The sequence below is a fragment of the Salvelinus namaycush genome, chromosome 4 (assembly GCF_016432855.1).
Source record: "Salvelinus namaycush isolate Seneca chromosome 4, SaNama_1.0, whole genome shotgun sequence".
Classification (NCBI taxonomy): Eukaryota; Metazoa; Chordata; class Actinopteri; order Salmoniformes; family Salmonidae; genus Salvelinus; species Salvelinus namaycush.
In genome coordinates, this window is record NC_052310.1 from 31,642,723 (window position 1) to 31,786,901 (window position 144,179).

Below are 144,179 nucleotides of genomic sequence, written 5' to 3' on the forward strand. Positions count from 1 at the left end.
CATGGCAAAATATAAATGGTTTGTTTTAGTACTTTTGAATCTAAATGTAATAGTATATGTCCAAAACGTTTGTAATAAAAACCAAATTAAACCTTTTGAATGTATTTTGTCCATAATCCCACATAATATGATTCAGCAATAACAACCAAACAACCTGATGAAAGCGCTCTTTATTGGGGACGGAAAATGTTAGCCATAATGTCCTGTATGATTTATAATACACACCGAAAAGTAGCAGGCATACAGCAGAAATGGCAGATGCGAGTAAAGATGTGATGTGCATGAGAGAAACTGTAGAAAATAACCCACCCATCAGCGATAGTCACCTTCGACACTGATCATAAGCATCGAGAGGCACGATGAGGAATGAGCATGCAATTTCTTACATTTAAATAGCATTGCACTAATCACTGAAGAAATCATACTGGTCATCAAACCAATTAAAAAAAACATACCCAATTTCACTCCATGTTAAGCAGCAATGGAGGTTTTAACGATTAAATGCAGCAAAGATTTTTTAAATCAAAGATCTACAGTGATTGGTCTAAGGTGATACATAACAGGAAAGGAAACAAAATAAGTTGGCATCAGATTTTGCAATAATAATACTGCTAGAATCTTGCCCAGACAAAGAAATACAAGTCCTGTATACCTTCACAAATCAAACACAAAAGAGAGTGCATCCTGTGTAACAAACAAACCCAAGCAGTGAAACAATTGTCTATTTTTAAAAGTTATTGAGAACCACAGTGTGATTGGCATTGTTGTATTTCCCTGTCAGCTGTCAGCACTGCTCCTCTTCTGAAGACACTAAGAAATCATTATGGATGGGAAGAGAGAGCCCGGTTCCAGATCTGTTTGGCCCGTTTTCCCAATTCCTATGGTAATTTGCGTGACGTTGGCCAGACCGCACAAACTGATCTGGGACTATGCTAGGAAAGAGGCTGCTTTCCTCATTACTATAAATTATATGTAATGATATGCGTTTACACCCAGCAGCAGGTCCAGAAAAGTTTTTCTTCTATTAAAATAGAAAGGTCACTGCTACACTATATATACAAAAGTATGTGGATATGGCCATTTCAGCCACACCAGTTGCTGACAGGTGTATTTAATCGAGCACATAGCTATGCAATCTTCATAGACAAACATTGGCAGTAGAATGGTCTTACTGAAGAGCTCAGTGACTTTCAAGTGGTACCGTCATAGGCTCCCACCTTTCAAAAAAGTCAGTTTGTCAAATTTCTGCCATGTTCGAGCTGCGGGGGTCAACTGTAAGTGCTGTTATTGTGAAGTGGAAACGTCTAGGAGCAACAACGGCTCAGCAGCTAAGTGCTCACAGAACGGGACCGCCGAGTGCTGAAGCGCGTAAAAATCCTCTGTCCTCAGTTGCAACACTCACTACTGAGTTCCAAACTGCCTATGGAAGCAACATCAGCACAAAAACTGTTTGTCGAGAGCTTCATGAAATGGGTTTCCATGGCCGAGCAACTACATACAACCATCACCATGCACAATGCCAAGCATCGGCTGCAGTTGTGTAAAGCTTGCCGCCATTGGACTCTGGAGCAGTGGAAACGGGTTCTCTGGAGTGGTGAATCACGCTTCACCATCTGGCAGTCCAACGGACGAATCTGAGTTTGGCGGACGCCAGGACAACGTTACCTGCCCGAATGCAGTTTGGTGGAGGAGGAATAATGTCTGGGGCTGTTTTTCATGGTTCGGCCTAAACCCCTTAATTCTAGTGAAAGGAAATCTTAACGCTACAGCATACAATGACATTCTAGACGATTCTGTGCTTCCAACATGTGAACATGGAGGCGCTACCAGGAGACAGGCCAGTACATCTGTGGCCTGCTGGAGGTCATTTTGCAGGGCTCTGGCAGTGCTCCTCCTTGCACAAAGGCGGAGGTAGCGGTGTCCTGCTGCTGGGTTGTTGCCCTCCTACGGCCTCCTCCACGTCTCCTGATGTAGACAGTTTGATTTCACAGAAGTGTGATTGACTTGGAGTTATATTGTGTTGTTTAAGTGTTCCCTTTATTTTTTTGAGCAGTGTATATATATATATACAGTTGAAGTCGGAAGTTTACATACACCTTAGCCAAATACATTTAAACTCAGATTTTCACAATTACTGACATTTAATCTTAGTAAAAATTCCCTGTCTAGTTAGGATCACCACTTTATTTTAAGAATGTGAAATGTCAGAATAATAGTAGAGAGACAGATTTATTTCAGCTTTTATTTCTTTCATCACATTCCCACATTCCTCAATTAGTACTTGGTAGCATGGCCTTGTTTAACTTGGGTCAAACGTTTCAGGTAGCCTTCCACAAACTTCCCACAATAAGTTGGGTGAATTTTGGCCCAGTCCTCCTGACAGAGCTGGTGTAACTGAGTCAGGTTTGTAGGCCTCCTTGCTCACACACACTTTTTTCAGTTCTGCCCACAAATGTTCAATAGGATTGAGGTAAGGGCTTTGTGATGGCCATTCCAATACCTTGACTTTGTTGTCCTTAAGCCATTTTGCCACAACTTTGGAAGTATGCTTGGGGTCATTGTACATTTGGAAGACCCATTTGCAACCAAGCTTTAACTTCCTGACATGTCTTAAGATGTTGCTTCAATATATCCAGATAATTTCCCTACCTCATGATGCCATCTATTTTGTGAAGTGCACCAGTCCTCCTGCAACAAAGCACCCCCACAACATGATGCTGCCACCCCCATGCTTCACGATTGGGATGGTGTTCTTTGGCTTGCAAGCCTCCCCCTTTTTCATCCAAACATAACGAAGGTCATTATGGCCAAACAGTTCTCTTTTTGTTACATCAGACCAGAGGACATTTCTCCAAAAAGTACAATCTTTGTCCCCATGTGCAGTTGCAAACCTTAGATTAGCTTTTTTATGGCGGTTATGGAGCAGTGGCTTCTTCCTTGCTGTGCGGCCTTTCAGGTTAAGTCGATATATGACTAGTTTTACTGTGGATATAGATACTTTGTACCTGTTTCCTCCAGCATCTTCACAAGGTCATTTGCTGTTGTTCTGGGATTGATTTACACTTCGCACAAAAGTACATCAATCTCTAGGAAACAGAACGTGTCTCCTTCCTGACGGCTGCGTGGTCCCATGGTGTTTATACTTGCGAACTATTGTTTGTACAGATGAACGTGGTACCTTCAGGCGTTTGGAAATTGCCCCCAAGGATGAATCAGACTTGTGGTCTACTATTTTTTTTCTGAGCTCTTGGCTGATTTCTTTAGATTTTCCCATGATGTCAAGCAAAGAGGCCCTGAGTTTGAAGGTAGGCCTTGAAATACATCCACAGGTACACCTCCAATTGACTCAAATGTCAATTAGCCTATCAGAAGCTTCTAAAGCCATGACATCATTTTCTGGAATTTTCCAAGCTGTTTAAAGGCACAGTCAACTTAGTGTCTGTAAACTTCTGACCCACTGGAATTGTGATACAGTGAATTATAAGTCAAATAATCTGTCTGTAAACAATTGTTGGTAAAATGTATTGTGTCATACACAAAGTAGATGTCCTAACCGACTTGCCAGAACTATAGTTTGTTCACAAGAAATTTGTGGAGTGGTTGAAAAACAAGTTTTAATGACTCCAACCTAAGAGTATTTAAAGTTCCGACTTCAACTGAATGTATGCATGTATGTATGTATGTATGTATGTATGTATATATATATATACACACATCTATCTATCTATCTATCTATCTATCTATCTATCTATCTATCTATATACAAATCCACAGAATTTGTCATTTCAGGATCCACATTGTACAAAATGTGAAGCCACATTACCCTAATGTTACTCCATTGCTAGAGAGGTTGAGGGTGCAAGCAAAAAGAAATATGCACAACTACTAACATAGTTAGGTAGGTAGCCTAAGCAATGGTAACACTAGCACATCTCCACAGTGAAGTTTACCAGTAACAGATTATTCAAAAGTTAATGCATTGTTTGCAACAAATCCATCATGAGCTCCTTGTCTCTCCTGTTAGTCCACATAATGGGAATTATATTCACTTGGTTAAAAAAAAAAAAAAAAAAAATATCAATACAAATATGTATCAGTTAAAAAGGCAACCTGAAAGCAAAATGGTGAGAATAAATATGGGGGCCATTTCTGCCACAGCGACTCCAGTATCTCAGATACTACAGTTAAACTTCTCCATCACAAAATGAAGTTAAATAAATACAACTTTTTAATTATGTCTTGTTTTCAAACAAATCAAGTAAATTAACTGATTTTGGTAAACAAAAGAAGGGCTAATTTGTCTATATTTCACCCAGATTTTTTGAGACATTGATAATCTGACAGAATAGGAATATATTAGACATGTGGGCTAAAGATAACATGTTTCAATAGGAAACAATCCCCTACAAGTAACTGAACAGGCGTAATAATCCAACACTAAGGCATTGACACTTACAGCAGAGTCTTAAATCCAGAAATAAATACACGCACAAATACACAATAAACCTCTTCTCTCGCTCTATGACACACATAGTGAACGGGCTACCATCTTGTTTTGGCTGGCGAGAAAGATAATGACGGAGAGAGAGAGCATGAAGGGACTCCACAGGCCCTGTCTAGCCCAGGTCAAACCGTCCAGAGAATGTCCCCTCTCTTCCGCATCCATCCGCTTCCTCACCCTGAGAGGAAGACTCTAGTGCCTTCCCCGGTGGCCAGTCATACTGTTCTGTACTGTACTGGGTAGAGCAGGGGCAAAATACTTTCTCTGTAGTGGAGCCCCGAGACATTTGATGAAACGTGTCCTGCTTACAGTATGTCCTTGGGGCAAAACCTATATAGGGAAGACCAATGGGTAAGTAACCAGTGGTTTGTTGATCCTGTTCTTTGCCATCCAATTCCCCCCGAGGGTCCAGTCCTGGCCTGCCTGCCTGGTCTTGGCAGCTGGGTTAGGGTGAGCTGGAGGCAGATGCGTGGAACTTGACAAATACAATGGCAGTCAGCTCCTTGCAGAACTCCTCCAGTACAATCACCCCCTCCAGCAGGGTCATGTGGTCGATGCTTCATAGAAAAGACCAGAGAAACACTGTGTCAAACCTTAAAACATCCACTTCAAGTCAAATACATCAGGATATCTGAACGAAATGTGGATATGTGGTCAATGCTACACAGGAAAGGCCAGAGAGACACTGGGCTCTATTTTGGGCTGGCGATAAGGAGGCACAAGTGGCAAACGCACATTAGTTTGCAATTTCGTCATGTAAAAACTGTCACACTGGCATTTTTCAGGCCAAACGCCAGGTTTGTCAATTTACCGTCTAACATCAGCTTGCTGAGGTGGGAGGAATGGCAATATTTGAAGTGTGTCCTTAAAAACAAGCGCAAAAGTGACAATTTCATGCATAATGGGAAGTTTTAAGACAATGGATTTTGAAAGCGGAAGCGCAGCCTATCCAGCCATGATCCACAGTGCCCATGGAAGGAGAGATGTGCCTTTTTTGCCTATGAATGTTGTATTTAGAAACATTTCAAAAATACTTGTTTCCCCTAGTGATGGGGGGGACATACACTTACATGTCATGATATTATTTTTGGACAATATTATATCAATATTTGACTCCAAGTACCGGTGGGTGTGCTTGTGTGTGTAGACTACCTGCCCCTTCCCCTCTGAAGCCTACTGACAACGTTACAAGCGTGGTTTATAAATTAGGGAGAGATGTTTATTTAGAGAAGATTGGATTCACTTTTTCAACGCTAGTTAAGGATACTATAGTTATCACGTTTCACATTGGATTTATTAACTACAAAAAGGTAAGATGTTTTTTTTAATCTAGTGCTGCTCTGCACACACAAGCTTGTTAGCTAGCTAGCTACTTTGCGTTTGCTCTGGTTCAATGTTAAACCAACTCGGAAGTTTAAAGTTCCTCCATAGAAGCCGCTCCTCCGTAGGTACTGTATAATTCTGTGTGCCTAATTTAGACAATGCATATCATAAGATTGCCAGCGCTTCAAGGCAAGCTTCCTCAATCCTATCTCGCTCTTTCCTCACCTGCTAAATTTCTGTTGCACCTCGCGCCATACACTGTGATTGGCAGCACAGTGTGTGTGTGTGTTTGTCCTTTATTATGATTAAACCATGCTGTTAAGGCAAAATACAATTTGCTCTTAACAACTTTCCTATAGAGATTAAATCGCTTACCTGCTCCATAGCAAGCTGCTCTAGCCACACTGATTGGTGAAGTAATTTAATGTCGAGCTAGATGTACATTTGTTTTGCTGATTTCAGAGGTTTAAAAAGGAACAGAAAGGAATTATATAAATCTGTACTTTTTCGGTGTTCAAATTGGTTCAGAACTATATTTTGCTGATCGGAACAGAAAAAAATGATGGTATTGTTCGGAAGAAACAATTGAAAAATAATTTTGCTTCAAACCCCTGGTATTTTTCATCCTATAGCTTGTTCTCCATCTTATTTTTTTGCATTGAGGTGGAAGGGATAGCAATATTTGAGGTGTGTCCTTAGAGGGATACTTTGGGATTTTGGCAAGGAGTCCTTTATTTACAGTGCCTACGGAAAATATTCACACCCCTTGACTTTTTCCACATTTTGTTACGTTAAAGCCTTATTATAAAAAGGATAATCTACACACAATACCCCATAATGACAAAGCGAAAATATATTTTTTGTGCAAAAGTATATATATAAAAAATATATATATATTTACATAACAATTTAGACCCTTTGCTATGAGACTCGGAAATGAGCTCAGGTACATTCTGATTCCATTGATCATCCTTGAGCTGTTTCTACAACTTCATTGGAGTCCACCTGTGGTAAATTCAATTGATTGGACATCATTTGGAAAGGCACACACCTGTCTATATAAGGTCCCACAGTTGACAGTGCAAGTCAGAGCAAAAATCAAGCCATGAGGTCGAAGGAATTGTCCATAGAGCTAGGTTTGTGCTGAGGCACAGAGCTGGGGAAAGGTAACAAAATATTTCTGAAGCGTTGAAGGTCCGCAAGAACACAGTGGCCTCCATCTTTCGTAAATGGAAGACGTTTGGAACCACCAAGACTCTTCCTACAGCTGGCCGCCTGGCCAAACTGAGCAATCAGCTCTGACAGAGCTCTAGAGTTCCTCTGTGTAGATGGAACACTCCACCAATCAGGCCAGATGAAAGCCACTCCTCAGTAAAAGGCAGTATCGCTTCGTAGCACTCACCTCTGTCATCATGAAGTGCTTTAAGAGACTAGTCAAGGGTCATATCACCTCTACCTTACCTGTCACCCTAGACTCACTTCAATTTGCTTACCGCCCCAATAGATCCACAGACGATGCAATCGCCATCACTCTGCACACTGCCCTATCCCATCTGGACAAGAGGAACACCTACAGTTGAAGTCGGAAGTTTACATACACTTAGGTTGGAGTCATTAAAACTTGTTTTTCAACAACTCCACAAATCTCTTGTTAACAAACTATAGTTTTGGCAAGTCGGTTAGGACATCTACGTCTACTAGTAATTTTTCCAACATTTGTTTACAGAGAGATTATTTCACTCATAATTCACTGTATCACAATTCCAGTGGGTCAGAAGTTTACATAGACTAAGTTGACTGTGCCTTTAAACAGCTTGGAAAATTCCAGAAAATGATGTCATGGCTTTAGAAGCTTCTGATAGGCTAAATGACAGCACTTGAGTCAATTGGAGGTGTACCTGTGGATGTATTTCAAGGCCTACCTTCAAACTCAGTGCCTCTTTGCTTGACATCATGGGAAAATCAAAGAAATCAGCCAAGATCCCAGAAGAAAAATAGTACACCTCCACAAGTCTGATTCAATCTTCGGAGCAATTTCCAAACACCTGAAGGTACCATGTTCATCTGTACAAACAATAGTACGCAAGTTTAAACACCATGGGACCACACAGCCGTCATACCGCTCAGGAAGGAGACACGTTCTGTCTCCTAGAGATGAACGTACTTTGGTGCAAAAAATGCAAATCAATCCCAGAACAACAGCAAAAGACCTTGTGAAGATGCTGGAGGAAACAGGTGCAAAAGTATCTATATCCACAATAAAACAAGTCCTATATCGACATAACTTGAAAGGCCGCTCAGCTAGGAAGAAGCCACTGATCTAAAACCGTCATAAAAAAGCCAGACTACGGATCGCAACTGCACATTGGGACAAAGATCGTACTTTATGGAGAAATGTCCTCTGGTCTGATGTAACAAAAACAGAACTGTTTTGTCATAATGACCTTCGTTATGTTTGGAGGAAAAAGGGAGAGGCTTACAAGCCGAAGAACACCATCCCAACCGTGAAGCACGGGGGTGGCAGCATCATGTTGTGGGGGTGCTTTGCTGCAGGAGGGACTGGTGCAATTCACAAAATAGATGTCATCATGCGGTAGGAAAATGATGTGGATATATTGAAGCAACATCTCAAGACATCAGTCAGGAAGTTAAAGCTTGGTCGCAAATGGGTCTTCCAAATGGACAATGATGCAAAAGCATACTCCCAAAGTTGTGGCAAAATGGCTTAAGGACAACAAAGTCAAGGTATTGGAGTGGCCATCACAAAGCCTTTACCTCAATCCTACAGAACATTTGTGGGCAGAACTGAAAAAACGTGTGTGAGCAAGGAGGCCTACAAACCTGACTCAGTTACACCAGCTCTGTCAGGAGGAATGGGCCAAAATTCACCTAACTTATTGTGGGAAGCTTGTGGAAGGCTACCCAACACGTTTGACCCAAGTTAAACAATTTAAAGGCAATGCTACCAAATACTAATTGAGTGTACGTAAACTTCTGACCCACTGGGAATGTGATGAAAGAAATAAAAGCTGAAATAAATCATTCTCTCTACTAGAGGTCGACCGATTATGATTTTTCAACGCCGGTACCGATTATTGGATGAACAAAAAAGCCGATACCGATTAATTGGCCGATTTTTTACTATTTATTTGTGATAATGACAATTACAACAATACTGAATGACCACTTATTTTAACTCAATAAAATAAATTCAGCCTCAAATAAATAACGAAACATGTTCAATTTGGTTTAAATAATGCAAAAACAAAGTGTTGGAGAAGAAAGTAAAAGTGCAATATGTGCCGTGTAAAAAAGCTAACGTTTAAGTTCCTTGCTCAGAACATGAGAACATATGAAAGCTGGTGGTTCCTTTTAACATGAGTCTTCAACATTCCCAGGTAAGAAGTTTTAGGTTGTAGTTATTATAGGAATTATAGGACTATTTCTCTCTATACGATTTGTATTTCATATACCTTTGACTATTGGATGTTCTTATAGGCACGTTAGTATTGCCAGTGTAACAGTATAGCTTCCGTCCCTCTCCTCGCTCCTACCTGGGCTCGTACTAGGAACACATCGACAACAGCCACCCTCGAAGCAGCGTTACCCATGCAGAGCAAGGGGAACAACTACTCCAAGTCTCAGAGCGAGTGACGTTTGAAACGCTATTAGCGCGCACCCCGCTAACTAGCTAGCCATTTCACATCGGTTACACCAGCCTAATCTCGGGAGTTGATAGGCTTGAAGTCATAAACAGCGCAATAGCTGCTGGCAAACGCACGAAAGTGCTGTTTGAATGAATGCTTACGAGCCTGCTGCTGCCTACCATCGCTCAGTCAGACTGCTCTATCAAATCATAGACTTAATTATAACATAATAACACACAGAAATACAAGCCTTTGGTCATTAAAATGGTAGATTCCGGAAACTATCATTTAGAGAAAAAAAAGGTTTATTCTTTCAGTGAAATACGGAACTGTTTCGTATTTTATCTTATGGATGGCATCCCTAAGTCTAAATATTGCTGTTACATTGTACAACCTTCAATGTTATGTCATAATTATGTACAATTCTGGCAAATTAAATACGGCCTTTGTTAAGAATAAATGGACTTCACACAGTTCGCAATGAGCCAGGCGGCCCAAACTGCTGCATATACCCTGACTGCTTGCACGGAACGCAAGAGAAGTGACACAATTTCCATAATTAGAAGAAATGAATGTTAGCAGGCAATATTAACTAAATATGCAGGTTTAAAAATATATACTTGTATATTGATTTTAAAGAAAGGCATTGATGTTTATGGTTAGGTACATTGATGCAACGACAGTGCTTTTTTCGCAAATGCGCTTGTTAAATCATCACCGTTTGTCGAAGTAGGCGCATCGATTATATGCAACGCAGGACATGCTAGATAAACTAGAAATATCATCAACCACGTGTAGTTAACTAGTGATTATGTTAAGATTGATCGTTTTTTACACGTTTAATGCTAGCTAGCAACTTACCTTGGCTTCTTGCTGCCCTCGCGTAACAGGTAGTCAGCCTGCCACGCAGGCTCCTCGTGGAGTGCAATGTAAGGCAGGTGGTTAGAGCATTGGACTAGTAACCGGAAGATTGCAAAAACGAATCCTCGAGCTGACAAGGTAAAAATCTGTCGTTCTGCCCCTGAACAAGGCAGTTAACCCACCGTTCCTAGGCCATCATTGAAAATAATAATGTTCTTAACTGACTTGCCTAGTTAAATAAAGGTGTAAAAAACTAAAAAACTAAAAATAACAATAATCGGTAAATCGGTGTCCAAAAATACCGATTACCGATTGTTATGAAAACTTGAAATCGGCCCCAATTAATCGGCCATTCAGATTAATCGGTCGACCTCTAATTCTGACATTTCACATTCTTAAAATAAAGTGGAAAACTGAGTTTAAATGTATTTGGCTAAGGTGTATGTAAACTTCTGACATCAACTGTATGTAAGAATGCTGTTTATTTATTTTTTGTAACAGTATTTTTATTGGAATTTCACAATTTTCACCCATATTAAGAGATACAACAACAAAGAAAAAGCAACAAAAAAACAGCACTCACACATACCTGCGTATATATACAGTGGGGAGAACAAGTATTTGATACACTGCCGATTTTGCAGGTTTTCCTACTTACAAAGCATGTAGAGGTCTGTAATTTTTATCATAGGTACACTTCAATTGTGAGAGACGGAATCTAAAACAAAAATCCAGAAAATCACATTGTATGATTTTTAAGTAATTAATTTGCATTTTATTGCATGACATAAGTATTTGATCACCTACCAACCAGTAAGAATTCCGGCTCTCACAGACCTGTTAGTTTTTCTTTAAGAAGCCCTCCTGTTCTCCACTCATTACCTGTATTAACTGCACCTGTTTGAACTCGTTACCTGTATAAAAGACACCTGTCCACACACTCAATCAAACAGACGCCGACCTCTCCACAATGGCCAAGACCAGAGAGCTGTGTAAGGACATCAGGGACAAAATTGTAGACCTGCACAAGGCTGGGATGGGCTACAGGACAATAGGCAAGCAGCTTGGTGAGAAGGAAACAACTGTTGGCGCAATTATTCGAAAATGGAAGAAGTTCAAGATGACGGTCAATCACCCTCGGTCTGGGGCTCCATGCAAGATCTCACCTCGTGGGGCATCAATGATCATGAGGAAGGTGAGGGATCAGCCCAGAACTACACGGCAGGACCTGGTCAATGACCTGAAGAGAGCTGGGACCACAGTCTCAAAGAAAACCATTAGTAACACACTACGCCGTCATGGATTAAAATCCTGCAGCGCACGCAAGGTACCCCTGCTCAAGCCAGCGCATGTCCAGGCCCGTCTGAAGTTTGCCAATGACCATCTGGATGATCCAGAGGAGGAATAGGAGAAGGTCATGTAGTCTGATGAGACAAAAATAGAGATTTATGGTCTAAACTCCACTCGCCGTGTTTGGAGGAAGAAGAAGGATGAGTACAATCCCAAGAACATCATCCCAACCGTGAAGCATGGAGGTGGAAACATCATTCTTTGGGGATGCTTTTCTGCAAAGGGAACAGGACGACTGCACCGTATTGAGGGGAGGATGGATGGGGCCATGTATCACGAGATCTTGGCCAACAACCTCCTTCCCTCAGTAAGAGCATTGAAGATGGGTTGTGGCTGGGTCTTCCAGCATGACAACGACCCGAAACACACAGCCAGGGCAACTAAGGAGTGGCTCCGTAAGAAGCATCTCAAGGTCCTGTAGTGGCCTAGCCAGTTTCCAGACCTGAACCCAATAGAAAATCTTTGGAGGGAGCTGAAAGTCCGTATTGCCCAGCTATAGCCCCGAAACCTGAATGATCTGGAGAAGGTCTGTATGGAGGAGTGAGCCAAAATCCCTGCTGCAGTGTGTGCAAACCTGGTCAAGAACTACAGGAAACGTATGATCTCTGTAATTGCAAACAAAGGTTTCTGTACCAAATATTAAGTTCTGCTTTTCTGATGTATCAAATACTTATGTCATGCAATAAAATGCAAATGAATTACTTAAAAATCATACAATGTGATTTTCTGGATTTTTTTAGGTTCCGTCTCTCACAGTTGAAGTGTACCTATGATAAAAATGACAGACCTCTACATGCTTTGTAAGTAGGAAAACCTGCAAAATCGGCAGTGTATCAAATACTTGTTCTCCCCACTGTATATATATATACATATACATACACATACATATATACATATATACATACATACATACGCATACATAGACATATACATACATACACACACATACCCACCCATACATACGTACACAAATTTCCTCTCCCCGCTCGGCGCTTCTCTCACCTCATCCCCATCAATGCGTCTCTCAATACATACATTTTAAACAAACTTACAAACATAAATTAAACAAAAAAGCTCAGTTTAAACTAAGTTAGGTTCCACACATGGAACGTACAGTGTAATTCTGAAATACATAGATCACCACCATTCTAAGAGAATCCTTGCAGCATAATAGCTGATACCTCAGGTTCTAGGTAATTTAGATAAGGTTCCCATACTTTGTAGAACTGATCTGTTTTAGAATGCAATGTACATGTCAGATATTCCAGAGGCACCCATTCAAATAGTATCTTATGCCAATCTTTAATAGAAGGAACCTTATCACTAATCCACTGTAAAATGATGTTCTTCCTCGCTGCAAAGGTAAGGATGTTGTAAAGCCTCCTCTTACCCACAGAAGTAACATGCCTACTAGGGAGACCCAACAGTGAAGAAACTGGGTCCAATTCTAGATCAACCCCTAGGATCTTTTCAATTTCTTGCAGAACACCAGACCAGTATCTTTGTATTTTGGTACATGACCATAAACAATGTGTTAGGGTGCCTGTATCAGTTTTGCATTTAAGACACTGAGGAGAAGAGGAAGAGGGGCTAAAAGCATGTCTGCGATTTGGGGATATATGCAATCTGTGTATTATTCTTAATTGGATTGCTCTAGTACGATTACATATAGATATTGTTTTTGCATATCTCCAAATGTCCTCCCACATCTCTTCGTCAATAGTAACAGACAATTCTTTCTCCCACATTTGTTTCACCTGCTGTGTGTCGACAGCAGAAAAGGACCTTAAAGCATCATAAAACAGACTTACAGACATTTTCCTTTGTGGGAAAAAAACATTCTCTCAATGACAGACATATCAGGGTTACCAATTAAGGTGGTGCTCTTCACAATATAATGTCTTATTTGTAGGAAGCGGAAAAAGTCCTGCTTTGGGAGTCGATATTTCTCGACAATCTGCTCAAATGACAATAAAATCTTATCAGCAAATAAGTCCTTTAGTCTGCGTATGCCCTTATTAAGCCAAAAGTTAAAGCCAGTATCCAGCAATCCTGGACCAAAATCTGGGTTGTTAAGAATTGGGGTAAGAGCGGAGGTTAGTTTGGACCTTCCCAGGAAGCGTTGAACTGACCTCCATATTTTGAGTGTGTTAAGTGTACTAGGAATATTGCAGTGATCTTCTACAGACTTGAAACTTCTGAAAAATAAAAGATCCTGTAAGGGGTATTTTGAAAGAGAAGTCTCAATGTCTAACCAAATAGAGGAGTCATCGTTTGTAATCCAGTCAGAAATATAACATAGGTGGGCACACCACGGATAGAACCTGATATTGGGCAGATCCAAGCCACCCATAGAACTTGGCAGCTGCAATATTGCCATCTTAAGTCTTGGCTTGCGTTTACTCCATATAAAAGGAACTTAGCCATCCATTTACATCCTTTATTACATTATTGGAGAGTAATACTGGGATCATTTGGATTGGGTAAAGTAGTCTAGGTAAAATGTTCATTTTCAATAGGGATATTCTACCCAACCAAGAAATCGGGAGAGAGTTCAGATCCCAGATCCTGTCTTATTGTATCAAACAAGGGAACAAAATTGGCTTTGTACATTTGCTGGAATTTAGGAGTTACAAATATACCCAGATATGTAAAACCTGAGGGAGACCATTTAAAAGGGAAGGGGGGAGAAGTATTAGGTACAGAGTGAAGGTTACCAAGTGGCATAGCCTCTGATTTAGTTAATCTTGTAGCCTGAGAATTCGCTGAATAATTCAATAATATTAATAAGAGATGTAGTTGAAGTCTCGGGACTAGAGATGAATATCAGGACATCATCAGCATACAAGCTTATTTTATGGTGAACATCACCAATGAGCAGCCCCTGTATAGCAGGCGTTACCCTGATGGCCTCGGCCAGTGGTTCCATAACGAGTGCAAATAGGAGAGGGGACAAAGGACAGCCCTGTCTGGTACCTCTGTATATAGAGAAGCTATTTGACCTTAGCCCATTAGTAAGGACAGCAGCCTGAGGATCATCATATAAAACTTTCACCCATTTTATAAAGTTGTCCCCTAGACCAAATTTATTTAAAGCAAAGAATAGGTAACACCACTCCACACGATCAAATGCCTTCTCAGCATCTAGGGAGAGCACAAGACCATTCATAGCTCTTTGTTGGTAGGCTTGAATTACATTAAGAAGCCGCCTGACAGTGTTGCATGACTTACGGCACTTAATGAAGCCAGTTTGGTCTCCTTTCACAATTAGTGGCAGTGTCAGGCGCTGTGCACTGTACATTCCACGAGCGTTGCCTTTTTTTCACCTCTTTTAGCTGTTTAGCTCTAATCTTGTGGCTAGAATTTTAGAAAGCAATTTTCTATCCACATTCAGAAAGGAAATTGGTCTGTACGAGGAACAAGACTCTGGACATTTTCCCTTTTTGAGAATAAGTGATATGTTGGCTTCTCTCAGCGTTTGAGGGAGCTGGTCATTTGAAAATGAGTGGTTAAACATATCACACAATGGCTCAAGGATCAGGCCATGGAACTCTTTATAGAACTCACTACAAAACCCGTCTGGTCCTTACCATTTTGCAGATTCTTAATTGCGAACATTATCTCTTCCTCTGTAATAGGGGCATTAAGGAGAGACCTCTGTTCTTCGGAGATAGTAGGGAGCTCAATCTTAGAAAATAAGTTCTCCATTAATTTGGGTGCATCATTTGGCAGTTCTGAGGCATAAAGATTTGAATAAAATTTCTTAAATTAGTAATTTATCAATTTATTTTCATATAAATGATTGCCATCAGACTCAGTAATAGTAGCTCAATATCAGCTCTTTTCAGCTAGGTACGCCAAGTACTTTCCTGGCTTATCGCCATGTTCATATAGCTTTTGCCTGACAAATCTCATTTTCTTTTCAGCGTCCTGTGTTAGGAGAGAGTCCAACGTTGATCGAAGAACTGATATTTCCTTTAATAGGGCAGGAGTGTGAGTTTTAATATAGTCCTTCTCTTCAGTTCCTAATTCACCCTCTAACGTTTTTTGCTTTTCACACTTTTTCCGCCTCTTAGTGGCTGTGTATGACATAATCAGACCCCTGGCGTACGCTTTACAGGTTTTCCAAAGGAGCGAGGGGTTATCTGTTGATTGAGAGTTAATAGAGAAAAATGCTTTAAACTCTGTAATAAAATATGTTGTGAATGTATGTTCTTTAAGGATGGTTGTATTCAACCTCCAATGTCTTGACAGATTGAATGCCCCGTTGAGTTTTATGTCCAGGATCACCTCCGCATGATCAGATATTTTTATGCTTCCTATCCTAGCGGATAAAACAGACTGCAAAGACATCCTGGGCATAAAAAAGTAATCTATTCTAGTCTGACATCCATGAGGTGCAGAGAAAAAAGTGAACTCTCTGTTGGAGTGGTGAAAAGTTCTCCAAACATCAGCATACCCCAGATCATCACAAATAGCTTTAAGTGACTTAGTTCGAGGAGAGAGTGAAGCTATACCGCTGGGAAACTTATCAATAAGGGCGTTCAACAAACAATTAAAATCTCCTCCAACCACTGCAGTGTCTTAGTTTAATTCTGAAAAGTCTAGAAATACCTTAGTGAGGAAATCAGGGGGGTGGGCAGGGGGGAAGTAAATATTCATTATGGAAATGTTCTGCCCTTGTAAAGTACCATTAATTATAACAAAGCGACCAAATTTATCTTTCACACAATTCAAGACCTTAAGTGGTAAGTTCTTTTTCACAATAATTGCTACACCTCTACTTCTGGATGTAAATGATGAGAAAAACACTTGACTTTGTTGTAATTTCAGATGCTCCTTATCATCCAAATGAGTTTCTTGCAACAGGGCAATATCAATATTTTCTATTTTCAAAAAAGACAGTACCTTCTTCCTTTTAATGGGGTTATGGTTCCCTCTAATGTTCCATGTACATACACGCAGTCTGTTACCTGCCATTGCACTTTGACCATTCAATGTCCAGACTGAATCCTACTGTAAAAGTGGGGTGGTACCTTTTTCCATGTGTTGAACTCTCTTCTATCTCACCGAGCATAAACAAACGATATGAACCCTGAACTCGAACTATACTAAACCCAAAAATTAAACATGTAAAGATCCAAAAGGGGGTTTTCCCACTAGCTAACATGCAGGGGATTTAAACTTTCCAATGTAGACTCTTAAATCTGCATTGCCACTCAATAGCCTCATCCTTTATATATATGGAAATGAAAATCAATAGAAGAAGATTGAGGCTCTTCCACCTAAAACCAAGCCTGGGCACCAATATAGATTCACACATATCTCAGCCTGAGCTATAGCGGCAGTTACTTTAGCAAGAAAAATAATAAAGATACAAATATTACTGAACCGGAGCACGTGAGAACTCACACCACTGTTTTTTAGGCGATCCGTTGAACATAATGTTCAATGTGGCCGGGTACAGCAGTGCGTAGTCCATCTTCATTCTCTTGAGTCGAGCCTTCGCCTCATCAAACCCTTTGCGTCTTCGTACAACCGCTGTGGAATAATCATTGAAGAATGAGACCTTTGGACCTTTACGTTGACTACCGTCAGAACCAATGTTTCTAGCCGCATCCATGACGCGCTGCTTGTCGGTGAAGTTGCTTGTCGGTGAAGTTGTGGAACTTTATAACCACTGGCCGTGGGTGCTGGTTGGGACCGGTTATCGGTGCTTGAGAGCGATGGGCTCTGTCCAGCTTCACACGACCAGCCTTAGTGTCCATTTGTAGGTAGTCAGGGATCCATTCCTCAAAAAAATTTACTGTACGTGTCCCTTCAGAATTTTACGGGAGTCCCACGAATATTGCATCTGCGTCCTCGATTATCCAAGTCGTCAATGTGCTCCGCCATTTCGCGCACCTGTTTCTCAAGTGCTTTTATCTTAGTGTCCATAGATGTAGTTGAAGTTTCCACTGTAGCAATTCTTCCTTCCGCCTCATCAACACGTTTGACAACGCTCTGTAGTTCAGCTGAATGGCCTGCTATTGCTTCCAAGACGGTTCTTATCTTAACATCGATCACTTTAGTAATGTTATCCGTCATCTTTTGAATCATCAGGTCCATTGTGCCTGGATCCGCAATGGTGTTAGCTAGCTCCTCCTGCACATCTACAGGGATGGTGGTTTTGGTCGAGTTCTTAGTAGTTCTGTTGGGCATGTTGTCGGAGATTTTTGAGAAATAGCCGTCAAGACTCATTGTAGGATAACTTATTTAGCCAATTCGACCACTTTTTCAAGCTAGGAGATGAATGTAAAAATATAAATTTACGAATGCCACGGGAGCTCGCTGAAACACAGTGTTCTCTCTACGGCGCCCTTTTGTCCCCCCAGAATGCTGTTTATGGACTATAGCTCATCATCAAGCTTGAGGCCCTGGGTTCGAACCCTGCCCTGTGCAACTGGGTCCTGGACTTCCTGATAGGCCACCCCCAGGTGGTGAAGGTAGGAAACATCACCTCCACTCCAGTGATCCTCAACACTGGGGCCCTACAAGGGTGCGTGCTCAGCCCCCTCCTGTACTCCCTGTTCACCCATGACTGCGTGGCCAAGCACACCTCCAACTCAATCATCAAGTTTGCAGACGACACAACAGTAGTAGGCTTGATTACCAACGATGACGAGACAGCCTACAGAGAGGAGGTGAGGGCTCTGGGAGTGTGGTGCCTGAAAAACAACCTCTCACTCAACATCAACAAAACAAAGAAGATGATTGTGGACTCCAGGAAACAGCAGAGGGTGTACCCCCCCCCATCTACGTTGACTGGACCGCAGTGGAAAGCTTCAAGTTCCTTGCCGTACACATCACTGACAAACTGAAATGGACCACCCACACATACAGTGTGGTGAAGGTGATGCAGCAGAGCCTCTTCAACCTCAGGAGGCTAAAGAAATGTCACCTAAAACCCTCACAAACTTTTATAGATGCACAATTGAAAGCATCCTGTCGGACTCTTTCACCGCCTGGTACGACAACTGCACCGCCCGCAACCGCAAGGCTCTCCAGAGGGTGGTACGGTCTGCCCAACGCATTACCGGGGGCAAACTGCCCCCCTCCCTACATCACCCAATGTCACAGGAAGGCCAACAAGATCATCAAGGACATCAACCACCCGAGCCACTGCCTGTTCACCCCGCTATCATCCAGAGGTCAGTACAGGTGCATCAAAGCTGGGACCGAGAGACTGAAAAACAGCTTCTATCTCAAGGCCATCAGACTGTTAAACAGCCATCACTAGCACATTAGAGGCTGCTGCCTACAAGCATAGACTAGAAATCACTAGCCACTTTAAGGAATGGAACACTAGTCACTTTAATTATGTTTACATATCTGGCATTACTCATCTCATATGTATACTGTGTTCTATACTATTATACTGTATCTTAGTTTGTTCCGCACTGACATTGCTCGTCCATATGTTTATAGTCTTAATTCATTCATACTTACGTTTGTGTGCATTGGGTATGTGTTGTGTAATTTGTCGGAGCTAGAAGCACAAGCGTTTTGCTCCACCCGCAATAACATCTGCTAATCACGTCTATGTGACCAATACAATTTGATTAGATTTTGATTTGATTTGACAGCCTGCTTGGAGTTTGCCCAGAGGCACCTAAAGACTATAAGCTTGGCACACCTGTATTTAGGGAGTTTCTCCCATTTTTCTCTGCAGATCCTCTCAAGCTCTGTCTGAGAGACCATGACAAAACAAGATTCTCTGGTCTGATAAAACCAAGATTGAACTCTTTGGCCTGAACGCCAAGTGTCACGTCTGGAGGAAAACTGGCACCATCCCTACAGTGAAGCACGGTGGTGGCAGCATCATGCAGTGGGGATGTTTTTCAGCGGCAGGGACTGGGAGACTAGTCAGGATCAAGGGAAAGACGAACGGAGCAAAGTACAGAGAGATCTTGATGAAAACCTTCTCCAGAGCGCTCAGGACCTTAGACTGGGGTGAAGGTTCACCTTCCAACAGGACATCGACCCTAAGCACACAGCCAAGACAACGCAGGAGTCTCTGAATGTCCTTGAGTGGCCCAGCCAGAGCCCGGACTTGAACCCGATAGAACATCTCTGGAAAGACCTCAAAATGCCTGTGCAGCGACGCTCCCCATCCAACCTGACAGAGCTTGAGAGGATCTGCAGAGAAAAATGGGATAAACTCCCCAAATACAGGTGTGCCAAGCTTATAGCGTCATACCCAAGAAGACTCAATGCTGAAATCGATGCCAAAGGTACTTCAACAAAGTACTGAGTAAAGGGTCTGAATACTTGTGTAAATGTGATTTAATTACATTTTTATTGGCAAAAATTTCAAAAAAACTATTTTTTCTTTGTCATTATCGGGTATTGTGTGTAAATTGATGAGGGGAAAAAACAATTTAATCAATTTTAGAATAAGGCTGTAAGTCTATGGGTATCTGCTACCATTGCCAAAATCATGAAGTACCCCTTTATTAAATATCATTTTGTGCTTGTTTATAAACTGTAAAATCAATCCACAACGGACCAGGACGATAATATTTTATGTCCCCAGCCGAATTGGATTTGATGACAAGGTAAAGACCATCAATACGATATGTATTGCGATTCTCACGCAATTCTTACGTTTGGCATGTACATGTTCAGACTGCAATTTAGTAGGCCTACCTAGCACCTATATCAATGTGAATGCTATTGCCTGTTTAACAATGTATTTCCATTTTGATGCAATGCAAATAGAACAATGTAGACATGTTCAACATGTTCAACATATTTAGCAAATATGGGGCAGGCTATTTAACGAACTAGGCTATAACGGACTAACATTATAATTGGAGTTGATGATACATAAAAGTCCATAAATACACAACTTGAAGCAACCACATCTTTAGTCATGGAGCACGTTCTGATTGACCAATGAGGGGCCAAGCCTCGACACACCCACAACTTGTTTAGTCATACAAACCTAGCCCTGTCACGCCACTGCCAGCTACTGCGCCTGGTTGTGAAAATAGCAAAAAAGATTTACCATTGCGTTAGGTTTGTTCAAATAGCCCACTGTGTCAAACTTCAATATATCCACATAAAATACATTTGTTTTATTCTCTGCTTTAGCACACTCTGCCAACCCGGATGTCCTAGCCATGTCTGAATCCTGGCTTAGGAAGGCCACCAAAACCCCTGAAATTTCCATCCCTAACTATTAACATTTTCCGACAAGATAGAACTGCCAAAGGGGGCAAAGTTGCAATCTACTGCAGAGATAGCCTGCAGAGTTCTGTCATACTATCCAGGTCTGTGCCCAAACAATTTGAGCTTCTACTTTTAAAAATCCACCTTTCCAGAAACAAGTCTCTCACCGTTGCCTTTTGCTATAGACCACCTTCTGCCCTCAGCTGTGCCCTGGACACCATATGTGAATTGATTACCCCCCATCTATCGTCAGAGCTCGTACCGTTAGGTGACCTAAACTGGGACATGCTTAACACCCCGGCCATCCTACAATCTAAAGTAGATGCCCTCAATCTCACACAAATTATTAATGAACCTACCAGGTACAACCCCAAATCCGTAAACACGGGCACCCTCATAGATATCATCCTAATCAACCTGCCCTCCAAATACACCTCTGCTGTCTTCAACCAGGATCTCAGAGATCACTGCCTCATTGCCTGCGTCCGTAATGGGTCTGCGGTCCAACGACCACACCTCATCACTGTCAAACGCTCCCTAAAACACTTTAGCGAGCAGGCCTTTCTAATCGACCTTGTCCAGGTATCCTGGAAGGATATTGACCTCATTCCATCAGTAGAGGATGCCTGGTTATTCTTTAAAAGTGCTTTCCTCACCATCATAAAGAAGCATGCCCCATTCAAAAAAAATTGAAACAGGAACAGATACAGCCCTTGGTTCACACCAGACCTGACTGCCCTTGACCAGCACAAAAACATCCTGTGGCGTACTGCATTAGCATTGAATAGCCCCCGCGATATGCAACTTTTCAGGAAAGTTAGGAACCAATATACACAGGCAGTTAGGAAAGCAAAGGCTAGCTTTTTCAAACAGAAATTTGCATCCTGTAGCACAAACTCCCAAAAGTTCTGGGACACTGTCAAGTCCATGGAGAATAAGAGCACCTCCTCCCAGCTGCCCACCGCACTGAGGCTAGGAAACACTCTCACCACTGATAAATCCACGATAATTGAGAATTTCAATCAGCATTTTCCTACGGCTGGCCATGCGTTACACCTGGCTACTCCTACCCCGGTCAACAGCCCTGCACCCCCCACAGCAACTTGCCCAAGCCTCCCCCATTTCTCCTTCACCCAAATCCGATATTCTGAAAGAGCTGCAAAATCCGGACCCCTACAAATCAGCCGGGCTTGACAATCTGGACCCTCTCTTTCTATAAAATTATCCGCCGCAATTGTTGCAACCCCTATTACTAGCCTGTTCAACCTCTCTTTCGTATCGTCTGAGATCCCCAAAGATTGGAAAGCTGCCGCGGTCACCCCCCTCTTCAAAGGGGGAAACACTCTAGACCCAAACTGTTACAGACCTATATCTATCCTACCCTGCCTTTCTAAGGTTTTCGACTCTGTCAATCACTGTATTCTTATCGGCAGACTCAACAGCCTTGGTTTCTCAAATGACTGCCTCGCCTGGTTCACCAACTACTTCTCAGACAGAGTTCAGTGTGTCAAATCGGAGGGCCTGTTGTCCGGACCTCTGGCAGTCTCTATGGGGGTGCCACAGGGTTCAATTCTCGGGCAGACTCTTTTCTATGTATACATTAATGATGTCGCTCTTGCTGCTGGTGATTCTCTGATCCACCTTTACACAGACACCATTCTGTATACTTCTGGCCCTTCTAGGGACACTGTGTTAACTAACCTCCAGACAAGCTTCAATGCCATACAACTCTCCTTCCGTGGCCTCCAACTGCTCTTAAATACACGTAAAACTAAATGCATGCTCTTCAACCGATCGCTGCCCGCATCACTACTCTGGACGGTTCTGACTTAGAATATGTGGACAACTACAAATACCTAGGTGTCTGGTTAGATTGTGAACTCTCCATCCAGACTCACATTAAGCATCTCCAATCCAAAATTAAATCTATAATCGGCTTCCTATTTTGCAACAAAGAATCCTTCACCCATGCTGCCAAACATACCCTCGTAAATCTGACTATCCTACCAATCCTTGACTTCGGTGACATAATTTTTCAAAATAGCCTCCAACACTCTACTCAGCAAATGGATGCAGTCTATCACAGTGCCATCCGTTTTGGAACCAAATACTAAATATACACCAAATATACTACCCACCAATGCGACTTGTATGCTCTCGTTGGCTGGCCCTCGCTTCATATTCGTCGCCAATCCCACTGGCTCCAGGTCATCTATAAGTATTTGCTAGGTAAAGCCCCGCCTTATCTCAGTTCACTGGTCACCATAGCAGCACCCACCGGTAGTACGCGCTCCAGCAGGTATATTTCACTGGTCACCCCCAAAGCCAATTCCTCCTTTGGCCGCCTTTCCTTCCAGTTCTCTGCTGCCAATGACTGGAACAAATTGCAAAAATCACTGAAGCTGGAGACTCATATCCCCCTCTCTAACTTTAAGCACCAGCTGTCAGAGCAGCTCACAGATCACTGCACCTATACATAGCCCATCTGTAAATAGCCCATCCAACTACCTCATCCCCATACTGTTATTTATTTTTGCTCCTTTGTACCCCAGTATCTCTACTTGCACATTCATCTTCTGCACATCTATCACTCCAGTGTTTAATTGCTAAATTGTAATTATTTTGCCACTATGGCCAATGTATTGCCTTACCTCCCTTATCTTACCTCATTTGCACACACTGTATATATAATTTTCTATTGTGTTATTGACTGTATGTTTGTTTATCCCATATCCAACTCTGTGTTGTTGTTTGTGTCGCACTGCTTTGCTTTATCTTGGCCAGGTCGCAGTAAATGAGAACTTGTTCTCAAATGGCCTACCTGGTTAAATAAAGGTTAAATAAAAAACATCTGGCTAGTGGCTAGCTGAATGCTGCCTGAATTCAACGCATCTTACTATCTTTTGTGAGGAACAGAAACGTTTCACAGAGTACTTACTTAAAGCCCTCTGGTTCGAGGCCAAGCAGTCTCTTTCTCACCAGCAGGAGTTTGGGTGTGAAGTCTGGGATGAGCTGAATCCTCAACATGAGGTCCCCAACCACCTGATAGAGTGAAATGTACAGGGACAATCAGTATAAAGGCTCAGAGCAAGTTCAATAGTGACAATGTGGGATTTTTTTATGTTAACATAAATGTGACTATAACATCATTGCTATTACTAAATTGATACTCAAGATTTACTCTATTTAACAAGAACATTATACTTCCTCCATAGGCCCACAACCTTAATGGGGCAATCTGCAGTTGAAACAATATCAAAGCGTTCTCAGCGCCACTGTTTTGGTAATAAGCTGAGGAATGGGGCTGGAGAAATGTAACCACTCTCAAATTTATAGACCGAGCTATGGATGCATGGATTGATCATCCATGATATCAAAAATATTTTTATTTTATATTTTTGTTTGTTTAAAAACATTCAAGTAAACAAGCTTATACTTTGGGTTTTGATGGGCTACATTAGTTGAACTAAGCTCATGAGGCATTTAAAAGTTATATTAGAGCTGGGCGATATGCCCAAAATATTATCTCTAAATTTTTTCAAACTTATGGGTGATTCACGATATACATTATCTACCTTTTTTAAAATTGTATTCTCTCTAAATAAAGCTTAGTTGCACAATTAAAGGTCAATACACTGCATTAGGAATAATCTAATGTAAAATTATACCTAGGCTAAATATAAGCCTTCAACCATAAGACCCACTCATACACAACAAAAAATGGAAATGCAAAATGCAACAATTTCTAAGATTTTACCAAGTTAAAGTTCATATAAGGAAATCAGTCAATTGAAATAAATAAATTAGGCCCAAATCTATAGATTTCATACGACTGGGAATACATTTACATTTACATTTAAGTCATTTAGCAGACGCTCTTATCCAGAGCGACTTACAAATTGGTGCATTCACCTTATGATATCCAGTGGAACAGCCACTTTACAATAGTGCATCTAAATCTTTTAAGGGGGGGGTTAGAAGGATTACTTTATCCTATCCTAGGTATTCCTTAAAGAGGTGGGGTTTCAGGTGTCTCCGGAAGGTGGTGATTGACTCCGCTGTCCTGGCGTCGTGAGGGAGTTTGTTCCACCATTGGGGTGCCAGAGCAGCGAACAGTTTTGACTGGGCTGAGCGGGAACTGTACTTCCTCAGAGGTAGGGAGGGAGAGCTGGCCAAGGACGGCACGTTCAAGAGTTTTGGAGAGAAAAGAAAGAAGGGATACTGGTCTGTAGTTGTTGACATCGGAGGGATCGAGTGTAGGTTTTTTCAGAAGGGGTGCAACTCTCGCTCTCTTGAAGACGGAAGGGACGTAGCCAGCGGTCAAGGATGAGTTGATGAGCGAGGTGAGGTAAGGGAGAAGGTCTCCGGAAATGGTCTGGAGAAGAGAGGAGGGGATAGGGTCAAGCGGGCAGGTTGTTGGGCGGCCTGCCGTCACAAGACGCAAGATTTCATCTGGGGAGAGAGGGGAGAAAGAGGTGAAAGCACAGGGTAGGGCAGTGTGAGCAGAACCAGCGGTGTCGTTTGACTTAGCAAACGAGGATCGGATGTCGTCAACCTTCTTTTCAAAATGGTTGACGAAGTCATCCGCAGAGAGGGAGGAGGGGGGGGGAGGGGGAGGAGGATTCAGGAGGGAGGAGAAGGTGGCAAAGAGCTTCCTAGGGTTAGAGGCAGATGCTTGGAATTTAGAGTGGTAGAAAGTGGCTTTAGCAGCAGAGACAGAAGAGGAAAATGTAGAGAGGAGGGAGTGAAAGGATGCCAGGTCCGCAGGGAGGCGAGTTCTCCTCCATTTCCGCTCGGCTGCCCGGAGCCCTGTTCTGTGAGCTTGCAATGAGTCGTCGAGCCACGGAGCAGGAGGGGAGGACCGAGCCGGCCTGGAGGATAGGGGACATAGAGAGTCAAAGGATGCAGAAAGGGAGGAGAGGAGGGTTGAGGAGGCAGAATCAGGAGATAGGTTGGAGAAGGTTTGAGCAGAGGGAAGAGATGATAGGATGGAAGAGGAGAGAGTAGCGGGGGAGAGAGAGCGAAGGTTTGGACGGCGCTATACCATCCGAGTAGGGGCAGAGTGGGAAGTGTTGGATGAGAGCGAGAGGGAAAAGGATACAAGGTAGTGGTCGGAGACTTGGAGGGGAGTTGCAATGAGATTAGTGGAAGAACAGCATCTAGTAAAGATGAGGTCAAGCGTATTGCCTGCCTTGTGAGTAGGGGGGAAGGTGAGAGGGTGAGGTCAAAAGAGGAGAGGAGTGGAAAGAGGGAGGCAGAGAGGAATGAGTCAAAGGTAGACGTGGGGAGGTTAAAGTCACCCAGAACTGTGAGAGGTGAGCCATCCTCAGGGAAGGAACTTATCAAGGCGTCAAGCTCATTGATGAACTCTCCAAGGGAACCTGGAGGGCGATAAATGATAAGGATGTTAAGCTTGAAAGGGCTGGTAACTGTGACAGCATGGAATTCAAAGGAGGCGATAGACAGATGGGTCAGGGGAGAAAGAGAGAATGTCCACTTGGGAGAGATGAGGATCCCAGTGCCACCACCCCGCTGACCAGAAGCTCTCGGGGTGTGCGAGAACACGTGGGCAGACGAGGAGAGAGCAGTAGGAGTAGCAGTGTTATCTGTGGTAATCCATGTTTCCGTCAGTGCCAAGAAGTCGAGGGACTGGAGGGAAGCATAGGCTGAGATGAACTCTGCCTTGTTGGCCGCAGATCGGCAGTTCCAGAGGCTGCCGGAGACCTGGAACTCCACGTGGGTCGTGCGCGCTGGGACCACCAGGTTAGGGTGGCAGCGGCCACGCGGTGTGAAGCGTTTGTATGGTCTGTGCAGAGAGGAGAGAACAGGGATAGACAGACACATAGTTGACAGGCTACAGAAGAGGCTACGCTAATGCAAAGGAGATTGGAATGACAAGTGGACTACACGTCTCGAATGTTCAGAAAGTTAAGCTTACGTAGCAAAAATCTTATTGACTAAAATGATGCAATACTGCTGACTGGTGAAGTAGGCTAGCTAGCAGTGGCTGCGTTGTTGACTTTGTTTGAAAGTGTTGCTGGCTAGGTAGCCTCGATAACTGGCTAGGTAACCTCGATAACTGGCCAGATAATTACTCTAAACTACACAATTATCTTAGATACAAGGACAGCAAAGACAACTATGTAGCTAGCTAACACTACACCAATCAAATCGTTCCGTTGTACTGTTTCGGCAGAAGTTGGCTAGCTGGCTAGCTAGCAGTGTTGACAACGCTAGGACGGCGAGAATAGCTGGCCAGCTGACCTTGTTTGAAAGTGGAGCTGGCTAGGCAACCTCGATAACTGGCTAGATGATTACTCTAAACTACACAATTATCTTAGATACAAAGACAGCAAAGACAACTATGTAGCTAGCTAACACTACACTAATCAAATCGTTCCGTTGTAATGATTCGGTAGAAGTTGGCTAGCTGGCTAGCTAGCAGTGTTGACAACGTTAGAAGATTCGATAATTCGATAATAATCTAAACTACACAATTATCTTTGATACAAAGACGGCTATGTAGCTAGCTAAGAAAAAAGTGCTAAGATCAAACAAATCAAACCGTTGTACTGTAATGAAATGAAATTAAATGTAATACTACCTGTGGAGCGAAGCGAAATGCGACTACTCGCTCCAACCCGGAAGGAATACAGATATGCATCTGTTAAACAGAGAAATATTTTTTTTTAAAGGTAGGGGCGTGGATCAGAAAACCAGTCAGTATCTGGTGTGACCACCATTTACCTCATGCTGCTCGACACATCTCCTTTGCACAGAGTTGATAAGGCTGTTGATTGTGGACTGTGGAATGTTGTCCCACTCCTCTTCAATGGCAGTGCAAAGTTGCTGGATATTGACGGGAAATGTAACACCCTATCGTACACTTCGATCCAGAGCATGGGTGGGTGACATGTCAATGGGTGACATGTCTGGTGGGTATGCAGGCCATGGAAGAACTGGGACATTTTAAGCCTTCAGAAATTGTGTACAGATCCTCGCGACATGCGGCCGTGCATTACTATGCTGATACATGAGGGGATGGCGGCGGATGAATGGCACAACAATGGGCCTCAGGATCTCGTCATGGAATCTCTGTGCATTCAAATTGCCATCGATAAAATGCAATTCTGTTCATTGTCTGTAGCTTATACCATGACCCCATTGCCACCATGGGGCACTCTGTTCACAACGTCTACATCAGCAAACCGCTCGCCCACACGACACCATCTCCCCAGTACAGTTGAAACCGGGAGTCATCCGTGAAGAGCACACTTCTCCAGCGTGCCAGTGGCCATCGAAGGTGAGACTTTGTTCACTGAAGTTGGTTACAACAAAGCACTGCAGTCACGCAAAGACCCCGGTGAGGACAACGAGCACACAAGTGAGCTTCCCTGAGACAGTTTCTGACAGTTTGTGAAGAAATTATTCGGTTGTGCAAACCCACAGCTTCATCAGCTGCCCGGGTGGCTGGTCTCGGGTGGCTGGTCTCAGAAGATCCCGCCGCTGAAGAAGCCGGATGTGGAGGTCCTGGGATGGCGTGGTTACATGTGGTCTGCGGTTGTGAGGCTGGTTGGACGTATTGCCAAATTCTCTGAAATGACGTTGATGGCAGAGAAACGAACATAAAATTATCTGGCAACAGCTCTGATGGACATGCCTGCAATGAACATGCCAATTGCACGCTCACTCAAACTTCAGACATCTGTGACATTGTGTTGTGTGACAAAACTGCACATTTTAGATTGGCCTTCTATTGTCCCCAGCACAAGGTGCACCTGCGTAATGATCATGCTGTTTAATCAGCTTCTTGATATGCTACATCTGTCAGGTGGATGGATTAGCTTAGCAAAGGAGAAAAGTTCACTAACAGGGATGTAAACAAATTAATGCACAAAAATTGAGAGAAATCAGCTTTTTTGTGCGTATGGTACATTTTTGTGATCTTTTATTTCAGCTCATGAACACTTTACATTTTGCGTTTATACTTTTTTCCGGTATAATTTAATTATTTTATAAAAATAGTTTAACCTGCTTTTTTGCAATAATCACTGATTTGGCTTTCAAGCCTGTCTATGGAAATGTAATTTTTGTTGAACCATGCACATCCACTAATAATGAGTGGTAGCAGGCATTATAGAAAATTAACACAGGTCTCATAAACAATCTCTTAAGCACAAGCCCAATGCTAGTGAGTAGCCAGCAAATCTTTATATTTAAAGTCTAGCCAATTTGGATCCATTTGCTTGCTAAAAAGGTAGAACAGTTGAAGTGTTATGAATACACCCTCCTATCCATCTCCAACTGTTTGAACAATATAGCCTGTTCACTTTGTTTAGATGTTGAAATCAAGTGGCCTACCTGCATAACAAACATGCTAATTTCTCAAAATGAGAACGTGTTGCCAATTCCTAACACAAATGCATCTTTTTATGCTCATTGCACATTTATAAAACAAAGACTAGACAGCTAGCACAGCTGTGTGCGAGTGGGGGGTTCACAGTGCACACAGCATAGAAGAGCGCAAAGGAGACAAACTCATAAAAACTGAAGAAAAAAATGCAATACAGGCATTTGGAACATCGTCCAGCCCTATGTTATATTCTTCAAGATCCAATGGGGACAGATCATTCATTTATAAATCCAGTGAAAAAGGCTAGGGGTTGCAAATCCCAGAGCCCATGTGTGTTTGTGAGCAGGGGTTTTGAGAGAGAGCTTTCAATTTTGTGCAGATATGGGATATATATTTTTTAATAAATTATTAATATAGTTTATTTATTTACTGTCCTATCATGATGGAATGGTCCCCAACCCTATACCCTAGACACCCACCTGAGCAACCCATACACTAAAGAGAAGTCCTTATCTGTTTTATGGGCCTACTGTAAGTAGCCTATACGCAACCAAATCAGAAAGATGAATGTGATGAATGAATGTGTCAGAGACCTACTAAAGCAGCACCGCCCCCTCAAGATTCTGAGCCTGCCTGGCAGGGTTGGTCCTACAAAACAATGCCCCCTGATCGGAGAGCATAATATACAAGGAAATTCTCAAAGCTGCTAATGAGAACCTTGACGATGTTGTTCCTAGACAGTGGGGATTCCGGTAGGGTGCCCCCACCCAGGCAGTGGCAGTCCTGGCAAAACTAGCTGCAGTAACCCATGGGGAGGGGGGGGTCACACTCAGACATTCAGAGAGGGGGCATATTATTGTGGCCCTGGTGGCACAAAATCAAAGGTCTGACTGCACAGAGAAGCTTGGGAATATGGTCACAACGGGGGACCAGTGTGTGGGTGTTTCAGGGGAAGGGGGTGTATCTGATCTCCCTTACCTAGGATTTGACAAAGGTTAATCAAATCTCTCAATTATTGCATGCCTTCTCATACAGCTGCAACTGTTTATGCATTCGTAAATCAAGTCCTTTCTTGAATTGGGCTCTGGGATGGAACAACTGTTGAGCATCTGAGTTTATGGTTGTTTATGTGGGAAAGGGGTTGAGTGTGTATGAGTGTTTGTGTGTATCCCACAACTGTTGCTAGGGAGTAAAGATGTTAAGGACAACATAGGATGAATCACAATAATTGTTTGCTAAAATAATAACTGCTTGCCAAAATGTAATTTTTGTAATGGCAATCCTGGTAAGAGGTAACAATCCTTTGCATGAACTACCTACATATTTACATATATTAATTGTTAATTATGGAAATTAAGATAAGCAGGATTTCTATATATTTTTTTTAATAGCTATATATAATACAAATTGAGGTGAGAGCGATGGAAATGCTTTTGGCAGCTGATCTGCTTCTGTTCTGTGGGTGGTACTGTGTGCTCTTTTTTTCGAAGGATTTGGTCCCGGTCTCTCGGGGGCCTTGGTATCCGGGGTGGTCTGCCGGTCACTGGGATGACAACCCAACTTGGGATGTGGAGAAGTTTTAGCAAGTGGAAAAGTGGGGAACAATTGGGGGTTTACTTAGTAGCAATGCAAATATCATGGTATAGCTATATGGACACTCAATCACTATGGTACATTTTAATGGTGCGTTTACAAACATATATTATGATAAATAGATTTGAAACTTGTATTTCATTATGGTAAATGGTGAAATAAGTATAGCCAGTTATAATTATAATGGCTTAGCAGATAATAAGAAAAGACAGTCAGTATTTACATGGCTAAAAGACAAGGAATATAATATCTATTGTTTACGGGAAACTCATTCAGCAATTTCAGATGAAGTTGTGTGGTAAAAGGACTGGGGGGGCGAAATATATTTCTCCCATGGGCAAAGAAATTCAAAAGGCGTGATGATATTAATCCAAATGTGCAAATTGACCACAGATCCTCAAGGTAGATGGATGATCTTAAATATGTTATTGGACCATAAACAGATATGACTCATTAACCTATACGGTCCAAATAATGATGATCCACGTTTCTTTGAAAATATATATAATAATTTATCAACGCTACAAGCAATACAATACTCTATTATTAAGGTGGGAGATTATAATATGGTTTTAAAAACATCTATGGACCGTAAAGGAAATCACACTACAAACTATCACCCTCATGCCCTTAAGGAAATCATGAATGTCATGGTTATATTGGAATTAGTGGATATATGGAGGCTTAAATATCCTGACCTAGTGAAATATACATGGCAGAGGCTCAATTAACCTAGTCGTCTTGAGTACATTCTTATGTCATTCTCTCTGGCACCAAAAGTTTAAAAAGTGTTGATAGGGGACAGAATGAGGTCAGACCATCACATAATTGGCATATATATTATTCTTACAGAATTTCCACATGGGCAAGGATATTGGAAATTTAATCAGTCTACTGGATGATAACTTGTTTTTAACTAGGACAGAGGAATTTATAACAGACTTTTTCCGACATAGCATACGTACAGCAGATCCCCTTATTGTATGGGACACTTTTAAAATGTGCCTTTAGAGGTACTCATCTCTAAAACAAAAGCAATTTAGGTCAAAAGAGTCCATATTAACAAAAGAAATGGAAGGACTAATAGTACAGATAGATAGCAATAAAAACTGCACCATAAAGGCTCAGAATAAGTTAAAGGAAAAACAAAAAATAAATTGAGGCTAATATATTATAAAAATAAGGCGAACTGGATGGAATGTGTGGAAAAAGCACCGTATATTTAAAAAAATCTTCAACATAGAAATTACACCAAAAATAATTTACTGCAACTTGCTACAAATGATGGAGTAACCCATGATTCACCAAACAATATTTTGAAAGAGGAAGTACTTTAAGCATGTTTTCGTTTCATTTTCCTCCATCTCCACTAACCAAAGCTAATTGTATGGCTTTCTTTTACTATTAATAATGTAAAATGATGCATTATTATGCAATTAAAGCCTTCAAGTCTAGGAAAACTCCAGGGCTGGATGGCATACCAGTGGAGGTATACCAAACCTTGATATACTCAGAGGATCGTTATCAGCACGTTTGAACCATTCCTATATAAAATGGTAGATTATCAGACACTTAACAAGGTCTGATTTCATTATTACTGAAACAGGATCCAAGTGGTAAATAAACTCAGCAAAAAAAGAAAAGCCCCTTTTTCAGGACCCTGTCTTTCAAAGACAATTCATAAAAATCCAAATAACTTCACAGATCTTCATTGTAAAGGGTTTAAACACTGTTTCCCATGCTTGTTCAATGAACCACAAACAATTAATGAACATGCAGCTATGGAACAGTCGTTAAGACCCAAACAGCAGACGGTAGACAATTAAGGTCACAGTTATCAAAACTTAGGACACTAAAGAGGCCTTTCTACTGACTCTGAAAAACATCTAAAGAAAAGTTCCCAGGGTCCCTGCTCATCTGCGTGAACGTGCCTTAGGCATGCTGCAAGGAGTCATGAGGACTGCAGATGTGGCCAGGGCAATAAATTGCAATGTCCGTACATACTGTGAGACGCCTAAGATAGTGCTACAGGGAGACAGGACGGATAGCCGATCGTCCTCGCAGTGTCAGACCACGTGTAACAACACCTGCACAGGATTGGTACATCCGAACATCACACCTGCGGGACAGGTACAGGACGGCAACAACTGCCCGAGTTACACCAGGAACGCACAATCCCTCCATCAATGCTCAGACTGTCCGCAATAGGCTGAGAGAGGCTGGACTGAGGGCTTGTAGGCCTGTTGTAAGGCAGGTCCTCACCAGACATCACCGGCAACAACGTCGCCCTATGGGCACAAACCCACCGTCGCTGAACCAGACAGGACTGGCAAAAAGTGCTCTTCACTGAGGAGTTGCGGTTTTGTCTCACCAGGGGTGATGGTCGGATTCGCGTTTATCGTCGACGGAATGAGTGTTACATCGAGGCCTGTACTCTGGAGCGGGATCGATTTGGAGGTGGAGGGTCCGTCATGGTCTGGGGCGGTGTGTCACGGCATCATCGGACTGAGCTTGTTGTCATTGCAGGCAAATCTCAATGCTGTGCGTTACAGGGAAGACATCCTCCTCCCTCATGTGGTACCCTTCCTGCAGGCTCATCCTGACATGACCCTCCAGCATGACAATACCACCAGCCATACTGCTCGTTATGTGCATGATTTCCTGCGTTCTGCCATGGCCAGCGAAGAGCCCGGATCTCAACCCCATTGAGCCCGTCTGGAACCTGCTGGATCAGAAGGTGAGGGCTAGGGCCATTCCCCCCAGAATGGGAACTTGCAGGTGCCTTGGTGGAAGAGTGGGGTAACATCTCACAGCAAGAACTGGCAAATATGGTGCAGTCCATGAGGAGATGCACTGCAGTACTTAATGCAGCTGGTGGCCACACCAAATACTGACTGTTACTTTAGATTTTGACCCCCCCTTTGTTCAGGGACACATTATTCCATTTCTGTGGAACTTGTTCAGTTTATGTCTCAGTTGTTGAATCTTGTTAAGTTCATACAAATATTTACACGTTAAGTTTGCTGGAAATAAACACAGTTGACAGTGAGAGGACCTTTCTTTGTTTGCTGAGTTTACACACACATCCAAAAATGGACGCAGCAACTACAGATTGCCCCTTTAACAACCTTCCTACAATCACTTCAATATCAATTCAAGATAGATCAATACTGGGTATCTGAGAATCTGCTCATGTTGATTCCTCAACATACCCTGACAATGACAGAAAAGAGGGACCTGCAGCCAGGGCCCAGGTTGATGTAGGGATCCAGCAAGGACTCATGCATGTGTGGGTGGGGTAACAGAGACAGCTTGGACAGCACTGACGTCACCTGCAGGTTCACATCATAAGGCTGGAGGACAGAGAAGGGACAGTCAGTGAGCTCAGGTACACCTAAGTGAATGTAGATCTAGACACCACAATATCGCTAAACTCACAAAGCAGATTTAAGTGTTTAATCCAATTGATGCCCCGGTTGAACATTCTGAGCCGGTTTCCCTGACAGAGATTAAAGTGCTTCTTAGAGTCTTGGACTAAGAAGCACTTTCAATGAACAGGATATTTTAGTCTAGGACTACACTAAAACTGTGTCCGGGAAAACATCCCTCTGAGATCTTTCCTTACTTCAAACTCACCTGATCCAAAATACGGCCCATCCTGTCGAAGAGGACTTTAAGGAAGTGGCCCTCAAAGAACGGACTGTCCAGGTTACACTTATCTAGGGCTTTGGGGGTGCCGCGCCAGTCCCATCTCTGACATATCCCACAGTAGTCCCTGAACTGAAAGAGATGAGGACAATGATAAAATGTTGAGTATAACATTGGGTAGACAACAGGGCTTCAAACTAACATTGTCCCCTAAGTTTTTCAGTTTTCGGCACAAGCCCATGATTTGGTTGCAAACATTTCTTCCCACGGCATCACACAATAGATTTTTTTTTGTATCATCTTATAAAGTCATTCACAGTGCTTTATTAATAAGTGTAATAGACTGCTGAGATATATTTTCATGTGCAACCTAATCCAGTGGTCATGCATTTTGGGTTGACAATTAGGCTATTGTTATACACTGCTCAAAAAAATAAAGGGAACACTTAAACAACACAATGTAACTCCAAGTCAATCACACTTCTGTGAAATCAAACTGTCCACTTAGGAAGCAACACTGATTGACAATAAATTTCACATGCTGTTGTGCAAATGGTATAGACAAAAGGTGGAAATTATAGGCAATTAGCAAGGCACCCCCAATAAAGGAGTGATTCTGCAGGTGGTGACCACAGACCACTTCTCAGTTCCTATGCTTCCTGGCTGATGTTTTGGTCACTTTTGAATGCTGGCGGTGCTCTCACTCTAGTGGTAGCATGAGACGGAGTCTACAACCCACACAAGTGGCTCAGGTAGTGCAGCTCATCCAGGATGGCACATCAATGCGAGCTGTGGCAAGAAGGTTTGCTGTGTCTGTCAGCGTAGTGTCCAGAGCATGGAGGCGCTACCAGGAGACAGGCCAGTACATAAGGAGATGTGGAGGAGGCCGTAGGAGGGCAACAACCCAGCAGCAGGACCGCTACCTCCGCCTTTGAGCAGGAGGAGCACTGCCAGAGCCCTGCAAAATGACCTCCAGCAGGCCACAAATGTGCATGTGTCAGCATATGGTCTCACAAGGAAAGAGCCTTCAACTATAAAAGGTGCTTTTTGAACTCTCCTAGCTTTGCCATTGAGGAACTGAAGCAAGCACACTTACAATTACTGTTGTTGTTTTTACGCAATCCAAAAACGTTCTATTATAAATCGCAATCTGGGTCAGGTGGGCATAATTTGAAAACGTATTCTATTACAAACATGGCTAGCTAAGTTATAACATACAATCTTGCAGTATTAGGCTTTCAAAAGGCACTAAAGGCACTAAAGATTGTAATTTTGGTGCGCATAGAATTGAGTCATGAGTGCAATCAAGTGCATGTTCCACGGCAAATTTTCTTCACAATATAACAAACATAGGCTCATTCTGTTCAGGACAATCAAGGGTATAACGCAAGTCATCCTTGTAACTGTGGATCAAACATGGCGATCATAAAGGTTGATAGTGTAAATGACATGAGTTTTCAAATATGGAAATGTGAAGTGGACATTTGGACTCATGGGTGTGTGGTTTGCTTGTATGACATCAAAGTGGTATTTATTATAATGCTCAATCTCTCAGAACACATCGACCCTATCGATTTACAGCATTTCCCTCACTCAGACAACAACAAATGTGCAAAAGTAGACCAATTAGCGGGAGGGATGGGGGAATCTTCTTGTCACGTGCTGTACTCAAGTTTATAACAGCTTTCAGTCCAAACCCATCCAGCGCTGTGAAGCGGAGAACCTGAGCTCTGATGTCATGTATAGCATGTTACTGTACAGCCAATGCGTTCCAATTTAGGCACTTATCAATGAAAAATGACAAGGGCTGTGAGTGGAAAGGGTTAATAAAAAGTCCATAACAATGCTTAAACTACATCAGGAGACCACTTCTGAGGTCTGGGAAAAATCAAAGAAATTTTGCTTTTTGGGTGTAGTGACCATTTAATGCAAGTGTGCACCAGCAAGAGACCTTGTTTGATTAATGATGTTTCTGTAGCGCTCACGTGATTGCAGAGTTTGCTAAACAAATGGCCACAGGATTAATGCAAATTATCATGATATCATTATGCCAGTGTCTTGTCTGAACTATCATTAAATGTGAAGACTTATTTTATCAAATCAATTCTACGTGTAATTATTATTACGTGATTAAACTAAATCATGTAAACTTTAATTAACTAGGAAGTCGGGGCACCACGGAAATTTCTTTATATAGTGTCAATTTCCCGAATATAACTTCTCAGATATTTTATCTTATCGATTAGTCATTCTCATTAATGTATTATTATTACCTCATCAGTTCTCATTACTGAACGTTGCAAACCCTTGGATATCTGCACAAACCCTAGCCTAAATCATGAATCAGCGATATACAAATTGGCTTTACTAAATAACAAAATAATCACACAGAATTACAAACAAACACTAAATCATGAATCAGCGATATACAAATTGGCTTTACTAAATAACTAAATAATCACACAGAATTACAAACAAACAGTAGCTATTTGGATTATTACATGATGCAAAGAAAAATTCCCTAGCGGACGAAGCCGATATGATGGCTTGGTAGACAAAGGAAAGGGGTGGGGACTGAGAAAGAGCGGGAAAGACCAAATGGATTCACTAAACACAGTTGATAATTATATCCATTGAAATGCTAATACTTTGCACATGAATGACCGCTCATTCGAGAGGGGGAGCAATGATATACAACCCAAAGGGCCATGTCGTGACACCAGGTAGGCAGACAACTTTGCAGGTTACATTTAATTGAGAAGGTTTTATGGAAAGCCTTTCCATCTCTACCAGAAGAAGTTCATCATAGCATCATCGCTAACGACATACGCGTGCACCACACACATACAGACGGGCATTCCTGAAGTTGCAGGAAAATACAAATCACTGACGCATTTTGTTCATGTCTTATGATTAACTTGGTTCAATACACTGAGTTTCCTACTAAGTTCAATAAATTGTTGAATAATGTTGAATTACGTTTTGATGTCTGGATCGGAGCGAAGAGCTTACAATGAAATGCTTACTTACGAGCCTCTAACCAACAATGCAGTTTAAAAAAAATATGGATAAGAATAAGAAATAAAAGTGACAAGTAGTTAAAGATCAGCAGTAAAATAACAATAGCAAAACTATATTCAGGGGAGTACCGGTACAGTCAACATGCGGGTGCACCGGTTATTTGAGGTAATACGTACATGTAGGTAAAGTTATTAAAGTGACCATGCATAGATGATAACAACAGAGTAGCAGCGGTGTAAAGGCGGGGGGGGCAATGCAAATAGTCTGGGTAGCCATTTGATTTGGTGTTCAGGAGTCTTATAGCTTGGGGGTAGAAGCTGTTTAGAAGCCTCTTGGACGTAGACTTCGCGCTCCGGTACAGCTTGCTGTGCGGTAGCAGAGAGGACAGTCTATGACTAGGGTGGCTGGGGTCTTTGACAATTTTTAGGGCCTTCCTCTGACACCGCCTGCTATAGAAGTCCTGGATGGCAGGAAGCTTGGCCCCAGTGATGTACTGGGCCGTTTGCACTACCCTCTGTAGTGCGAGGCGGTCGGAGGCTGAGCAGTTGCCATACCAGGCAGTGATGCAACCAGTCAGGATGCTCTCGATGGTGCAGCTGTAGAACCGTTTGAGGATCTGAGGACCCATGCCAAATCTTTTCAGTCTACTGAGGGGGAATAGGTATTGTCGTGCCCTCTTCACGACTGTCTTGGTGTGCTTGGACCATGTTAGTTTGTTGGTGATGTGGACACCAAGGAACTTGAAGCTCTCAACCTGCTCCACTGCAGCTGTCGATGAGAATGGGGGCGTGCTTGGTCCTCTTTTTCCTGTAGTCCACAATCATCTCTTTTGTCTTGATCATGTTGAGGGAGAGGTTGTTGGCCTGGCTAGGTCTCTGACCTCCTCCCTATAGGCTGTCTCGTCGTTGTCAGTGATCGGACCACAGTTGTGTCACCGGCAAATGTAATAATGGTGTTGGAGTTGTAACTGGCCGTGCAGTTATGAGTGAACAGGGAGTACAGGAGGGGACTGAGCACGCGCCCCTGAGGGGCCCCTGTGTTGAGGATCAGTGTGGCGGAAGTGTTGTTAACTACCCTTACCACCTGGGGGCAGCCCGTCAGGAAGTCCAGGATCCAGTTGCAGAGGGAGGTGTTTAGTCCTAGGGTTCTTAGCTGGGCCTGAGGATCTGGGCCTGTTCCCGAGAAAGCAGTATATCTTTCGCGTCGGGCTCGTCAGACTCGTTAAAGGATTCTGCCAGTTCGTGGAGAGTAATCGCAGTCCTGATGGCCAGAAGTTATTTTCGGTCATAAGAGACAGTAGCGGCAACATTATGTACAAAATATATATATTTTTTTTAAGTTACAAACAACGCAAATAAACAAACAAAAAAACACAATCGTTTGGGGACACGTAAAACGTCTGCCTTCTCCGGCATTATCCTTTCAGTGTTAGTTACAAATCAGAGATCCAGGGCAGTGTTCATTAGGCTCGAATCAGAAGCCAACAGTCCAAAGCCAAGTGACATGGGCAGATACAATCTGAACAATTAGAAACATGTGCAAAACGGTTTCCAACGGTGTACGCTAATGTACACAACCCAGATGTCTATTGAGTTCAGTGAATAAGTGAAAGCTAGGAAACATGAGGGACCTGGAGAGAACTCACCTGTCTGTGTGCATCTCTTAGGTATGTGTCATAACCAGTTCCCTCCACATGAGATGAGGATTTGGCCTCATCAGGCACCAAACACAGGAAACTGAAGTGAACACATTTAAAACTGAATAAGGTTATATGATGCCTGTAAAACACTTGCTAAAAATAGTTTTAAATATATAACAAGATGAGGCCCATGTTACATAGGAAATTATGGACCTGTTTACAATCTTGTGGACCTCAGTCTTCCCATCAGGCTTATCATGGTCAGGGCTAAGTGTCGAGGAGTTGCTCAACCAATCAGGCCTGGACAACCTGTTGTTGGCAGAGAGGTCGTCCCCGAACAAAGGGTCCTCTTCAAGGTCTCTGAAAAAGACAACAAAACACTCAGTTTACACATTCACTATAAAAAAAACATGACATTTTACACTAAGGATATTGGCTACATTTAGCTTAGGGATGTAAAATTGGTAACTATCTTATATAAAAAGGAGGAGTTTCTGACAATATGCTTTCACCTTATTGGTAATTTCAACCTAATGTTTGTATACTAGGCATGGGTAATGTATTTTCTAATTCAAAAAGACAGTGGATCACACAGAGAGATGCAGTCTCTCTTATTAGTCATTTTGTTAACCGATTAATTTTTTTGTTGTTGCCATAATTCACTAAGGAGTGATATTCCATGACATTTTCATTAGCGGGCCAAACTAATCTCGGCACCCAGAACCAAATATCACGTGCACTGGCCAGGCCAGCTAATGTTTCATCTGTTCCGAGGGACTAGGCCTCAACATACTGAGGAACCATGCACATTAATTTCACATATTCACATTCCATGACGTCTATGCTCAAGTCACTATGATGGTATTCATTTACATTTTTTTTGTGGTTGTTGTAGTGCATTGCCATTTTATTCATGGTTCCAAGTTATGGACAGCACAACAAAAAAACATTCTGTGAAGTATTGTGTATTGTGGCAGAAGGAACAAATACACTTTTTATTAATTTTGCTTCTATAAATAAATGTGCTTCTATAAATGCAGTTAGATAGTTAGACCCCCAGCGCTCATGTAGCCAGCTCTGAGGATAGTCTCGTTGGATGGATCCCTTACACAGTGTCATGGGGCTGGCTATTCTCCAGGGGTTCCTTCTCCTGGGGCTTGTTCTCCAGGTAGTTCCTCTCCTCCAGGCTGCGTAGCACCAAGCTGTGGAGGATGTGCTGGTTGGGTTTCTGGATTAGGTGCTCAAACAACCGCAAAGTCATGATGCTGATCTGTGAGAAATATGGTTCAAGGCAATGAGATTAGGTTTTCTCCTGTTTAATGAAAAGCCTCAAGGAGCTACGCTATAAGTGGGAAGCCCAAACTGTATTTTTTTCTTAATAATGGGATATACACAAGGCAGAGGGGCACAGATATGAAAGTGGCAGAGATGGGGCTCAAACCCATAGAGATTATATTATTCTATGCTCAAACCATTGTCACCTGAAGGGATATATATAGTCTGGAGTCGGCAGCGCTACCACTAGACCAGACTCAAGCACTGGTCCAAACTTTCTTCTCTACTTCAGCAGCATCGCACTGAAAAGGCAGTACATATGTCCTATGTACAACCCAACCACCAGAGTTTGTGTATCACGGTCTACACATGATCTAGGCATTTCAAAGTGTAAGAAAAAAATCTAGAAATTTGCTGAAATATAATAAATAAAAAGTCTTTACACCCCTTGCTGTGGCACATCTAAACAAGTTAAGGAGCAAATATTTATAAGCACTAAGCCTATATACAGTGACTTTTTCCACATTTTGTTAACGTTACAGCTCTTTACAGCCATTCTAAAATTGATTCAATAGTTTTTCCCGCCTCATCAATCTACACATCAATCTACCCCATAATGCCAAAGCAAAAACAGGTTTAGACATTTTTGCAAATGTAAATACAAATGAAAAAATTCAAAATCTAAATATATTTATGAGAATTCAGACTCTTTACTCAGTATTTTGTTGAAGCACCTTCGGCAGTGATTACAGCATCGAGTCTTCTTGGTTTTGACACTACAAACTTGGCACACCTGTATTTGCGTAGTTTATCCCATTTCTCTCTGCAGATACGCTCAAGCTCTGTCAGGTTGGATGGGGAGTGTTGCTGCACAGCTATTTTCAGGTCTCTCCTGAGATGTTTGATCAGATTCAAGTCCGGGCTCTGGCTATGCCACTCAAGGACATTCAGAGACTTGTCTCGAAGCCACTCCTGCTTTGTCTTGGCTGTGTGCTCAGGGTCGTTGTCCTGTTGGAAGGTGAACCTTCATCCCAGTATGATGTCCTGAGCGCTCTGGAGCAGGTTTTCATCAAGGATCTCTCTACTTTGCTCCATTCATCTTTCCCTCGAACCTGACTAGTCTCCCAGTACCTGCTGCTGAAAAACATCCCCACAGCATGGTGCTGCCACCACCATGCTTCACCGTAGGGATGGTAACAGGCTTGCTGTAGATGTGACGCTTGGCCTTCAGGCAAAAGAGTTCAATCTTGGTTTCATCAGACCAGAGAATCTTGTTTCTCATGGTCTGAGTCCTTTAGGTGCCCTTTGGCAAACTCCAAGTGGGCTGTCATGTGCCTTTTACTGAGGAGTGGCTTCCATCTGGCCACTCTACCATAAAGGCCTGATTGGTGGACTGCTGCAGAGATGGTTGTCCTTCTCGAAGGTTCTCCCATCTCCACAGAGGAACTCTAGAGCTCTGTCAGACTGACCATTGGGTTCTTGATCACCTCCCTGACCAAGGCCCTTCTCAACCGATTGCTCAGTTTGGCTGGGCGGCCAGCTGTAGGAAGAGTCTTGGTGGTTTTAAACTTCATCCATTTAAGAACGATGGAGGCCACTGTGTCCTTGGGGACCTTCAACGCAGCAGAAATGTTTGGGTACCCTTCCCCAGATCTGTGCCTTGACACGATCCTGTCTCGGAGCTCTATGAACAAATCGTTCGACCTCATGGCTTGGTTTTGCTCTGACATGCACTAACAACTGTGGGACCTTATATAGACAGGTTTGTGCCTTTCCAAATCATGTCCAATCAATTGAATTTACCACAGGTGGACTCCAATCAAGTTATAGAAACATCAAGGATGATCAATGGAAACAGGATGCACCTGAGCTCAATTTCGAGTCTCATAGCAGGGTCTGAATACTTATGTAAATAAGTATTTCTGTTTTACACTTTGTCATTATGGGGTATTGCGTGTAGATTGCTAAGGATTTCTTTATTTTATTACTTTTTTAATCCATTTTTTAATAAGGTTGTAACATAACAAAATGTGGAAAAAGTCAAAGGGTCTGAATACTTTCCGAAGACACCAAGTAGTGGTTATGATGATTCAATAAAAACGTCCTCTGTCTTTCAAACAATAATTCAACCTCAGAGCCACCAATGCTTTTAAAACATGTTAGTGATACATTTTTAGGCATGCACATGTCAGGGGAGGTTACAAAATAATTCCAAGACACTGAATATCCCTTTGAGTATGGTAAGGAGATAATTGTTTCACTGAAAAATACAAGTATGCACATTTTAAGACTAAAGACACACCAGAATGGCGTTCCAAGAGGTGTTGAGGGTCCCTGATTGGTCCAGTGTCACTCAGTGTTGACATAAATCTGTTCAATAAGACTTTAAATACTGATGTTGATTAATGATCCCCAACCAAATTGACTGACCTTGAGCAATTCTGTCAAAAACAATGGATATATGTTGCTCCAAGAGTTGTGCAAAGTTGGTGAAATCTTTTTCAACACGATTCACAACTATAATTGCTGCAAAAGGTGCTTCAAACAAGTATTAAACTCTGGGGTGTGAAGACATATGCAATTCAGACATCTTCGTTTTCTATTTTTAATTAATTAATTCTAATGTGAATTTGACTTTGAAATATGTCAAATCAAACTTTGTCACATGTGCCGAATACAACCTTAGCGTGAAATGCTTACTTACAAGCCCTTAACCAACAGTGCAGTTCAAGAAAGAGTTTAAGAAAATATTTATCACCTAAATAAATATTTAGAACTTGTTGAGGATCTGGGGACCCATGCCAAATCTTTCTTTCCTGAGGGGAAAAATGTGTTGTCATGCCCTCTTCACGACTGTCTTGGTGTGTTTGGACATTGATAGTTTGTTAGTGATGTGGACACCAAGAAACTTGAAAACTCTCGACCCGCTCCACTACAGCCCCGTCGATGTTAATGGGGGCCTGTTCGGCCCGCATTTTTCTGTAGCCCAAGATCAGCTCCTTTGTCTTGCTCACATTGAGGGAGAGGTTGTTGTCCTGGCACCACACTGCCAGTTCTCTGACCTCCTCCCTATAGGCTGTCTCATCGTTGTCGGTGATCAGGCCTACTACTGTTATGTTGTCAGCAAACTTAATGATGGTGTTGGTGTTGTGTATGGCCACGCAGTCGTGGATTAACAGGGAGTACAGGAAGGGACTAAGAACACACTCCTGAGGGGCCCAGAGTTGAGGATCAGCGTGGCAGACGTGTTGTTGCCTACCCTTACCACCTGGGGGGGGCGGCCCGTCAGGAAGTCCAAGATCCAGTTGCAGAGGGAGGTGTTTAGTCCCAGAGTCCTTAGCTTAGTGATGAGCTTCGTTGGCACCATGGTGTTGAACGCTGAGCTGTAGTCAATGAACAGCATTCTCACATAGGTGTTCCTTTTGTCCAGGTGGGAAAGGGCAGTGTGGAGTGCGATTGAGACATCTGTGGATATGTTGGGGCGGTATGCGAATTAGAGTGATTCTAGGGAATCCGGGAGGATGCTGTTGATGTGAGCCATGATCAGCCTTTCAAAGCACTTTATGGCTACCGACATGAGTGCTACGGAGCGGTAATCATTTAGGCAGGTTACATTCCTTTCCTTGGGCACAGGGACTATGGTGGTCTGCTTGAAACATGTAGGTATTACAAACTCGGTCAGAGAGAGGTTGAAAATGACAGCAAAGACACATGCCAGTTGGTCCACTCATGCTTTTGAGTACACGTCCTGGTAATATTATGTTATTGACTGTACGTTTGTTTATGTGTAACTCTGTGTTGTTGTTTTTGTCGCACTGCTTTGCTTTATCTTGGCCAGGTCGCAGTTGACAAACTTGGCCAGGTCGCAGTTTTCAAGCCCTGCCACATCTGACAAGCGTCAGAGCCGGTATAGTATGATTCAATCTTAATCCTGTATTGATGCTTTGCTTGTTTGATGGTTCGTCAGAGGGCAGAGCGGGATTTCTTATAAGTGTCCCAGATTAATTGCCGCTCTTGCCTTTAGCTCGATGCGGATGTTGCCTGTAATCCATGGTTTCTGGTTGGGATATGTACGTACAGTCACTGTGGGGACGACATCGTCAATGCACTTATTGATGATCCGGTGACTGAGGTGGTATACTCCTCAATGCCATTGGATGAATCCGGGAACATATTCTAGTCTGTGCTAGCAAAACAGTCCTGTAGCGTAGCATCCACGTCATCTGACCACTTCCGTATTGAGTGAGTCACTGGTACTTCCTGCTTTAGTTTTTGCTTGTAAGCCTGGAATCAAGAGGATAGAATTATGGTCAGATTTGCCAAATGGAGGGCGGGGGAGAGCTTTATATGCATCTCTGTATGTGGAGTAAAGGTGGTCTATAGTTTTTTCCCCTCTGGTTGTACATGTGACATGCTGGTAGAAATTAGGTCAAACAGATTTAAGTTTGCCTGCATTAAAGTCCTCGGCCACTAGGAGCGCCACTTCTGGATGAGCATTTTCTTGTTTGCTTATGGCCTTATAGAATTGGTTGAGTGCGGTCTTAGTGCCAGCATCGGTCTGTGGTGGTAAATAGACGGCTCGAATAATATAGATGAGAACTCTCTTGGTAGATAGTGTGGTCTACAGCTTATCATAAGGTACTCTACCCTCAGGGGAGCAATACATCGAGACTTCTTTAATATTAGACATTGCGCACCAGCTGTTATTGACAAATAGACACCCCCCCACCCCTAGTCTTACCAGATGTAGCTTCTCTGTCCTGCCGGTGCATGGAAAATCCTGCCAGCTCTATATTATCGGTTTCGTCGTTCAGCCACGACTTGGTGAAACATAAGATATTACAGTTTTTAATGTCCCGTTGGTAGGATAATCTTGATCTTAAGGTCATCAATTTTATTTTCCAATGATTGCACGTTGGCCAACAGAACAGATGGCAGTGAGAGTTAACTCGCTCGTCTCCGAATTCTCAGAAGGCAGCCCGACCTCCGCCCCCTTTTTCTCCATCTTTTCGTCAGACAAATGACAGGGATTTGGGCCTGTACCTGAGAAAGCAGTATATCCTTCGCATCGGACACGGACGTGTTAAAGGAAAAATCTTCTTCCAGTTCGAGGTGAATAATCGCTGTTCTGATGTCCAGAAGTAATTTTCGTCATAAGAGACGGTAGCAGCAACATTATGTACAAAATAAGTTTAAAATAAAGTTACAAACAACGCAAAAAAACTAACAAAATAGCACAGTTGGTTAGGAGCATGTAAAACATCAGCTATCCTCTCCTGCGCCATTCTACATGATACAAATATGTGAAGTAGATTGTATAGATCAGTAGGAAAAAAACTTACGTAATCCCTTTTTAGATTTAAATATTAGGCAGCAAAATGTGACAACTGTCTTTCACTAGGCACTGTACCTCGTCTGACAGGTGGTCACAGAGCTCGATGAGTCTGTGTCGGAGGGGGTTCTGTGCAATGGTGGAGAGGGTCTCTGGTCCCCCAGCAGGAAGTAGACCATCTCCTGCAGCAGGGCCTCTGAGGTCACCTGGCGGATGATCCTGTTCAGCAGAGCTGTGGAGGTCAGGATGCCCACCTCCGACCTACACAGGGGAAAAAGGGACACTGACAACCACTGTCACAGCATTATACTCAAAGATAAATTAAATGACTGTTCTATTCCATTTAATTATATGATTATAATAGGGCTGTCCCCGCCCAAAAGAAAGCTTGGTTGACCGAAAGCCGTCTGTTCTTTTGACCAATCGAACGGTAGAAATGTGAAAACGAGCATTTTTCCATATAAACTCAGCAAAAAAAAGAAACGTCCTCTCACTGTAAACTGCGTTTATTTTCAGCAAACTTAACACGTGTAAATATTTGTATGAACATAAGATTCAACAACTGAGACACAAACTGAACAAGTTCCACACTAACAGAAATGGAATAATGTGAAAGAATAAAGGGGGGGTCAAAATCAAAAGTAACAGTCAGTATCTGGTGTGGCCACCAGCTGCATTAAGTACTGCAGTGCATCTCCTCCTCTTGGACTGCACCAGATTTGCCAGTTCTTGCTGTGAGATGTTACCCCACTCTTCCACCAAGGCACCTGCAAGTTCCCGGACATTTCTGGGGGGGGGGATGGCCCTAGCCCTCACCCTCCGATCCAACAGGTCCCAGATGTGCTCAATTGGATTGAGATCCGGGCACTTCGCTGGCCATGGCAGAACACTGACCTTCCTGTCCTGCAGGAAATCGTGCACAGAACGAGCATGTAGGGTTGAGCCTGCAGGAAGGGTACCACATGAGGGAGGATGATGTCTTCCCTGTAACGCACAGCGTTGAGATTTGCATGCAATGACAACAAGCTCAGTCCGATGATGCTGTGACACAACGCCCCAGACCATGACGGACCCTCCACCTCCAAATCGATCCCGCTCCAGAGTACAGGCCTCGGTGTAACGCTCATTCCTTCGACGATAAACACGAATCCGACCATCACCCCTGGTGAGACAAAACCCTGTCTCGTCAGCACTTTTTGCCAGTCCTGTCTGGTTCAGCGACGGTGGGTTTGTGCCCATAGGCGACATTGTTGCCGGTGATGTCTGGTGAGGACCTGCCTTACAACAGGCCTACAAGCCCTCAGTCCAGCCTCTCTCAGCCTATTGCGGACAGTCTGAGCACTGATGGAGGGATTGTGCGTTCCTGGTGTAACTCGGGCAGTTGTTGCCATCCTGTACCTGTCCCGCAGGTGTGATGTTCGGATGTACCGATCCTGTGCAGGTGTTGTTACACATGGTCTGACACTGCGAGGACGATCAGCTATCCGTTCTGTCTCCCTGTAGCGCTGTCTTAGGCGTATCACAGTACAGACATTGCAATTTATTGCCCTGGCCACATTTGTAGTCCTCATGCCTTCTTGCACATGCCTAAGGCACGTTCACGCAGATGAGCATGACCCTGGGAATCTTTCTTTTGGTGTTTTTCAGAGTCAGAAAGGCCTCTTTAGTGTCCTAAGTTTTCATAACTGTAACCTTCCGTATGTAAGCTGTTAGTGTCTTAACGACCGTTCCACAGGTGCATGTTCATTAATTGTTTATGGTTCATTGAACAAGCATGGGTAACATTGTTTAAACCCTTTACAATGAAGATCTGTGAAGTTATTTGGATTTTTACAAATTATCTTTGAAAGACAGGGTCCTGAAAAAGGTATATTTTTTTGCTGAGTTTATGCGTTTTAATAAAATCAACTATTCATGCACTGAGCATGCACACTGTTTGATGAAATAAGACTCCAATGACTCAAGAGGGAACCAAAGATCAAGATAACCAAAAGAAAAAAACTCCCACTCCTACTGGCTTGGCAGATACTGCAGTTACTCTCCTGAAGTTGCCGGTAATAGGCTACATGAGGAGTCGGCAACCTTTCTTATTTGGAATTCCAATTTATCTTACCATTTCTACTGATCTTGCCTGCCAGTTATGGTTTTGATATGCACATTTTCGTGGAACAGTTTCATTTCATTTATAATAACATTGTCGTATCGCAAAAACATTGTCGTGGTAAAACTAAATTCTATCCAAATCTAAATGAAAGTTATACAAACCTAAAATTGCCAATGCCAACGACGTAAAAAAATTACCTATGAAGCCAACAAACAAAAACATGCAGCCTGAAGGTAGAACATATCCTGATAAAAATAAATATCATGAATCCCATTGGCTACGCATGGCCTGTCTGCAATGAACTTGAAACATTGTAACAACTATTAACTTGGGTCCAACCTGAAGCTGTGCTAAGAAACTTGAAACATTGTATAATATATTCTGAGCCCTCAGAGTTTCCTGCTCCAGTGAGCTCTGGACAGACACAGCTGTAGGCTATGTCTGTCCCGAGCTCACTGGATAAGTAATCAGGTAGGCCGACTTTATGACATTTCCACTGGATTAGAGCATGACATTTTCCCCTTTCACGCTAAGTGGTTATCGAAAGGGAGAAAGCTGGAAAGATTTTTTAAATACATTGAGGAACAATTGTCCTTCTCAACGGATGTAAAAACAGACTTATTTGCTTGCTGTTTGAGGTGAAGAAAACATTGAGAAGCTCCACAGCTCATTAGTGATGGGGCGTTAAGCCAATCAGAAATACTATCAGATCACATTTATATGCCTACATTTGCGCGCAGGCCAGGTAGCCTATAGGCCTACTTCTAGCGTAATCAGGTGCACGTCCTTACTCAACATTGACAGGAGTGCTCCGATCAAAGCACATGGACTAAATTGGCAAAAAATAAATACATGTATTGTTCCTATTTTCTACATTGTAGAATAATAGTGAAGACATCAAAACTATGAAATAACACATATAGAATCATGTAGTAACCAAAAAAAAACGTTAAACAAATCAAAATATATTTTATATTTGAGATTCTTCAAAGTAGCCACCCTTTGCCTTGATGACAGCTTTGCACACTCTCGGCATTTTCTCAACCAGGTTCACCTCAAATGCTTTTCCAACAGTCTTGAAGGAGTTCCCACATATGCTGAGCACTTGTTTGCTGCTTTTCGTTCACTCAGCGGTCCAAATCATCCCAAACCATCTCAATTGGGTTAAGGTTGGGTGATTGTGGAGGCCAGGTCATCTGATGCAGCACTCCATAACTCTCCTTCTTGGTCAGATAGCCCTTACACAGCCTGGAGGTGTGTTGGGTCATTGTCCTGATGAAAAACAAATGATAGTCCCACTAAGCCCAAACCAGATGGGATGGCGTATCGCTGCAGAATGCTGTGGTAGCCATGCTGGTTATGTATGCCTAGAATTCTAAATAAATCATTGACCATGTCACCAGCAAAGCATCCCCACACCATCACATCTCCTCCTCCATGCTTCACAGTGGGAACCACACATGCGGAGATCATCTGTTTCACAAAGAGGTTGGAACCAAAAATCTCAAATTTGGACTCAAAAGGACAGATTTCCACCGGTCTAATGTCCATTGCTCATGTTTCTTGGCCCAAGCAAGTCTCTTCTTCTTATTGGTGTCCTTAAGTAGTGGTTTCTTTGCAGCAATTCGACCACGAAGGCCTGATTCATGCAGTCTCCTTTGAACAGTTGATGTTGAGATGTGTCTGTTCCTTGAACTCTGAAGCATTTCTTTGGGCTGCAATTTATGTGGCTGAATTCATCCTTTGCATCAGAGGTAACTCTGGGTCTTCCTTTCCTGTGGCGATCCTCGTGAGAACCAATTTCATCATAGCGCTTGATGGTTTTTGCAACTGCACTTGAAGAAACATTCAAATTTCTTGAAACTTTCCAGATTGACTGACTTTCATGTCTTTGCTTATTTGAGCTGTTCTTACCATAATATGGACTTGGTCTTTTACCAAATAGGGCTATCTTCTGTATACCACCTCTACCATGTCACAACACAACTGATAGGCTCAAACGCATTAAGGAAAGAAATTCCACTAATTATCTTTTAACAATAGGTGAACCTGTTAATTGAAATGCATTCCAGGTGACTACCTCATGAAGCTGGTTGAGCGAATGCCAAGAATGTGCAAAGCGGTCATCAAGGCAAAGGGTGGATGCTTTGCCTAAGGTAATCTACCGAAGGTCCTACAGAGGGTTCAATCAGGACTCATTTGTGGATGAGATTAAGAATGTGCAATGGTTAGAAGTGTGTAGTAAGGATGATCCTGAAATGTCACTAAGTTTGTTTATGAAATTATTCATTGGGTTGGGCCCCCCCCCTTGGGTTGTGTCGTGGCGGAGATCTTTGTGGGCTATACTCTGCCTTGTCTCAGGATGGTAAGTTGGTGGTTGAAGTATCCCTCTAATGGTGTGGGGGCTGTGCTTTGGCAAAGTGGGTGGGGTTATATCCTGCCTGTTTGGCCCTGTCCGGGGGTATCGTCGGATTGGGCCACAGTGTCTCCCGACCCCTCCTGTCTCAGGCTCCAGTATTTATGGTGCAGTAGTTTGTGTCGGGGGGCTAGGGTCAGTCTGTTATATCTGGAGTATTTCTCCTGTCTTATCCGGTGTTCTGTGTGAATTTAAGTATGCTCCCTCTAATTCTCTCTCTGTCTCTCGGAGGACCTGAGCCCTAGGACCATGCCTCAGGACTACATGGGCTGATGACTCCTTGCTGTCCCCAGTCCACCTGGCCGTGCTGCTGTTCCAGTTTCAACTGTTCTGCCTGCGGCTATGGAACCCTGACATGTTCACCGGATGTGCTAACTGTCCCAGGCCTGCTGTTTTCAACTCTCTAGAGACAGCAGGAGCGGTAGCAATACTCTGAATGATCGGCTATGAAAAGCCAACTGACATTTACTCCTGAGGTGCTGACCTGTTGCACCCTCGACAACCACTGTGATTATTATTATTTGACCCTGCTGGTCATCTATGAACATTTGAACATCTTGACCATGTTCTGTTATAATCTCCACCCGGCACAGCCAGAAGAGGACTGGCCACCCTCATAGCCTGGTTCCTCTCTAGGTTTCTTCCTAGGTTCTGGCCTTTCTAGGGAGTTTTTCCAAGCCACCGTGCTTCTACACCTGCATTGCTTGCTGTTTGGGGTTTTAGGCTGGGTTTCTGTACAGCACTTTGAGATATCAGCTGATGTAAGAAGGGCTTTATAAATCAATTTGATTTGATTTATGAGTATAGCTGATAAGCATGCCCCTTTAAGGAAATGCACCGTGAGGTCAAACGGTGCCCCATGGATTGATGATGAGCTGAGAAATTTAATGACTCAACGTTATGTCAAAAAAGTAGCAGATAAATCTGGTGCACTGTTTGATAAGCTAAGTTATTGTAAATTAAGAAATCTTGTGACCAAGCTAAACAAAGGAAAGAAGGGATTCTATCAGCACAAATTGATGAAGTAAAGGGTGATGGGGGAAAACTGTGGAGAAAGTTGAACACTATTATGGGTAGGAATTCGAACATGTCCGCCTCTTTTGTTGAATCAGAGGGTATATTTATTACAAAACCACATGACATCGCAAACTACTTTAATGAATATTTTACAGGCAAAGTGGACAAGTTGAGGAATGCTATGATTCCAACTGATGTCTTCATGTCATATACCCTTGTACAAGATTGTATAATGAAGGAAAAGGCAATGCATGTTTGAATTTCATCAAGAGGAAAAAGTTAGAAAGGATGCTGTTGTCTCTTTTGGATGTCAAGTCACCTGGTACAGATAATCTTGATGCCAAATTGCTTAGCGTTACAGTTAACCAAATATCTACCCCAATCTCTCATATTTTTAATAAATGCTTGATGTATGGGGTGTTCCCAGAAGTCTGGGAAGAGTCAAAGGTTATTCCACTACCTAAGGATAAAAAAATCTGCATTCACTGGTCCTAATAGTCGTCCTATATGTGTGTTATGTAAATTATTTGAAAACAATTTATCTGTACAAATCAAGGATTATTTCTCACGTAATGGTCTGATAACGAGTTTCCTGCATGCATATAAAGAAGGGCATTCTACGAGTACTTCTACGAGTACGGCCTTAGCACAAATGACAGATGATTGGTTAAAGAGTATGGATGACAGGAAGTCAGTTGGTGCAGTGTTGCTAGATTTCAGTGCTGCTTCTGATGTAATTGATCATGAACTGTTACTAAATCCACTCAAATGTTATGGTTTTCAGTCTGCAGCTCTATCCTGGATGGAAGGCCATCTATCCAGGATAAGGCAAAAAGTGTTCTTAATGGTAGCTTTCAAACAGTAAAGATTTACACTGTGGTGTTCCTCAAGGAAGTTGCCTAGGACCACTTCTCTACTCTTTTTACTAATGATTTACCTTTAGTAATGAACAAAGCAAGAGTGGCCATGTATGCTGATGACTACAATGTATAGCGCAGCATCCGAATGTAATGAGCTAACAGATGTACTGAGCAGTGAACTAAGAATGGTGTCTGATTGGGTTGATATGAACAAATTGGTGTTGAACATTTCTAAAACGAATTGTATTGTATTTGGTTCAAGATATATGCTTGCTGATGATCCCGAATTGAATTTGTTGATGAATAGAACGCATGTAGAGCAAGAGAAAAAAACAAAACTACTAGGCGTCATGTTGGACACAGCTTTATGATGGTCAGAATACATAGATAATATTGTTATTAAGATGGGCAAGGGAATTGCTGTTACAAGAAAATGTTCAGAGTATGTAACATCTATCACACTGAATCAGGTGATTCAATCCCTGGTCCTATCACACTTAGAGTACTGTCCAGTTATATGGACATCTACAGAAAAGAAAGATATAAAAAAGCTAAAAATCGCTAAAAACGGCTGCCAGATTAGCTCTTCATTGCTCTATCTGTATGAATACTATCCAAATGCATCACAATCTCTCATGGCTTCATGTTAAAAACAAATTACTATCCAGTCTTCTGATTTTCTTTAGGAATGCTACATTTTTCAACAAAAAAAGTATTTTTCAGGAAAGTTACTAGCAACACGCAAAACCACCAAACCAGACAGGCAAATTCAGGGCAGCCAAGACAACCTAAACCAAGGACAAATCGCCCTAAATCTACAGTTTTATATAGAGCCATAGCTGAATGGAACTCTTTACCAATCCATATTTCTCAGGCAAAAAGTAAATCCAACTTCAAGAAAAAAAGAAAAAAAATAATATCTAATGCGATAGACCAGGAAATAGAAAGCATCAACTGAATGTTAAATGTGTTTCCTGTCAGGTATTTTAATTGTCTGTATTGTCTACTTGCTAAATGTTTGTGAAGTCTTGATTTGTGGTTTGTAATGTCTTGTTAACTGATGTTGGACCCCAGGAAGATTAGCTAGCGTTATGGCGTTAGCTAATGGTGATCCTAATAAAACATTTTTTTTTTTTTTTTTTAAATCTCAAATCTCAAATATATTTCCATTTGTTTAACACTTTTTTGGTTGCTACCTGATTCCATGTGTGTTATTTCATAGTGTTAATGTCTTCACTATTATTCTACAATGTAGAAAATAGTCAAAATAAAGAAAAACCCTAGAATGATTAGGTGTGTTCAAACTTTTGACTGGTACTGTATGTAATGGGGAATTGATAGACACTAACAATCAAACGCAAACACTTCACACAGTGAAGTTACGAAACAATGAATGTGCACAAATTGGCGGGAGAGGTCGCATTCTGGAGAGAGACGTGCATTGTGCATTTTAGCCACACTACCCTTCTTCTTGAACTGTGCTATCCTTGCGGCCTCCGCAAAGGATTAGTCTTGGCCTCCACAATGGATTAGTTCACTGAGATGGGCACGAATAAGACCGGTGTCTCTCTTGTGCAATAAAAAAAAAATATATAGATATATATATTTGCTCCTGCTCGACTAAAAAAATATTGGTCGACCAAACAATCGACCAGTCGACTAATTGGGGTCAGTCAGCCCTAGATTATACCCACATCCCCATAACAATGTCTCATCACTGAAGGACGTGTATTGGCATATGACCAAGTCTTCTTTCAATGTCAATGGATGTATTGGGCAGACATACACACACACACAAACAAAGAGGCATCTATGAGTGTTCCCCTGATGATTCTGAATGGGGACTTACGTCTGCATCAGCTGGGGCTCCATGACCGTCACAAAGAACATCTTTCTCACTGCTTTAGCCAACACTGCAGCTGCAGTCTGAGGGTACAAGACCAGGAAACATTTCATTACTCCAAAAGTCACTGATATAAAAACTCATGATAGAAAATGTATGTAATGCGAGTCTTGTATGTATAGCTAATTGTATCATCTTCTGTCTTTGTTGTTCCCCAAAGAATGTAAGGAACTTTTTTCAAGCCACTCTTCTATTTAAAGCATTTACCAGTCAATGGTGTGTCAATGTTGTTGCTCTGTACCTTCTGTGGCTCTTTGATGAGCTGGTCGCAGTAATCGAGCCAAGATAGGAATGAGATGAGTGCTCGCTTCCCAGTGAAGATTGCAGCATCATCCTTCATGTTATACACGTCCAGTCTGCAACAGAGACAATTTAAATATTATACTTTTCAAATTCTGATCCTTAATTGATCAAGATGTGGCGGCAGGTAGCCTAGTGGTTAGAGCATTGGGCCAGTAACCGAAAGGTTGCTGGATCGAATCCCCGAGCTGACAAGGTAAAAATATGATGTTCCGCCCCTGAACTGTTCCCCAGTAGGCCATCATTGGAAATAAGAATTTGCTCTTAACTGACTTGCCTAGTTAAATAAAGGTTACATAAAAAAAGAAGATGCATATTCATTCTGTAGTTGTCTTAACACAGATTGGTGTGTTTTAACTGAGGAATCATGGAATGTTTCTATTCTGAACTGTGGCCACTGTTTGGCTATAGGTTTCTCTCAGGTGGGGCTTTTAGACTGATGGGGTCTAATGTAGCTTGTTAAGTGTCCAGTGCAAGCAAACATTGATAAGTCATTACACTGATTTGATAAATCAATTCTTCCTTAGCAGACCATTCACTAATAAAACATAAAGAGTATATTGCGCACTACTATGGTTGGTGTTCTTAAAGTGGAGTACTGAGGTACTGCAGGGGAACAGTAGCCAGATCTAAAAAAAAAAAATACTAAAAAAAAATTAAAGTATGAAAAAAGATATACTGTACCAATCAAAAGTTTGGACTCATTCAAGGGTTTTTCTACATTGTAGAATAAAAGTGAAGACATCAAAACTATGAAATAACAAATATAGAATCAAATATTTTATATTTGAGATTCTTCAAAGTAACCACCCTTTGATGACAGATTTGCCTTAAATTTGGCATTCTCTCAACCAGCTTCACTTCGAATGCTTTTCCAACAGTCTTGAAGGAGTTCCCACATATGCTGAGCACTTGTTGGCTGCTTTTCCTTCACTCAGCGGTCCAACTCATCCCAAACCATCAATTGGGTTAAGGTTGGGTGATAGTGGAGGCCAGGTCATCTGATGCAGCACTCCATAACTCTCCTTCTTGGTCAGATAGCCCTTACACAGTCTGGAGGTGTGTTGGGTCATTGTCCTGTTGAAAACCTAATGATAGTCCCACTAAGCCCAAACCAGATGGGATGGCGTATCGCTGCAGAATGCTGTGGTAGCCATGCTGGTTATGTATGCCTAGAATTCTAAATAAATCATTGACCATATCACCAGCAAAGCATCCCCACACCATCACATCTCCTCCTCCATGCTTCACAGTGGGAACCACACCGTTCACCTGCTCTGCATCTCACAAAGACACGGCGGTTGGAAGCAAAAATCAAAAATTTGGACTCATCAGACCAAAGGAAAGATTTCCACCGGTCTAATGTCTATTGCTCGTGTTTCTTGGCCCAAGCAAGTCTCTTCTTCTTATTGGTGTCCATGAAGGCCTGATTCACGCCGTCTCCTCTGAACAGTTGATGTTGAGATGTGTCTGTTACTTGAACTCTGAAGCATTTATTTTGTCTGCAATTTCTGAGGCTGGTAACTCAAACTTATCCTCTGCAGCAGAGGTAACTCTTGGTCTTCTTTACCTGTGGCGGTCCTCATGAGAGCCAGTTTCATCAAAGCGCTTGATGGTTTTTGCGACTGCACTTGAAACGTTCAAAGTTCTTAACATTTTCCGGATTGACTGACCTTCATGTCTTAAAGTAATGATAGACTGTCATTTCTCAAGGCACACCTGTTCATTTAAATGCATTACAGGCGACTACCTCATGAAGCTGGTTGAGAGAATGCCAAGTGTGTGCAAAGCTGTCATCAAGGCAAAGTGTGGCTACTTTGAAGAATATCAACAAATCTGTATACTTGGACTTTGATTTAGCTTTCCAAGTATTAGTAGCCATATTATAAGTTCAACATTTGCACAAAAAAACAGTTTTCATAACTTCATAACTGAATATACTTATAATTTTTGTCAAAAATGAAAAGGCATGCTGTCGTACAAGGTTAGTAGCTACATTTTACGACATATACCTGTTTTCCGGATACTCCCCTAAAGCCCAGCTCATTGGCTATCTAGCTAGCTTGTTTGACACCGATTATTTGACAAAGATACAGTTGTTCAAGTGATGGCCTCTCGCGTCATAGGCGTGCCATGAAGGCGTTGCTCTCTGACCAAATATGGTGTCCTATAGGATATACTACACCCCTAATGAAATAGTGAAGTCTTGTTACTTTCTAGGATCTCTGAGGAATAGATACGAACGTGATTTGACTCGTTGAAATAACGTTTAGGGTGAGATTTTCAGATTCCTTTCTTTGCAAATTGAACGAGTGGAAATACAAAATCGATCGTGCAAGCTATATGGACCTTTTTAGGATATGAAAAATTATTTTATCTAACAAAACGACACCTCATGTTATCTCTGGGACCCTTTGGATGATACATTTTGAAATCTTGCTCTAATTTAAGTACACAATTCACCTTCAGAGGTGAATTTATCAAACCTATCGCGGTGAAAAAAGTGTTTTGTTGTTAGGAACTCTCCTCAAACAATAGCATGGCATTTTTTCGCAGTAATAGATACTCTAAATTGGACAGTTCTGTTATATTAACAATAATTTAAGCTTTCAGCTGATATAAGACACATATGTACCAACATTTGTTGTTTCTCTAAAATCTGCGATCTTGACATAACGCGCTGCATGATTTACAACTGTCCCATTTTACGGAACGCCGATCCTTAAGAAGTTTTAACACTTTTTCGGTTAGTATATGATTCCATATGTGTTATTTCATAGTTTTGATGTCTTCACTATTATTCTACAATGTAGAAAATATATATATTTTTTAAAACACTGGAATAAGTAGGTGTCCAAACTTTTGACTGGTACTGTATGCACGCACTCACGCACGCTTCATTGTTTTAGTGAAATATTACTAACAGCAACAGATTAAACATTTGGTTAGACATTTGGCCCATGCTTTGGCTCAGAGTTTTCGTTTGGAGCATCTGACGCAATTAGGTGAAATTTTAGTTGTGGGTTTCCATTAATAATGGGCCCTGATAAAAAGTAGTGCACTAAATAGGGTGCCATTTGGGACACACATATAGCACCACAGACAGATCTCTGACAGAGCAGAGGTAGCTTGAATAGTGGACAACGAAGCCTCACCCCCAGTTGACAGACTCCACTGTCTCAATGTCCAGCGGATCCATGGACGTGGGGAGAGCCTTGTAGAAGGCTGAAAGTCTGTCAGTCAGGAGCTTACACAGCTCAGTGTTCTCCGTCAGATACTTGGCCGCGGCCGGCTCAGGCAGACTGACCAGCAGCATGAGACCCTCGCAAGCCTTCACCACTATCCTGCCATCCTGAGAGACAAGACAGAGAGAGGGAGGAAGGGAAGGAGAAAAGTATGAATATAAATGCTACTAAAACAACACAAACACAGTTCAATCTACATCAAAAACACAACTGAAGCTATTCCCGCTGCAACCTCATATCAAAACAGACTATATTCCATAACAGTGTGGTATGAGTAACCTGGTCCGGGATCTGTGGTATGAGCAGGTACTGACCGGGCTCTTGGTGAGGTTGAGGAGAGACGTGACTATGTTGTAGTTGTTGATGTTGTTGTTGTTGGACTGGTCAGCAGCAGCCTTGGGCTCATCAGGTGGTTCAGCTGCCTTTCCCTTTGCCTGGGGCTGACCTGTGTCTGGTGAAGCCAAATCCTCTCTGACCCCCTTTGCACCGGGACTCTTTGGGTCAGGCCTCTTCACTTTATTCTGTGAACAAGGAGATACAAGACAAAAACTGTTGAAGGATTAACACTGTGTGACATCAGTTCAGCTGTCTCTCAAGTCTCCTTACTGAAACCTCCTGGGTCGAGCTCATTTGAGCAAACTAACAAAACATTTTGCAACAGATAGTACCTCTACTTCACTCCAATTCAGAGCATTTGGTGACTAATGAACACAACTCTGCTGTCTCTGTAAAGGTAGCATCTTACGGACATCATACGTACCTCCAGGAAGAAGTTAACAAGGTAGGGGTCCTGCTTCAGTTTGGCACAGACGATACAGAGGAACTGGATCTCCTCGTTCTCTGTGGGAGCAGCCAGGATCTCTCCACACAGACGGATTCGTTTCTAAGGAGACAACCAGGGAGAAACGTTGCTTCACACTGAAACAGTGTACAAATACCATTTACATGTTAAACATTAGGGATGGGCGATGTCAACCTTTGTCCTATCGTGATTATGTACTCATAAAAAGAGATATACGATGATATCACCCTCTACTGGGCAACCACAGCTGGGCTATAGCACGAAATCGCATAATACAACTAGAAGAATCATGACGAAAGATAATGTTTTTGAAAGCCCTGGCAGAGGCTAAGTGGAGGCAAATATTTTCCAATATTTCTGGTGGAGCTTCAACATGGCCAGGTCAGGTGTGTGTCTGTGTGTCACGCAAATGATGGGAGTGACAGACAACTGACGACATAGATTTTGGCCTTTACTCTAAAGCCCATAGAAACGTATTGAATAACACATTCATTCATAAATGCAAAAAAGTACAGTCCTCAACAACAAAAATCATAAGAAACAAGGTTTTGAAGTGTCTGTCCTAAATCTAGGAGATATAAAAAAGGGGTTGAATGTGTAAAAAAAAGGAAACATATAACATGTAGTAACCCAAAAAAGTGTTAAAAACAAAGTAGCCACCCTTTGCCTTGATTCTTTGCATTCTCTCAACCAGCTTCACCTCAAATGCTTTTCCCACAGTCTTGAAAGAGTTCCCAATATATGCTGAGCACTTGTTGGCTGCTTTTCCTTCACTCTGTGGTCCAACTCATCCCAAACCATCTCATTGAGGTTGAGGTCGAGTGACTGTGGAGGCCAGGTAATCTGATGCAGCACTCCATCACACTCCATCACTCAAATAGCCCTTACACAGCCTGGAGGTGTGTTGGGTCATTGTCCTGTTGAAAAACTAATGATAGTCCCACTAAGCCCAAACCAGATGGGATGGCGTATCATTGCAGAATGCTGTGGTAGCCATGCTGGTTATGTATGCCTAGAATTCTAAATAAATCATTGACCATGTCATCACATCTCCTCCTCCATGCTTCACAGTGGGAACCACACATGCGGAGATCATCCGTTCACCTACTCCGTGTTTCACAAAGAGGTTGGAACCAAAAATCTCAAATTTGGACACAAAACGACAGATTTCCACCGGTCTAATGTCCATTGCTCATGTTTCTTGGCCCAAGCAAGTCTCTTCTTATTATTGGTATCCTTAAGTAGTGGTTTCTTTGCAGCAATTCGACCATGAAGGCCTGATTCATGCAGTCTCCTTTGAACAGTTGATGTTGAGCTGTGTCTGTTCCTTTAACTCTGAAGCATTTCTTTGGGCTGCAATTTATGCGGCTGAATTTATCCTTTGCAGCAGAGGTAACTCTGGGTCTTCCTTTCCTGTGGCGATCCTCGTGAGAACCAATTTCATCATAGCGCTTGATGGTTTTTGCAACTGCACTTGAAGAAACGTTCAAATTTCTTGACATTTTCCAGATTGACTGACTTTCATGTCTTAAAGTAATGATAGACAGTCGTTTCTCTTAGCTTATTTGAGCTGTTCTTACCATAATATGGACTTGGTCTTTTACCAAATAGGGCTAGCTATGTGCCTTGAATTGTAAATAAATCACTGACAGTGTCACCAGCAAAGCACCACCACACCTCCCTCTCCATGCTTCACGGTGGGAACCACACACGCGGAGATCATCCGTTCACCTACTCTGCGTCTCACAAAGACACGGTGGTTGGAATCAGAAATCTCACATTTGAACTCATCAGACCAAAGGACAGATTTCCACCGGTCTAATGTCCTTTGCTCGTGTTTTTTGGCCCAATCAAGTATCTTCTTCTTGGTGTCCTTTAGTAGTGGATTCTTTGCAGCAATTCGACCATGAAGGCCTGATTCACAGTTGATGTTGAGATGTGTCTGTTACTTGAACTCTGTGAAGCATTTATTTGGGCTGCAATCTGAGGTGCAATCAACTCTAATGAACTTATCTGCAGCAGAGGAAACTCTGGGTCATCCTTTCCAGTGGCGGTGCCCATGAGAGCCAGTTTCATCATAGCGCTTGATGGTTTTTGCGACTGCACTTGAAACTTTAAAAAAGTTCCTGAAATTTTTCAGATTGACTGACCTTCACATCGTTTCTCGTTGCTTATTTGAGCTGTTCTTGCCATAATATGGACCTGGTCTTTTTCTTCTGTATACCCTACCACCACTACCTTGTCACAACACAACTGATTGGCTCAAACACAAATTAACTTTTAACAAGGCACACCTGTGAATTGAAATTAATACCAGGTGACTACCTCATGGAGCTGGATGAGAGAATGACAGGAGTGTGCAAAGCTGTCATCAAGACAAAGGGTGGCCACTGAATAATCTCAAATATATTTAGATTTGTTTAACACTTTTTTGGTTACTACATGATTCCGTATGTGTTATTTTATTTTGACGTCTTCACTATTATTCTAGAATGTAGAAAATAGTAAAAATAAAGAAAAACCCGTAGGTTTGTCCAAACTTTTGACTGGTACTGTACATTCTTCTCTTGCCTTATGCATAACATAATTATTGCTATAGCAAATTGGAATAGACAAATTACTCAGAATGTCACTAGTGTGCTGCCCTGCTGTGCGCTGCCCGACTCCCCTTTACTGCACGGCTCCAGTCATGTTCAAATACGTTAAACCACCGTCTGCAATATCAAGATGTCATCACCATCGACGATGGTTGTCAATCATTGTCAATAGACTACACTGGTTCTTCCTGTAAAAGTTGCATCATACTGCAGCACACCTTACGGGCTGCCGCAGAATTCTATGGCACGCTATTTAATTGTCAGCCATTGTTACCATTAATGCTAGTTTGTGCTAGAGGGCATCTTTGAGAAGCATTTGATAGCCTTCAATATCGGCTGTACTAGAGAATTTAAAACCTTTTTGTAAGAATATAGTATATGGGATTGATTTGAAGAAATGTAGCATAATTAATTTGATTAATATTACAGTGTTTCGGGCGCCGTACAACGTGACCGGTCAGGAATAGGCTACAGTACTAAGAGCATAACATTTCCACACCCTAATTATAGTCTAACCGATACCCAAACGGAGATTCAGTGAAAATAAAATCTCATTAATTTATCAAGACCAGTCCCCATGCTTGTCTCAGAGCAGCGCGAAACAGTGCTGAAATAGCTGACAATTGCTTCAAATCCTATTGCTTCTAACTTCAATATGCTTCTTAAATAAATAAGACCAACACCACTTTTAACAGTACATGACTCAACACTAGTGAGACTCATGTCGCCTATGGTAGACCTACAGTATATCGAAAAATATGTTTTTCAATGACGTGACTCTCCGCCAATAATTCGATTTAGAATTAATATCTAGAGGGCATTTTTCATCAGGGCAAATCTGATCTGTGGGAATATCTAAGGAGCTTTAATATCATTCTAAATTAACCAGCAGATCTATTGTGTTATATTCTCCTACATTCAATTCACATTTACACAAACTTCAGAGTGTTTTCTTTCAAATGGTGCCAAGAATATGCATATCCTTGCTTCTGGGCCTGAGCTAGAGGCAGTTAGATTTGGGTATGTCTTCAGGCAGAAATTTAAAGAAGGGGGGGGGGGTAGCTGTAAGAGGTTAACGGGATCGATTTGACAACAGCCAGTGAAAGTGCAGGGCGCCAAATTCAAACAACAGAAATCTCATACTTACAATTCCTCAAACATACAAGTATTTCACACCATTTTAAAGATAAACTTGTTGTTAATCACACCACAGTGTCCGATTTCAAAAAGGCTTTACGACGAAAGCACACTAAATGATTATGTTAGGTCAGTACCTAGTCACAGAAAAACACAGCCATTTTTCCAGCCAAAGAGATGAGTCACAAAAAGCAGAAATAGATCAAATGAATCACTAACCTTTGATGATCTTCATCAGATGACACTCATAGGACTTCATGTTACACAATACATGTATGTTTTGTTCGATAAAGTTCATATTTATATCCAAAAATCTCAGTTTACATTGGCGCGTTACGTTCAGTAATGTTTTGCTTCCAAAACATCTGGTGATTTTGCAGAGAGCCACATCAGTTTACAGAAATACTCATCATAAATGTTGATGAAGATACAAGTGTTATGCATGGCACTTTATAGAAACTTCTCCTTAATGCAACCGCTGTGTCAGATTTCAAAAAAGCTTTACCAAAAAAGCACACCATGCAATAATCTGAGTACGGCGCTCAGACACAAAACCAAGCCATACAGATACCCGCCATGTTGTGAAGGCAACAGAAGTCAGAAATAGCATTATAAATATTCACTTACCTTTGATGATCTTCATCAGAATGCACTCCCAGGAATCCCAGTTCCACAATAAATGTTTGTTTTGTTCGCTAAAGTCCATAATTTATGTCCAAATACCTCCTTTTTGTTTGCACGTTTAGTATACAATCCAAACTCACGACGCGCGGGCAAGTCCAGGCGAAAGTTCAGACGAAAAGTTCAAAAAGTTATATTACAGTTCGTAGAAACATGTCAAACGATGTATAGAATCAATCTTTAGGATGTTTTTAACATAAATCTTCAATAATGTTCCAACCCGGAGATTTCCTTTGTTTTTAGAATTGCAATGGAACGCAGGTCGCTCTCACGTGAGCGCGTGTGATCAGCTCATGCCACTCTGGCAGACCTGTTACTCAATCAGCTCTCCTTCGCCCCCACTTCACAGTAGAAGCATCAACCAAGGTTGTAAAGACTGTTGACATCTAGTGGAAGCCTTAGGAAGTGCAATATAACCCCATAGACACTGTATATTCGATAGGCAATGACTTGAAAAACTACAAACCTCAGATTTCCCACTTCCTGGTTGAATCAGGTTTTTGCCTGCTATATGAGTTCTGTTATACTCACAGACATCATTCAAACAGTTTTAGAAACTTCAGAGTGTTTTCTATCCAAATCTACTAATAATATGCATATATTAGCAACTGGGCCTGAGTAGCAGGCAGTTTACTCTGGGCACCTTATTCATCCAAGCTACTCAATACTGCCCCCAGCCATAAAAAGTTAAAAGCTAGTCGCGATGCTGCCATCTCCATCGACGCCATTATAACATCCATTGCTTTGTTTTTAAACCATAACGACATTTTGGACATTATTTTGTTTTCAAATAACCTAAAGTGAACGATTGTAATCTGAATAAAGGCCAAAATAATATTCATAAAGGCCAAAATATTTCTGTTTTTAGAGGGAGAGAAACCATAAGCCCACCATGCCTATTTTTTGGACAAGGTCATCCTGGCCGGGTAAACTCTCCCCTAAACCGGACGATGCTGGGCCAATTGTGCATCGCCCAATGGGACGCCCAAACACGGTCGGATTTGATACAGCCTGGATTCGAATCAGGGACTGTAGTGATGCCTCTTGCACTGAGATGCAGTGCCTGCGCCACTCGGGAGCCATGACCAATATATATTGTCTTGCTAATAGCCCATCCTAGAAACGTTGTTTGCAGAATTCACAGCCTGCTACGCTTGTGAAAAACATGGTTAATAATAATAATACTTTTCCTCCCTTCCACATGTTAAAAGGTTCCAATTGATAACGTTTTTTTTATATCAATTAGTATATTTGAGTTTAACCACAATATTTATTGTATTATTTAGTCGTTTTTTTCTGGTGGATTAAACTGAAACTGCAACCACATTTCTATGGCTTGTTTAAAAAATAATGATATTTTGGAGATTATTTTGTTTTCAAATTACCAAAAGTGAGCGAGAAAAAGGCGATTCTTACTGAGAGGTGAGACATTCTTACTAATTTGTAAATAAAGCCAGGTTATTATTTAGAATGATTTATTTCTGTTTTTAGAGGAAGAGAAACCAAAAAAACCCTGTCGCCTCATAAAACCTTTTGTAAAAACATAGTATATGGGATTGATTTTAAGAAATGCAGATTCATTCATTTGATTCATATTATGGTGTTTCTATTCCAAGAAAAATGAAAAACGAAACCCTGTACAACGTGACCTTTATTTAACAAGGCAAGTCATTTAACAACAAATTCTTATTTACAATGACGGCCTACACCGGTTGTGATACAGCCAACTTAACTAAGAAATACATTTGACGATACCCTCCTTCTTGGCAAGAGTCTGTTGTCCTGCTAATAGCCCATAATGGAGCTGTACAATGTGACAGGTCGGGAGTAGGCTACAGTACTACAGTAAGAGCAAAATAATCCTAACATTTCCACACCCTAATTGTAGTCTAACCAATACCCAAACGGAGATACAGTGAAAATAGAAATCTTGTTGATTTATCAAGACCAGTCCCCATGCTTGTCTCAGAGCAGCGCTGTCTTGACCTCTGAATGCTGTCTCTTCCATTAATTTTTATTGGTATTTTCCAGTAAGCAACACTTTGTTTACCTAAATTAGCCTACTTTGTTCCAATATCTGTCATTCAGTGATATTTAATCCCATAAAATAATTTGTTATGGATCCATAACGAAATAAACATTTGCATTTCGAAAGAGTATTTTTTCATTAACGAAAGCATAAAGATGCTGATTAAGAAATACACTACTGTACAGTATATGCTTTATCTGACATTTTGCAGTTGCATGAGGTTGCCCACACGCACTTTAAACATTTGGATAATAAAGCATTTAAAGCATTTTGAAGATAGAAGCCACCTGCATTTGTTTATTAGGCTACTGTGCAGTCTGACAAGTAAACATAGCCTACAGTACATACTGTAGTAAATATGGTAAAGTAATTCATAATTCCTTACATAAGGGAGAGCAGGCCATGTCTAAACTTTCTCGGTGACCTCAAGTCACTCTGTCTTTAATGCTTTTTCAGGTTGCATCAGTCACGGACAGAAACTTCTGAGACAGTTTTAATAATGAACACCCAGAGCCACATTTGCCTCAGGATCCATCGCAGTTGGTATTCTGTGTCCACTCGTGGTATCTCTCTTCGGTTACACATCCTTGGAATAGCAGAACAGCGTAACGGTCCGGACGGCCCTTGCTGTGCCTGGTGAGCAGTTGGTCCAGTTCTGTTGTCAGAAGGAGAATGGAAATGTCAGGGTGAACCGACGACCTCGCCACATATGTTGACTCTGCCTGTAGGAGGTGGAGTTCCAGAGCTCACAGGTGTGCCTGGTATGGATTGTGACTCCATCTCGTTTCTCGCCCTCTTCAACGCGTCATTCTCCGCCTGACTCTCCGCCAATGCCGCCTGACTCTCTGTCAATGACGAGTGACTCTCTGCCAATACTGCCTGGCTCTGGACCAATGCATCAGCTGTCGCTCATATCTCTGCCCTCAGATAATGTTTCTCTTTCTGCTGGTCTGCCTTCAATGACTCGATCTCGGTCTTCAAAGTTTGAATCTGATCCATGTGCACCTTCATCAGATGAGCAGAATGGTACAGCCCTGAGCCACCATCGATTACAGTGGCCTATGATAGAAACGGTAGATCAACTAAGAATTAAAAGTGACTCCAACACACAAATGCTGCGTACAGAAACACATTTTAAGAATCTAGCAAAACGAACAGCTTTTTATGGGAACCATGCGTTTTTTCGGTGCAGCCCATTGTCCACTGATCTCCACGGATGGTTGGTTGTATGTAATGATCTGCAAAAACACATTCACGTTTTTAGTACGCAATCATTTTTTATTTCACCTTTATTTAATTATCAATTTTATTACACAGTATGGCTACACATTGATAGTTTTTTTTAAGAAAATGCACTGAAACCAAAATACCTTTAGTTTTGGTGATCCTCTCAGCTCCGGCTCATTTTCAAGTCCTCTGGTGGTTACGGTCCTAACCCTGGAACGGGTAGCACCATAGAAAGAAGCTGGCTTGATGAAAACGATGTCCATTTCGTCTGTTCTCTTTGGTTGCAATGCCATTTTTTAAAAGATAAACGGCTCGAGGAGTACTGGTAAGGTGTGACTTTCAGCTTAAAATAGGCCATAAGTATACAGCAGATCGCCGATTGTCCTCACTTTGGTTATGCTGTAACAACATACTGTAGCAATATGACCAGGATCTCTAAATTTAAGTGAGCAGATTAGGGCCTTCAGGATGAACGGAAAATCTAGTACAGCCAATAATTATTTTTTTACCAATTTGTATATTTATTTGAGTTTAACCACAATATTTGTTGTATTATTTGTTCTGTCGTTTCTGGTGGACTAAACTGAAATTGCAAGCAACTTTCTATAGCTTGTTTAAAACCATAGCGATATTGTGGAGAGGATTTCAAAGTTTTTAATGCTGACCAATTGCCTTGCACAAAGGATCAAAATACAGAGAGGTGTTGGAAAGAGTCTATTGTCCTGCTAATAACCCATAATGGGCTATTATAATAACCAAAACATTTCTTTATTAAAGAGTATCAGAAAGAATGTTGGTACTTATTTATTTTGATCCAAAGCCATGAATGACTGAGTCACTCAGCTTTATGTAGGTGCCGAGGCTATATGACTGCGCCATCAACTTGATTATTTAGCAGACATCCCTTGATTATATTCAGTCAACACATATCTTAACAATATCATGGAATATAATTGACCATTTTCGTTTCTCCAAGAATAAAAACCTTAGTGTAACAACAGTTTTAGTAAGTAATATTGACGAGTAGAAACAAGGGGGTAAACATGCAGGACAGAGGAATAGCAATTCTTACATTATTGTTCTAAATTCAATCACCTTCTTCATCCTCATCATTCAGTTAATTGAAATTCAATATTCAAGTCAAGTATCAGTTTCCATTTGGTTTATGTCGCACATTCATTGTCAGTTAGAGACATATTAGCACCTTGGGACCCAAAAGCATAATCAGTGCTCTAACTCCCGCTTGCGCTGGTCTGGATCAATGAAGTAGTGACGCAGTGTACCGTACTAAATTACCTCCAAATCCCGCAGCATAATCTCAAAACTTTTAGTTGAGCACCCACTGTATGCTATCATAATATCACCCAACCCTAGTAAGCATATCTACATGTTACATGTGAACTTCTGGGATCTCACCAGTACAGGTCTATGGACATTGATGTGGGGCAGAAGAGGCTGGCGAATGCGTCCTAGCAGCTTGGTGTAGAAACTCAGGACCTGTTGCTTCATTCCCGGAGGAATGATGGCGACAAAACACCACTAGATTAAGATGAAGAAACATTGTGGTACTTTTCATACATGATCTGGTATGTCTTACATGGTTTGGTATGGGCTAACTACCCAATAGAGCGCAGTGAGGTATTTTACTCTTTTCACACTACTGAGCCAAGTCTTGCTGTACTGTGCTGGCCAGGTTACGCATCCACTAAAGTTGCTGAAAAGGACAATGTGAAAATAAAATATCCAAGCCAGCACAGTGTGGTTTGAGTTGGCATGATAGTGTGAAAATGGCATTGTTCCCCTTACATCTGCCTTGCCCAGGGTGTAGAGGGTCTCTAGGATCTTGTGGTGCAGCAGGTACTCCATGTAGGGCCCAGTCTCTCCAGACTCTCTCTCTGACTCCTCCTGCGTCAGGATGTCCAGCATCTGCTCCAGATGGGACGGGATGTTGGTGTCTGTCACAGGGTCTTTGTCATCTGACAAGGTAGAAATAAACAAACATTGCTTTCGATGCACATTGTCATTACGGGTAATACATAATTAATAACATCTATTCTCCATGTATGTTTACAGTGATTTGAAACTCATACTGTATTTCTATTAAGTGCTGTTTATTACCCGATGTCTCTATGTAGTAATGTGTGATGGCTTTCCAGTGATACACAAAGTCCTCCTGCAAGGGCAGTGAAGGCGCAAGCTGAAACGGAGAGATTCAATCAAAAGCATGTTTACCACACAAGATTGAGATATGAGGATGGGATAAGTCCAGTGTTTGCTTAATTAGTTTAGAGATCTCTACTCTAGGCCTAACCCATTCAAGCACACAAACATCCTTTAGTGCCTATTGACGATAGTATTTTCTGGCCGGAGGAGCTTTGTTAAGAGACCAGATGCTCGTTCTGGACATTAAAACGCATCGCAATAAATCAAGGTTAAATTACTACACACCTTTATAGGGTTAGGGTTTTCACACAGCCATATTTCCATGTTACAGCGCTTGTTCACAGAAAACAGACGGAAGATAGTCATAGCTGTGCTAATTACGCCCTAGCTATCTGCGTCACCGAACACGCGTGTAAACGGAAGACGGACGCCACAAACGTGTTGTCAGTGAAAAAATACTGTTGGCTGCAACTGTGTTAAAACTGGTTAGGTTTCTCCCATCACCAGAGGAACACCGGAGCTCTGTCAGAGTGAGCTCTGTGACTGACAACACGTTTGTGGTGTCCGTCTTCCGTTTACACACAAGTGTTTGGAGACGCAGATAGCTAGGACATAATTAGCACTCCTTTAGTCCATTATTGGGCTACTATAGGCCTATAGTCAGTTTGTGTGTAAAGCATGCACTCTGGTCCAGGCAAGATGCACAAAAATGTAATCTGCTTGAGGAGATGTTTTCACGCTCTCTGCACATGTAGGCCTACTCCTTGTAGCCTCCAACTGTAGTGTCTTAAAAACCGTATAAATCACTTTTCTACCTAGCTACAGATTGTTACACCCAATAACGTGATTTAACCAAAGATTTCTGGTATTCATTACTGGCCGTTACAGGATAGGTACTAGGGATATCTCCTTTCATGAACGATTTGATACGCATCCAGATACAAGGGCTCCGATACAGGAACAATACGCTTTAGTTTTTTAAAATTCCGTTTGATTAGGGAACAAATTGAAGGACTATTTTTTTCTGCATGAACAAATACATTTTCAATTTTAAATGTTTATCTGCTGCTGATGGGAGCTGGGCCTATGAGCTGCATCTGTCTGAGATTACTTCTCTAAGCTGAGTGGCCCTCAGTGTGTGCGTGTGTGTGTGTGTGTGTGTGTGTCTCAATGTCAATGTTGTGTGTAGATACCTGAGCTGAGCCATAGGGCAGACTGAGCGTCTACCACCCCACTATCAGATTAGGGGTGGGGGCAATTTAGTTAAGGTCACGTGCCTTTCTTGCAAGCTCTAACCCCAACAATGAAGTAATCAACACAAATGTAGTATTAAACATAACGTACGGTAGAACAAAAAACAGAACAGGAGAAGTTAGCTATAGGGTAAGTTCCAATACCATATTTACAATGTGCAGGGATACTGGAGTGATAGAGGTAGATATGTACAGTATAGGGGTAAGATGACTAGGCATCGGGATATATACATTTAAACAGAGTAGCAGCAGCATATACAATGCATTCGGTAAGTATTCAGACCCCTTGAATTTCTCCACATTTGTTACGTTACAGCCTAATTCTAAAATGGATTCAAGACAATATATTGAAAACAGATATTTAGAAAATGTTGAACATTTACAAAAAAAACAGAAGAACCTTATTTACATAAGTATTTAGACCCTTTGCTTTGAGACTCGAAATTGCATCCTGTTTCCATTTCCATTACAAAAAAATGGTCTGCAGCATTGAATGTCTCCAAGAACACAGTGGCCTCCATTATTAATAAATGGAAGAAGTTTGAAGTCACCAAGACAAACAGACCAGGGCCTTGGTCAGGGAGCTGACCAAGAACCCGATGGTCTCTCTGACAGAGCTCCAGTGTTCCTCTGTGGAGATGAGAGAAACATACAGAAGGACAACAATCTCTGCAGCACTCCGCCAATCAGGACTTATGGTAGAGTGGCCAGATGGAAGCCACTCCTCACTAAAAGGCACGACAGTCCGCTTGGGGTTTGCCAAAAGGCACCTAAAAGACGCTCAGGCCATGACAAAACAATGAAACCGAGAATGAACTCTTTGGCCTGAATGCCAAGCGTCACGTCTGGAGGAAACCTGGCACCATCCCTACGGTGAAGCATGGTGGTGTCAACATCATGCTGTGGGGATATCTTTTAGTGGCAGGGACTGGGAAACCAGTCAGAATAGAGGTAAAGATGAACAGAGCAAAGTACAGAGAGATCGTTGATGAAAACTGCTCCAGAGCGCTCGGGACCTCTGACTGGAGCGAAGGTTCACCACCAGCCAGAGCCTGGACTTGAAGCCGATCGAACATATCTGGAGAGACATGATAATAGCTGTGCAGCGACGCTCCCCATCCAACCTGACAGAGCTTGAAAGGATCTGCAGAGAAGAATGTGAGAAACTCCTGAAATACAGGTGTGCTAAGCTTGTAGCGTAATACTCAAGAAGACTCAAGGCTGTAATCACTGCCAAAAGGTGCTTCAACAAAGTACTGGGTAAAGGGTCTGAATACTTATGTAAATGATATATATATAAGTTTTTATTTTTTAATACATTTAACAACAAAAAAATGCTTTGTCATTATGAGGTATTGTGTGTAGATTGATGAGGGGGGTGACAAACCTTTTGAATAAGGCTGTAACGTAACAAAATGTGGAAAAAGTCAAGGGGTCTGAATACTTTCCCGAATGCACTGTACGTATAAATGTGTCAGTATAAATGAGTCAGTATAAATGTGTGTGCATTTTGTGTGTGAGCGTGTGTGGTGTCGAGCCTTCTTCACAACTGTGCGCATGTACACCATTAAGTATATGTATGCTTTTTGTCCCCACACTTTTCATCTGAAATCACCATCACCAACTGATTAATGTATTTTTGCAGATAAAAAAATGTGAGCTAGTTCTATGACAATATCTATCTTTAGAAATTATCATGGCATTTAGCCAATTAATATAATGCAGCTTTGAATTTCTCAAAAGCGAATGGTTTAGACCATTTGGAATTTTCCTGAGAGTTTATCCCACGTCAACCATGCTCAGCTCCAAAAATGTATTGCTGTCCTTTATGAAATTACACTGTTCAACTATTTCTTATGGTTAACCTGAACAATCTAAATAAAATCTGAATGACTGTACCTCAATCAGTATTTGGATGGGAGTTACGTCCACTCCGGTAGACTATTACAACTCCCGGTAAAAACACAATTTTCCACAGCGCAATTGGTAACAATTAGTTGAGTTACAATTAGTTGAGTGACAAACAAATGACATTGCTTGTCACTCAACTAATAAAGCCTATGATTTGACATAGTGAAAGCAATTTTACAAGCATCTGAAAGCTGAAGATGCCGCGCAGATGTACAAAATGTGAATAGAACAGAGATATGCCTATCTCTCGTTTGCACAAGCAGCTGTGTAGCCCGCACTGTTATCTGACAGTCATATGCAGTTGCATGCATAACAGTTCGATAGGCTACAGGGCTTGACATTACCTTTTTATAGCCACTTGGACAAGTAGGGCCGCCCCAAGGTGGTGAATGTAGGAAACATCACCTCCACTTCGCTGATCCTCAACACTGGGGACCCCACAAGGGTGCGTGCTCAGCCCCCTCCTGTACTCCCTGTTCACCCATGACTGCGTGGCCAAGCACACCTCCAACTCAATTATCAAGTTTGCAGACGACGCAACAGTATTAGGCTTGATTACCAACGATGACGAGACAGCCTACAGGGAGGTGAGGGCTCTGGGAGTGTGGTGCCTGGAAAACAACCTCTCACTCAACATCAACAAAACAAAGGAGATGATTGTGGACTTCAGGAAACAGCAGAAGGTGCACCCCGCTATCTACATCGACGGGACCGCAGTGGAGAAGGTAGAAAGCTTCAAGTTCCTTGGATACACATCACTGACAAACTGAAATGGACCACCCACACAGACAGTGCCGTGAAGAAGGAGCAACAGGGCCTCTTCAACCTCAGGACGCTAAAGAAATATGGCTTGTCACCTAAAACCCTCAAACTTTTACAGATGCACAATTGAAAGCATCCTGTCGGGCTGTGTCACCGCCTGGTACGGTAACTGCACCGCCCGCAATCGCAAGGCTCTTCAGAGGGTGGAGCGGTCTGCCCAACGCATTACCGGAGGCAAACTACCCGCCCTCCAGGACACCTACAGCACCCGATATCACAGGAAGATGAAAAAGATAATCAAGGACATCAACCACCTGAGCCACTGCCGGTTCACCCCACTATCATCCAGAAGGTGAGGTCAGTACAGGTGCATCAAAGATGGGACAAAGAGACAGAAAAACAGCTTCTATCTCAAGGCCATCACTAACACAGAGGCTGCTGCCTACAGGCATAGACTTGAAATCACTGACCACTTTAAGGAATGGAACTTTAATAATGTTTACATATCTGGCATTACTCATCTCATATGTATATACTGTTTTCTATACTATTCTACTGTATCTTAGTTCGTTCCACTCTGACATCGCTCGTCCATATGTATATAGTCATTCATTCCTACTTAGGAAGTGTGTATTGGGTATGTTGTGTAATTTGTTAGATATTACTGCACTGTCGGAGCTAGAAGCACAAGCATTTTCGCTACACCCGCAATAACATCTGCTAATCACGTGTATGTGACCAATAAAATGTGATAAGATTTTTGATTTGACTGATTTTTTACTTACCCGAAAGCAGAAGTCACTTAAAAATGTGTTGGATAATGCAAGGAACCACTTCACAAAATAACATTCATTGTTATCACTGGTACAGACAATGGAAGGCTGTAGGTCTCTGATCCCATGTATTATACATTATCGCCTTGATTAAAGCACTTAACCCCACCAAAGTAAAATACTGCACTGATAGGCTACTGTATAAAACACATATGGTCCATCAACCCTCCATCTGGAGAGCTACTGGGTGTGCAGGCTTTTGAGCCAACCCTGCTCAAGCACACTATTGAGCAGCTGATTTTTTATGTGGTGTGTTTGAGCAGGGCTAGACCAAAAGCCTGCACATCCAGAAGCGCTCCTGGAATCTCCTGGAGGATGGTTGGCCACCTTGCAACATTACTATTACAACCAAATACTTTTCATGTCTTTATAAAATAAATTCCCTCATTCAATGAACGAGGGATCAAATGGCTAAGCGGGTGAGGTAACTAACTCAGATGTGTATATATTTATAAGGTTAAAATATTCAGTGTTCAGGGGAGATCTTGACAGCATTTTAGTTTGTCAATAAGGCTATTCGAAGAATATATTTTTTACTTTTCATATTACATGGCTAGTATTGAAAAGAGGAGAATCCTAGCCAATTTTGAGTGCTTGAGACGGTTTTACAACTGGAGTATGCAGCATTGGTTTCCTCAACTGTGCACCCCCATCAACTGCAAGTCCGCCATTTGCAGCTATACACGAGTGACGATGAAAGTTATTTTAGGCTAATCGGACATGACAATAACATTAATACATGCTAATAGCTAAATACACTGAACAAAAATATAAAAGGCAATATGTAAAAAAGTGTTGGTCCTATGTTTCATGAGCGGAAATAAAAGATCTTATAGCACAAAAATCTTATTTTGCTCAAATTTGGTGCCCAAATTTTTAACATCTTTGTTAGTGAGAATTTCTTCTTTGCCAAGATAATCCATCCACCTGACAGGTGTGGCATATCTAAGGCCCTATGAAATCAGATTTATTATTCTCAAAATTCCATTTAAATTTTTCTGAATTCTGTGTTTTACAATTTACGCAGATTTTATCATCAGAAAGACTGTCTAATAATGAATGAATAAAAAGTCAACAATTTAATAAGATGTAACATTGCACTATTTTTTATAGAGACAAGTGCTTCAACACAGAGTCCTACTAAGCGTTTCATTATAAATGGAAAAAAAGTAATGCAAGAATATAGGCAACAATGCAGCAACCTTCTCCTCTGTTTCCAGCTGGCTGAGGATGTTTGTGACTGTCTGGGATGATGACTTTTCTGCCACCAAAAACTCTGTACAGATGAACTGCATGATACTTCACTGATTCAAACCAGTTATTCCATCTGGAGCACACTGCTTCAAGAGGATCCTTGGCCAGCACAAACTCCTTCATAATGAGGAAGTTCACCCATCTTCTCTTTCTGGCAGGCTTCTTGAAGAAGACAGATCTCATCCATGTCACAAGTGAAATATTTGTAGTGCTGCCAGGTCTCACCCACCAGATTGATGACATGGCAAAGACAGGTTACATGGACACTGTTGGGCATCACTCCTTTCAGAACCTCCATGCATGCCTTCAGGCAGTATCTGTGACCACTGCCCAGGCATCATTCAGGTTTAGATTGTTGCTGTGGAGGGAGGCTAGTATTACTTGGGAAAACGTTGAGTAGATGCATCTGTCCATGAAAACGGCATCCACCAGAAAGTACTGGTTTTCAACACCTGCAATGAAAGATAAGGAAAAACTTGAATTATGTTTTAACCTAAAATAATATTTTGACAAAATAAACACAATATAGATACAGTGATTGTTAGCTAGATGGAGAGGAAGGAAGACAGCTGCTAACATTCCGCATTGCTATATTTCACGATAGTTCATCGTTTGGAATATAACAATTTGCATACGTACAATTCACATTGCAGAATGTAAATGTAGGCTATTGCAACGGTATATTAATAGGCTGCTCAGTTAACTCACCAATGACTCATGTTTAGAACCATGCACTCCCTTGCATCTGTTGTCTTGTCAACAACCACCACAAACTTCTTCCCACAGATCTTCTGTAGAATGGCAGTCATATGTTGGTCGAACACACCGGGCAGGTGCGTTTGACAGAGGCCGCTCTCATTTTCGGGCAACGCTCCTCCCTGTTTGCAATGCTTCAGCTTTTCTAAGGGGATGTCAGACTCGGTGCACACAGCCACAAAGTCCTGAATAAATTATTGTCTTGAATCTGCTGATGCGCTTGCACTAGTAATGTTCTTTTTAAGAGGGATGCTCTGGCTAACACAGTGCTTTTCCTTGTTCTTCACATGGGCTTTAGACTTTAAGTGGTCATCACACGTATATATACGGGTCCAATCAATAGTATGTTGACAGAATTTGCAAAACAGCTTATTGCCTGACTCATAATAGTCCTTTGGGTATTGCTCTGCTCTGAATTTAGGTCTCAGACCTCTTTGACATGTTTCTCAAAGTGACAGCCAAGTTGTGAGGTGACGTAAGGGCGCACGACCAACAAAACACCCCAATCGAAAACTGAATTATTTCTCTAGGCCTACTCGTCTGTAATTTTGCAATTATGAAATCATTTAGGTTACTACAGTCATTAGGCCTACTTCTGTTTTTTGTTTTTTAAATCAATTTCAGTCAAATTATGGAAAATTCTGAAATATTCCACGTTTTACAGTTTTTTATTACCAAATTCCACAATTCCATCTGAGTTTTCAACATCGCGGAAATCATAGGGCCCTACATATCAAGAAGCTGATTTTGTAAATGTTTTTTAGCCTTTATTTAACTAGGCAAGTCAGTTAAGAACAAATTCTTATTTTCAATGACGGCCTAGGAACAGTGGGTTTAACTGCCTTGTTCAGGGGCAGAACGACAGATTTTTACCTTGTCAGCTCAGGGATTCGATCTCGCAACCTTTCGGTTACTAGTCCAAATGGGCAAACCTGCTTAAGGTAGAAATACATCACACATCGTCTAGTCTGCCAGAAAGCCACACAAAGAAACAGAAGAGGAGACAGGTGGGTCCACCCCAAAGTGCTGCAGTCATAATGACGCTCACCTGTCTCGATCAAAGTGAGAAGATTTGAAATCGATAAAATGGCGGTGTACATATTGTTAGATTACTTCATGGAGCAAAAAAATATATTTCAATAACGGAGCATTTTCTAAATTCAAACACACCATCTGCATCTAGACACGGACATTTTAGAATATAACTTAGATGTTTGGCCGAATTGAGAACGAAGATAGTATTGACACGTTAAGGTTGGTCGAAAAGTCTCTGTGCTACACTAAACAGTGCCTATCCTGTAACTCCCAATAATGGATACCAAAAATCTTTGGTTAAATCATATTATCTAGTGTAACAATCTGTAGCTATTTTCTACCGTCAATCTTGTTTGGACAACATCGATAAGTGAAGTCACATTAACAAGGTTGTGGAGAAATCGACCACAGATGGAACCCAGCTCACGTTTGACGGCAGATGAAAACGTCGACCAGCTATACAGGAAACCCATACGGCAGAAGGCTGGTACCAGATTGCAGAGACGTATCAGAATCAGCTATCGTACAGACGTACGATACGTATACGTACGTATAGACGTACAGCAGCTAGCTCAACTCGTTAGCTCATGTGACATCAGCATAAACACGTCAGATATGCTAACGCTAGCCACTAGTTAGCATTAACTAGCTAGTTAGCTAACAGTTCTAACAATTAGGATAGCAAATATTAATGAATGCATGCCATTGTTAGCTAACACCTTTATGCGAATAATTTCAATCGCATTGCTTGAACAGAAACAAGCCCGGAAAACAGAGGGAACGCTTTAGCTTGCCAGGCTTTGTAGGACATCGGTTGTTAACATTAGCAGCAGACGGGCCCACATCTGGCAAAGCTAACAGAGCTACGCTATTTAGCTAGGTTATTACATAGTTAACTGCTGTACAGTTAGCTAACTAGTTAGTTACTTGGCTAACTGAAATTGAACGTCAAGTTGGGCCCAATTGTCCCCGACCTCGATTGAACCATTCTTTGAGGTTTGACACCTTTCTACAGAAATTAAAATGGATACCAATTTTGTGCACATTTGTGGCCTGCTGGAGGTCGTTTTGCAAGGCTCTGGCAGTGCTCCTCCTGCTCAAAGGCGGAGGTAGCGGTCCTGCTGCTGGGTTGTTGCCCTCCTACGGCCTCCTCCACGTCTCCTGATGTACTGGCCTGTCTCCTGGTAGCGCCTCCATGCTCTGGACACTACGCTGACAGACACAGCAAACCTTCTTGCCACAGCTCGCATTGATGTGCCATCCTGGATGAGCTGCACTACCTGAGCCACTTGTGTGGGTTGTAGACTCCGTCTCATGCTACCACTAGAGTGAAAGCACCGCCAGCATTCAAAAGTGACCAAAACATCAGCCAGGAAGCAAGGAACTGAGAAGTGGTCTGTGGTCACCACCTGCAGAATCACTCCTTTATTGAGGGTGTCTTGCTAATTGCCTTTAATTTCCACCTTTTGTCTATTCCATTTGCACAACAGCATGTGAAATTTATTGTCAATCAGTGTTGCTTCCTAAGTGGACAGTTTGATTTCACAGAAGTGTGATTGACTTGGAGTTACATTGTGTTGTTTAAGTGTTCCCTTTATTTTTTTGAGCAGTGTATAATGACAGTTGAAGGAAAATAAATGCCAACAGTAAAAAGCAGAGCGGACTCTGGCTTGATAACCACTGTAAACACACAAGTTTGGCACGTCCCTAGACAAGCAGTAATGTCTTTTACCAGCAGGTGGCGCACCTTACTAATAGTATAATAGCCCTTGACACCATAATGACGTTGAAGCAATTACACTGAACAAAACTATAAACGCAACATGTAATGTGTTGGTCCCATGTTTCATGAGCTGAAATAAAAGATCCCGAAAATGTTCGATATGCACAAAAAGTTATTTCTCTCAAATTTTGTGTACAAAATGTGTTTACATCCCTGTTAGTCACCATTTCTCCTTTGCCAAGATAATCCATCCACCTGACAGGAGAGAATGCCAAGACTGCAAAGCTGTCAAGGCAAAGGGTGGCTACTTTGAAGACTCTAAAATATAAAATATATTTTTTATTTGTTTAACACTTGTTTGGTTACTACATGATTCTATATGTGTTTTTTCATAGTTTTGATGCCTTCACTATTATTCCAGAATTTTGTAAAAATAAAGAAAAACCCTTGAATGAGTAGGTGTGTCCAAACGTTTGACTGGTACTGTACATATACACTTACATATACCCCTCCCGTAATTGGAGTAAACTAATGAACAACAACATTTAGGCTTCTACATACTATATACATTTTATGTACACATATTTTTCAATAGCTATATTGTTTGTTTTTAGTCCTGTCCTTCCTCTACCCTCAACCTCGCCCATGTATTTCTTATGTCCATCCAATTTTATTTATATTTGCCATATATTTTTAAACTGTGCTGTTTCATAAAAGTTCTGAACCTATATACATTTTACAGACACAGTACATTTTACATTAGTTATCTAGTCCCACCCTTCAGCTCCATTCTACCTCTCCCATCTATCTCTTAACACCATCAATATTGGATTTCTATTTGCCATATATTTTTCAACTGTGCTGTGACAATAGTGCTGAACCTTTCTATTCTCATCGTTTCTACAGATTGTAAATTAAATTTTAAAAAATTGCTAAAAGTATTACTATATTATTGATCGATTGACTATGACTTCTCAAATCACCTAGTAGTGCTATCTGCAGAGTTAGCTCCCGGTAAATGTTGCAATTCTTCAGCCATTCCTGGACCTGTGACCAAAAACAAGCTACTACATAAGTTATCTATTTACTTTTTCTCTTCGCAGCAAAGTCGGCAGAGCTGGGAAGGTTGTATCCCCCATTTTATATAACATTATATTGTAAGAACTTTTTGAATACATTTTATGTATTAGTTCATAAACCAGGTGCCATGGAATCGGTACATCGAAAATCTCTTCAACTATTTTGTCATCTATATAGCACAGCTGTCAATTTTTTTGGTGCTTAAATTAAACTGGTATACTTTTTTATTTACCACAATTTTCTTTAACCAATTTTGGTCTTTAAAGCTGGGCCGACAGACAAGTTCCTTACTTTGTCCCCATTCCACTTCCCTCTTTCATTTGTGCGGTAATGCTGCAATTAGTTGGTTGTAATTTTGGGTAGAGCAGACATTCCCATATATTTTTATTAGCTGCATGTATGAGATAACTCCACCAGTCCTATTTAATTATATAATTTACAAAGATATATATATATTTTTTTTTATCAAGTTTATTTGAGTTTAACCTCAATATTTGTTGTATTATTTGTTCTGACTTTTCCAGTGGATTAAACTGAAATTGCAACCAACTTTCTATGGCTTGTTTTAAAAATATTGATATTTTGGAGATTATTTCATTTTCAAATAACTGAAAGTGAGAGGTTATAATCTGAATAAAGGAGAAAAGGCCATTCTTGAACATGGGGTGATACATTCTTACTAATTTACTAGAGAACCCGGTCGGATTTAAGAATAACTTTTGTATGACTGAAGCCTTTAGTGAGAGGTCTAATGCTTTAATATTTAATAATTGCTGCCCTCAAAATCATATTCATTATAAAAATAGGCCCTTCTAATTTTGTCTGGCTTGCCATTCCAAACAAAATTAAATATTTTTGGGGTAATTTAATATATATATTTTTTTTTAAACAGGTCGCTAGGTGTAGGCAAGACCATAAGCAAATCGGTAAACTGGGATATGACTAAAGAGTTAATCAGGGTGATTTTTCCACAAATAGACAGGTATTTTTCTTTCCATGGTAGCAAGATCTTATGTATTTTTGCTTATTTTATATTAAAATGTATTGTAGTGAGATCAATTCTTTCTTTTGGGATATGTATACCGAGTATGTCCACATCACCGTCAGACCATTTTATTGGTATACTACACGGTAATGTAAAAGTATTTTTTTTGTGTGTGTGTGTGTGTTCCAATACGTAATATAATCCAGAGATGTTAGAAAAGGTATTGAGATCCTCAATGAGGCTGTGGAGGAATCCAAATTGTGGATTTAAAAGAAAACATGAATCAGCGTACAATGACACCTTTTGTTTTTAAGCCCTGGATTTCTAACCCCTTGATATTATTGTTGGATCTGATTTTAACAGCTAACATTTCAATGGCAATAATAAATACATATGCCAATAGTGGACAACCTTATTTTACTCCTCTTGAGTTTAAAACCTGAGAAGTAGCCATTATTTCCAATTTTACACCTAGGGTTACTATACATAACTTTAACCCATTTTATAAGCGATTCTCCAAAATGTAAGTATTCCAGGCATTTATAAATAAACTCCAGTCTTACAATATCAAAAGCATTTTCAAAGTCAGCTATGAATAGTAGAACTGGTTTCCCAGATATTTCATAATGTTCTGTTTCCAGTACTTGTCTTATATTATCGCCAATGTATCGTCCATGTAAAAAACCTGTCTGATTAGGATGAATAATATCCGACAAAACCTTTAATTCTACGCACTATACATTTGCACTGAAGTGTAAGAGGTCTCCAATTGTTTTAATGGACTGGATCTTTATACAGTGGGGAGAACAAGTATTTGATACACTGCCGATTTTGCAGGTTTTCCTACTTACAAAGCATGTAGAGGTCTAATTTTTATCATAGGTACACTTAAACTGTGAGAGACGGAATCGCAACAGCCCGCTACATCTCAACCCCCCGTGGAGTGATGAAAAGTATGTGATCGTAGGTGCGGGGAAAGGACGACAGAGGCAGAGAAAAATACCGTTGGACGGAAAGGGGCTGGACAGAACCAGAGCAAAGAAAGTACAAGTTGAAGAGTCCCCTCTCCATCCTGCCTTCCCACCTAACCTTTAGCACACTAAACAGAATACAGGGGGTGGTCTGCCCAGGTCTTGCCTAGTGTGCATAGACATATTAAATACTACAGGTTATGTATGCCCGCAGACCTCTTGCCAAAACACTTCCAAGGTGCATTCCCCTTCCCCCCTGGGAACAAATGAAACAGAATAATTACCAATACTTTAAGTGAAGAATTTCATCAATCAAAAACACTATGTCCTATTGGCATACACATACCTCTGAATGAGCAGCTACAAAATAATATCAACAAAACTTTTACTGACCACCACCACCACCCCAACCAACCAACCAACCAACCAACCAACCAACCAACCAACCAACCAACACAGGACATAACATTTTTATTTTTTTAAAGAAGCTCTCCTCCCTGAGGGAGGAACACTGGCTTTTATCAAGCTGGAGAAGGAGTTGGTAATTGAAGAGACAGCTGTATCCCCTGACGAGAGGGAGGGGTCAGAGCGCCAATCAGCGATGGGGCTGACCAATCAGCTGCTTTTGGAATCCAGGAAGCCATTTCCTGAAATACACACACTTACAAACCTATAACAAAACAAACTGTGGAATGTAACAATATCAAAAAAGGTTTGGAATACCTCCACTGTTATGCCATCCAGCCCTGGAGTTTTCCTGGACTTAAAAGCTTTAATTGTATCTAGGATTCTCTGAAATGTGTCTTTTGCATTATTAGCAGACAAAAATCCACACAATTAGCTTCGGTTAGTAGAGATAGAGGAGACTGAAATGAAAACATATGCTTAAAGTACTTCCTCTTTCAAAATATTGTTTGGTGAATCACAGATGACAAGTTCAGTAAATTCTTTTTGGTAGCATTTCTATGTTGAAAATTTTCATATTCCATCCAGTCCACTTTACATGTATAGTATATTACACTTGATCTTTGTTGAATAAGTTCCTCCATTTCTTTTTGTTTTTTCCAACTTATTCTGAGCCTCAATGGTACAGTTTCTATTGCTATCTATCTGTACTGTTAGTCCTTCCATTTCCTTTGTTAATATGGACTCTTTTAACCTAAATTGCTTTTGTTTTAGAGATAAGTACTGAATTGCATGGCCTCTAAAGGCACATTTAAAAGTGATCGTCTTTTCTTATTATCTTGCTAAACCATGCTAAACCATTATAATTATAACTGGCTCTACTTATTTCACCATTTACAATAATGAGACACAAGTTTCAAATCCATTTATCACAATATATGTTTATAAACCCACGAAGACTCTTCCTAGAGCTGGGCACCCGGTCAAACTGAGCAATTGGGTGAGAATGGCCTTGGTCAGGGAGGAGACCAAGAACCCGATGGTCACTCTGACAGAGCTATTGAGTTCCTCTGTGGAGATGGAAGAACCTTCAAGAAGGACAACCATCTCTGCAGCACTCCACCAATCAGGCATTTATGGAAGAGTGGCCAGATGGAAGCCACTCCTCAGTAAAAGGCACATGAAAGCCCGCTTGGAGTTTGCCAAAAGGCACCTAAAGGACTCTCAGACTATAAGAAACAAGATTCTCTGGTCTGAAGAACCCAACATTGAACTCTTTTGCCTGAATGCCAAGTGTCACCTCTGAGGGAAACAAGGCACCATCCCTACGGTGAAGCATGGTGGTGGCAGCTGTGAGGATGTTTTTCAGCGGCAGGGACTGGGAGACTAGTCAGGATTGAGGCAAAGATGAACGGAGCAAAGTACAGAGAGATCCTAGATGAAAAAATGCTCCAGAGCACTCAGGACCTCAGACTGGAGCTAAGGTTCACCTTCCAACAGAACAATGACCCTAAGCACACAGCCAAGACAATGCAGGAGTGGCTTCGGGGCAAGTTCCTGAATGTCCTGAGTGGCACAGCCAGAGCCCGGACTTGAACCCGATCAAACATCTTTGGAGAGACCTGAAAATAGCTGTGCAGCAACGCTCCTTATCCAACCTGACAGAGTTTGAGAGGATCTGCAGAGAAGAATGGGAGAAACTACCCAAATACAGGTGTGCCAAGCTTGTAGTGTCATACCAAAGAAGACTCGAGGCTGTAGTTGCTACCAAAGGTGCTTCAATAAATTACTGAGTAAAGGGTCTGAATACTTATGTAAATGTGATACTTCAAAGTAGCATTTGAGTCCTGCCTCAAGCAGGCCAAATGCACAGTTGTCAATAGGCGTATGGACGCATTACCACTTGACTGACACCACTGGTATAGAGATGGACACCATGGAATACTGCATAAATCCTGTCTTCATTCATTAATTTCGCTAAATGGATAGGCTATACTTTTGGCCTATTCAATAGTAGCTTTTTTGTATCGTAGGCTAATTGTCCAGTCAAAGTAGCCTATACTTATACAGAATATTTCCCTGACAATCAAGGCTAGGATACTGCAAAAAATACCAATGTGTGAAATTGCTGGGAAGTAATTTATCCGATGCCTCCCATCAAGCTATATGGCGAGCTGCTCTACGCCCCTGCATTGTAAAGGCATAGTAGCCTACATATTTAGACAAATAAACGTTGTAAATCATAGCTTAATAGCATTGCCAACTTGGCTGTTGAACTGTGAGGCACTTTCCCCGGGAATGTCACCTGGTGATGCAGAGAGACCGGACGGGTCAGGTCTTAAACACTCAGTTGCGCATCTGAGAGTTTCAAAGGACATATCATCTCATAGGTCTGTGGAAAGAGCTACGTTTTTATATCATACCTAATTATTGATGTAGGTTTATAGGCTCATCAGAAATATCCAGATCCTGAAATCAACAAAACTAGAAACTGTTCACCATTGGTTATGACCACTGTGTAGATCATTGGTCATTGACACGAATTTTACCAGACCCCGGCTTGCCTGCCCATGGTAAATAATACCTCTATAATTAAATATCGAATGATATTCATGCTTTCCTGTAAAATCTATTGATTGTTGTCTAAGCTCGTAGGCACTGAAGCTTGTGGTGATGAGTTGCATGTTATTGAGCCTATCCACAAGACTACAGGTTAAAGTGCTTGTAAAAGTTGTGGAAGTGGCTGTCTCACTGACCTAGGCAAATTTGGACTGGTCAAATGACCCACTACAATAAGTTATTCTTTGGGTTTTATGGCAGCAGGTAGCCTAGTGGTCAGAGTGTTAGGCCAGTAAGCAAAATGTCACTGGTTCAATTCCCAGAGCTGACTAGGTGAAAAATCTACGGATGTGCCCTTGAGCAAGGTACTTCACCCTAATTGCTCCTGTCTGCTAAATGACTAAAATGTAAATGGTGTATTATTACCCAAAAGCCTCCACCAACTGGAAGGGGTTGAAAAAAAAGAAAATCCATAGGTGATAGGGAAAACTAACTTAATCCATTCAAGTAAAAATTGTACAAAACCAAGACTCCCACTTCATATCTCAGGCTCTAGGCCAGGGCCTGAGAGGGTGGTATGGCTTGTGACAATACTCCATTCAACTCCTCCACTGAGAAGTATTTCAGGCCCAGGAGCTGCATCGATAATGATATCTATTTTCTGGGACTTCCTCTCCACCTTGGCAGTGCCATTAATCACCATAGCTATAAAGTCCACCTTCTTAACCTTTAAAATATCTGGGTCATGCTGGTGAAAGGCATCCCCTGCAGTAAAGGCCTATCCACCACCATGGACTCTTCAGGAGCACCATTCGAACCCTCAACCCTTTTAAAAGTTGCTGCATATGAAATTCTCTGGACAGCCCTGACTTTGGCCACCTCATTCTCTTTCACCTTTGTCGGGTATTCCAAAGACGTGGCTTCATGGTTCCCACCACAATTGCAACATGTCACATTTTCATCACTTTTAAAACATATGATCCTTTCCACAACTTGTACATCTTGGCTTCTCCCTTCTGCAAACACTTGAAACATGTCCAAAAGTTTTAGTGATCACACTGCATTGGTTTTGGGATAACTGCTCTGACTCTGTAGTTTATATACCTCAACTGCACTTGAGAAGGGAGACTCCACATCAAAAAACTAAAGAACAGATACTCTTCACTTTTTCTTCATTCACCACATGATTCACCTTACATGCATCAATCATTCCAGGAATATTTATCATCTCTGCAACATCGACTTCCCTCGAGACGCCAGATATTACCCCCTTGAGTGGGCCCTGTTCCGAAGAGACACACACGACATGTCAAACTTCTCAAATCGGGTGAGATGCAACACACGTTCCTTCTGATCCTCAGAAGTACAAAACATCTAAACAAGCCCGCCTCTCGTGACCCTCATAGCCTTCACTTTACCCAGGACTCTCCACCAGTTTGGATATCTCAAAGGGATTCTTCAATTTTGGTAAGAAGGGACATTCTCAGCATTGTACGCTACTTTGCTCCATTTTCCATTCTTTTAGAGAATATTACAATTCTCCTTGATTACACCGTTATTAGATTCAAGATCCACATCAGCGTCCGCTACCGCCATCTTTTCCTTCTTCTTCCAACATCTGTTCGCCACTACAATGACTGTCAATGATCACATCATTGGAATGAGAAACAAAAAAGAATCAATAGGCCTAAATAATCTTTATCTGTTTATTCTATTACATAATATGTAAGATAAAAATCATGAAGAACAACCCATTTATAATTTTCTGTGTTGTTAGAAAGTCACAACTAGTAATAGGCCAAAACGTGTGGTGCATGGGTTGAACCAGAAATTATAATTAAAAACAATATATTTGAATAATCAAACCATTAACGTTATTCAGTTTCTCGTTATTTAATATTTCCTTTAATTTAAACAATAAAAACTAAAAACTAAACCGTTTGTGTTGTTTGACTTCAGATTCAAATCAAATAAACAAAGAACGATCCTTTACTCGTTTTGTATCATGCCTAATATGAAATATTAATTGGCCAAAAAGTACACGGACCTTTAAACATATCTTATGTCAATTTCTAACTGATAACGACGAACGTTTGTTGTAGACTAAGTAGGTAACGGTTGAACTGTCGCACGTTTTGAACGTCATGCCGTGTGACGCCGAGGCACTTTCCGCGTTCAAAACAACTGGGAACAAGGAACTCGTGAAGGTCCGACTTCAGTGCGTTCAAAACAACTGGGAGCTCTGGAAAAACAACTCAGTCTGGGAAAAATCATTTTGTACGGTCATCCAACTCGGAATTCCACTTGGGCCTCATTCTCTTTATATGTCTTCCTATTTTCCGAGTTCTCAGTTGTTTTGAACGCGGCAACTGTTCTTTGGCATTACACGGCCATGACGTTCACAACAACGCACTTTCGTAATTATCAGTTCGTAATGTCAGAGAACTTGGTAGTGACATAAAATCCTCTTTCGCAAACTAGCTACAATGCTGCCGCCTGAATTGATACAGCTTTTGACAGCGAGTGATTTGGTTGATTTACGAATCGACGCAATTCCTAAATTGCAGGTGGGCTTTAGACCGGAGAGTTTGTTCAGTTCGTTCACATCACAGGACGGGGAGGCGAAGTTAACGTTCACCTTCATTCCACATCAAATACCGCTCAACAAGGACCACGAGTTCTTTGAGGTAATCTAGCTGCTGCTGCTAAATCTATAACTGCTGAAAAACTGAATGTAGCCTATGTGTTCTGTGGTTTTCACCAATTTTCTCTTTAGCATTTTGATGACCGCAGATAAGGAAATGCAACCAGGTCTTAGAGCGTTTCATATTATTCTGTCCATTTAACGTAGTATTGTATTTATTTGTGGATGTCCATCACTCATTTTGTATATGTAGCAAATTCCTATTATGTTACGAATTTTCCAAACGTTCAATATTTTAAGTATTTGCAAAACGTATGATATGTTCAGATTCTAGTTAACGTTAGGTGGCTAGCTGGCTAACTTTAGCTAGGCTAAACTCTAAAATAGTTAAGGTTAGGGGAAGGGTAACCATCTGTCTTATGTAACCATAGTAATTATATTATATGCTATATAAGATGGGCTGTTCGGGGTAATAAAATGTATGTTTAAAATAACTAAAACAATAAATATTTTTTTACAGTGTGGTAATACACCATCATTACCACCACCAGCAGTGTTATAGTCACATGCAGAGAAGCTACAGCGGTGTAACTGACGTGTGTGTGTGTGTGTGTGTGTGTGTGTGTGTTAGGATGGAGACATACATAGACACCTGTACCTCCAGAACCTCTCTACCTGCCCAGCTTATGACTCACCTACAGCCAGGTAACAATATTATCATCACCATGGTGATCAACAACAGATTGTACAGTATAACCCATTCACATGGTAAGACAGTGGGGCATGGGAAAGAATTATGTATGTGGCATAATGTTACAAATAGCTGATGACTGTTAAAGAGCAGTATTTTCAGATAAGTTTACTTAGTCAGGTGATAGACTTGAGTCAGTTAAAAAAAAGTTTTAAAAAGTCAGAGGCACGGTCGAAGTAACAGCTTTAACACAGTGTTCTGGGTACATGCAGTCACATTCACAAATGCAAGATGCTAAGACAAGTCACATTCAAGATATGATGGCTTCCTCAGTCTTGATTATTCAATGTCTTCCTGGCACAAAACATAAGTTTATTGTCAGTGTCTAGTTTCTGCTAAATGGCATTAGGCCTAATTGATAGAGAGCTGATCTTCAGCTTCTGCCTTCTCACATGGAACCAAAAGTATCTTTTGAATTCAACTATTTTTTATTTCTGTGCCATGGTGTCCAGAATACAGATCAGCAGTTTAACTTAGTTCAAGGTTAAATTGTGGAGGGATTCATGAGACTGTTTTCTGTGTCCCGTGATATCTGGAGAAACACTGACATAGTACTTCAGACAGTTTTTAGTTAGGTTACCAGATTTGGCATTGAAGTCATTAGAATAACCCTCATGTTAACTTTTCCGTATTTCTCTCTTCCCCCCCTCCTTTTTTTTCTCTCAGGCAGTGTGAGTTCAGGTGTCATATATCTGGCTGTAGCCAGGTGTTCAGTACTGTGGAGGACTATGAGCATCACTATAACACGCTCCACAGACACGTGTGTTCTTCCTGCCAGAGGTCGCTGCCCTCCGCTCGCCTGCTCGACATCCACATCCAGGAGTGGCACGACTCGCTCTTCAGTATTCTGGCTGAAAGGCAGGACATGGTAGCTAACATACATGCACACAAACGCACGTGCACACACACTCACTATGTTGCTCACTCTGGCCTTGACTTGGACCAGTCTATGCACACTGTTTCTCACTCTCTCTTTTTCCCCCCAAGTACCAGTGTCTAGTGGAGGGGTGTGGTTTGAAGTACAGAACCAGAGAACAGAGGAAAGACCATATGATCAAGATCCATAAGTACCCTTCTGACTTCATGTTCGACAAGGCGAAGAGGATCAAGAATATCAAAATGTAAACACAAATTCAAGGGTTCTCACTGTGTCCAACAGGTGGTGTCAGAATGAGTCATCTCTCAGCATTCAGGACTGGGTAAAATCTGTGAATGAAGTATGTGTGTGTAGAGGATAAAACATGCCCCTCTTTCTTACAGAGCGAAGAAGAATATGCTGCAGAAAGGCACAAGTATGGAGGTGTCCATGAGCGTGAGTGAACCTAAGGGTGTGTGTGAGGTGTTGTCTGACCAACCAGAGGAAGAGGAATATATGGAGATAAATCACTCTCTGGAACCAGGTATCCTGGACCCTGCCGGTAACCCAATTAACACAGTAGAGCTGTCCACAGATCATGATACTGCCCCAATCCTCTCTGTCACCATCCAGCCCACCACAAACCAACAGAGACCACAGCACAACAGAGAGAGACACTCCTACAGGTCAGTATTCACTTCAAATCTCAAATGGCACACTATTTCTCTACATGGTGCACTACATGATTCTAATGTATTTCCCTTAGACCTACAGTCGATGTGCAATGACCCTGAATGCATACATGAATATAGAATAATATATTTAAAGTGGGACTGGTGAACTGCAATGCCTTTACATAGTCTATGCAATTTTTGTTATATTTTTTTAACTATGCAAAATGAAGCCAAGTCCCACTACAATGGGAGTGGTATAGCTGGATCTACACAACCGCTGTCATGGGACGCGGTAGTGCACTTCGCAGGAACGGACTGTGTATGTTTAGTGGACTGTGTTCTGTGCCACCAGGGTTCCTAGGACGGTGTGTTTCGGCCAGGGTTCTGTCCAAGGGTTCAGAGGTCGTGGCAGGAGGATTTAGAGAATCTTTAAAGGTGATGAGTCTCAGACAGGATGCGACCCTTGCATCGGTCTGGTCTGGCGTGTGTTTTAAAAATAATATTTTCGACAATAAATCATGTTTGTTTAACTCAAGATAATGTGTCAAATGTTATAGCACTGGTAATATCCTAGCTAGCTCAACACCAATTTAAAATAAGATACTAAAATCATTCCAATCCAGATTGAAAAGGCAAAAGCGATTACAGACCTGCCAATATGCACGCATTTTGCGTACCAGCTACGCAATTCTCTGTCCATGTAAGCAGGTACGAGATCCAAGTTAAAAGTACGCAGAAATGAATACAGCCAGATTATTATTTATTTTTGTAAACTTTTTTGTAAAAACAAAATTCATAAAAATAAATCCACTGAGTAAATCTAACATCTCGATTCTCGAGCTGCAACACACAGACATGTACGGAGTTTGTGTCAACGGACATGGAGATTAATACATCATTACTCGACGTAGCTACCCCGTGTCTGCCCCTCCTCTTTGTTGTGATGCAAAGTTTGCCGACTGTCAGCTGTAGGTAAACACATGGACAAATCCCTTTTCGACTCTGTGTGTTGTGCAAAGGTAAACACTAATTGCTTCAAGCTAAAGTTAGCGAACATAAGATGGACATTCAGTGGGCTCTAAAGTGCCAGCAGTTCACTCACATTTGCTAGTGAAAGAAATTAAATGCAAATATGAAAAAGAACTGGTTGCATTTGTGCGAGTGTGATATACATTTAATTCTGTGTCCCATTAGTTGTATTTTCCACGTAACATTATGAGGATCACGCAACCTGATAGACTAACTATGATCCGCATAACAAAAGTATAATCAAAAATAAATTTAAACATCATGGCATTAAATGGAGTCGGGAGTTTAGAAGACTGCGCGATGAAGAATTAATGAGTGTCCGGTGTTAGCTATAGAGGCAATGCTTCTAAAATGCCTTTGCACTAGATTTGAGATCAATTTCGAAAATCTGAAATTATGTATATGCTGCAAAGAAATACAATAGGCACCTTTACATAGGCTGAAGCACTGGACTCTTCTAGCGAACAGTGTTCAGATTCCCTTTGCAGTAGCCTACTTAAGCTTTATGTAACCAGTTTGTGGTCTGTCGATGCGATTTTTATTTATTTATTTTTCCAAAAAAGGTTTCGCTTTTAGTGTTGATTAGGAACCGTGTCTAAAAAGCCAATACTTGTGAGCTGGCCCTTGTGGTTGGCCCTGTTTGAGAGGTGACAACGCCTTCCTCTACTATAGAGACTAAACTTGGGGGCATGTGCTAATTATCTACAACGTTTTTCTTATCTCCATTCTACACTGTACATGTAATGGATTAAACATAGACAGTCTGTGCTAATTCCACAAAACATATATTTATTTTATATGTTCTGTACTCATCAGTATGAATCTATTTATGTTCTGTAAATATCTTTTCAGAGGACTGATCTGAACCAGGTGTGATCCATAATGTCTAAGCACATGAATCTCCAATTTGCCCCGTGCGTCTGGTACTCTAAAAAGCTTGACAGTGCTGTCAGGTCTGCGATTAGTGTTATTAGAGGCTTGCTTTAGGACCATGCTGACAGGCAGGCTGTTTAGCGGTAGTAGAGAGTATGTTTTAAGACCATGTGGACACCTCGGAGCGGGTGGGAAGGCTGTATGCCTGGCTGGCTGTACATGGATGCAGCTGCAGTGAAGAGCAAAACTTTTCTCTCAAAACAGTACAGAGGTGGAGATGGCTGTAGATGTCTTGGTAACTGCTGTTTGACACAGCATGAACCTAAACTACAGTTTTTAATCCTGGTGCTGAGCAGCTAATTGCTTTATGACATGTTTGTAGAATGTTAAGTCCCCTATCGACTGAGTTGAATGAAGCTTCAGCAGCCAACGTAATGGTTGGAGTAAAAGTAGCTTGTTTTTGTAATCCAAATGCTATTCGTTTTTGCATTGTATAGAAATGCAGTAAATGAGCTTCAACTTCATAAAAATAAAGTTGAAGCTCACCCTAGGTTTAGCTGAAAAAGGCAAGCCAGGAGACTAGGCCTACATTGGCCCAATTTTGCCATTCTCCCATATGATGGCGCTGCAATATCAGCAACCATTGACTTATAAGTAAATATCGGCAGCAACATGTTGCAGATGTAGTCTCGAAAACAAGACCCTAGGCAACAGTAGCTATGTTTCCATTAACTTGTCCAGTAATTGTTTTTGTCGACATTTAGAAAGTTTGCATAGAAACAGATTCGATAATTGGTGCGTGTCTAATTAACAATCTTGTGTCAATTAAAAACAGCTGGACGTAATGACGTCACACCATTTAGGCAAATTGCGCATTTAATAAATTGTTGACAGCCTGTATGTCCTCCCACCTACCTGTGTCTCGGGCAGCATGGATAGAATGCAAAAATTTACTAATATTTGCCATATTCTAATAATTCTCATGTGTCAACATATCACTTCCTCCGCCGCGTCCGATGAGAAGCAGTTTGCCGGCCGCATTCAAAGTGGGAAAGTAGCTAGTAGCGTCGCAGGACTTGGAAAGAATTCAGCCAGCTGTGATTGACTGACAGATAGCAAGCTAAATACCATGTTACATGTAAACTCAGCAGACTAGCTAACGAATTAGGTAGAATTTTACATTTTCAGATACAAAAACTTGTCATGCTGATGGACGAGCTCTCGTCACACTTTCAGTCTGTATATTTGCATTGTGTTCTGCTACCATGTCCCCCATGGCAAGGGGTTGTTAACAATGATGTGCATTTGGAAAGTATGTTACGTTACACCCTTATTCTAAAATTGATAAAAGTACTTTTTTTCCTGATCAATACACACACACACACACACACACACACACTACCCCATAATGACAAAACAAAAACAGGTTTGTAAAATACAGAAATTCCTTATTTACATATGTATTCAGACCCTTTGCTATGAGACTCGAAATTGAGCTCAGGTGCATCCTGTTTCCATTGAGCATCCTTGATGTTTCTACAACTTGATTGGAGTCCACCTGTGGTGATTGGACATGATTTGGCAAAATGGCTTAAGGACAACAAAGTCAAGGTATTGGAGTGGCCATTACAAAGTCCTGACCTCAATCCTATAGAAAATTTGTGGGCAGAACTGAAAAACCATGAGCGAGCAAGGAGGCCTACAAACCTGACTCAGTTACACCAGCTCTGTCAGGAGCAATGGGCCAGAATTCACCCAACTTATTTGTGGGAAACTTGTGGAAGGTTACCCAAAACGTTTGACCCAAGTTAAACAATTTAAAGGCAATGCAACCAAATACTAATTGAGTGTATGTAAACTTCTGACCCACTGGGAATGTGATAAAAGAAATTAAAGCTGAAATAAATCATTCTCTCTACTATTATTCTGACATTTCACATTCTTAAAATAAAGTGGTGATCCTAACTGACCTAAGACGGAATTTTTACTAGGATTAAGTGTCAGTAATTGTTTAAATCTATTTGGCTAAGGTGTATGTAAACTTCCGACTTCAACTGTATATACTAGACGGTGTCAGAGGAATGCCCAAAAAATTGTCAGACTCCAGTCACCCAAGTCATAGACTGTTCTCTCTGCTGAGCGCCAAGTCTAGGTCCAAAAGGCTCCTTAATAGCTTCTACCCCCAAGCCATAAGACTGCTGAACAATTAATTCAAATAGCCAAACTGCCCCCCCCCCCCCCCCCCCCCATAACCTGTTTTTGCTTCGTCATTATGGGTATTGGTGAGGGGGGAAAAACGATTTTATAAATTTTAGAATAAGGCTGTAACATAACAAAATGTGGAAAAGGTCAAGGGGTCTGAATACTTTCCGAATGCAATTTGTTTAATAAAGCTGAAATGTTGATATGTCTCTTGAGTTTCATCTGTTATTAGGTCAATGCTAGATGGGATACAGCTTTTGACATATTTTACTTTTTGTAGCAGGTTAGAACCTTACGCATCAGATTAGGAGAATTAAGTTAAGTTTAGGAAAAGGGGTTGCAACATCAATAACAAAGTCACCTTTTGACATTCGTTTGAGAAATGCTGTATTGGTTCTAGCCATGACCCTGGTATGGGATTTCAAACCATGAATAAATGAATTGTCAATCAGCTGCCCCCTTTGTCTTCCTCACAGAAGTGCACTTGTGAGAATAAGCTTATTGGAGAGAGTGGTAGGTGAAGTCTCAGTAACTGATGAACATAGAAATATGATTGTTTAGGATGTATTACCTGTCATTACAATGGAAAACATTGCAATCGTTTTTGGTTGATAGACAAGTCTGAGCGCTCGCTTTGATATACCTTACATCACTTCTGGAGGTTGTTCACCTCAGAGAGACTGCTATGTCAGTAGGTCAATTTGCGGTTAATGCTATTGGGGGTCCCCACTTACCCCAAATTGGGCATTGCATCGGTCAATAGGGGCCCACTTTCATTTCAAACATTTAGGTACAGTATAGATTAGGTTGAAGGCCTACTGTTACATTTGTGCCCTGTCGTGTATAGCCTACATTGTTTCATACTTCAATGCTCACTGTACTAACCCAGGGTCCTGTTTCTAATAAATATTCAAACTGTTTCCTTTTCTTTCTTTTTTGGGGCAAAAGGATCCAGTACAACCCTCAGATTGTGTTTTCATTTTTGATGTTATTCTAATTTCTTGATTTAAAGCTTAAAACTAGTTTCGTTTGACTTAGACCCACCTCCAAGGTGGTCATCATAAGAAAGATGCTCCAGCACACTGGACACAATTTGCATTTTTTAGTTTTATTTAACCTTTATTTAACTAGGCAAGTCAGTTAAGAACAAATTCTTATTTACAATGATGGCCTAGGAACCGTGGGTTAACTGCCTTGTTCAGGGGCAGAACAACAGATTTTTACCTTTTCAGCTCGGGGATTCAATCTAGCAGCCTTTTAGTTACTGGCCCAATGCTCTAACCACTAGGCTACCTGCCACCACAATAACATGACTGAAGAGCAGAAAAGCAATAGGATCCACCCATACCTGCTGTCCTACATTGCAACCTGGACTCAGGGGTAGAGGTAACATAGTAAACCAAAATCTGTGACACTCAAATGAGTATATGTATAAATTTGTGGATGTCCATAATCCATTTTGTATGATACAGTGCCTTCAGAAAGTATTCATACCTGTTGACTTAATCCACAGTGTGTTGTGTTACAGCCTGAATTCAAAATGTATTAAATATTTTTTTAAATCTCACCCATCTACACACAGTACCCCATAATGACAAAGTGGAAGCATGTTTTTAGAAATTTTAGCAATGTATTGCAAATAAAATACAGACATCTCATTACGTAAGTATTCACACCCCATTGCTGATACTCTAAATTGAGCTCAAGTGCATCCAATTTCCTTTGATCATCCTTGAGAAGTCACTACAACTTGAGAACCTGCCAGAAAGACAACAGTCTACAGCGCTTTACCAATCTGAGCTTTATGGGAGAGTGGCCAGACGGAAGCCACTCCTTAGAAAAAGACACATGACAGCACACCTGGAGTTGCTAAAAGGCACATGAAAGACTCAGACCATAAGCCAAAAGATTCTGTTGTCTGATGAGACAAACATTTGACTCTTTGGCATTAATGCAGTGCTATGTCTGGAGACAACCAAGCACAACTCATCCCTCTTCTAACACAATTCCTACCGTGAAGCAAGGTGGTGGCAGCATCATGCTATGGGGATGCTTTTCAGTGGCTGGAACAGGTAGACTGGTAAGGATAGAGGGAACAATGAATGGAGCCAAATACAGGCAAATTCTTGATGAGAACCTGCTTTAGGGTGCAAACGATCTTAGACTGGGGTAAAGAATTACATTCCAACAGGACAATGAACCAAAGCATACAGCCAAAGCAACGCAGGAATGGCTTCAGAATGAGAGTGTGAACGTCCTTGAGTGGCCCAGACTTTAATCTCATTGAAAATCTGTGGAAAATTTGAGATTGCTTTTCACTGCCACTCCCCATCTAATTTAACAGAGCTTGAGAAAATCTGCAAGGAAGAAAATCCCCAAATCCACGTGCAAAGCTGATGGACATACCCAAGACGACCCAAAGCTGTAATCGTGGCCATAGGTGCTTCTACAAAGTATTGACTCAGGAGTGTGAATATCTGTCTGGCCACTACCATAAAGGCCTGATTGGTGGAGTGCTGCAGAGATTGTTGTCCTTCTGGAAGATTCTCCCATCTCCATAGAAGAACTCTAGAGCTCTGTCAGAGTGACCATCGGGTTCTTGGTCACCTCCCTGACCAAAGCCTTTCTCCCCCAATTGCTCAATTTGGCCGGGCGGCCAGCGCTAGGAAGAGTTTTGGTGGTTTCAAACTTCTTCCATTGAAGAATGATGGAGGCCACTGTGTTCTTGGGGACCTCCAATGCTGCAGACATTTTTTGGTACCCTTCCCCAGATCTGTGCCTCGACCCAATCCTGTCTCGGAGCTCTACGGACGATTCCTTCGACCTCCTGGCTTGGTTTTTGGACATACACTGTCAACTGTGGGACCTTATATAGAGAGGTGTGTGCTTTTCCAAATCATGTCCAATCAATTTAATTTACCACAGGTGCACTCCAATGAAGTTGTAGAAACAGCTTAAGGATGATCAATGGAAACAGGGTGCACCTGAGCTCAATTTTGAGTCTCATAGCAAAGGGTCTGAATACTTATGTAAATAAGATATGTTTTTTAAAATGTAATACATTTCCAAAACATTCTAAAAACCTGTTTTCACTTTGTCATAATGGGGTATTGTGTGTAGATTGCTGAGATTTTTAAAATCATTTTTTGAATCATTATAGAATAAGTAATGTATCAAAATGTGGAAAAAGTCAAGGGGATTGAATCCTTTCCAAAGGCACTGTTTCTGGCACTAATAGTGGAATGACAGTGTTTCACAGTATTACTTACCCATTGTTTTCTCCCGCTGGAGTGGCATCTGTCAAAGTGCGAAAGCTGTTCAAGCTGTGGCGAACTGCTATCTCAAGGCCCTCATCCATCTACTTTGGCAGATAATTTTCCTGACGTCTCTTTGGCCACTGTTCACTCTGACGTGCCATGCGCTCCTTTGCTTGGCGTCTACAACATAAAAATCACAGGGAAGTGCAAAGATGAACTAAAAAAGAAACTAGTTCTAAACTGGGTGACATTAAAGCAATAGAAACTGTGTAAGAGAATAATTACATTCTTTGTATGGACATGTTTGACGAAGGATGACATCCTCATCTTTTTCCAGGAAGAAGCCCTTTTAGCACTAAATAGAGTTAGACTGCAATATTACATCAAACCAAAGCACCAAGGAAGGGGTGGCAGTTAGCCTAGAGTTTAGAGAGGTGGGTTTGCTAGTTCGAATCTCAAATATTTGACCATGTTACTCCAACCTCCCTGTGTGTGTTTGTGTGTGTGTCGGAGGGGTTTGGATAAAGCAAAGTCAAATCACTGTCCCATAATTTTTCTTCATGGAAAATTATCGTCTAGTTGACAATTAATCTGCTACTAAAAAGAAGACCAACTGCAATCTAACATCACAAACATACACTGAGTGTACAGTCATGGCCAAAGGTTTTGAGAATGATACAAGTATTAATTTTCAGTCTGCTGCCTCAGTTTGTATGATTTTCCAGCATGTTATGAAGAGTGATCAGATGAATTGCAATTAATTGCAAAGTCCCTCTTTGCCATGCAAATGAACTGAATCCCCCAAAAACATTTCGACTGCATTTCAGCCCTGCCACAAAAGGATCAGCTGACATCATGTCAGTGATTCTCTCGTTAACACAGGTGTGAGTGTTGACGAGGACAAGGCTGGAGATCACTCTGTCATGCTGATTGAGTTCGAATAACAGACTGGAAGCTTCAAAACGAGGGTGGTGCTTGGAATCATTGTTCTTCCTCTGTCAACCATGTTTACCTGCAAGGACACACGTGTCGTCATCATTGCATTGCACAAAAAGGGCTTCACAGGCAAGGATATTGCTGCCAGTAAGATTGCACCTAAATCAACCATTTATCAGATCATCAAGAACTTCAAGGAGAGCAGTTCAATTGTTGTGAAGAAGGCTTCAGGGCGCCCAAGAAAGTCTAGGAGACGGTCCTGGCGATTGCTGAAGTTGATTCAGCTGCGGGATTGGGAAACCAGCAGTACAGAGCTTGCTCAGGAATGGCAGCAGGTAGGTGTGAGTGCATCTGTATGCACAGTGAGGTGAAGACTTTTGGAGGATGGCCTAGTGTTAAGAAGGGCAGCAAAGAAGCCACTTCTTTCCAGGAAAAACATCAGGGACAGACTGATATTCTGCAAAAGGTACAGGGATTGGACTGCGGTAAAGTAATTTTCTCTGATGAATCCCCTTTCCGATTGTTTGGGGCATCCGGAAAAAAGCTTGTCCGGAGAAGACAAGGTGAGCGCTACCATCAGTCCTGTGTCATGCCAACAGTAAAGCATCCTGAGACCATTCATGTGTGGGGTTGCTTCTCAGCCAAGGGAGTGGGCTCACTCACAATTTTGCCTAAGAACACAGCCATGAATAAAGAATGGTACCAACACATCCTCCGAAAGCAACTTCTCCCAACCATCCAGGAACAGTTTGGTGATGAACAATGCCGTTTCCAGCATGATGGAGCACCTTGCCAAAAGTGATAACTAAGTGGCTCGGGGAACAAAACATTGATATTTTGGGTCCATGGCCAGGAAACTCCCCAGACCTTAATCCCATTGGGAACTTGTGGTCATTCCTCAAGAGGCGTGTGGACAAACAAAACCCCACAAATTCTGACAAACTCCAAGCATTGATTATGCAAGAATGGGCTGCCATCAGTCAGGATGTGGCCCAGAAGTTAATTGACAGCATGCCAGGGCGGATTGCAGAGGTCTTGAAAAAGAAGGGTCAACACTCCAAATATTGACACTTTGCTTCAACTTCATGTAATTGTCAATTAAAGCCTTTGACACTTATGAAATGTAATATATAAATATATATAAATATACATAATATACAGTATATCACAAAAGTGAGTACACCCCTCACATTTTTGTAAATATTTGAGTATATCTTTTCATGTAACAACACTGAAGAAATGACACTTTGCTACAATGTAAAGTAGTGAGTGTACAGCTTGTATAACAGTGTACATTTGCTGTCCCCTCAAAATAACTCAACACACAGCCATTCATGTCTAAACCGCTGGCAACAAAAGTGAGTACACCCCTAAGTGAAAATGTCCAAATTGGGCCCAATTAGCCATTTTCCCTCCCGGTGTCATGTGACTCGTTAGTGTTACAAGGTCTCAGGTGTGAATGGGGAGCAGGTGTGTTAAATTTGGTGTCATCACTCTCACACTCGCTCATACTGACTGGTCACTGGAAGTTCAACATGGCACCTCATGGCAAAGAACTCTCTGAGGATCTGAAAAAAATAATTGTTGCTCTACATAAAGATGGCCTGGGCTATAAGAAGATAGCCAAGACCCTGAAACTGAGCTGCAGCACGGTGGCCAAGACCATACAGCGGTTTAACTGGACAGGTTCCACTCAGAACAGGCCTCGCCATGGTCGACCAAAGAAGTTGAGTGCACGTGCTCAGCGTCATATCCAGAGGTTGTCTTTGGGAAATAGATGTATGAGTGCTGCCAGCATTGCTGCAGAGGTTGAAGGGGTGGGGGGTCAGCCTGTCAGTGCTCAGACTATACGCCGTACACTGCATCAAATTGGTCTGCATGGCTGTCGTCCCAGAAGGAAGCCTCTTCTAAAGATGATGCACAAGAAAGCCCGCAAACAGTTTGCTGAAGACAAGCAGACTAAGGACATGGATTACTGGAACCATGTCCTGTGGTCTGATGAGACCAAGATAAACTTATTTGGTTCAGATGGTGTCAAGCATGTGTGGCGGCAACCAGGTGAGGAGTACAAAGACAAGTGTGTCTTGCCTACAGTCAAGCATGGTGGTGGGAGTGTCATGGTCTGGGGCTGCATGAGTGCTGCCGGCACTTGGGAGCTACAGTTCATTGAGGGAACCATGAATGCCAACATGTACTGTGACATACTGAAGCAGAGCATGATCCCCTCCCTTCGGAGACTGGGCCGCAGGGCAGTATTCCAACATGATAACGACCCCAAACACACCTCCAAGACGACCACTGCCTTGCTAAAGAAGCTGAGGGTAAAGGTGATGGACTGGCCAAGCATGTCTCCAGACCTAAACCCTATTGAGCATCTGTGGGGCATCCTCAAACGGAAGGTGGAGGAGTGCAAGGTCTCTAACATCCACCAGCTCCATGATGTCGTCATGGAGGAGTGGAAGAGGACTCCAGTGGCAACCTGTGAAGCTCTGGTGAACTCCATGCCCAAGAGGGTTAAGGCAGTGCTGGAAAATGATGGTGGCCACACAAAATATTGACACTGGGCCCAATTTGGACATTTTCACTTAGGGGTGTACTCACTTTTGTTGCCAGCGGTTTAGACATTAATGGCTGTGTGTTGAGTTATTTTGAGGGGACAGCAAATGTACACTGTTATACAAGCTGTACACTCACTACTTTACATTGTAGCAAAGTGTCATTTCTTCAGTGTTGTCACATGAAAAGATATTCTCAAATCTTTACAAAAATGTGAGGGGTGTACTTACTTTTGTGATATACTGTATATAATATAAATATACTTCAGTATTCCATAGTAACATTTGACAAAAATATCTAAATACACTGAAGCAGCAAACTTTATGGAAATTAATATTTGTGTCATTCTCAAAACTTTTGGCCACGACTGTACAAAATATTAGGAACACCTGCTCTTTCCATGACATAGGTGACTAGAGAAGGATTTTTGAGCCTTGAGACAATTGAGACATGGATTGTGTGTGCCATTCAGAGGGTGAATGGGCAAGACAAATATTGAAGTGCTGTTGAACGGGATATGGTACTACATGCCAGGCGCACAGGTTTGAGTGTGTCAAGAACTGCAACATTTATGTTTTTTTTTTACATTGAACAATTTACCTTGTGTATCAAGAATGGTCCACCACCCAAAGAACATCCAGCCAACTTGAAATCAAATAATTTATCACATGCGTTGAATACAACAGGTGTAGTAGACCTTACCGTGAACTGCTTATTTACAAGTCCTTAACCAACAATGCAGATGTTTTTATTTAATTAAGTATATAAGTGCACTCAGGCTATCCGGAATACAAAGTTAGTTACTTTAAGGAGCAGTTCTCTCTCTGTGGGCCTAACCCCAAGAAGTTCTGGAAAACGGTTAAAGACCTGGAGAATAAACCCTCCTCCTCACAGCTGCCCATGTTGATGATGTGGTTGTTACTGACAAGAAGCACATAGCTGAGCTCTTTCATCACAACTTCATTAAGTCTAGATTCCTATTTGACATAGCCATGCCTCATTGTCCATCCAACATTTTCTCATCTCTCACCCCCGATGCTTCTCCCTCTTTTTCCCCGGCCTTACAAAATGTCTCCCTGCAGGCAGGCACTGAGTCCGAGGTGCTAAAGGAGCTCCTTAAACTTGACCCCCCAAAAAACATCTGGGTCAGATGGTTTAGACCCTTTCTTCTTTAAGGTTACTGCCCCTATCATTGCCAAGCCTATCTCCAACCTTTTTAACCTGTCTCTCCTTTCTGGGGAGGTTCCCATTACTTGGAAGGCAGCCACGGTTAGTCCTTTATTTAAATGGGGGAGATCAAGCTGCTCCTAACTGTTATAGGCCTATTTCTATTTTGCCCTGTTTATCAAGTGTTGTCAATAATCAACTGACTGGCTTTCTTGATGTCTATAGTATTCTCTCGGGTATGCAATCTGGTTACTGCTCAGGTTATGGATGTGTCACTGCAACCTTAAAGGTTCCTCAATGATGTCACCATTGCCCTTGAATCTAAGCTATATTGTGCTGCTATTTTTATTGACTTGGCCAAAGATTTTGATACGGTAGACCATTCCATTCTTGTGGGCCGGCTAAGGAGTATTGGTGTCTTTGGGCTGGTTTGCCAACTACCTCTCTCAAACAGTACAGTGTATGAAATCGGAAAATCTGCTGTCTCAGCCACTGCCTGTCACCAAGGGAGTACCCCAAGGCTCGATCCTAGGCCCCACGCTCTTCTCAATTTACATCAACAACATAGCTCAGGAAGCTCTCTCATCTATTTATTTGCAGATGATTGTCTTATACTCAGCTGGACCCTCCCCGGATTTTGTGTTAAATGCTCTACAACAAAGCTTTCTTAGTGTTCAACAAGCTTTCTCTATCCTTAACCTTGTTCTGAACACCTCCAAAACAAAGGTCATGTGGTTTGGTAAGAAGAATGCCCCTCTTCCCACAGGTGTGATTACTACCTCTGAGGGTTTAGAGGTTGAGGTAGTCACCTCATACAAGTACTTGGGAGTATGGCTAGATGGTGCACTGTCCTTCTCTCAGCACATATCAAAGCTGCAGGCTAAAGTTAAATCTAGACTTGGTTTCCTTTATCGTAATCGCTCCTCTTTCACCCCAGCTGCCAAACTAACCCTGATTCAGATGACCATCCTACCCATGCTAGATTACGGAGACATAATTTATAGATCGGCAGGTAAGGGTGCTCTCGAGCGGCTAGATGTATTTTACCACATTCGGCCATCAGATTTGCCGCCAATGCTCCTTATAGGACACATCACTATACTCTCTACTACTCTGTAAACTGGTCATCTCTGTATACCTGTCGCAAGACCCAATGGTTGATGCTTATTTATAAAACCCTCTCAGTCCTCACTCCCCACTATCTAAGATAACTACTACAGCCCTCATCCTCCACATACAACACCCTTTCTGCCAGTCACATTCTGTTAAAGGTCCCCAAAGCACACACATCCTCTTTTCAGTTCGCTGCATCTAGCGACTGGAACAAGCTGCAACAAACACTCAAACTGGACCTTCTTACCTTCTTGCCCTTTGTGCTGTTGTCTGTGCCCAATAATGCTTGTACCATGTTTTGTGCTGCTACCTTGTTGTGTTGCTACCATGTTGTTGTTATGTTGTGTTGCTACAATTCTGTGTTGTCATGTGTTACTGCCTTGCTATGTTGTTGTCTTTAGGTCTCTCTTTCATGACTCTGACGAGCCCGACACAAAGGATATACTGCTTCCTCGGGAACAGGCCCCGATCCCAGTGATCTGCGTGAAGAGGAGGAGAAGAAAGAATGGCTGAAGGTCGGGCTGCCTTCTGATAATTCGTATGCGATCGAATAAACCCCCACTTCCCTCCATTCTGCTAGCAAACATGCAATTGTTGGAGAATAGAATTGACGAGTTACGCGGAAGATTAAACTACCAACGGGACATCAACTGTAACATCTTATGCTTCACGGAGTCATGGCTGAACGACGATAATATCAACATACAGCTGGCTGGTTGTACGATGTACCGGCAGGATAGAACATTTTTGTATTTTTGCAAACAACAGCTTGTGCACTATATCTAAGGAAGTTTCGAGCTATTGCTCGCCTGAGGTAGAGTATCTCATGATAAGCTGTAGACCACACTACCTACCAAGATAGTTTTCATCTGTAGTCTTTGTAGCTGTTTTCATAATCATACAAGAAAACACTCACCCACCCTAGTAGCCAGGGACTTAAATCCGTTTTACCAAATTTCTACCAGATTGTTAAATGTGCAACCAGAGGAATAATAACTCTAGACCACCTATACTCCACACCCAGAGACGCATACTCTCCCTTTCCCTCCATTTGGCAAATTTGACCATAATTCTATACTCCTGATTCCTGCTTACAAACTAAAATTTAAAGCAGGAAGCACCAGTGACTAGATCAATAAAGAAGTGGTCAGAGGAAGCGGATGCTAAGCTACAGGACTGTTTTTCTAGCACAGACTGGAATATGTTCCGGGATTCCTCTGATGGCATTGAGGAGTACACCACATCAGTCAATGGCTTATTCAATAAGTGCACCGATGACGTCCCCCCCACAGTGACTGTACGTACATACCCCAACCAGAAGCCATGGAGTACAGGCAGCATCTGCACTGAGTTAAAGGCTAGAGATGCCGCTTTCAAGGAGCGGGACTCTAACCCGGGAGCATATAAGAAATCCCGCTATGCCCTCCGATGAACCATCAAACAGGCAACGTGTCAATACAGGACTAAGATTGAGTCGTACTACACCGGCTCTGACGCTCGTCAGATGTGGCAGGGCTTACAAACCATTACAGACTACAAAGGGAAGCACAGCTGAGAGCTCCCCAATGACACGAGCCTACCAGACGAGCTAAACTACTTCTATGCTCGCTTCGAGGCAAATAACACTGAAACATGCATGAGAGCACCAGCTGTTCCGGAAGACGATGTGATCATGCTCTCCGCAGCCGATGTGAGTAAGACCTTTTAAACAGGTCAACATTCACAAGGCCACAGGGCCAGACGGACTACAATAATGACCAACTGGCATGTATCTTCACTGATATTTTCAACCTCTCCCTGTCCGAGTCTGTAATACCAACATGTTTTAAGCAGACCACTATAGTCCCTGTGCCCAAGAACACTAAGGTAACCTGCCTAAATGACTACCGACCCATAGCACACACGTCTGTAGCCATGAAGTGCTTTGAAAGGCTGGTCATGGCTCACATCAACACCATCATCCCAGAAACCCTAGACCCACTCCAATTTGTATACCGCCCCAACAGATCCACAGATGATGCAATCTCTATTGCACTCCACACTGCCCTATTGCACTCCAACATGGACAAAAGGAACACCTATGTGAGAATGCTATTAATTGACGACAGCTCAGCATTCAACACCATAGTGCCCTCAAAGCTCTAAAATAATCTAAGGGCCCTGGGACTACACACCTCCCTCTGCAACTGGATCCTGGACTTCCTGGCGGGCCGCCCCCAGGTGCTAAGAGTAGTTAACAACACATCCGCCACGTTGATCCTCAACACAGGGGCCCCTCAGGGGTGCGTGCTCATTCCCCTCCTGTACTCCCTGTTCACTCATGACTCCAACACCATCATTAAATTTGCCGATGACACAACAGTGGTAGGCCTGATCACCGACAACGATGAGACAGCCTATAGGGAGGAAGTCAGAGACCTGGTCGTGTGGTGCCAGGACACCAACCTCTCTCAACGTGATCAAGACAATGGAGATGATTGTGGATTACAGGAAAAAGAGGACCAAGCACGCCCCCATTGTCATCGACGGGGCTGCAGTGGAGCAGGTTGAGAGCTTCAAGTTCCTTGGTGTCCACATCACCAACAAACTAACATGGTCCAAGCACACCAAGACAGTCGTGAAGAGGGCACGACAAAACCTATTCCCCCTTAGTAGACTGAAAAGATTTGGCATGGGTCCTCAGATCCTCAAAAGGTTCTACAGCTACACCATCGAGAACATCCTGAGTGGTTGCATCACTGCCTGGTATGGCAACTGCTCGGCCTCCGACCGCAAGGCACTACAGAGGGTGGTGCGAACGGCCCAGTACATCACTGGGGCCATGCTTCCTGCCATCCAGGACCTCTATAGCGGGCGGTGTCAGAGGAAGGCCCTAAAAATTGTCAAAGACCCCAAGCCATAAGGCTCCTGAACATCTAATCAAATGGCTACCCAGACTATTTGCAGTGCCCCCCTCCCACCCCTCACCGTCTCTTTACACCGCTGCTACTCTCTGTTGTCATCTATTTATAGTCACTTTAATAACTCTACCTACATGTCCCTCAAATAACCGGTGCCCATTGAATCTGTATCGGTACCCCCCCTGTGTATAGTCACGCTATTGTTATTTTACAGCTGCTCTTTAATTACTTGTTACTTTTATCTCTTATTCTTATTCATTTTTTTTTTAAACTGCATTGTTGGTAAGGGGCTCGTACAGTTGAAGTCGGAAGATTACATTCAGCTTAGCCAAATACATTTAAACTCAGTTTTTCACAATTACTGACATTTAATCCTAGTAAAAATTCCCTGTCTTAGGTCAGTTAGGATCACCACTTTATTTTAAGAATGTGAAATGTCAGAATAATAGTAGAGAGAATAATTTATTTATGCTTTTATTTCTTTCATCACATTCCCAGTGGGTCAGAAGTTTACATACACTCAATTAGTATTTGGTTGCATTGCCTTTAAATTGTTTAACTTGGGTCAAACGTTTCAGGTAGCCTTCCACAAGCTTCCCACAAATAAGTTGGGTGAATTTTGGCCCATTCCTCCTGACAGAGCTGGTGTAACTGAGTCAGGTTTGTAGGCCTCCTTGCTTGCCCACACTTTTTCAGTTCTGCCCACAAATGTTCTATAGGATTGAGGTCAGGGCTTTGTGATGGCCACTCCAATACCTTGACTTTGTTGTCCTTAAGCAATTTTGCCACAACTTTGGAAGTATGCTTGGGGTCATATTCCATTTGGAAGACCCATTTGCGACCAGGCTTTAACTTCCTGACTGATGTCTTGAGATGTTGCTTCAATATATTCACATAGTTTTCCTCCTCATGGTGCCATCTATTTTGTGAAGTGCACCAGTCCCTCCTGCAGCAAAGCACCCCCACAATATGATGCTGCCACCCCCGTGCTTCACGGTTGGAATGGTGTTCTTCGGCTTGCAAGCCTCCCCTTTTTTCCTCCAAACATAAAAATGGTCATTATGGCCAGTTATATTTTTGTTTCATCAGACCAGAGGACATTTCTCCAAAAAGTACGATTTTTATCCCCATGTGCAGTTGCCAACCGTAGTCTAGCTTTTTTATGGCGGTTATGGAGCAGTGGCTTCTTCCTTGCTGAGCGGCCTTTCAGGTTATGTCGATATAGGACTCGTTTTACTGTAGATATAGATACTTTTGCACCTGTTTCCTCCAACATCTTCACATGATCCTTTGCTGTTGTTCTGGGATTGATTTGCACTTTTCGCACCAAAGTACGTTCATCTCTAGGAGACAGAACGCGTCTCCTTCCTGAGCGGTATGACGGCTGCGTGGTCCCATGGTGTTTATACTTGCGTACTATTGTTTGTACAGATGAACGTGGTACCTTCAGGCGCTTGGAAATTGCTCCCAAGAATGAACCGGACTTGTGGAGGTCTATATTTTTTTTCCTGTGGTCTTGGCTGATTTCTTTTGATTTTCCCATGATGTCAGGCAATGAGGCACTGAGTTTGAAAGTAGGCCTTGAAATACATCCACAGGTACACCTCCAATTGACTCATATTATATCAATTAGCCTATCAGAAGCTTCTAAAGCCATGACATCATTTTCTGGAATTTTCCAAGCTGTTTAAAGGCACAGTCAACTTAGTGTATGTAAACTTCTGACCTACTGGAAATTGTGATACAGTGAGTTATAAGTGAAATAATCTGTCTGTAAACAATTGTTGGAAAAATTACTTGTATCATGCACAAAGTAGATGTCCATCTGATTTGCCAAAACTATAGTTTGTTAACAAGAAATTTGTGGAGTTGTTAAAAAACGAGTTTTAATGACTCCAACCTAAGTGCTTGTAAACTTCCGGCTTCAACTGTATATTGACCGGTATACGCCCACACTCACACCAATCTGTTGTTTGTGAACAGGACAAGCATGGGTACAAAGAAAAGCTGCTTTTTAACATACTTTATTACTAATTTCACTCATATTGTAATTCATTATTCAGTAATATTTCATACAAATCTTGGACACTGGACAGCTACTTTAAGTGAAAGATTTTTTCCCCACAAATAATGTGATGCTGACTTATAAACTTATACATTTTAGTTTCCACCATTGTCTGGCCATCCTGACTTCTGACTTAGATGCTAAAGAAGCTTTGCCTCCTCAGGGCATGATAACAGACCTGTAGAACGAGCCACCAGGCTCCTATACATGTATGCTGATTATTTTGCCTTATTAAATCATAAATATCATTATCTAACAAATATACGCATCTAAAGTATATTCTCTAATACGTGAACATATCTGGGGAATACAGAAGCGACGATGATGACAGAGATGTATGAGAGTGACGGTTGGTTCTGATTGGATCCTGACACTCTGGTCATGTAGCAAACGGTCCTGTTGTAATCCTCCCCATCATAATCCGAGTTGACATGACTGCACCGGTAGGCTGAGCGGTGCAATCTATCAGCTGTTAATGCAACTGCCGCACCAGCTGCCGCCGCGCTCGCAACACGCACTGGGGATGAGCGCCCAGGCATGGTCTTGAACCAGGCCTTTGTTGAATGGGTCCTGATCCGGAAACGGCCACTGCTACGAGACGAGCCCCGAGATGAACCCCTGCCCCCCCCGCGGCCGCCCTTGGACAGGACAGGCTCACACAGCAAGGCAAAGAGCAGGAGACACAACCAGCACGTAGCCACCAGCCGCTGCTCCATCACCAGACGCCTATCTGTCTGGAAACAACAGGAGAAGACATAATGGGGTTAATCTCCATACAGCAGCTTCCTCTCCTCCATCTCAATACAGTGGCTTTCTCTCTTGTCCTTTACTTCCTCTCAATAGTCTACAGTGGCTTCCTCACCTCTTCGTCATCCTCCATCTCAAAAGTCTACAATAACTTCCTCTCCACTCCTCCTTCTCAATTGTCTACAGTGTTTTCCTCTCCTCTATCTCAATTAGGGTTGCAAAGCTAACGGTAATTTACTAAAGTTACTGGAATCTTCAGTAATTGTGGTAATTAATAGAAAATATATGTCATTCTATTGCAATTTTGGTAATTTATACTTGAATAACTTTAAAAAAAATTATTCATATATATATATATTTTTTTTATCTGTGTCCATAATTGTCAATAAGTTTCTAGTAGATAGCCTAATTAATGAAAAAAGCATCTAATCAACAATGACATTATTTTCAATTACCTCTGCAACTCGTCCAACTATGGACTTTTTTCACAACTGCCACTAGTTCGATGCCAAAACATTGACAACAAATACATATTGACAGAGTAAAATAAGTAAAAGTGTGTAAAAAAATATATCAAGGATATTTCATGCTGAAACCCAAATATTAAACACCAATTCTATTCACTAAGTTGATGGGTTTATATTTAGGATCATGTTTTACAGCTTTGTCATTCTCCTTTTTTCTCATCTTATTTAATTATTTCATATACTGTATATTACATGTGATAATGTCAGAGAGAGGGCCAGAGATAATTACAGCCGCCTGTGATAATCTGAAGCACCAAAAAGGGCCACTAAATGTCTTGTGATAGATTGCGTACAATTCTTGAAAGATACCAAAATACTGGTAGTTTACTGGTAGTTTCCAGTAATATACCCTCCCTTTGCAATCCTAATCTCAATAGTCTACAGTGGCTTCCTTTGCTTCCACCTGTCAAGTTATTTTACATCAGCACAGTTGAAGGAATGGAGGCACAGAGAGGAAGCCACTTTAGACTATTGAGATGAAGCCTTGATGTACAGCCTGCTCACATCTCTAGTCCCCCCTTTTCATTGATGCCAAGTTGTTGCTGTCTTGGGGCAGGTCTTTCTTTTAAAATATGTTTTTATTTCAATGATCATCTACAGGTATAAAGAATAAATAAAATATGGTTCACCCTACCATAGATATCATGTATAGATATGAAAATGACGTCACTGGTCCACTCTCCCCCCATGCAATGGCATGGATAGAGGAACAGCAGCTGAGATGTTGAACGAAGGAGAAACACTGTGCATCCCAAATGGAACCCTATTCCCTATAGTGCACCATATGGGTTAAAGTAGGTCAGTTATAAACAGAACAGGCAACAACACAGGACGCTCCCTCTCTCTACCAACACAGAGGATGCTCTCTCTGGCTTTCTCTAACGCTCTACTTCTCTGACTCTACCTTTTCCCCTGTCTCCAGAGTAGACTATATGTAATGCCCGATATAGATGCTTCATTCTCTATAACACATCTTGTGTCAGGTGAACAAATAACTTGGTTGAAAATACAATATAGTAATTGGTTTGCTTATAGCGAAGAAAGAAGTGTGAGTTTGAATAGGGCTGTGGGAACAAAATGTATAACCAATATTACGCGCTTGATTCGGAAAGATGTAACGGTTTTTGCAGTGCCTTTCGTGCGCATTGATGAGAGATGAGCCATTTCTGTATCTGTATCGCCATTTCTTATTTCCTGCTTACTTTATTTTACATTGCACACCTATTTTATTGTCGGGAATCAGACTACTATAATTCATAAGAATTAAGATAATAATGATGGCAATGTAGTGCTCATAAATAGACTAATTATAAAAACAAATGTATAGTCTTACCCCACAGCGCTAGTTTTCTTCCACGGAATGTAGTTGGAAATAACCAATAATCAGTCCGTTAAACCGGAATCAATAGCCAGGCTCGCAGCTAGTGAGATGGTAGAATAAACCACGTGATATCCCTCATGAGACTGAAGATGACAAAACATGGTAGAAGCTATTCCTATCTAATTGAGAGAAAAAACATTATTGTTTATCATAAGTGATGAGCTCTATCTGTGACAGAAATGTTTGAGGTGTGGTGATGATGATGTTAAGGATGTTAATGATACAAATTATGGTAGTGATGATGAAGATGATGAATGGTGGTGTTGCTGCTCCTGCTTCTTGTTCACTTTATGTGCCCATATCCATATTGTACAATCAAAATATAAAACATAAATGACATCTCAAAGACAAACCTACTGGGCACAGACGTAAATTCAACTTCTTTCCACGTAATTTCATTGAAATTGTCACGACTCCGACCGAAGGTGACTCCCCTTCCCGTTCGGGTGGCGCTCGGCGGTCGTCGTCGCCGGCCTACTAGCTGCCACTGACTCTTTTTCCTCCCCCTCCTTATGTGTTTATTTGTTACACCTGTGTTGAGGTGATTATAATTAGTTGGGCTTTATTAGTCAGCCAGCCCGTACATTTCTTTGTGCGGGATTGATTCAGTTGTACCTTGGTATCGGGAGTAGACGAACGTATTGTTTATTTCGTTCGTAGAGTGTATTTGGACTGTTTTTTTGTCCCCCGTGTATGGGGCATTTGTTTGTACACCCAGTGTTTTCGTGGGGACATTGTTTACCGTGTGTGCATTAAAAGCACTATATTGAACTCTCTGTTGTTCCTGCGCCTGACTTCACACCCCCGACACCCAGAGCGTTACAGAAATGATGTGGACACAATGTTGATTCAACCAGTGTGTGCCCAGTGGGAAGACTGGAATGAAACAATTTATTATTTTGAAAAAATCTATTCATAAAGATCAACAGCAAAATAGATTGAATAGCAAAAACAAAGACCAAATCGATCAAATTAAATCTCAAGAGTCAGTGGATACATGCATGAGAGTCAGTCAATCCCCATAGAGCTAAAATCACCATCTTCCTAAACAGATACCAGCCTACCCTTCCTATCATAGAAGTTGGAACCAACCATAGAAATATAATTATATTGTTGAAACACCACAAAAGTGGTGTGCATCAAGCAATTTCCCCTAGCCATAGGAGTCTAATTGTTGGGGTATGTCTGAATGAAATGGTTCACTCAATTATGATATGTGTTGAGTACTTATGGCTCCCTCAACTTCGCAGTAATCAGTAGTAAATGGACTACTCATCGCTATCAAAGCATAATTGAAATATGTTAACTTTTAGGGAAATTTTATGATGGAAAAACAATAAAAGCAAAATAAAGGGTGAAACAAAAAAAGGAGAAGGATGTGTGTGTGAGTCAACACAATTCCTGTGTGTACACTACTGTTACACTACTGTTACATCTCTCTCTCTCGGTCTGTCTGTCTGTCTGCCTGCATATCAGTTCTCAGAGCATTGTGTTATTGCACGAGACACACTATTGTGACCCTATTGAGATCATTTCACCTCTCATTTCACCTCTCTTCCACTAATCATCCTTGACTACCGCCCATGGATCACTTTACAGCACATGGTTGACCTGAACCTCAAAACTAACACACCCATATCTCCAACCTCAGAAAATATATTGATAATAAACCGTCTCTGTACAGTTGGTACAGTCAGTCAAGGCATTGAAGAATATGATGTGTGTGTGTGGTGGTAACATGGGGTGAAAATGTCACATTACCATATGGTACGAACGAAACGTCGACACAAGGTTACAGCTTGTCATGCTCTCCCTTATCAAATCATGCCACAACAATTATTGCCACAACAATTATTGCTCGCCTCATTGATTTGAACTTGTGGTGTGAAACAGATAAATTAATATCTTATAAACATGACTCACTCAAGATGGGCTGTTTTTGATGCCTTTGAGGTTGTCTATCTGCAGAGCAGAGAGAGGAGCACAACTCTCAGTCGTTCTGATTGGTCCCAGAAACTGATGGGGTGGGCCAGAGCCAGAACACGTGGGTAAAGTGGCAGTTTGAAAATGAGTCATTGGCTTTGATACTCTGATTGGTTAGAGATGATCCAATCGCTGATTACTTTGTTTTGTACAACACTCCTCATTTTGACGTCACCACAAATGACTTCAATGATGGCAGTCTCAGACTGAAATGTGTAGTGAACAATAGAGTTGTCAGGCAAAGGCCTAGGCACTGCACTTATTGTTATTAATGCTTTCATGTTTTTAAAGTGCTGCTGTTTAGAGGGGGAGGAGAGGAGATTAGAAGAGTCTATTGGGAGGGGACTCCCTAAAACACGCCATTTCGATACAGCTATGACCAGAAGGGACTTTTCGTAGCAGGTTAGGACAGCATTTTTGTAACCCTATCCCTTTTCCTAACCTTAACCTAATTATCCTAACCTGCTACATGAATTATCCTAACTTACTGCGTAAGTTCTCATAACATGCTACAAAAAAGTTACTTAAAGTCATAGCTGTATCGAAGTGGAGTGTTTTTTTGGGAATATTGTATAGGGAGGAGAAGGAGAGGACTACACTAGCTGCACTGTTGGAATGTTGGAACTCATCCCATGTGCCTCTAACCCAGTGGTCACCAACCAGTCGATCGTGATCTTCAAGGCATTCCTAGTCAATCACCAAACATTTCTGTACAAAAGCAAATGATAAAGGCATAAAGGCTTGAACTGCTTTTTTCCCTGTGTTGCGCTGTTGGCAGTAGGTGCACTTGATTCAAAAGCCCTGCGCTGATGGCGGTAGGTGCACTTGATTCAAAAGCCCTGCACATCGGGCAGGCAAAGTGTTCCCATTTTGAACCATTTAATTTGTAAGCAAAGACCAGATCTGCACACCTGGCGGACCAGGAGATCTGTGGCTAAATTGAGTGTGCCTACTGCCCTGGCCAATCACTGTGCCTACAGCTTCCACGACCCTGACCACAGCAAAGTTTGACACTAGCCTACGTGACATTTCATAACTTTTAAAACCATGACCAGAGAAAGACTGTCAAATAATACAGCAAAGAGATTCTGTTTTTATGAGCGAGTTAATGTCTAAGTTTTTATTCAGCACTGTCAACACTGTTTTTATTCGAACGTGCTTCTCCCTACTTCCACTCGCGCTGCAGCTGAAATGAATGAGTAGCAAAATGCAGCTCATCATATCTATTTTAATATCGAGGAATATTTCACTTTCTCTGGTCATAGGAACAACATGAATTTGTGTATGAGGCAGATGCTGTGTGACTCGAGTTTCGCCATCAGGTAGAAGACGGTGTCCCCTCTCTCTGGTCAGTCTCATTGGAGGAAAGGAAGGAGAGAGCAGGGACCTTGAGAGGTGGACACTCGGCTGCTCTCTCTCTCCCTCCGCTGAGACTAATGCATGTTCTGGGAACTTAGAAATCTCAGACTTTCGACTTCAGTGCGTTCAAGACAAATGAAAACTTAAAAATAAAAAAAACGAGATCCGACTGGGAAAATTTGTTTTGAACGGTCATCCTACTTGGAATTCCATCTTTCATTCTAAAGCACCGACTTTCCAACCTGAAGATCACTGAGATGCGCGGGGGCTTACCGAAGAGGACTAGACTTGTGATGCTGCAAACAGTTTGGGGGGAGACATAGTGCAGCATTTGGTGGATGCCAAATGCAGAGAGAGGCTCAAATATATAGAATCAGTCATGGTGTATCATATGCTGAGGCTGTAAGACAGAACTGGGGCTTCTGCTGGTCCTGGCATGGTTTCGAGACCTGTTCAGAAATCTTGCAATCATGAATGTGCTGTTTCAAAGGACACTTCGATAGTGAATAAAGTTAACACAGCTCGGGTTGTGGAAAGCAGAAATGCTGAAGGTTATAGTGGATACGGCAAAATAGTTATTGGGGATAATAGATGTTACTGTCAAAATGGTTGTTGACATGCTGAATAATCCTAAGGGTGGATTGTTTCGGCATGATATAGATACATGAGACAATGACTTATCAATTACCCAAATCCAGCTCAGCTAATCTCTACCATTGTGACACAGTTGTCATAATGCTTCAGCAAATGTACATTAGACCAGGGGCGTTGGTAGACACAATCTAAGTAACCTAATGTATGTCCCTCTAACTGCCCTGAATGCCTCTGCTGATCCTACAGCTAATGTATGCAGTAAGCATGTGCCTATGAACCAGATTTATACTGTTAGCACTGAGCTGGTGTGCTCTAGGAGGAAGTCCACTGTGTGCAGCTCACCCTGCACTAATATAAATGACATGAGCATATCTACTTCTGCTAAGCTTCCCAGTAAAGCAATAAAAACAAGTAAGCATCCCAGAAGAAAAGTGCTCAAAATAGCCCACGTTAACTTCTTTGGCAAAGGGGGGCAGTATTGAGTAGCTTGGATGAATAAGGTGCCCAGAGTAAACTGCTTGTTACCCAGGCCCAGAAGCTATGATATGCAAATAAGTAGTAGATTTGGATAGAAAACACTCTAAAGTTTCCAAAACTGTTAAAATAATGTCTGTGACTAACAGAACTCATATGGCAGGCGAAAACCTGAGACAAATCCAACCAGGAAGTGGGAAATCTGAGGTTTGTAGTTTCATTTAAGTGATTGCCTATCCAATATGCTGTGTCTATGGGGCCAGATTGCACTTCCCAAGGCTTCCAGCAGATGTCAACAGTCTTTATAAAGTTGTTTGAGGCTTCTGTTGTGGAAGGGGGTCGAATAAGAGCTGTTTCAACAAGTGGACTAGGCTGAGGTCAATGAGTTGTTTACTGCGCGGTCACGCGGGCGCGCCGTTCCTTCTTTTTCCTCTGTAATGAATACGCTATTGTCCGGTTGGAATATTATTGATGATTTATTATAAAAAGATCCTAAGGATTGATTGTAAACATTGTTTGACATGTTTCTACAAACTGTAATAAACTCTTTTGACTTTTCGTCTGGATTTTGCGCTCGCAAAATGGGGATGGGGTGAGAGAAGCGCCGAGCGGGGAGAGGAAAATGGTGTACGTATGTATGTGTGTGTATGTATGTATATGTGTATGTATGCGTATGTAGGTATATGTATATATATAATATATATATATATATATATATATATATATATATATATATATACCTACATACGCATACATACACATACATACACACACATACATAAGTACACCATTTTCCTCTCCCCGCTCAGCGCTTCTCTCACCTCATCCCCATCATTGCGTCTCTCAATACATACATTTTAAACAAACTTACAAACAGAAATTAAACAAAAAAGCTCAGTTTAAACGAAGAAGTTAGGTTCCACACATGGAACGTACAGTGTAATTCTGAAATACATAGATCACCAACATTCTAAGAGAATCCTTGCAGCATAATAGCTGATACCTCAGGTTCTAGGTAATTTAGATAAGGTTCCCATACTTTGTAGAACTGATCTGTTTTAGAATGCAATGTACATGTCAGATATTCCAGAGGCACCCATTCAAATAGTATCTTATGCCAATCTTTAATAGAAGGAACCTTATCACCAATCCACTGTAAAAGGATGTTTTTCCTCGCTGCAAAGGTAAGGATGTTGTAAAGCCTCCTCTTACCCACAGAAGTAACATGCCTACTAGGGAGACCCAACAGTGAAGAAACTGGGTCCAATTCTAGATCAACCCATAGGATCTTTTCAATTTCTTGCAGAACACCAGACCAGTATCTTTGTATTTTGGTACATGACCATAAACAATGTGTTAGGGTGCCTGTATCAGTTTTGCATTTAAGACACTGAGGAGAAGAGGAAGAGGGGCTGAAAGCATGTCTGTGATTTGGGGATATATGCAATCTGTGTATTATTCTTAATTGGATTGCTCTAGTACGATTACATATAGATATTGTTTTTGCATATCTCCAAATGTCCTCCCACATCTCTTCGTCAATAGTAACAGACAATTCTTTCTCCCACACTTGTTTCACCTGCTGTGTGTCGACAGCAAAAAAGGACCTTAAAGCATCATAAAACAGACTTACAGACATTTTCCTTTGTGGGGAAAAAAGTATTCTTTCAATGACAGACATATCAGGGTTACCAATTAAGGTGGTGCTCTTCACAATATAATGTTTTACTTGTAGGAAGCGGAAAAAGTCCTGCTTTGGGAGTCGATATTTCTCGACCATCTGCTCAAATGACAATAAAATCTTATCAGCAAATAAGTTGTTAAGTTTGCGTATGCCCTTATTAAGCCAAAAGTTAAAGCCAGCATCCAGCAATCCTGGACCAAAATCTGGGTTGTTAAGAATTGGGGTAAGAGCGGAGGTTAGTTTGGACCTTCCCAGGAAGTGTTGAACTGACTTCTATACTTTGAGTGTGTTAAGTGTACTAGGATTATTGCAGTGATCTTCTACAGACTTGAAACTTCTGAAAAATAAAAGATCCTGTAAGGGGTATTTTGAAAGAGAAGTCTCAATGTCTAACCAAATAGAGGAGTCATCGTTTGTGATCCAGTCAGAAATATAACATAGGTTGGCACACCACTGATAGAACCTGATATTGGGCAGATCCAAGCCACACATAGAACTTGGCAGCTGCAATATTGCCATCTTAAGTCTTGGCTTGCGTTTACTCCATATTAAGGAACTTAGCCAACCATTTACATCATTTATTACCTTATTAGAGAGTAATACTGGGATCATTTGGATTGGGTAAAGTAGTCTAGGTAAAATGTTCATTTTCAAGAGTGATATTCTACCCACCCAAGAAATCAGGAGAGAGTTCCAGCGCTCCAGATCCTGTCTTACTGTATCAAACAAGGGAACAAAATTGGCTTTGTACATTTGCTGGAATTTAGGAGTTACAAATATACCCAGATACGTAAAACCTGAGGGAGACCATTTAAAAGGGAAGGGGGGAGAAGTATTAGGTACAGAGTGAAGGTTACCAAGTGGCATAGCCTCTGATTTAGTTAATCTTGTAGCCTGAGAATTCGCTGAATAATTCAATAATATTAATAAGAGATGTAGTTGAAGTCTCGGGACTAGAGATGAATATCAGGACATCATCAGCATACAAGCTTATTTAATGGTGAACATCACCAATGAGCAGCCCCTGTATAGCAGGGTGGCCTCGGCCAGTGGTTCCATAACGAGTGCAAATAGGAGAGGGGACAAAGGACAGCCCTGTCTGGTACCTCTGTATATAGAGAAGCTATTTGACCTTAGCCCATTAGTAAGGACAGCAGCCTGAGGATCATCATATAAAACTTTCACCCATTTTATAAAGTTGTCCCCTAGACCAAATTTATTTAGAGCAAAGAATAGGTAAGACCACTCCACACGATCAAATGCCTTCTCAGCATCTAGGGAGAGCACAAGACCATTCATAGCTCTTTGTTGGTAGGCTTGAATTACATTAAGAAGCCGCCTGACAGTGTTGCATGACTTACGGCCCTTAATGAAGCCAGTTTGGTCTCCTTTCACAATTAGTGGCAGTGAGTCCTCTAATCTTGTGGCTAGAATTTTAGAAAGCAATTTTCTATCCACATTCAGAAGGGAAATTGGTCTGTACGAGGAACAAGACTCTGGACATTTTCCCTTTTTGAGAATAAGTGATATGTTGGCTTCTTTCAGCGTTTGAGGGAGCTGGTCATTTGAAAATGAGTGGTTAAACATATCACACAATGGCTCAAGGATCAGGCCATGGAACTCTTTATAGAACTCACTACAAAACCCATCTGGTCCTGGGGCCTTACCATTTTGCAGATTCTTAATTGCGAACATTATCTCTTCCTCGGTAATAGGGGCATTAAGGAGAGACCTCTGTTCTTCGGAGATAGTAGGGAGCTCAATCTTAGAAAATAAGTTCTCCATTAATTTGGGTGCATCATTTGGCAGTTCTGAGGCATAACGATTTGCATAAAATTTCTTAAATTGGTAATTTATCAATTTATTTTCATATAAATGATTGCCATCAGAATCAGTAATAGTAGCTCAATATCAGCTCTCTTTTTAGCTAGGTACGCCAAGTACTTTCCTGGCTTATCGCCATGTTCATATAGCTTTTGCCTGACAAATCTCATTTTCTTTTCAGCGTCCTGTGTTAGGAGAGAGTCCAACGTTGATCTAAGAACTGATATTTCCTTTAATAGGGCAGGAGTGGGAGTTTTAATATAGTCCTTCTCTTCAGTTCCTAATTCACCCTCTAACGTTTTTTTGCTTTTCACACTTTTTCCGCCTCTTAGTGGCTGTGTATGACATAATCAGACCCCTGGCGTACGCTTTACAGGTTTTCCAAAGGAGCGAGGGTTTATCTGTTTATTGAGAGTTAATAGAGAAAAATGCTTTAAACTCTGTAATAAAATATGATGTGAATGTATGGTCTTTAAAACCTTTTGTCAATAGGGGGAGCTGTTAGCACTATTTTTTTCTTGACGTTTCCAAATTAAACTGCCTAGTACTCAATTCTTGCTCGTACAATATGCATATTATTATTATTATTGGATAGAAAACACTCTCTAGTTTCTAAAACCGTTGGAATTATGTCTCTGAGTGAAACAGAACTCATTCTACAGCACTTTTCCTGCCAGGGAGTGAGATTTCAGAAATCTTGGCCTCTGTTCCCAGGTCAGTTTATAAGTCCCTGTGAATGCTGTGGGGCTACAAACACTGCCTACGCCTTCCTCTAGATGTCAGTAAGTGGTGACAATTTGAATGGGGTCGATTGCGCAATCTGGGACTTTATATAAGTACCTTTCTTTTCAGCCGTGCGCTCGACGCAGAGTGGACGTCGGACTGGCCTCCTTCCAAGCTTTGGTTTAGCCACTTCTATATCCCCGGTCATGTTTTTATTCGTTATAGGTGTTAAAGACATCATAAGGTAGTTAATTTAAACCGATTTATAGCAATTTATATCCGTTTATTGCGATTTTCTGGCATTTCTTTGTGACGCACTTTCAAGAGTTGGACACTTTTCCAGTACATGCCGAACGTTAGTGGCCATTTCGACAGGACAAGAGGACATCTTTCGACCAAAAGACGATTAGACCGGAGAAAGGATACATTGCCCAAGATTCTGATGGAAGCTCAGCTAATAGTAAGAACTATTTATGCTGATAAATCGTTGTTCTGTTGAAAAATGTTAAACGCATAAGCCGCCATTTTTTTTTGGGTAGCTTCGCTTTGGCATACCCTGTATTGCACAGTAAGGTTAATTTTAAAAATGTAATTCAGCGATTGCATTAAGAACTAATTTGTCTTTCAATTGCTGTCCACCCTGTATTTTTTAGTCAAGTTTATGATTATTTTTGGATTAAACTAGGTCACTCTCCAAGATGGCGCCCGACATTTTCTGGCCAGTTTGGCTACTTTTCTCATTGTATAACCACGATTTTTGTGGCTAAATATGCACATTTTCGAACAAACTCTATATGTATGTTGTAATATAATGTTACAGGAGTGTCATCGGAATAATTCTGAGAAGGTTAGTGAAAAAATTAATATATTTTGGAGGTGATAACGCTATCGCTCTTTTTGCCTTGAATCAATGCTGGGGTAATGTTTGCACATGTGGTATGCTAATATAACGATTTATTGTGTTTTCGCTGTAAAACACTTAGAAAATCTGAAATATTGTCTGGATTCACAGGATCTGTGTCTTTCAATTACTGTACGCTGTGTATTTTTAAGAAATGTTTTATGATTAGTAATTAGGTAATACACGTTGCTCTCTGTATTTATTCTAGTCGAGTTGTGATGGTGGGTGCAATTGTAAACTATGATTTATACCTGAAATATGCACATTTTTCTAACAAAACCTATGCTATACAATAAATATGTTATCAGACTGTCATCTGATGAAGTTTTTTCTTGGTTAGTGGCTATCAATATCTTTATTTGGTCGAATTGGTGATAGCTACTGGTGGAGAGAAAAAATGGTGGACTAAGAAAAATGGTGTCTTTTGCTAACGTGGTTAGCTAATACATTTACATATTGTGTCTTCCCTGTAAAACATTTTAAAAATCAGAAATGATTGCTGGATTCACAAGAAGTGTATCTTTCATCTGGTGTCTTGGACTTGTGATTTAATGATATTTAGATGCTAGTATTTACTTGTGACGCTATGCTAGCTATGCTAGTCAGCTTTTTTACTGGTGGGGGTGGTGGGGGGTGCTCCCGGACCCGGGTTTCTGAGGAAGTAGAAGTTAAGGATGGTTGTATTCAACCTCCAACGTCTTGACAGATTGAATGCCCCGTTGAGTTTTATGTCCAGGATCACCTCCGCATGATCAGATATGACTATGCTTCCTATCCTAGCGGATAAAACAGACTGCAAAGACGTCCTGGGCATAAAAAAGTAATCTATTCTAGTCTGACATCCATGAGGTGCAGAGAAAAAAGTGAACTCTCTGTTGGAGGGGTGAAAAGTTCTCCAAACATCAGCATACCCAAGATCATCACAAATAGCTTTAAGTGACTTAGCTCGAGGAGAGAGTGAAGCTATACCGCTGGGAAACTTATCAATAAGGGGGTTCAACAAACAATTAAAATCTCCTCCAACCACTGCAGTGTCTGAGTTTAATTCTGAAAAGTCTAGAAATACCTTAGTGAGGAAATCAGGGGGGTGGGCAGGGGGGAAGTAAATATTCATTATGGAAATGTTCTGCCCTTGTAAAGTACCATTAATTATAACAAAGCGACCACATTTATCTTTCACACAATTCAAGACCTTAAGTGGTAAGTTCTTTTTCACGAGAATTGCTACACCTCTACTTCTGGATGTAAATAATGAGAAAAACACTTGACCAAACCCCCCTTGTTGTAATTTCAGATGCTCCTTATCATCCAAATGAGTTTCTTGCAACAGGGCAATATCAATATTTTCTTTTTTCAAAAAAGACAGTACCTTCTTCCTTTTAATGGGGTTATGGCTCCCTCTAATGTTCCATGTACATACACGCAGTCTGTTACCTGCCATTGCACTTTGACCATTCAATGTCCAGACCGAATCCTACTGTAAAAGTGGGGTGGTACCTTTTTCCATGTGTTGAACTCTCTTCTATCTCACCGAGCATAAACAAACGATATGAACCCTGAACTCGAACTATACTAAACCCAAAAATTAAACATGTAAAGATCTAAAAGGGGGTTTTCCCACTAGCTAACATGCAGGGGATTTCAACTTTCCAATGTAGACTCTTAAATCTGCATTGCCACTCAATAGCCTCATCCTTTATATATATGGAAATGAAAATCAATAGAAGAAGATTGAGGCTCTTCCACCTAAAACCAAGCCTGGGCACCAATATAGATTCACACATATCTCAGCCTGAGCTATAGCGGCAGTTACTTTAGCAAGAAAAATAATAAAGATACGAATATTACTGAACCGGAGCACGTGAGAACTCACACCACTGTTTCATGATCAGATTCAATTCTTTTTTAAAGTTATCCAATGCTGCGAAGGTGCAGCTTAAAGTTATTTAACCGAGAGAGTCAATAAACGCAGCAGCCTCTTAAGGTGTGTAGAGTTTTTTAGGCGATCCGTTGACCATAATCTTCAATGTGGCCGGGTACAGCAGTGCGTAGTCCATCTTCATTCTCTTGAGTCGAGCCTTCGCCTCATCAAACCCTTTGCGTCTTCGTACAACCGATGTGGAATAATCATTGAAGAATGAGACCTTTGGACCTTTACGTTGACTACCGTCAGAACCGATGTTTCTAGCCGCATCCATGACGCGCTGCTTGTCGGTGAAGTTGTGGAACTTTATAACCACTGGCCGTGGGCGCTGGTTGGGACCGGGTATCGGTGCTTGAGAGCAATGGGCTCTGTCCAGCTTCACACGACCAGCCTTAGAGTCCATTTGTAGGTAGTCAGGGATCCATTCCTCAAAAAGATTTACTGAATTTGTCCCTTCGGAATTTTCCAGGAGTCCCACAACACGAATATTGCATCTGTGTCCTCGATTATCCAAGTCGTCAATGTGCTCCGCCATTTCGCGCACCTGTTTCTCAAGTGCTTTTATCTTAGTGTCCATAGATGTAGTTGAAGTTTCCACTGTAGCAATTCTTCCTTCCGCCTCATCAACACGTTTGACAACCCTCTGTAGTTCAGCTGAATGGCCTGCTATTGCTTCCAAGGCCGTTCTTATCTTAACATCGATCACTTTAGTAATGTTATCCGTCATCTTTTGAATCACCAGGTCCATTGTGCCTGGATCCGCAATGGTGTTAGCTTCGCTAACGTTAGCTAGCTTCTCCTGCACATCTACAGGGATGGTGGTTTTGGTCGACTTCTTAGTAGTTTTGTTGGGCATGTTGTCGGAGATTTTTGAGAAATAGCCGTCAAGACTCATTGTAGGATAACTTATTTAGCCAATTCTACCACTTTTTCAAGGTAGGAGATTAATGTAAAAATATAAATTTACGAATGCCACGGGAGCTCGCTGAAACACAGTGTTCTCTCTACGGCGCCATTTTGTCACCCCCTCACCCCTGTACTCACACACTCCATATATGAACTCCCAGGGATTTATTGGGTATTTACCAATGTTTTGGCATTACCTTGCCTTCTTCAGGGTAATGTCATGAATACTTGAACCAGGTTATGTAGACAAACAGTGCAATTAGTGCGACCAATGACAATAGTGAGGGGTGTGTCATAATGATTAAGTTAATTAGAATGAATTAGTGAAACTATTAAAAAAACAATAGTTTACGGCATATTAAATATATTAGGCTATTGTTACCATATAGAAACATAATTGAATATTGTACCATATTGTATCATATTAGCATCAACATACATTTTTGTTTAATTCAATTTCACATATGAATTGTTTCATATCTCATTTCATATTTGTTACATGTAATCTTTTGGTTCAACCTTAAAACGTCTCTAGGGTATGTGGGACAGTAGCGTCTCACCTCGTCAACAGCCAGTGAAACTGCAGGGCGCCAAATTCAAAACAACAGAAATCCCATAATTAAAATTCCTCAAACATACATGTATTTTACACCATTTTAAAGATACACTTGTTGTAAATCCAGCCACAGTGTCCGATTTCAAAAAGGCTTAACGACGAAAGCAAACCAAACGATTATGTTAGGTCAGAGCCAAGTCACAGAAATACACAGCCATTTTTCCAGCCAAAGAGAGGAGTCACAAAAAGCAGAAATAAAAATATAATGAATCACTAACCTTTGATGATCTTCATCAGATGACACTCATAGGACTTCATGTTACACAATACATGTATGTTTTGTTCGGTAAAGTTCATATTTATATCCAAAAATCTGAGTTTACATTGGCGCGTTATGTTCAGTAGTTCCAAAACATCCGGTGATTTTGCAGAGAGCCACATCAATTTACAGAAATAGTCATCATAAATGTTGATGAAAATACAAGTGTTATACATGGAATTTTAGATCCACTTCTCCTTAATGCAACCGCTGTGTCAGATCTTTTTTTAACTTTACGGAAAAGCAAACCACGCAATAATCTGAGTACGGCGCTCAGACGACAAATCAACCCAAAGAGATATCCGCCATGTTGGAGTCAACAGAAGTCAGAAATAGCATTATAAATATTCACTTACCTTTGATGATCTTCATCAGAATGCACTCCCAGGAATCCCAGTTCCACAATAAATGTTTGTTTTGTTCGATAATGTCCATTCTTTATGTCCAAATTCCTCCTTGTTGTTTGCGCGTTCAGATCACAATCTAAACTCACTCACGACCCGCGGGCAGGTCCAGGCAAAAGTTCAGACGAAAGGTCATATTACAGTCCGTAGAAACAAGCCAAACGAAGTATAGAATCAATCTTTAGGATGTTTTTAACATAAATCTTCAATAATGTTCCAACCGGAGAATTCCTTTGTCTTCAGAAATGCGATGGAACTCAAGCTAACTCTCACATCTCACATCAGCTCATGGCAGACCTTACTCAATCCCCTCTCATTCACCCCCACTTCACAGTAGAAGCATCATACAAGGTTTTAAAGACTTTTGACATCTAGTGGAAGCCTGAAGTGCAACATGACCCCATTTCCACTGTATCTTGGATAAGCAAAGAGTTGAAAAACTAAAAACCTCAGATTTTCCACTTCCTGGTTGGATTTTATCTCAGATTGTTGCCTGCCATATGAGTTCTGTTATACTCACAGACATCATTCAAACAGTTTTAGAAAGTGCAGAGTGTTTTCTATCCAAATATACTAATAATATGCATATCCTAGCATCTGGGCCTGAGTAGCAGGCAGTTTACTCTGGGCACGCTTTTCATCCGGACGTGAAAATACTGCCCCCTACCCCAAAGAAGTTTTAATGTATAATGAGCATCATCAACAGGGTGTACGCTAATAAACTGTAGAGAGAATATATCAATTTATAAGACTTGTTCATAAAATAAAGAATTGTTCATAAGAAGGGCCTGAGATCAAAGTCAATATTCAGACCACTAGGTTTAATGTTTTTAGATAGGATATCCAGTAAGCCTCCCTTTGTAGTAGTAGGATCTCGATGTTACCTCCTGTCCTTGGTAGAGCAACATGCTCAATGCCTGTGTATTTGAGGGAGGAGATTGGATGGTTAGCTTAAACAAAGTGAGCTGCTACTGGACAGTCAATGTTCTTACACCTGATGGAGCCGCGGTGTTCAGCTATGCGTTGTTTTAATTGTCTTTTAACCTGTTTGGGCTGCAGGGGCAGTATTGAGTAGCCTGGATAAAAGGTGCCCATTTCAAACGGCCTCGTACTCAATTCTTGCTCGTACAATATGCATATTATTATTACTATTGGATAGAAAACACTCTCTAGTTTCTAAAACCGTTTGAATTATATCTGTGAGTAAAACAGAACTCATTTTGCAGCAAACTTCCTGACAGGAAGTGGAAAATCTGAAATCGATGCTCTGTTCTAGTGCCTGCCTATAAATGTGCTTGATATGTATTAGTATACATGCACTTCATACGCCTTCCACTAGATGTCAACAGGCAGTGAGAGAAGAAATGGAGTGTATAACATGATCTGAGGTCAAATAAAAGCTCTTGGCATGACGTGACACCAATTTCCTGTTTTCTGGAACGCGGAGAAGGGACCTGGTATTGCCTTCTGAAAAGCTGTCGTTATAGACGACTAATATCTCCGGCTTTGATTTTATTTGATAAATGTGACAATATCATCGTAAAGTATGTTTTTTCAATATAGTTTTATTAGATTATTGAAATTTTTTCGGGACGTTAGGCGTGTTGCTTTGTCTGCGTTTGTTCACGAAGGAGAGCTTCGCGCCACTTTGCTAGCTTTCCGTGCTAATTGACTGGAGAAGAGGTCATTCTAAAACCAAACAACGATTGTTCCCGACAAAGGACCCCTTGTACAACATTCTGATGGAAGATCATCAAAAGTAGGACCCATTTTATTTTGCTATTTCATATATCTGTCGAACATGTGTACTATTAGTTTGCGCCCAGATTTTGGGCACTCTCTCGCTATAACTAAGCTGGATGTCGTAATGAAGTTATTTTTAGAATTCTAACATGGAGATTGCATTAAGAACTAGTGTATCTATCATTTCCTATACAACATGTATTTTTTAGTAACGTTTATGAATAGTTATTTGGTCAGAATAGTTGAGTGTCATAAAAATATCCGGACATTCTGGGAAAAAGATGCTACGTTAGCACAATGTATAACCACTGATTTCAGCTCTAAATATGCACATTTTCGAACAAAACATAAGTGTATGTATAACCTGATGTTATAGGACTGTCATCTGATGAAGCTTATCAAGGTTAGTCAAAAATTATATATCTTTTGCTGGTTTGTTACGATCGCTAACTTTTGCTGCTGGTAAATGGCTTGTGTTTCTGGCTATTGTGGTAAGCTAATATAATGCTATATTGTGTTTTCGCTGTAAAACACTTAAGAAATCGGAAATATTGGCTGGATTCACAAGATGCTTGTCTTTCATTTGCTGTACACCATGTATTTTTCAGAAATGTTTATGATGAGTATTTAGGTATTTCACGTTGGTGTTTGTAATTACTCTGGCTGCTTCGGTGCTATTTGTGACGGTAGCTGTGATGGTAGCTGCAATGTAAAACTGATTTATACCTCAAATATGCACATTTTTCGAACAAAACATAGATTTATTGTATAACATGTTATAAGACTGTCATCTGATGAAGTTGTTTCTTGGTTAGTTTGGTTGGTTCTTGGTTAGTTAGGTTGGCTTTGTGCATGCTACCTGTGCTGTGAAAAATGTCTGTCCTTTTTTGTATTTGGTGGTGAGCTAACATAAATATACGTGTTGTTTTCGCTGTAAAACATTTTAAAAATCGGACATGTTGGCTGGATTCACAAGATGTTTATCTTTCATTTGCTGTTTTGGACTTGTTAATGTGTGAAAGTTAAATATTTCTAAAAAATATCTTTTGAATTTCGCGCCCTGCACTTGAAGTGGCTGTTGTCATATTGTGCCCGGCTTCGGGCTTGTAGCCCAAAGAAGTTAATTTGTCCTACGTAGGATTTTCCACATGAACAGGTGATGAGATAGATTACTTCCTTGGTCTTGCATGAGATGATACCCCTAACAGGGATTTTTTTACCTGTATGTGGGTGTCTGAAAAAGGATGTTTTTATAGTGCTGTTGCACGGTGCGCATGAGCCACATTTGTAGTTCCCATTTGGGATAGGTGTCAAGAGTGTCTGAGTGGGCTCAGGGGGCATGTCATCTCACTAAGCTACCTCCAATACTGCGACCACGCTTATAGACCACCAGTGGGGGTTCCTTGAACAGATGTGCGATTTTTAAAATGTATTTTATTTATTTATAAAAATAAAAAGGTTTTGTCTGATTGCAGAATATACCAGTGCTTTTTCAGGATTGCTTTCAGTTTCTCCAAACCCTTGGTGTACTTAGTGCAAAAGATGGTTGCGTTGTTTTTCTTCTTTGGTTGAGTAATTTTAGGTTTTAGTAATTCCTCTCTTTGTTTTTGAGTAGCAAACAGAAACTGCACTTGACACATTTATGAAATTGCTTTTTCCAGATACTAATAAGCATGCAACCATTAAGAAAATTACTAAAAACTGTTAAATCCCCGTGGATTGATGAGGAATTGAAAATTATATGGTTGAGAGGAATGAGGCAAAAAGAATGGCAAATACGTCTGGCTGCACAATCGAATGGAAAAAGTATTGTAAATTGAGAAATCATGTGACTAAACTGAATATAAAAAGAAGAAGAAACTACACTATGAAACAAAGATAAATGACAAAGATAGTAAAACGCTTTGGAACACCTTAAATACAATTTTGGTAATCAGATGGCTCATTCATCACAAAAACAACTGATATTGCCAAGTACTTTAATAATGTTTTTTTCATTGGCAAGATTAGCAAACTTAGGCATGACATGCCAGCAACAAACGCTGACACTACACATCCAAGTATATCTGACGAAATTATGAAAGACAAGCATTGTAATTTTGAATTCCATAAAGTGAGTGTGGAAGAGGTGACAGTTTTTGTTGTTGTCTATCAACAATGACAAGCTACCGGGGTCTGACAACTTGGAAGTAAAATGACTGCTACCTAAGAACAGTAAAGCCCCCTTTACTGGCTCAAATAGCCGACCAATCAGCCTGTTACCAACCCAAAACACAAAACATTGTGTTTGACCAGATACAATGCTATTTTACAGTAAACAAATTGACAATACACTTTCAGCATGCTTATAGGGAAGGACATTCAACAAGCACAGCACTTACACAAATTACAGATGATGATTGGCTGAGAGAAATTGATGATAAAAAGATTGTGGGGGCTGTTTTGTTAGACTTCAGTGCAGCTTTTGACATTATCGATCATGGTCGGCTGCTGGAAAATCTAATATGTTATGGCTTCACACCCCCTGCTATATTGTGGATAAAGATTTAACTGTCTAACAGAACATAGAGGGTGTTATTGAATGGAAGCCTCTCCAACATAATCCAGGTAGAATCAGGAATTCTCCAGGGCAGCTGTCTAGGCCCATCATTTAAAAAAAAAAAAACTTTACTAATGACATGCCACTGGCTTTGAGTAAAGCCAGTGTGTCTATGTATGCGGATGACTAAACACTATACATGTCAGCTACAAGAGCGACTGAAATGACTGCAACACTTAGAGTTGCAGTTAGTTTCAGAGTGGGTGGCACGGAATAAGTTAGTCCTAAATATTTCTAAAACTAAAAACATTATATTTGGAACAAATCATTCACTACACCCTGAACCACAACTAAATCTTGTAATAAATAATGGAATCATGTCGTAATGATGGATTGTTGTTTCTCTTTGCTTATTTGAGCTGTTCTTGCAATAATAGGAACTTGGTCTTTTACCAAATAGGGCTATCTTATGTATACCACACCTACCTTGTCACAACACAACTGATTGGTTCAAATGCATTAAAAAGGTAAGAAATTCCACAAATGAACTTTTAACACACACTTGCATTCCAGGTGACTACCTCATGAAGCTCAGACAAATGAGAAATAAGCGCACTCAAGCTATCCGGAAGGCCAAAGTTAGTTACTTTAAGGAGCAGTTCTCTCTCTGTGGGTCTAACCCCAAGAAGTTCTGGAAAACGGTTAAAGACCTGGAGAATAAACCTTCCTCCTCACAGCTGCCCATGTTCCTTAATGTTGATGATGTGGTTGTTACTGACAAGAAGCACATGGCTGAGCTCTTTAATCACCACTTCATAAAGTCAGGATTCCTATTTGACTCAGCCATGCCTCCTTTCCTGTCCAACATTTCCTCATCTCCCACCCCTTACTAATGCGACTATCCCCGATGCTACTCCCTCTTTTTCCCCTGCCCCACTACAAAGTTTCTCCCTGCAGGCAGTCACTGAGTCCGAGGTGCTAAAGGAGCTCCTTAAACTTGACCCCAAAAAAACATCTGGGTCAGATTAATAAGGGTTTAGACCCTTTCTTCTTTAAGATTGCTGCCCCTATAATCACCAAGCCTATCTAAACCCTTTTTAACCTGTCACTCCTTTCAGGGGAGGTTCCCATTGCTTTGAAGGCAGCCACAGTTCATCCTTTATTTAAAGAGGGAGATCAAGCTGATCGTAACTGTTATAGGCCTATTTCTATTTTGCCCTGTTAATCAAAAGTGTTGGAAAAACTTGTCAATAATCAACTGATTGGCTTTCTTGATGTCTATAGTATTCTCTCGGGTATGCAATCTGGTTTCCGCTCAGGTTATGGATGTGTTACTGCAACCTTAAAGGTCAATGATGTCACCATTTCCCTTGATTCTAAGCAATATTGTGTTACTATTATTATTGACTTGGCCAAAGCTTTGGATACGGTAGACCATTCCATTCTTGTGGGCCGGCTAAGGAGTATTGGTGTCTCTGAGGGGTCTTTGGCCTGGTTTGCTAACTACCTCTCTCAATGAGTGCAGTGTATAAAGTCAGAATATCTGCTGTCTCAGCCACTGCCTGTCACCAAGGGAGTACCCCAAGGCTCAATCCTAGGCCCCACGCTCTACTCAATTTACATAAACAACATAGCTCAGGCAGTAGGAAGCTCTCTCATCCATTTATATGCAGATGACACAGTCTTGTACTCAGCTGGCCCCTCCCTGGATTCTGTGCTAAATGCTGTACAACAAATATTTCTTAGTGTCCAACAAGCTTTCTCTACACTTGTTATGAACACCTCCAAAACAAAGTTCATGTGGTTTGGTAAGAAGAATGCTCTTCTTCCCACAGGTGTGATTACTACCTCTGAGGGTTTAGAGGTTGAGGTAGTCACCTCATACAAGTACTTGGGAGTATGGCTAGATGGTGCACTGTCCTTCTCTCAGCACATATCAAAGCTGCAGGCTAAAGTTAAATCTAGACTTGGTTTCCTTTATCGTAATCGCTCCTCTTTCACCCCAGCTGCCAAACTAACCCTGATTCAGATGACCATCCTACCCATGCTAGATTACGGAGACATAATTTATAGATCGGCAGGTAAGGGTGCTCTCGAGCGACTAGACGTTCTTTACCATTCGGCCATCAGATTTGCCACCAATGCTCCTTATAGGACACATCACTGTACTCTCTACTACTCTGTAAACGGGTCATCTCTGTATACCCGTCACAAGACCCACTGGTTGATGCTTATTTATAAAACCCTCTTAGGCCTCACTCCCCCCTATCTGAGATATCTACTGCAGCCCTCATCCTCCACATACAACACCCGTTCTGCCAGTCACATTCTGTTAAAGGTCCCCAAAGCACACACAGCCCTAGGTCGCTCCTCTTTTCAGTTCGCTGCAGCTAGCGACCAGAACAAGCTGCAACAAACACTCAAACTGGACAGTTTTATCTCGATCTCTTCATTCGAAGACTCAATCATGGACACTCTTACTGACAGTTGTGGCTGCTTTGTGTGATGTATTGTTGTCCCTACCTTCTTGACCTTTGTGCTGTTGACTGTGCCTAATAATGTCTGTACTATGTTTTGTGCTGCTATCATGTTGTGTTGCTACCATGCCGTGTTGTCATGTGTTGCTGCCTTGCTATGTTGTTGTCTTAGGTCTCTATCTAGTGTTGTGTTGTCTCTCATTTTGTCATGTATGTTTCGTTCTATATTTATATTTTATTTATTTTTGATCCTCAACCCCCATCCAGGCAGGAGGCCTTTTGCCTTTTGGTAGGCCGTCATTGTAAATAAGAATTTGTTCTTAACTGACTTTCCTAGTTAAATAAATGTTAAATAAAAATAGCTGGTTGAGAGAATGCCAAGAGTGTGCAAAGCTGTCATCAAGACAAAGGGTGGTTACTTTGAAGAATCTCAAATATAAAATATATTTTGATTTGTTTAACACTTATTTGGTTACTACATGACTCCATGTGTGTTATTTCATAGTGCTGATGTCTTCACTATTATTCTACAATGTAGAAAATAGTAAAAATAAAGAAAAACCCTTGAATGAGTAGGTGTGTCCAAACTTTTGACTGGTACTGTGTATCCATAAGAAAGCGCTGCTCTACCTTATAAAGCATTATCAACAAGGCAGGTCCTACAGGACCTAGTTTTGTCGCACCTGGACTACTGTTTTGTTGTGTGGTCAGGTGCCACAAAAAGGGACTTAGGAAAATTGCAATTGGCTCAGTACAGGTCAGCATGGCTGGCCCTTGGATTTACACAGAGAGCTAATATTAATAATGATTAGGTGACTCACCACCTAGATTCGGTCTTATGTAGCAACCTTTGAATTTGTTTTTTTACATTGGATAAAAGTAGAGACTCAGAGCTACACATTGGTATATCACACACTGCATTTGAGGAAACAATTGGAAAGTAATTCTGCTTTGAAAGTTGATCAATAAAACCGTCTTTCAATGTTTTGGTACTACTATTGGAGAGCCCTTATTTGTCTACACCCATTCAACATTGTTCACACCATCTTAAGCCTTAGCGGTTGATCCAACCGTTCTGTACTAACTTGCCAGCTACTTCCAGACATCTAAGAGAGAGAGAACAGCTCACTGAACATTACTCGCCCTATCGTTCTATGGTTTCGTGTTCAGAGCGCACCCAGGATGCTCTGGCCAATAAGTAGGGTTGTTCCGAAAGCTCTGACCACACAACTACAGTCAAGCACTCAAGCTAACTGGCTAACATTGGCTAGCTACTTCGAGACACATAATGAGAGAACACCCCACTCTGACCATTTTACTCGCCCTAGCAGAGCTGGTTAGGCTTTTTTTCATGTTATCCAGAGCATTGGTGATTGTAATTGGTGATTGAACAAGGTTCGTATCGCTCTGTTGTTGAATGGACCAAAAGAGAAACACATCTTTCCTACTGATGAGTCAACAGGGTCAATTGAAGGTAGGCTCTGAGGGTCAGGTCTTGACACGTTCCTGAATAATAAAACAACACCTGAGGGAAAGACATCTAAAACAATTGCAAAATCTTTAGGTGTTACAGGGACCTTGCAAAGTGATAATACTAAGTTAAAGACCCTCAGCATTTACCAGTTGGCTCACCAATAGGATATTATTTCGGAACCAATATTCTAAAAACAAAGAAATATTTTTATACAATATGTCCCGATTATTCCATATATAATATCTGTGTGGAGAAAAATTATGCTTATAAATTAAGGACAAGAAAACCTGCCGATGAAAAGCAGAAAGTTTCACTGGAACTTTGTCAATATTATAATTGCAAACCAACATGAAGTTAAGGCCACCAAAAGTAGAGAAAACATGATGAGGAATAACATTCCACATAGAAGTAGGTCTTCTTAGCAATTGTTTTATTTACGGTAGTAAAGTCCAAAGATTTCAGCACACCATACTCATAAGTGTTCATTACAACAGTTTTCCTAATGTAATGGGTACGGTTTCTCCACAGAAAGTTGAAAAGCATCTGGTCTATCTCCTTGCTTATTTTACCGTCAAGATATAAAGATAGAGCGCCATATGTTAGTCTAGAGATACCTTCAGTCTTGGTTATTAGGACTGTTCCTTTTAAAGATAAGTCCCTCTGTATCCATTGATTTAGCTTCTTCTGGGTTTTTTAATAAGAGGGTTAAAATGTAGTAAGCCTCTAGACTTCTGATCCTTTGTAAAGGTTATGCCTAAATATGTAAGTTCTTCTTTTACTGGAATATCATAATATGACGGTGTCACACAATCTTTGACAGCCATGGGTTCACATTTATTAATGTTAAGATATAGACCAGATGCTTTGGAAAAGGATTGTATCACATTGATCGGTATGGGAATTTGGTTAGCATCTTTTCAAAAAAAGTGTAGTATCGTCAGCCAATAATAATTTCATTACTAGCTATGGAAATACCTTGTACAGGACTATTATTTAAAGAATTTGTAAGAAGTTGGGTGATTAATAAAACAGATACGGAGAGATAAGAACCAACCTTGCCTAATTCCTCTCTTTAACTCAAATCTAGGTGAGGTGCCATATTTCAATTTGATAGAGCTGTTACCATTCGTATACAGAGCCTTACAGAAAAAATCCCCAAAGCCAAATTTCTCAAGGGAGTGGAACTGATGCTCTACTGTGTCAAATGCTTTATAAAAAATCTAAAAATAATATGAAGCTATCCTCGGTTATTAGGTCTGAGTAGTCACGTATGTCTAATACTAGTCTGATATTGTTAGAAATATGTCTGTTCCTCATAAAGCCAGACTGCGTTTCATCAATGATTGCATCCAGGACTTCTTTAATTCTTTTTGCAAATAGTAAGGCTAATATCTTATAGTCATTATTAAGAAGACAAATTGGACACCAGTTATCGATGAGCAGCACTTCTTTTTTAGGCTTAGGTATCAGTGTATCAGTGTTATCATTGTAGGAGGGAGAACATTGTTTTTAATACTGTCTAAAAAGACTTCAAATAGGAAGGGAGCTACTTGTTCAGAAAATAATTTGTAAAATATTGATGTAATTCCATCAACACCTGGTGATTTATTGTTCTTTAGATGTTTGATAGACTCTATAATCTCTTCAACTTTGATGGGTTCATCACACTGTTTAGATTCTATATCACTGATAGAGTGAACATTATTCAGTGAGTCAAAAAACATATCTGTGGATTCCTGACAGTACGTAGAGCTATACAATTTCCTGTAAAAATTGCTACAGTATTTAGTGATTCATTTTTGGTCATCTGTATTAACACCATCAATGTTTAACTTATGGATAGTGTTATTTGTAGAGTGAAATTTCTCAAGTCTAAAGAAATAGGATGAATTCTGTTCTCCCTCCTCAATCCATTTGTTCCTAGATCTAATAAAGGCTCGGTCTGCTTTTAATCTATATATATTATCCAGTTTATTTTGTAACTCAATCAGTTCCATCTTCTCCTCCCCTGAGAGGCCGGCTGGGGACCTCTGAGAAAGGGAAGTTGTCTTAATGATCACCTTTTCCTCCTCAGCTCTTCTGGTCTTAGAAAGATTACTACCATATTTTCTAAGTTATTTGGACACCTCAAATTTAAAGAGCTCCCAGTTCTTGCAATAAGATTTTTGTTCACAAGCCCTTTCACAAAAGTGTGAAAGCAGATCTTTAACCTCTGTAACGGCAGCCTTCCCTCTCTTCACGCGAAGAGAGAATGTAGCAGGGATCGGACCAACACGCAGCGTAGCCAGTGCACAACATGTTTAATTACGACAAATAAACGTGAACACTTACAAAACAAAATAACAAATGTGGCAAACCGATACAGTCCTTTCTGGTGCAGACAAAACACAAAGACAGGAAACAACCACCCACAAATCCCCAACACAAAACAAGCCACCTATATATATGATTCTCAATCAGGGACAACGATTGACAGCTGCCTCTGATTGAGAACCATATTAGGCCGAACACAGAAACAGACAAACTAGACACACAACATAGAATGCCCACCCAGCTCACGTCCTGACCAACACTAAAACAAGCAAAACACATAAGAACTATGGTCAGGACGTGACAACCTCAAACTTAACTATATTTAATATTACTATTTAATAATAATAATAATTAGTTTCCAGTAGGATGCTCTACCAAGGTTAGTATCAGGGGTAAATATTTTGATATCAATGTAAATGGCCCTATGGTCTGTGAGGGGAGCAGTACAAATATTTGTAGTAACACACTCACTATCAATACATTTGGATATAAGCTAAAAATCTATTCTGGACTGTCTGGAACCTGTTGTGTTACTCCAAGTGAATGATCTGTCGGCCAGAAACCTCTCTCTCCATATGTCAGTAAGATCAAACTTTTCCATAAAAAGCATTAAACCCAAATTCTGATTGGTTGGCCTACCTGGGTGCCATCTATCAGTTGAATTATCTATAGTAAATGTTAAAGTCCCCTTCTATCAATAATAACGAATTCGGAAATTTAGATAACCAATAAAGTATATGTTTTTCTATAGATTCAAGCAACTCATCAAGCAAATCATTCTCATGTTTGGTGTTGTAGCTGTATAAGTTTAATGTGTTTGAGCCAATCAGCTGTGTTGTGAAAAGGTAGGGGGGTATACAGAAGATAGCCCTATTTGGTAAAAGATCAAGTCCATATTATGGCAAGAACAGCTCAAATAAGCAAAGATAAACAACAGTCCATCATTACTTTAAGACATGAAGGTCAGTCAATACAGAACATTTCAAGAACTTTGAAAGTTTCTTCAAGTGCAATTGCAAAAACCATCAAGCACTATTGTAGTAACCTGGTATTTTTATGTTTACCAATAGATGGCAGCATTGACTCAAGACGGGGGTTTGCTTCCCGCTATCCGTAGCTATTTCCTATGTCTGCCTATTTAACTATGATTAAGAAAGCTTCAGGTAGTTTAAGCCAGGTGCATAAGAGAATGTAAATCTAAGTTACCATTAAATACTAAACCGTACTTAAGTCTCATGAGTCGTAACTCTAAGAAGCCTACATATTTGGCGATGGAGATAACTATGGAGAACTGCGTTGGATTTTTTTCCCACGAAGTTAACGGAGTGTTTGGCGTGTGACGCGGGAGGTGGGACTCAAGTGAACGGTGGAATATTCTTAAGGATTGATTCCCTGGATACGGGTAGGACAAATTATTGACTGTGTGAGGGGAAGAAGAATCGGAAAAGATGGCTTTGGCAACAATAGGCTCGCTACCACCATTTGATCCTAAAAATCAGGAATGGGAGGAGTACTGTGAAATAATGGAACATTTCTTTGCTGCTAATGAAATAACTGATGCCGCTAAACAGAAATCCATACTCATAAGCGTTGTCGGTGCACAGACGTACAGCTTAATGAGAAACCTGTTGAGCCCAGATAAACCAGGAGAAAAGTCATTCATAGATTTAGTCGAGCTATTAAAAAATCACTTCAACCCCAAACCCAGTGAAATAGTACAAAGATTCAAGTTTGATTCACGCATGAGAAAACCTATCGAATCAGTGAGGGAATATGTGGCTGAGTTGAGAAAACTAGCATTGGACTGTAACTATGGGAATACATTATCGCAAATGCTACGCGATCGGCTGGTGTGTGGGATTAATGATGACAGGATACAAATACGATTGCTATCAGAGCCTAATCTCACGTTTGAGAATGCACTCAAACTGGCTCAGGCCATGGAGTCCGCAAATAGAAATGCACTGGATTTGCAGGCAAGGGGCGCAACTGCGTGCCATACAATAAAAGAGAGCAGCGCTGAGCGCGTAGAATTTCAAAGAACAGAAAGCCGTGGTGCAGCAGCCAATAGAGACTGTTATCGTTGCAAAGGCAAACACGCAGCGTTTGACTGTAAATTCAAACACAGAAAGTGTTATGCATGTGGGATAATAGGCCACATTGCGAGGGCGTGCCGCAATAAAAAAAAGCCACGGGCTGCAGAAAAGAGGGGGGACAGAAACCTGAATACCTCCAGACCTCTAGCTACCTCTCTAATCAAGTGATAGAAAGTGAAAGTGAGTGCGCAGACGCAGAGCAAGCATTCTCAATGTACAGTGTACAGGGGGCGAATATGAAGAAGGTGAAGCCTTTCATTGTGGAAATGGGAATAAATGGATTGAAGATACTGTTTGAACTAGACACAGGATGTAGTGTCACACTGATGAACAGGTCCCAATTCTATAGGAAGTGGAAAACCGTTGAAGTGCCTAAACTGAGAGACACCCCCATTAAACTCAAAACGTACACAGGGGAGAAGATTACTGTGATTGGAGTTGCTGATGTTCAAGTGGAATAGCATGGACAAAAGAAAAGTCTGCCTCTCTTAGTAGTGGAAGGTACTGGTCCCAGCTTACTAGGAAGAGGGTGGTTGGAGGAAATAAAATTGAACTGGGATGAAATCAAACATGTCACCACAGAGACATTGACACTACAGCAGGTGCTTTCAAAGCATGAGTGTGTTTAGAAGAGCTAGGGACATTAAAAGGGGTCCAAGCTACTATTCATGTTGCTGCTGATGCTACTCCCAGATTCTATAGGCCAAGATCAGTTCCATATGCCATGAAGCCTAAAGTGGATGTGGAAATTGACAGACTCTTAGCAGAGGATATAATTGTACCTGTCAAGTTTTCTGAGTGGGCAGCACCAGTTGTTCCCATACTAAAACCAGATGGTTCAATCAGATAATGCGGTGACTATAAGCTGACTGTAAATAGAGTTTCTTCTCTGGAGCAGTACCCCATACCCAAAGTGGAGGATTTGCTTTCAACGTTAACCGGAGGGCAACAGTTTACAAAACTGGACATGAGTCACGCATATCAGCAAGTGCTAATGGATAAAGCTTCACAGAAGTACCTGACCATAAACACCCACAGAGGGATGTTTACCTATAAACGCTTACCTTTCGGGGTGTCTTCTGCACCAGCTATCTTCCAAAGAACTATGGAGGGAATTCTGCAGGGGATACCCAAGGTAGCAGTTTACCTCGACGACATTCTTGTCACGGGAGTCACGAAGGAGGAACATCTCAGAAACTTAGAGGAAGTTTTGAGGAGGATGGAGGACGCCGGTCTCCGGCTGAAGAGGAGCAAGTGTACACTGTTAGCTGATGAAGTACAGTACCTGGGTCACAAGGTGGATGCCAAGGGGTTACACACTGTCAAAGCTAAAGTGAGGGCTGTTGTGGAAGCTCCAGCTCCGACAAACGTTACAGAGCTGAAAGCCTATCTAGGCTTACTGAACTATTACAATCGCTTCCTCCCGAACCTCTCTACCCTCTTAGCTCCTCTACATCAACTGCTAAGGAAGGATGTGGCCTGGAAATGGTCAGAAAGACAGGAAGAAGCTTTTGCAAAGTCAAAGGTGTTACTGCAATCAGCTGAAGTGCTAGTGCACTACTCAGCAGACAAAGATCTCATCCTATCGTGTGATGCCTCATCGTATGGTGTGGGGGCGGTGCTATCCCACCGGATGGAGAATGGTGCAGAGAAACCTATCGGGTTCATGTCAAGAACGTTGTCGCCAGCGGAGAAAAAGTACTCTCAGCTGGACAAGGAAGGACTGGCTGTCATATTCGGAATACAGAGATTCCACAAGTACTTGTATGGGAGAACATTCACTATTGTGACCGATCATAAGCCTCTGATCTCTCTGTTCCATGAACAAAAGCCAGTACCACAAATGGTCTCTCCAAGAGTTCAACGTTGGAATGTGTGGCTCAGGGCCTACAAGTACAGAATAATTTACAAACCAGGTAGATACCATGGGAATGCTGATGCTCTGAGTAGGCTGCCCGTTCCAGAAATCATCATTCAGGAAGAAGAAAATGACCAGGTTTTGATGATCGACATGTTGGATGATGCACCGGTGAACACAGCACAAATCAGGCAATGGACTTCAGAGGATGTGAAGTTATCACAAGTGCATGAATTTATCCTGAAAGGATGGCCTACGGTGACAGAGCCTCAGATCATGCCTTACTACACTCGCCGCTTGGCATTGAGTGTTCGAGATGGATGTGTTCTGTAGGGTTCAAGAGTAGTTATCCCACCACAGGGGCGGGGGTTGCTACTGAAGTTGTTGCATCAGTCGCATCCAGGTATGTCGAGGATGAAAGGCCTAGCGAGGTCATATGTCTGGTGGCCAAAGATGGACCACGATGTGGAAAATGAGGTTAGCCGGTGTGAAGATTGTCAGAGTAACAGGAAGTCACCCCCCACCGCGCCATTACATCCATGGGAATGGCCAGAAAAACCATGGACACGACTACATGTGGACTACGCTGGACCTTTCCTAGGAAAAATGTTCCTTGTGCTGATTGATTCTCATTCAAAGTGGATGGATGTTTACCCCATGAACACGTCAACATCGTACGCTACGATTGAGAATTTGAGACAAAGCTTCATTGTTATGGGATTGCCTCAAATGTTGGTTAGTGACAATGCTACTTGTTTTACAAGCACTGAATTCACAAGTTTCATGAAACAAAATGGAATTCAGCATGTAACGTCGGCCCCTTTTCACCCATCTTCAAACGGATTAGCAGAACGTGCGGTTCAGACCTTGAAGGAGGGGATGAGGAAGATGCAAGGGCCCAGCATTGAAACAAAGGTGTCAAGATTCTTGTTTAGCTACAGGATTACTCCTCAAGCTACGACTGGGTTGTCACCTGCAGAAATGTTGATGTCAAGGAGGTTAAGGTCAACCTTGGATCTCATCAGACCAGACCTGAAAATGAAAATACAACAAAAGCAATGGAATCAAAAATGGAATCATGACACCTGAGCCAAACTCAGAAGTTTCTCACCTGGAGATGATGTCTATACAATAAACTATGGATTTGGTCCTAAATGGATTCCAGCTACCATTGAGGATTGCTCAGGACCAGTATCTTATACTGTGATCATCGGAAGTGGACAAAGACTAAGGAGACACGTGGATCAGATCCGAGCTCGAATTCCTGTTCCATCTGGAGATCTGGATCAATTCTTAAACGAGCAGGACAGGACATTGGAACGTTCCCCAGAGTTGCAGTTGGACAAACCACCTGAGACCAACAATGCTCAACTTCCTGAGACCACCAGTCCGGGACGACCTCCTCCTGTGAAGTCTCCACAAAAGGACTTTGTTTCACCATCAAGGGGTGAAGATCTGGTGGCACCAGCTACACCACCTCTGAGACGCTCTATTAGAGAGAGACGTCCGCCAGACGTTTTCAGATCCTAAAGGAGATTATTTTTGAAAAAATGTAAATAAGAATATAGCATAGCTCAGAAAGGAATTAAATTGGGTTATTAGCTTTAAAGGGGGGGAATGTAGTAACCTGGTATATTTATGTTTACCAATAGATGGCAGTATTGACTCAAGACGGGGGTTTGCTTCCCGCTATCCGTAGCTATTTCCTATGTCTGCCTATTTAATATTTAACTATGATTAAGAAAGCTTCAGGTAGTTTAAGCCAGGTGCATAAGAGAATGTAAATCTAAGTTACCATTAAATACTAAACCGTACTTAAGTCTCATGAGTCGTAACTCTAAGAAGCCTTTAAGGATACTACAGCTATGATGAAACTGGTTCTCATGAGGACCACCACAGAAAAGGAAGACCCATAGATACCTCTGCTGCAGAGGATAAGTTCATTAGAGTTAACTGTACCTCAGATTGCAGCCCAAATAAATGCTTCACAGAGTTCAAGTAACAGGCACATCACAATATCATCTGTTCAGAGGAGACTGTGTGAATCTATCAGTCCTCAGGATAAGACCCAGATGCAGACAGCTCAAAGTAACAAAAGATTATTACAAAAACAGGGGGCAGGCAAACCACAGGTCAAGGGCAGGCCTCTGCCTGCCCTTGAGGAGTAATCCAGAGCAGATTTGAAAAGGCACAGAACGGCAGGCAGACTCAGGGTCAGGGCAGGCAGAGGTCAGTAATCCAGGGCAGTGTCACAAGGTACAGAGTGGCAGGCAGACTCAGGGTCAGAGCAGGCAGAATGGTCAAAACCAGGAAAACAGGGACTAGCGAGAACAGGAGTACGGGAAAAATGCTAGTAGGCTTGACGAGACAAGACGAACCTGCAACAGACAACACAGGTATAAATACACAGGGGATAATGGGGTATATGGGCGACACCTGGAGGTGGTGGAGACAAGCACAAAGACAGGTGAAACAGATCAGGTTGTGACATAATCAGGCCTTCATGGTCGAATTGCTGCAAAGAAACCTCTACTAAAGGACACCGATAAGAAGAAGAGACTTGCTTGGGCCAAGAAACACGAGCAATGGACATCAGACTGGTGGAAATCTGTCCTTTGATCTGATGAGTCCAAATTAGACAATATGCATTCCAACCGCTGTCTTTGTGAGATGCAGAGTAGGTGAACGGATGATCTCCGCATGTGTGGTTCCCACTGTGAAGCAAGGAGGGGAGGTATGATGGTGTGGGGGTGCTATGCTGGTGACACTGTCTGTGATTAATTTAGAATTCAAGGCACACTTAACCAGCATGGCAACCACAGCATTCTGCAGCGATACGCCATCCCATCTGGTTTGCGCTTAATGGGACTATCATTTGTTTTTCAACAGGACAATGACCCAGCACACCTCCAGGCTGTGTAAGGGCTATTTGACCAAGAAGGAGAATGATGGAGTGCTGCATCAGATGACCTGGCCTCCACAATCACCCGACCTCAACCCAATTGAGATGGTTGGGATGAATTAGACCGCAGAGTGAAGGAAAAGCAGCTAACAAGTGCTCAGCATATGTGGGATCTCCTTCAAGACTGTTGGAAAAGCATTCCAGGTGAAGCTGGTTGAGAGAATGCCAAGAGTGTGCAAAGCTGTCAAAGGCAAAGGGTGGTAACTTTGAAGAAACTAAAATCTAAAATATACATTTGATTTGTTTAACACTCTTTTGGTTACTACATGATTCTATATGTGTTTTGATGTCTTCACTATTGTCCTAAAATGTAGAAAGTAGTAAAAATAAAGAAAAACCCTTGAACGAGTAGGTGTGTCCAAACTTTTGACTGGTACTGTACATATTTTTTTGGGGTAGGGGTGTGGAGAGGTTGATTCGAGTGGATTTGAGCCATTGCTGGGCCGATTCTGGCCCTAAAATGGTAGCTCTGGCTCAGTTCAGGCTGCTAGAGCTGGGGCGAATAACTCAGTCATTCATTTCTGTATGGTCATTCATTTTGGACTCAGGCCGGATTCGGCTGCTAGATCCGGGCCAGCAGTTTTAGATCTGGCATGCTGGAATCAGGCTAAATGGTGGCCAGACGTTTGTGCTACCTGGGCAGGTTCCACTCATTCAGCGTATCTTTAGAAATATGTCCATTCATTGGCATTGACCTCTGCATTTAATACAGAAAAAATAAATGTTACAAACACAGCTAGCTAAGTAGCTAAACTAATTTGGCTACGTCAAATTTAAGGTAAACTCTAACGTTAGCTAGCTAACAGAATTTACATATATCCTTATCAATTTCACAAATCCGGCTAAAGCTGCCACTGTCAGAAACTATTGAATACCAGTACAGTAACGCTAGCTAACTCAAATCACCATGAAACATGCGACAAGCCTGCCAAATAGCTTGGTTAAATTAACCCAGATGGAGAATAAGTCAAATCTAGCTATGGTAACTTAGCCAGTTAATTTAGCTAACAAGTGAAACAGTGTCCGAGACAGTCCAGAAGAAGTGTCAGACTAAGCTAGCTATGATAGCTAGCTAACTTTAGCCAGCTACCGTTACAGATACTGACATAGTTAGCTAGCTAGCCAAACGTAAAAAAAACAACATACATTTAGTTATATTCCACGACATCACTTCAGTAAGCTAGCGTCGCGAGCATGTTCGCGAGTCTAATGTTAGCTAGCTAACTATGGTAACTTAGCTAGCCTGATAACTTAGCTAACGCTAGATAGCGAGTGAAACAGAGTCTGAGTCAGTCCAGAAGAAATGTCAGACTAAGCTAGCTAGCGTTACCACAGCCAGAGATATTAGCACAGAAAATTGAAAGCTAGCCATCTACCTAATTATGATAGGACAACCTATTTAACATGAATGACCATCAAATTCATGATTCGTCACATTTGCACGGTTCAGTCAGCCAAAAAACTTAATCTGTTGAAATAATGTCAGCTGTTTTCAACTCGTTAGTCACTCAGTTACACTAGAACTAGAATACTTGCAAGTGTTTTGGTGGACTTCACGCGCTGGTGGCGAGAAAATTAACTCACTGGCTGGGTCAAATTTCCATAGCTCAACCTTAATAACAACACTAAAAACCTAACTTTGCTGTATATCTAATTGTTACAAATAATGAATGTATGGGCTACATTTATGTGAATAATACATGCATTTACTTACCTTATCATTTTTGTAAGGGTAGGATCTGGCTAAAAATACTTGCAGTTACAGAACCCATTGCCCTTCAAGGTTGTGAGGTCTGGGGTCCGCTCAGCAACTAATAATTCACAAAATGGGATAAACACCAAATTGAGACTGCATGCAGAATTCAGAAAAAACATAATCTGTGTACAACGTAATACACCAAATAATGCATGCTGAGCAGAATTCGGACGATAACCGTTAATGATCAAAATCCAGAAAAAATAACCGTTAAATTCTACAACCACCTAAAAGAAAGTGATTCCCAAACCTTCCATAACAAAGCCACCACCTACAGAGAGCTTAACCTAGAGAAGAGTCCCTTAAGCAAGCTGGTCCTGGGGGTCTCTGTTCACAAACACAAACAGACCTCACAGAGCCGCAGGACGGCAACACAATTATACCCAACCAAATCATGAGAAAACAAAAATATAATTACTTGACACATTGGAGAGAAAAAAACTGAGCAAACTGGAATGCTATTTGGCCCTAAACAGGCAGAATACCTGACCACTGTGATTGACCCAAGATTAAGGAAAGCTTTGACTATGTACTCAGTGAGCATTGCTATTGAGAAGCCGACATAGGCAGACCTGGCTCTCAAGAAAAGACAGGCTATGTGCACACTACCCACAAAATGAGGTGGAAACTGAGATGCACTTCATAACCTCCTGCCAAATGTATGACCATATTAGGGAAATATATTTCCCCCAGATTATACACTCACAAAGAATTAGAAAATAAATCAAATTTTGATCAACTCCCATATTTATTAGGTGAAATACCAGTGTGCCATCACAGCAGCAAGATTTGTGACCTGTTGCCGCAAGAAAAAGGCAACCTTTGATGAACAAACACTATTGTAAATACAACCCATATTTATTGTTTATTTATTTTCCCTTTTGTACTTTAACTGTTTGTACATTGTTACAACACTGACATTTGAAATGTCTCTATTCCTTTGAAACTATTGTGAGTGTAATGTTTACTCACAGGATCCCATGAAGCCCACGGCTCCACCATAGGATACTCACTGTCCTTTAGCTGAGTTTTCTCTGCAACACACACACATACGTATTCATGTACTCTTCCATACCCACACATAAACACACAAACGGCACAACAGCTTATGAAATGTGATCACTTACCACAAGACTCATGAACCATGTAGAGAACAAACTCATCTGCTTTATTCTCCACCTGGAAACACAGACAGTCAGAAACATGACAATCACATCTGGGAAACTAGTGTGTGTGTGTGTTCTGTTTGTGTGTGTATTGTGTGTGTGCGTATGAGTGTGTGTGTGGGACTCACTCTGAACTTGTGTCACAGCAGGTTGAGGACCTGTAGTTTTGCCATGGAGATGTTGACTTGGACTAGGAGCTTTTGACTCAGAAGCCTCTCTTAACCAGAGAGACTCACAGCTTGTGCAATCATCTTAAAGTTTTTTTGACCGCTTTGGTACTATTTTCACAAGTATGTGGTGATTTTCTAAACTCTTGTACAAACTCCAAACTATTAACACTTGTGTAACACAGCCGGTCTTAACAAAACACAACATAATTATATGTTCTCAATCTAGTTTAAACAACCAGTGAATTCAAAAGCAAAAAATTTAAGATACATGTTTCAATATTGCCCTTTGAATGTAGTTGGCTACAGTACTTTAAATTACAGTACATTACACCATTTTCACATTATGCAATACACTTGCACTTACACTTGCATTAAAATTGACTGAACATCAAATGTCCATTATTTCTATCCCAGGTGTGATCATTGAAGACATCTTCCACAATCTATTTAACTGAAAGGAATAAAGAAACAATGTTTATCAGGAACTAGTTTGCATCAAGCCTGTCTTGAGAATTTGGCCATAAATTCTCAT

At 41.4% G+C, this 144,179-nt stretch overlaps 1 protein-coding gene and 2 pseudogenes across 1 annotated transcript; 2 read left to right on the forward strand and 1 right to left on the reverse strand.

Moving 5' to 3' along the window:
- Positions 1-4,946: 4,946 nt before the first annotated feature.
- On the reverse strand, positions 4,947-68,265 carry LOC120045576 (annotated as a pseudogene).
- Positions 68,266-85,925: 17,660 nt separating this feature from the next.
- On the forward strand, positions 85,926-89,224 carry znf511 (zinc finger protein 511). The gene is made up of 6 exons (XM_038991669.1): positions 85,926-86,451; positions 87,040-87,113; positions 87,826-88,027; positions 88,147-88,280; positions 88,420-88,701; positions 89,042-89,224. The coding sequence occupies exons 1-6, from the start codon at positions 86,251-86,253 to the stop codon at positions 89,109-89,111; spliced, it is 963 nt and encodes a 320-aa protein (XP_038847597.1). The 5' UTR covers positions 85,926-86,250; the 3' UTR covers positions 89,112-89,224.
- A 45,863-nt stretch (positions 89,225-135,087) lies between these two features.
- Positions 135,088-139,297, forward strand: LOC120045828 (annotated as a pseudogene).
- The last annotated feature ends 4,882 nt before the right edge of the window (positions 139,298-144,179 follow it).

Coding starts and splice junctions, on each gene's coding strand:
- znf511 (XM_038991669.1), top strand. CDS start 86,251: ATGCTGCCGCCTGAATTGATACAGCTTTTGACAGCGAGTGATTTGGTT. Junction 86,452..87,039: donor AGGACCACGAGTTCTTTGAG/GTAATCTAGCTG, acceptor TGTGTGTGTTAG/GATGGAGACATACATAGACA. Junction 88,028..88,146: donor TGGCTGAAAGGCAGGACATG/GTAGCTAACATA, acceptor TTTCCCCCCAAG/TACCAGTGTCTAGTGGAGGG.